Source organism: Tasmannia lanceolata, unplaced genomic scaffold (genome assembly GCF_043159265.1).
Source record: "Tasmannia lanceolata isolate RefF3 unplaced genomic scaffold, GAP_Taslan_0.1 ptg000037l, whole genome shotgun sequence".
In the NCBI taxonomy this organism is placed as follows: domain Eukaryota; kingdom Viridiplantae; phylum Streptophyta; class Magnoliopsida; order Canellales; family Winteraceae; genus Tasmannia; species Tasmannia lanceolata.
The window spans coordinates 3,023,548-3,144,825 of NW_027518714.1; the positions used below are offsets into that span (position 1 = coordinate 3,023,548).

The 121,278-nt window shown below is 38.7% G+C and overlaps 6 protein-coding genes, 1 long non-coding RNA gene and 1 other non-coding gene across 12 annotated transcripts; 5 read left to right on the forward strand and 3 right to left on the reverse strand.

Annotated features, from left to right (window-relative positions):
• Window positions 1-2,271: 2,271 nt before the first annotated feature.
• Window positions 2,272-12,059, forward strand: LOC143862614 (common plant regulatory factor 1-like). Its single transcript, XM_077373676.1, has 13 exons — window positions 2,272-2,518; window positions 5,873-6,015; window positions 6,351-6,395; window positions 6,584-6,667; window positions 8,087-8,167; window positions 8,319-8,375; window positions 8,556-8,716; window positions 9,143-9,200; window positions 9,309-9,357; window positions 9,771-10,006; window positions 10,964-11,041; window positions 11,174-11,299; window positions 11,440-12,059. Exons 2-13 carry the CDS (start codon window positions 5,956-5,958, stop codon window positions 11,662-11,664), a joined length of 1,260 nt encoding a protein of 419 aa, XP_077229791.1. The 5' UTR covers window positions 2,272-2,518; window positions 5,873-5,955; the 3' UTR covers window positions 11,665-12,059.
• Window positions 11,724-21,672, forward strand: LOC143862616 (geranylgeranyl transferase type-2 subunit beta 1-like). 4 transcript variants are annotated; one of them, XM_077373677.1, is made up of 13 exons: window positions 13,201-13,292; window positions 14,433-14,509; window positions 14,614-14,829; window positions 16,696-16,762; window positions 16,853-17,003; window positions 18,215-18,331; window positions 18,795-18,861; window positions 18,961-19,109; window positions 20,298-20,431; window positions 20,514-20,612; window positions 20,691-20,766; window positions 20,946-21,036; window positions 21,171-21,672. In XM_077373677.1, exons 4-13 carry the CDS (start codon window positions 16,709-16,711, stop codon window positions 21,172-21,174), a joined length of 942 nt encoding a protein of 313 aa, XP_077229792.1. In that variant the 5' UTR covers window positions 13,201-13,292; window positions 14,433-14,509; window positions 14,614-14,829; window positions 16,696-16,708; the 3' UTR covers window positions 21,175-21,672. The 4 variants fall into 4 exon arrangements, 3 of the variants coding, with proteins under 3 accessions (XP_077229794.1, XP_077229792.1, XP_077229793.1); XM_077373679.1 differs by lacking the exons at window positions 13,201-13,292; window positions 14,433-14,509; window positions 14,614-14,829 and adding an exon at window positions 11,724-11,860; XR_013240384.1 differs by lacking the exons at window positions 20,946-21,036; window positions 21,171-21,672 and having other exon boundaries at window positions 13,194-13,292; window positions 20,298-20,435.
• Window positions 14,427-14,498, reverse strand: TRNAM-CAU (transfer RNA methionine (anticodon CAU)). Its single transcript has one exon. It is a non-coding gene; the product is annotated as a tRNA-Met (tRNA).
• A 1,768-nt stretch (window positions 21,673-23,440) lies between the features above and the next one.
• On the forward strand, window positions 23,441-27,975 carry LOC143860230 (uncharacterized). The gene is made up of 5 exons (XM_077370791.1): window positions 23,441-23,598; window positions 23,711-23,831; window positions 23,947-24,050; window positions 27,425-27,556; window positions 27,666-27,975. The coding sequence occupies exons 1-5, from the start codon at window positions 23,596-23,598 to the stop codon at window positions 27,690-27,692; spliced, it is 387 nt and encodes a 128-aa protein (XP_077226906.1). The 5' UTR covers window positions 23,441-23,595; the 3' UTR covers window positions 27,693-27,975.
• A 5,063-nt stretch (window positions 27,976-33,038) lies between these two features.
• Window positions 33,039-35,217, forward strand: LOC143860229 (xyloglucan endotransglucosylase protein 6-like). Its single transcript, XM_077370790.1, has 4 exons — window positions 33,039-33,381; window positions 34,005-34,105; window positions 34,287-34,480; window positions 34,584-35,217. Exons 1-4 carry the CDS (start codon window positions 33,054-33,056, stop codon window positions 34,993-34,995), a joined length of 1,035 nt encoding a protein of 344 aa, XP_077226905.1. The 5' UTR covers window positions 33,039-33,053; the 3' UTR covers window positions 34,996-35,217.
• A 1,157-nt stretch (window positions 35,218-36,374) lies between these two features.
• LOC143861062 (uncharacterized) lies at window positions 36,375-56,346 on the reverse strand. The gene is made up of 4 exons (XM_077371948.1): window positions 55,907-56,346; window positions 46,259-46,454; window positions 36,960-37,053; window positions 36,375-36,839 (listed from the first exon to the last, which is right to left on the reverse strand). The coding sequence occupies exons 1-4, from the start codon at window positions 56,263-56,265 to the stop codon at window positions 36,556-36,558; spliced, it is 933 nt and encodes a 310-aa protein (XP_077228063.1). The 5' UTR covers window positions 56,266-56,346; the 3' UTR covers window positions 36,375-36,555.
• Window positions 56,347-79,416: 23,070 nt separating this feature from the next.
• LOC143862120 (putative proteasome inhibitor) lies at window positions 79,417-86,190 on the forward strand. 2 transcript variants are annotated; one of them, XM_077373113.1, is made up of 9 exons: window positions 79,417-79,697; window positions 80,108-80,294; window positions 80,407-80,559; window positions 82,500-82,592; window positions 83,988-84,068; window positions 84,174-84,202; window positions 84,288-84,357; window positions 84,476-84,553; window positions 85,875-86,190. In XM_077373113.1, exons 1-9 carry the CDS (start codon window positions 79,535-79,537, stop codon window positions 85,942-85,944), a joined length of 924 nt encoding a protein of 307 aa, XP_077229228.1. In that variant the 5' UTR covers window positions 79,417-79,534; the 3' UTR covers window positions 85,945-86,190. The 2 variants fall into 2 exon arrangements, with proteins under 2 accessions (XP_077229228.1, XP_077229229.1); XM_077373114.1 differs by having other exon boundaries at window positions 83,991-84,068.
• Window positions 86,191-87,301: 1,111 nt separating this feature from the next.
• LOC143860517 (uncharacterized) lies at window positions 87,302-88,959 on the reverse strand. Its single transcript, XR_013239741.1, has 2 exons — window positions 88,801-88,959; window positions 87,302-87,567 (listed from the first exon to the last, which is right to left on the reverse strand). It is a non-coding gene; the product is annotated as an uncharacterized LOC143860517 (long non-coding RNA).
• Window positions 88,960-121,278: the final 32,319 nt, after the last annotated feature.

The window sequence follows — 121,278 nt, forward strand, 5'->3', positions numbered from 1 at the left end:
ATTTGTTGTTAGATTACCACATATCATGACTTTCATGTAAAGATGCTCTCTTTGAGATGACTTCAAGTAAAGATCCTCTCTTTGAGGCTCCATTTCTTGACCATTTTTTTGGGTCACAGTAATCAAAAAGAGAATTTTTTTTATGTATACTTGGGGTAAAAATAGGAATGTGCGAACATCAATTTGGTTGCGCACAATACCGAGTAGGGCTGCACAAAAAACCGGCCAAACCGATAAACCTAACCGAATCAGGCCTTTTGGTTTAGTTTGGTTCGGTATTTCTCGGCATTGGTTCGGTCACGGTTTAGAATTTTACCGAACCGATCCACGGTTTTAGAGTTTTAAACCGAAAATTAACAGAAGTGAACTGAGAAATGGAGGAAAAGACGAACTGATTTTGTGTCATTATCAAATCTAAGGTGAGTTATTTCATTTGCAAAGAGAAGAGGGGTGATTTAAACAATGGAGGTGTGTCTATATCAATTCCCTGTATTCAAAAGTAAAGAATACATTCACCCCTTCCCCTTAGACCACACCTTAGAAGTGTAAAAAGAATAGTCCTAAATAAAGGGCTGTCCAAGAGAAGAAAAAGGGGGGGGGGGATATATCATCCCCTTTATAAGGCCCTCGATCAGGTTTAGAGAGGGAGGGGTCTCTTCATTTTTTGTTTCGTGAGAGAGAGAGAGAGAGAGAGAGAGAGAGAGAGCTTGCCGGTCTCATTGCACACCGTTGATGGTTGATTTGGATAGATAAACCTCTTTTTTTTATATATAGATAAACGTATTTAACTACTTGATTTGGATTTGTACCGGATAAGCTGTGAACCAAACCAGTCAAAACTGGTTCGGTTATACCCCCCCCCCCCGATCGGTTTGGTTATGGTTTGGATTTTCTCCAAACCGATGTGATTGGTTCGGTTAAAAAAAAAACTCCCTAAACCAAACCAGACCGAACCGTGTGCAGCCCTAATACTGAGGGCCCTTTTCCTGCCCTTTATGCCAAGGGCGCCCTTGCATCTATCATTCCTCGTGTCTTAACTAAGACAAACATAAAACCAATATAACTACTATTTGCATGCAAGTTACATTTTAAGAGGATGTCCCAAGGTGGGGCCTCTAAATTAGCAAATAAAGACCAAATTTGTGGGATTTGCTAAGGACTACTTGGTTTCATTGAAACTCGGGTATTTTCGAAACGTTCAATGAAATTACTTCTTCAATGATTTTACAAAAGGGCGATGATTTTTTCACCCCACTTAGGATGATGCACTGCCATTTAACGTGATTTTACGTCAAAAAGCAATTAAAGTAAGGGAGATGATATTTTCACCCCATATTCGGTACGCATGCGCCCCCCTTCTAACCTGGACAGTGGGCAACTTTAACGCTTTTAGACGTCAAATCACGTTACCAGTGGGGCGCATGCTTACTGTAGTGGGGGTGAAAAATCATCGCCCTTAGGCTCTGTTCACTTGCATTCCTTGGAAAGCAAATCCCTGAAAACCTGCCTCTTTTTTCCTTGACAAGACAGAATTATGGTGTTCACTTGCTTTCCAGTGAAAATAGAATTACACATGTGGAATTTCTGAAATAAGTCAAAAAATGACATGGAAAAGCCCATTTCCCCCTCCTTTTTAGGGATTTGATTTCTGACAAAAAACACTCGGATTTCATTTTGCTGGGAAACTGGTGCAAAAAGAAGGGCAAGCAGTTTCCCTGAAAACCTTTTCCTGCGCAAGTGAACAGTCCAGAAATAGTTCAGGAAAACCTTTTCCTGCACAGATTCCTTGGATTTCTTTTCCTAATGCCACTTCAGATTCCCGATAAATATTCTCTTTTCTTTTCCCGGGAAACAAGTGAATAGAATCTGCCCACAATTCACGTTAATAGAGGGGCGCACCATCCTACAGTAAAAAAATTATATACCTTTTAAAAAACCGGCACGGGAACGTTGAAATGGCGAAATAAGTTATTCCTGGGCGGACGTGAAAGACGTCTTCAATTTGGTTAATTAGATCATGAACCACGTCAGCCACGTGACTTGGGCATTAGCTGGCGCTCGAAAGCCCAGATCCATGACGCGTAGATCGATCTGTCACCGGACACGTGTAGGATGGAGGTGACGCGGAAAAAACAATGGCGTGGACCATTATCAAAGGCCAACTCAACCATCACCACAGCCTCCGTATATACATGCTGTATACTGAGTCAGATATACGGACACGTGTCTGATGACTTGGCATTTTGGCCTCTTCTTCTTCTCTTCCTCCCGCCCCTTTCCCTCTGCACAACCAATTTTTTTTTTCTCCGTCCAATTTTTTTTTCTCACAAGAGAAAAACAGGAAAGGGCAAAATAAGCGAAGCTAGGGTTTTGGTCACTCTCTCTGTTGTGAATTATTGAAGCTCTGGAGATTTTGAGATACAATTAGAGCTTTTTTGTCCGATTCGGCGGCGAGGAGAGGGAGATTCGCAGGGTTTTTTTTTCCTTAATCGGAGGTTTTGAGCATTGAGAGTGTCAGGTATGAGGAATTTACTGTTAGAGTCTTTTTAATTTTGTTTATGTTGAATTTATAGAATAAATTGAAGATTATGGTTTGAGTTCGTGAAAAAAATGAGCTAGAGTTTTTGTAATTCTTTTGCTGATTTCTTTGGAATATTGATTTATTTTAGTTTTAAAGATTGTTTGGTAGAATTTTAGTCTGGTTACGTGGAAGTAGAATTCCTTTTTTTTTTTTTTTTTTAAATTAGCATTTTCTTTGATTTTAAGAAATTCTGTTATTCAAGCTCTCAAAGAAAATACAGATCGGCTCTGTTCACTTGTTTTCCCGGTAAAGGAAAAGAAAAGGTTTCCCGGGAACATGATGTGGCATTAGGAAAAGAAATCCAGGGAAACTATGTAGGAAAAGGTTTCCCGTGCTGTTCACACGCGCAGGAACTTTGCAGGAAAAGGTTTCCCGAGAAACTGCTTGCCCACCTTTTTTTCACTAGTTTTCCTGGGAAAGCAAATCCCACCAAGATAAAGGGAAAGGCTCCGTTCACTTGTTTTCCCGGGAAAGGAAAAGAAAATGCTTCCCGGGAATCTGACGTGGCATTAGGAAAAGAAATCCAAGGAATCTGTGCAGGAAAAGGTTTCCCTGGATTGTTTCTGGACTGTTCACTTGTGCAGGAAAAAGGTTTCCAAGGAAACTGCTTGCCCTTCTTTTTGCACTAGTTTTGTGGGGAAACGAAATCCGTATGTTTTTGGTCGGAAATGAAATTCCTAAAAGGGGGATGGGCTTTTCCATGTCATTTTTTGACTTATTGCAGAAATTCCACATGTGTAATTCTATTTTCCCTGGAAAGCAAGTGAACACCAGAATTCTGTCTTGTCAAGGTCTTGTCAAGGAAATAAGAGGCTGTTTTCCAGGGATTTGCTTTCAGGAACGTAAGTGAACATAGCCCAGGAATCTCAAACTTGTGAGAAAAGACTCATTTCCACATATTTTTCCCAATTTCCATGTCAGATGTGACATTTTCCACCTAGGCTCCTTCAAAAACCCGTGAAGACAAGTGAACATGCGAATTTTAGCTTTCTTGGAAAAAAGGGGGTGTTTTCCCGGGATCCGGTCTCCTGGGAACGCGAGTGAACTGAGCGTTTAAAGGAAACAGAGAGGCAAAGGCCCTGTTTGGATTGTAGGAATTTTCTGGAAAAGTTTGTAAAGGAAAAATATTTCTAAAAGTTCTTGCTTTTTTTTTACACATGAGGAAGATAAATTGAACCAATCCTATTCAATTTTTACTCAGAGAGACCTTCAATTTATGATAATATGCTTCTAAATTAATCATAATTATATTATTTTCCTATAAATCATGAAAAGAAAAAAAAATTAGAAAATATTTTCCTTCAGGAATGTTTTTCTTGCAATCCAAACAGGGCCAAAGGGAATTTGTTAATAAAGAAAAGGGGAACTATGCGGGAAATTCAAACAAAGGAGAGGATGAGGAGATCAAGGGAAAAAAAAACTAAAGTGGAAACTTACAGAAAAAAAAATTGGGGTTTTTAAGGACGTTTAAGCACTTTCAACAGAGGTTGGTAGGAAATTCAAAACCCTATGTTTTCATCACACATGTAGACAAAATCATAACTGGGGACACCTTCATTTCAGTGGTGGAAATGATAGGGCAACTCATCCCCATTTTGGAAAGAGACTGGTAATAGTAGCACAGTACCCCTTGTGCTTAAGGTAGTTCTGTCTTTTACCATCCCTGGTCTTCAGTAGCATGATCCAGAAATCCTTCATCTGAAGTTACTACTTCAAGATGGGTGTGTTAGGATAGCATTAATGCCCCTTTTTTGTCTGAATTTACGTGTGGGTCCTATGGTTGGCCTCCATGATTCCTGAAAGAAGCTCATAAAGTTCTTTATATGGGCACAAACATTCTCCATTTCACCTCTAGATATGATATGTAGTATCTACAATTTTTGAATGATAGAATTGTAGAATTGTAGAATATGATATCTACAATTTTTTTTTGAATGATAGAATTGTAGACATGTTCTTACTGCTATAATTCTTTAACTCTAGCATGACCGTTATATTTGCCAATCCTATCAACTTCTTATCTGCTCTTCCTATTTCAAAATTCTCTTTTTTTTCTTGATATAGCATGTTTTTGTTGACTTACCAATTTTTAGATCATTCACAAGGCAAATGATCTCTTTTAGCTACTCATTTTTCCATCATCATCACATGCTCTCTCTCTCTCTCTCTATAATCTTTTAGTCATGTTAGAGTGGTTGTTTTTATTTTCTATTCAATTACAAGATCTATGACTTACGTTCTTCATAATTTGGTATCTACAACTTCATTTTTCATAATTTGGATGTAATTTTCAGTTGAACAATCACTTAAAGCATCCTTCTTTCTCTATATCTGTTTTTGATACATAGATTGAAGGCAAACATGAATGTTGTCATTGTTGGCCTCTCAAGGAGATTCATAGGCTTGATAGAGAGACTTAAGCAACTACTTACTGTCACCAATTTATGATATTTGTACAGCATTACAGTTGAATAAACTAAAACCCCACCATTATACAGAGTACAACACTTTTCCATTATAGATAACAGTATTCTAGTACATAGGGCAAGGTTATTCCTGTTATTTTGAAGAAGCTAAGTGTGAGTCTGGAAATTTCAATGGACAGAAGGAACCAGCTTAGATGGTTCTCCAGTCTATTTTTGTCTTTGTAAAGTGATTATCAGGTTTTGGGCCAGTTTATAACATGTTGGAAAGGGCGGCCCAGTGGCGCGGTCTAGGGAGAGCTAGGTGTACACAGCCTTACGCCTGCTTTGCAGAGAGGCTGTTTCCGTGACTCGAACCCGTGACCACCAGGTCACAATGGAGCAACCTTACCGTTGTGCCAAGGCTCGCCCTCTGCCAGTTTGTAACAGGTTCTAATATAATTTTTTTTTCCGTCCATCCAAAAGTACTGTTTTAATATGGGAAACTTAGTACAAGTACATCTGAAAGAAAATGACTTTTTCTGGTGAAGAAAGTGATCCTTTAAGCCTTTCTAGTGAGCACACTATTGCCTAGCCAATGTGGTTATTATCGTTTTAGCTTGTTGGTTAAAATGTTAACTAAATCAGGACAGCTGGAGAAACAGATTGATGATCCTATCCATCCTATTGTACATATAATACCTGGCATGTCTTCATTTTGTTAGTTGCATTGCAGTGTGTCAATTTTATTTTAGTCGATTGGTTCATTAAATTTTTACTGGCATCTCCTATCATTTGCTTTACAACTTATATGCCTTTTCCTCTTTCCACGATTGTGAGACGTCGGTGAAATTGTTTTAAATGTAGCTGATTGAAGTTTGAATGCCAGGAACAGGATAGCATACTCTGATAGACAAAGTCCAGGTTTTCCGGAAACAACTGATTATATAGTCCGCAACTTAGTTGGTGGCCATGGGAAACTCTGAAGCTGGGACACCACCTAAGTCTGAGAAAGCATCTTCACCCAAGCAGGTGAGGGGTGGCAAACATTTGTTTTTCCATCTTTCATACTATTTTGAATTCAGTGAGTGAATTAGTGAACAATTTTCTTTTGTCCTCCAATCAGTTTGGTTTTGGGAGTAACCTCTCCACAATAGGACCGACCAACTGAACCGTCTAGATGTCTTACATGTATTGTATTTACTGGTTTAGTGTCTCTGATTGGAGGACTAAAGAAAAATTTTCACTCGGTATACAAGTTTGTGTACACAAGCTTTTGCATATATTTCCGTACTTTTCTTTCAGGGTACCTTTTGATTTCTTGCAAAGTGTTGGAAAATTAGACAAATTTTTTTTTCCATCGGCAGGAACAGAACAACATTCATGCATACCCCGATTGGGCAGCCATTCAGGTTATTCACTTCTCTACGTTTTAATTTTTTTTTTTTTTTTTAAAGTTTAAAGATGAGATTGGATAATGGTTGTTGGTATTGTAGTTGTGAAGATAAAATTCATTTCTGATTTGAATACATCTCAAGTTCAAAATTTCAATGCCATGAAACTGTAACTATACATTTAGTTGATTATTTGTCATCTTCAGGCATATTATGGCCCAGGGGTTAGTCTGTTTGGCTCTGCTGTTGCATCTGGTCATGCACCTCACCCGTACATGTGGGGCCCTCAGGTATTTGAGTTTCTTGTTTGTTCTATTATAGCACAAATTAGTGTAATTTATGAAATGATAACTGATAGACCTTTTAATTGAATGAGACTCAAAAGGGCATGCAACGTGCTGCCAATTGTCACTGGCGGTTTAGATCGACAAAATTATTCTTGTCCATCTGAACTGTGTAAAGTGTAAAGATGGATTTCCATGCATAGTCACGAATATCTCCAATATTTTAAAAAAGTGGGACAGACCCCTCTAGTGTAAAAGAGTAGTCAGAAATACAGTAGAGGGGGCTCTCCCGAGTATAAAAAGAGGCAAATATATCACGTCCCTTTAAAAAAATCATGATATGTTGCAATTTTTAGATTAATAACAAAATCTTGAAATTTAACCAAGGGATTGAAAGATAGCTAAGACATCTTTATATTTTATTTTTACAGTAAAAATATCACGATATTATTTGTTTTCCTAATTTTGTTCTTAAATTTTATATTTTTATATATTTTATTTTTTCAGCTGCTTTCCAGATATAAGCCAAAAAATAACAAAACATTAAAATATCTCGAGATACACCCCCTGAGAAATTCTCAAGACAAATATTTGTGACTGTTTGTATGTCACTTTGAAACTTGTAGTATCCAATGTTGGAAATGTTTTAACTTTTAAACTTATGCTTTTATAAAAGAAAATATTTCCCATATTGCCCTTTGTCTTCTTTGGTATTTGGAAAGACCCTTAGGGGCCGTTTGGAAACGTGAATTTTAGAATCCAGGATTTCTTCAAGAGAAGTGGACCAGCTGTCGTTTTTTTATTTCTCGCCCTTCTTTCCGTCGGCAAGAGAGTAGCAGATCATCCCATGTTTCCAGGTTTTAGAAATCTCAGGATGCAGGAGAGATTTCTACATAAAACCTGGATTTCTTACTTAAAATCCAAGAAACGTTGTCAGGACAACATACAGCAGGCTTGATCATGAACCCTCATTTACAATGTTTTCAAACTAAAACCTGGATTCTAAAATCCGTGTATCCAAACAGCCCTTAGTGTTTGTTTGGATGCACTAAATAGTGGGAAATCAGAGTAAGGACACATTTTCTATTTCCTAGCATTGCTTGGTTGCCATTTACTATTTACATGGCAGTCCTTGTCAGCTGTAAATTTTCCAAGTGCAAACCATTATGTACGTTTGACTTTCCTCTCAAATCAGAAGAAAAATGAAGTAAAGAAATGAGAATCTATATTCCTTCTACTTCTACTATATTACGTGCATCCAAATGGATCCCTAAGGGTTTCTAGTTTTTTTTAATGATGCTCTAGGTTTTTCTAGTAATCTTCCCTCTTTATGATAGTCCTACAAGATTAGTAGCAAAGTTTTGATTAGAGTTCAGTGTTTTATATAAGCTGATTCTCCACTTGACATTTTCTTAATTGTCTCAGCCGTTGATGCCGCCTTATGGTAATCCATATGCTGCAATGTATTCACATGGAGGGGTTTATGCTCACCCTTCAATGCCTTTTGTAAGTCCAGATTATAAGAGAAGTTTGCATCTTCTTTTCTTTGCTTTATTTGCAACTTGGACATCAAGATGATTATAATTTTTAATTGCTGGTTTAGGCCCATATTTGTAATGGAATGCTCTAATGCTTTAGAGAATTTCTATATGTGCAGGCATCACATCCGCACATCCATGGAATTACATCATCTGCCACAACAACTGACGCTGTGGTACTTAAAATTCTTTTGTTATTATTTTCTTCATTTCAACATTGCTTCTGATGTTAATGCTACCATTCAACACAAAAATACAATAAAAGGCTCTCCATCGGACACCGGAGTCTTATTCTGATCTTAGTTTTGCATGTTTCCGTTTTAGTTTTGTATCTCATTGCAGTGACTATGATGCAGACGGCGACCCCTTTAAGCAGGGAAACACCTGCTAAGTCATCGGGCAGTAGAGATCGTGGTTTAATGAAGAAGTTGAAAAGTTTTGACGGCCTGCCAGTGTCAACAGGCTATGGCAATGCTGAAAATGCAGCTGGGAGTGCATTGCTCCATCTTTCACAAAGGTTTGTTCATCTGAAAGTATTCCTTCCATCCTATGTCACAAATATCTCCGATATTTACCAAATATAGCGATTTTATCGCGACATTTTGATACAACGACGAAGCCCCGAAATAATCCCGAGAATTTTAAAAATACAGCGATATTTTCATTTACCATGATAATATCATGGTATTTTATATTTTATATTTTTTCTTAATTTATATATTTTTAAATAATTTTATTTTTATCATTTTTTCCTGATAAGCCCGAAAAAATAAAACAAATTTAATATATCCCGAGATTTTCCTCTGCTGACAAATTCTCGAGAACGATATTTGTGACTTAGCTTCCATCTTCCGATATTTTTTTGGTTCACAGCCATGAATGGTTGCTGTCCGATCCTAACTAGTTTGGCTGACTCTGTCTTTTATGACTTTGGGCATTACAGTTTGGAATGCGAAACGGAAGGTTCAAGTGATGGAAGTGATGGGAATACTTTACAAGGAGTAATTGTCTTTCTATTCTGGTTCATGCTTGACATTTTTAGTTGATATATTAATAATATGCTTGTAATTGGACTGCAAAGCTGAGTTATGGTCCTTATCTTTCTTTAGGGGAACCAAAGACAGAGGAAAAGAAGCGGTGAAGACATGTCAGTTGTAGGTATGATTATATTTTTCTCCAAGAATAATATTTCTACCAAAAAAGGTTATGAAGTTCCGTATATCTAGAGGGTATCACATCACCTCTGCTGTCTCGAGAATTTTTTGATTGATCTAGCTAAAGTTTCTGAACATTTCGTTGCTGATAAAAGTTTCTCTATCCTTTTTCCAACTAACTAGATTTTTTTTGGGTGGCTACATGCATCCTATTGATTGAGTTGGTAATAATTAGTCTGCCCCCCATAGATTAGGTTTAAACTGGATTGATTTGCATGGTGTTTGGTTTTCAAGATCAGAATTTTCACTCACATCTTGAAAATTTCATTTATTTATGGTACATTGATCTTTTAATGTTATTTACTTGCATTCCTTCCTAAATTGATCATTTGTTGATCCATTCTGGGTAACTGGCAGGAGAGGATGAGAATGCCAATGCACATGCCAACACCGCTGATGGTGGAGAGGCAAAGGCATTTTCTACAACACCTTCAGGGGTTACAGTAGCACAGGCAAGTGTTGTAGGGAAACCGGTGGTAACCATTCCTTCACCTGGCATGGCAATAGGAATGGAGTTCAGAGGTTCCATCAATGGGAAAGCAAAGTCGGTGGTTCCCGCTCGGGATGGTTTGTCTTCTGAACTGTGGATAAAGGTACGATCTGCCACTTCTTTGCTTCTCTTGTTTGCTATATATATTTCTCCTGTTGTTGAAACATCTCTGATCGTTTCTTGGAACATGTCCAATGGTAACTAATTAATAAATAGAATGATGAAAGCCATCTGATTTGCAATTTGAGGCAGAAATAAGCATCGATTGATTGATAAATCTAACACAGAATTAGGTGATAGATAAGCAACATTGTAAACAAGCATGTTTAGCTTTTACTCAACACTGCTGAATTTTTCTGCTAACTTGTGTCAAGTTTTCAACTTCGTTATTCTGTAGCTGAAACCGATTATCCTGTATGCACTAGACAATTTTTGTTTTGACCACCATTTAATCACGAAACTGCCATTTAAACCAGGAAGAAAATTGAGATAAACCCTATTGAAGGAAAGTGTTTATGCTTGCACCAATGGATACATGCTTCACCCATTTGTAGTCAAGCTTAGGAGAACTCCCCACCTTTGTTCTCCTTTTTGTGTTGTAAGCTACATTTAAGGCTGAGAGGTACCACTGAATTAGAACTGAGTAGCTTGGCTGAATCATGAAATACATACCCCTGTCTTTCTCTTGATATTTTTTTTATTGAAATGGCATTTGAGTTCAGTTCTTTTTCCTTAGTTGCACCATACCCCATAAAATAAACAAAACCAAACAATGGATAGACACATTATTGTGTCGTTAAATCCCATCATCAATCACCGAATTGTATGTGGGATCAAATTACAAGAAAAACTACTAGTCCTATGAATTTTGTAATATAACTTTTTTTAGGAGTTTTGAAATATAAGCAACAGTATGCTGAATTTTATCCAGTTCCTTTCCTTCTAGATGATTTGGCATACCTGATTGTGGTTAGTCTCTAATTGTGTCTCCATTATATTTGGATTTGAAACAGAAAAACCTTAAAAACTCTTTTTCTTCCTTCCATTACGTATTCCCTAGGATGAACGGGAGCTGAAACGAGAGAGGAGGAAGCAGTCTAATAGAGAATCTGCCAGAAGGTCACGCTTGAGGAAACAGGTAGGTGATTTAGATGATCATTTTCTATTCCTTTTGTTGTCCACATATTACATGGGTGATGTTTCACAGTTGACTACATGGCACCTATTTGAGTAATCGATTTTGTGTTTCAATTTTAATTGAACTTCCCAGGCGGAGAGTGAGGAACTTGTTGTGAAAGTTGAATCCCTCAATGATGAGAACATGGCTCTTAGATCTGAAATAAATAGGCTATCTGAGAACTCAGAGAAACTGAGGCAAGAGAATTCTATGTTAATGGTACTCTCTTATTCCTTCCCTTCCCTTTCCATTCTTTTATTCTCTACATTTGCCCTGTCTATGTAATTGTAATTCTAACTCAAAAGACTTAGGTAAATAGATATTTATGTATTTGGAACTTATGTGCTTTTGGCTTACAGGAGAAGCTGAAAAATGCACAACTAGGACAGGCAGAAACCGATAAGATTGAAAATATGGGGACATCACGTATTGGTACCGAGAATCTGTTATCCAGAGTAAATAACGAATCCAGCTCAAATAGCAGAAACGAGCAGCGGGAGAGCGAAACCCATGAGAACTCCAGTGGGAAGCTCCATCAACTGTTGAAATCTAATCCTAGGGTTGATGCTGTGGCTGCGGGCTGAAGAGATCCCCGTTTTTCAACTTGATTTTTTCTTCTACAATTATCAGCCCAAAATTATTACTAACCATGACTTGGTAAGCTTGAACAGACAAGCAGAAGACAGATTATAACTTGGGAGAGGTGACACCCTCAACTTGCTTGGGAGCCAGCGGAATTCAAGCCAATGGTGTTGAGCAGAGAGGAGTCTGATTATTACTGAGTAATCTGACACTTTTATCAAATAACATATGATCAATGATCTCTGTTCTGTTGGAGGTCAGATCCATTGAAACTTGTGTATATTGAAGATAGTTGAATGAATGTGGGGGTTTGTCTTAGTAATCCCTGTATTGTTCCTTTGGTTCTTCTTCGTTGTGATTAAGTGATAATTCTGGAGCTCTAGTTCCTTTGCTGCTTCTTTGTGATTATCTGGTTGTTTTTGTGCTCTAGTTCCTTTACTTATCTGTGATTATCTGATAGTTCTGGGCCTCTGTCGATCCATTGAGAAAAAAGATTGGGTCAATCTCAGGAGTCTTGATATTCCTAAAATTAGTTTTCTGCTAAAGGCATATGGAAGGTGTTTCGGGTCTGTTTTCATTTGTGCATATCGTCAACAAACATCAAAATATAAATATTATTGGGCTTCATTGTGTATTGGAGCCAAATTTGAAACTCTGCACATCAAATCATCAATTGGTGGAGGCTCATATTGTTTTAAGTTGAGATTAACACTTCAAATAATTTCATGACATTAACTTTAAACAGTCTTAAGCAGTGTGTTTTGGATTTTGAGAATCAATGCGAGTCCAAAACTGATAATTGGATTCAAAATTAATGTAATGTTTGGCTGCCGTGGGATTTTTTTTTTCCATGTAATTTTATTTTATTTAGTGGTGAAAGAGGGCCAGGGAGGGTGGAAGGAGGAGAGAGTACTATGGCGGGCCAGAATGGGGAGAGGTTGAGAAAATGTTGAAAGCCAGAGAAAAGAAAAACTCTTGAGGGGGCGTTTGGATATGTGGATTTTTAGAATCCAGTTTTAGTTTGAAAACATTGTAAAAGAGGGATCATGATCAAGCTGATGTGTGCTCTCCTGACTGCATTTCTTGGATTTTAAGTAAGAAATCCAGGGTTTACAAATCTGTCCCCAATCCTGAGATTTCTAAAACCCGTAAACATGGGACAATCTCCTGCTCTCTTGCTGTCAGAAAAAAGGGCGAGAAATCAGAAAACCACTTTTTTTTTTCCGTTTCCCATCTACAGTTTTGAGGAAATCCAAGATTCTAAAATCCGTGTAACCAAACGGCCCATAAATCAAAATACAATTGCAATTTATAGAATCTAATCAAAATATAGGTTATTTATTTTTTTACTTGGTTTTAGCAACTTCCTACGATCATGCGATCTCAAGTGTCTTCATCTCCCACCATTCCAAGCCCTACCTCATCGCCTGTGTAAGAAATAAATTTTCTTATTTAGATGCTTGCCTTATTTATGTTATTGGTATCTTAGATTAGGTTTCCTTATTTCCTTTTTTCTATTATACTTATTTCTATTTTCATATTTTGCTTTTCCTAATTTCTATATAATGTAGATGCCATATGGCTTTTGGAGCAAGGAATAATCAAATTTAGTGCAGTTTGCATCTTGGAGGTCGAGTTTCCTCGAATTAACTCATTGGAGGCCTGAGTTTCCTCAAATTAGCTCATTCTATCCATTTTTTATATCATCTCCTGCCCTATTTTCTTTTCTGATAGAACGGTGTTCTATCAACTTGACCTGACAAACTAATTCATGGAAAACATATTCATGTTTTCCAAACATGGCCTAAATGTAATATTGATTCAAATGATTAGTTTTGGATTCACAATCGGTTCTCTTCCCTGTTTGTTTTGGATTTTGAGCATCGATTCGAGTCCAAAACTGATGATTAGACTCAAAATTAGGGCCCTTTTTTGTTTTGGATTTTGTTGGATCATGAAAATTGATTGTGTTCAAAAACTGATTATTGGAGTTAAAATTAAACATAAATTCAAGCCCAACAGTTGTGAACTAATAATCGGTTTCCAAATCCAAAACAAACTGGTCCTTGTATGCAAATTAGGATACATTTTGGCAGTATCCAAAGATGCCCCTAGGCATACGAAAATCAATGGTTCAACATGTCTCAGCAGAATCCTCAATGAGGCTTGTCCTTGTAAAAACTCAGCTTCAAGGGCGCCTAATTGTATAAATGCCCTGGAAAATGTAATGTTGAAGGAATGATATTGTGGTTGGATGACCCTTCGGTTTAGCATTCCTCCATAGATAAATGTGCTTGGATCATCCTATCGATAGCATTTTCCTTCCAAACCCACCTTGTCTTTAGCTTTCTTGAAACTTGTTTTCCTGAAAAACAATTCTTCCAAAGTTTGCAAACAAATCGCACGAATTTTTCGGAAAAGAAAAACCTTTCCAAAACTTCATGCTTTCCCAAAATTGAGGAATGCTAGATTCACAGGCATCCTTGCAAAATAAGGGGCAAAGGGCGTCCCTGTTGGTCAAAAACCATTAAAAATGCAATTTTCTCTGCCATCTTTACTGGGTTTCGACCAATGGCGGAGCCCTTTGCCCCTTATTTTGCAAGGGCGCCTGTGAATCTAGCATTCCTCCCTAAAATTTATCATTTCCCTTTTGGCCTTTTCCTTAAGCCTACTGATATTACTGATATTGGCACTACCATGTTTTGACAAACCCACCTTGTCTTTAGCTTTTTAAAAAAATAAATAAAAATAAATAAATGTCTCATATCAGAGCCAGGTTTCGATCCTGGGACCTGTGGGTTATGGGCCCACCACGCTTCCGCTGCGCCACTCTGATTTGTTATTAAGGTATGTACACTTAAATATTAAACCCGAATTTTAATATATTTTTTCCTCCTACACGGCAAATACAATTTTCGTATTTTGTCGTTACTTCTCTCCTGTCTCTGTAGATCGTCGCCCATTGAACACCGAGGTCGATCTTCGTGTTCATAGATCTGTTTCAAACCGCAGGATCGTCTGATTACAAAGTCTTCGCGAGTTGTTACGATTCGATATTTGGTCTTGTCCCGGTAATTTTCCTTCGAGATTTTTGCCCCAACTTTCTGTGAATTTGAAGATAATTTCTCCGATTAATTTGCTTGAATTTCTCACGATCTGGCTCTGAGGTTCGTCATGAACATTGAGATTTTTTCTCTCTCTGCATAATTCTGTTAATCTAAAGTCTTAATTGGTGCGATTTCATCATGAAATGAAAATTTGATATGTAATTAGGGATGTTAGATTTATTATGTTTTATTGGATGAGTTGAATTTTAAGTAGTTTTCTTTTGCTGATTCCGTGTAAATTTGGGATGATTTTTTGGATTTCTTAAGAAATGGATAAACCATAGAGGTTTTAATGCTAACGAACACCCCCTAGGTTTCTTTAGTATTAAACTTCTGAGTTCTGACACTTGTTTTTTCTAAATTAGGGTTTTGGTTTTACAAACTTATGTTCTTTTATTTTTGTTATATTTGATTGCTTTAAAGCGTCATCTTTCATTTCTTAGTTCATGGTGAGATAGAGAAAAGTGGAAAACTCCAATACACATGACATTATATCATTATAAAAGAATAAGTTTCATGAATGAGAATAAAACCTTTAGTTCATTTTTTATGATTTTAGTCTCATGTCGTAGTGACTTTTACAACATATTGGGTTTAAAGTGATCTTATCTCATTCTATGTTGCAGAATGAGAGCTGGGTTTTCTGTAGTTTGAGCTTTAGATTGGATGAATATCTTTATAATTGATCATTCTTAAGAAAAAATGGATTCGATCTCATTCTATGCCTGCCCAACCATTTTTCAATTTCGCTTGAATTCAACTGGGTACATGTAATGCTGAGCTTCTGCTTGAGTTGTGGACCATTCACTCCATATGCATATCAATTACATATTAAAGAAATCATCAACTTTTCTACTTCGTTAGAATGTCACTAAGCGTAAAATGTAACCATGGTGCGGACTCAAAGAATATTAAATATAAGAGAAAAGATTTTGTTGGCTTCTTTCCTCATCAAAGTTGCTGCATATCTTCAAAATGACCTATCTTCTCAAATTATCCAATTTTATACCTAAAAAATAAAATAAAAAAAAATAAATTTATCCAATTTTATGCCCACTTTCACATCAGGTAAATGAAGGTTTACGATGCGACCTTAAAAATGCAGTGCATGATAGAGCTAAATTTCTAAATGACTCTTGGTTTTGACCCTTTATTTGTGTGTATAAGCACATGTCTGGTTGGGGAGGTGGGGGGAGGATGTTGGGAAATGATGTTTTTCTCCAAGGCAGGAGGTCACTTTTTACTTTTGGCTGATGGGAGAGAATCCTGTTTGTTTATGTTGGAGCTTCTTCCCTTTCGTCTGGGACGAACCATGACCCCGTCTTTCTTTTTAGTGATAGCGAATGACTCTTTTCCCAAGCTTTTTTTTAACCAAAGAAATCATTGATTATAGCTCTCTAATAAAGGATTTAATTCTCTGGATTGAATCTCGCTGTCAAACCAAATAACCCCAAGAACCTTGTGATTTCTTCACCCATAGAGGACTGGCCCATCCTACATCTGCGTTGGGACTTAAGATCAAGTCTATCCATGGTTCTATCTCCAGGATTACCAGTCAAGCGGAAAGCAGCTAGGGCTCTTTTTAAGTGTTTTTGACATCCAATAGAGGCCAGTCAGCGCCAGGTGCACTATTTTACATAACACTAGGATAACTTATTGCCCAACACCTATGTGGATCTTTGGGTGGCTTAGTGTGTTTTAATTTTTTAAATCTGAGGTTATCTTGCTAAAATTGTTATATTAGATTATTCTTTTCTCATATTAAACTAGAAAATTCCAAATGGAAACTCCATCTAATTCTCCATGAGGTTTTGACCAATGGCCATTGCCTTCAAATCTGTCAAGAAACTCTTTCAAACAAAGGGCCATTGTCAAGGTGTTCTGTGATATTTCATTAGTGATTGATTTGTTATTCGTTGCTTCCAGCTAGTTTTCTGGAATGGAGGAGCTAGAAGTTGAGAAGCACGCCAAATACATTTTAGCTATTGAAAAGGTTTGTAATGATTATATGTTATGCTTTTTAAGGATGGGAGTTGCACAATACTATCAGTTTCATGGACTCCTATATGTATTTTGTCATCAGAGGAAAGATGATTTTGAATCCTTGGTCATGGAGCATCTAAGGATGAATGGTGTGTATTGGGGATTATCTGCTTTGGATCTACTGCAAAAGCTTGGAAGTATTGATCAAGATGAAGTTGTTTCGTGGGTGATGAAATGTCAGCATGATTGTGGTTTGTGACCTACTCTTACACTATATAAATGTGATTCCATCTCCTTAGCGATGCTAAATAGTTGTGTATTGTATGTTTAATGCATATTCTCATTGTTTAAATAATGACATGGATTGAGTAGTTTATAATTTCTTTGACTAAGTGTTTCATTTTTTTCATTTTTTTTGTTTTGTATTTTCAAGGACCCTGATTTTCCGTAAAGAAAGCCTTAAATAGATCTTGCCCTGAACCCTTTTTTAGATCTTGGCCTTATAGTTTCAAATTTCAGTTCATTTGTTTTCTTTCTCTTTTTTGAGATTCGGCCTTGTTATTTGTCATAAAATATATGTCATGTTGGTTGGTTCTTATTGCATCCTATATTGTGTATTTCTTTTTTATTTTGTGACGTTCTATTTTTTCTTGGTTTAATATTTCCTGCAAGTTGATTGGTATTTTTAGTGAACTCACGACCCTCCATGGTTTCTACATAATTGATAAAAATTGATGGTGGGACGACCAAGCACATCTATATTATATTTCACACACACACACACACACAGAGAGAAAGAGAGAGAGAGAGAGATGAAGTGTAAATAAGTTGGAAAATGTAAAGATAGATATCTATGTTTTTTTTAATGAAGATAGAGAGATCTATGTTCAGACGAGTCTTGATGACATGTCAGCTCAGGGGTTACTTCAATTTGGTTTTCTCGCTTGTTAATGCAGCGAGTACGATTGAAACTTCAATTTGCCTATATTTATTAGTTGAATGTTGCTTCTCTTGACCTCTTCTTTTTGATATTTGTGTAAACAACGTAGTATATCCATACAGGCTCACTAAGTCCAGTCATGAGATACTATTATCAGAGGTCTTTTTAAGCCTGCAGTGTGTCTGGAGACCGCTTGCAACATCAACTATATTTATTATATGTTTATACAACTTTATTTAATTGTATTTAAAATTTTCCAAAATATAGATATTGTCAACTTTCAAATTTTTCTCACCATTCATATTTATGTGACAGAAGTTAAAGACTCCCAGTCTTGTTACTTTCTTGCTGCAAATGTCCTAAAATTAACAGTTTCAACATTGTGAAGTCAAATAAGTGTATCTCACCATTGGTTTCAGTTGGGCTTTTTTTTTTCGAATGGCTGGTTTCAGTTGGACTATAATATACGCAAAGAATGTATTTGTGAAAAACATAATTTGAGCTGTATCTTTTGGTGTGCAGGAGGGTTTGCTGGTAATATTGGACATGATCCACACATTCTATATACTCTTAGTGCTGTGCAGATTTTAGCTCTTCTTGACAAGCTGGATGATCTTGACACCGAGAAGTTGTCAAACTGTATCCTTCTTCTAGATTTTTTATTGTTCTTTCCTTCTGCCTTCACTTGTTTTATATTGTAACAGTTTATTATTTCTAATGAGTTCCCATGAAAAATGGCAACATATGGTATTTTTTGGGGTGTCATTGCAACTTGAAATACACAGTGGTGTTCAATGATGCAAGACATTTTAGGAACTATCTTTCGGAGAAGTAAAACATGATGGGATAAAAAAATAAAATATATAAAGACACGCTGTCTTACATTATCACTTTAGCATGAGGTTATTCTTACCAATGAAATCCTTGCACGTTTGTTTTTGTTGGTTTTTTTATAATTTGATTTCTGGAAATTAATCTCCTAACAATTTGACTTATTGAACCATTCGAAAATAAAAAAAAATAAAAAAATTGACTCATTGAGTTATTGACTGGAAATGGTACAGATCCAGCCATTTCTTGTTTCGCTTGATCTTAAAGTTAGATATTGCCGGGTTGCAGAATGAAGATGGATCATTTTCAGGTGACATGGGGGGTGAAATTGATACTCGGTAATTTATCTTTCCATCTCTTTGCTATTTCTATTGGTATTTTCGGAAGAGTATATTACGATTGGCTAAGTGTTCTAATTGTAGCTTGTTTGTCGATAGGTTTTCCTATATTGCAATCTGCTGCCTATCGCTATTACATCGTTTGGATAAAATTAATGTGGAAAAGGCCGTGGACTATATTGTGTGCTGCAAAAATATGGACGGTGGATTTGGATGCACACCTGGAGGGGAGTCTCATGCAGGGCAAAGTACATCCTTATTGTGGACTGCATGTTCATAGCATATCTTATATCACATGAGCATTGGTTATGTTGATATTTTGAAGTTGATCAAGTTTTTTTTTTCAGCCATTCCTGTCTAATCATTTTTTAGCCGTTCCAATTCTAGCATGTATTGTATTTGTAATAGGATTTTTTTTTCGTGTTTATTAGCTATTTTGGAATTTGTGAATCCTTTGATTTCAAACATGTTAAACCTTTTACTTACTTTTAGCCCATGTCTGGCAACCATGAATTGTGTTTTTCATGATAAATTAGTTTCTCACCATCGAGTAAGCTAATTTTCCAAGGAAAAAAAATCATGGTAGCCAAACATGCCCTTAGATGACATCGTATTAATTTATTTAGTTTTCTCTTGTTAACCCATTAAGCCTTGCATCTTTGGAGTAGATACCTCCCTTGCTGATGTAGAACTGATGTCTGCTCTCAGTTCTTTCTATTGGAAGGACTTTATGCCTTTTCACTTGTACATCTAAAGGAATTTGAGGGTTAAATTTTTCTTCTTTCCCCTAAATAAATGGATCATTGAAATCCATTGTTCTTTATGTTGTGCTTCACAATCTCATGACCTGATTAGATAAATTGCTTTCTTTGACGTTTATGTTCTTACGTACATGTCAATGGGGAATTGTATTGGAAGTCTTTTAAATATACTCCCCCATCCACACACGCATGCACACAACAAAAATGTTTTTCTTAAACCGCTTTTCTATTTCCAAGTGTCATGTAAGCATACTGTGTTGCTTCATTATTATTTGACAATGTTTAAAAACTTGCCTAGACAATCATTGTCTCAGCCATGTCAACTAGTGAATGGAAAACTCATAGAACTCATAAAATTGCTAAGGTCTACATAGCAGGTGGGAAACTGTTCTATTAAAGTTTTCAATAGGCTAGGGGCCTCATTGATCTCAATCGGGCAGAATTATGATTTCTATTAAAGCTTTAAAAATAGGCAAGGGGCCTCATTGATCTCAATCGAGCGGAATTATGATGTGGTTTTCTCAAGATTTGTCTCGCTGATTTATGTGAAACACACACGTGCTTGTATTTGTCATGACTCTGGACTTATGTTATTTCTCAAAGTTAAGGTTGCTTGTCATTGAGCCAATATATTCCGAGTTTGACAATGTGATTTGAATACCATTGTTAATGCAGTCTTCTGTTGTGTGGGTGCCCTTGCTCTAACTGGCTCTCTGCACCATATTGATAAGGACCTTCTTGGCTGGTGGTTATGTGAGCGGCAAGATAAAGGTGGAGGTCTAAATGGGCGCCCTGAAAAGCTCCCTGATGTAGGTCTCTTTATAACTCAACTTTTCTTTATAAAGTTCTGGAGCTCCCTTCTCTTAAATTTGCCAACGGTAATCCTTCCAGGTCTGCTACTCTTGGTGGGTTCTCTGTAGCTTGATTATGATTGACAGAGTTCATTGGATAGACAAGAATAAGCTTGCGACATTCATCTTAAAGTGTCAGGTTATTTCCAACTCATAGAATTTGAAGTTTCTAATGAGCTGCCTATAGTGTGTTTACACTCTATTTTCCAAAATGCAGGACACGGAGAATGGAGGGATTTCCGATAGGCCTGATGATGCTGTTGACATTTTTCATACCTATTTTGGCCTTGCAGGTAAAAGAGCAGGTTCCGATCTTTATTTTTCAATTGTCACACCCTTGATCCTTGTCTCTTCTGCCATCGCCTTTTCTAATTATAGCCCAGATTTGATTTCTATGTCATTATCTCACATTTCAGTGATGAATGATCTTTGGTAACATATTTTCCCTTACTTTTTATCTGTTGATATGCAGGACTTTCGCTTTTAGAGTATCCAGGATTAAAACCCATAGATCCGGCATATGCTTTACCTGTTGATATTGTGAATAGGATTTTCTTTGGCAGGTAAAATTCTAGTCTGAGTAAGTGCAGGGTTGATGTATTTTTTCCACATCAGAAACACACTGACATGTTCTTTTACGCATGTGACTCTGGAGTCTTAATTGAAATTCCCTACCTTATCCTTCTTAATTTGGTAGGTAAATCCTCGATCTCAAGTCTCCAACAAATTCAGAGCACCGTCCAATTGAGCTGTGGGCTTGACGTCTCACGTCAGCATTGGCTAGAAAAGATTGATGCTTACTAGGGGAGAGTAATGCAGAGCTGCACCATCCCAAGGAAGCTGATGCTAAATTGGAATAACTGGGTGATATAGCAAAGCACCAAAGACCAAGGTCCTCTTTTGATGTTTACCAATATCCTTCCTAAGATGTATTCCTAGGTAATCTGATTTGCAGAAGGAACATTAAGGCCTCTTGATGATTATATTTAACTTCAAAACCACTTGCATATTAGCTTATATGCAAATTATTTTTGGAGGTATCCAAAGAGGCCACAAGCCAAGTGGAGCATGTCTCACATGGCCTTGCCTATGACGCAACAAAAGAATTTGGAGCCTTTGCTGGATTTTTTTTTTATGGCATTGAGTTTTGTTCTGTTTATTTTATAATCAAAGTGGCTAATCAAATATCAGTTTATGCCTCTCCTTTCATGTGAATGGCCAATCATTTCTAAAGTGTCCAATCATTTCTAAAGTGTCTTGCAAACAAAAGCTGTGTGAACCAAATTCACTTGCAGGTGTTTTATCAGATAAATGAAGTAGGGCCCGTTTGAATGCCGAGAAGATTTTGATCTGGATTTCTCACATTTGTAGCCCTTTTTGCATTGTAATTTGGATCGGATCAAATTCTTGGATTTCTAATTCAGCAGCTAACAGTGAAAAAAAAATCAGAGTTCTAAGTTTGCAGTGGAAATAAGAAATTGGAAATCCACAGATCTGGCAGTTTCCTTCATCCTCTTTGCTCCTCAACCTCTCCCCTCCACTAGGAAGTACCCCCTTCCCTCTGTGTCTCCCTCTACATTAGCTGCCGATCTATTCAATTTGTATTGAGAACTCAAATCCAAATCCAAATACAAAATGGGAGGTATCCAAACGGGCCCCGAAAGTAATGAGAGCTAGTGGAATTATATTACAGAATTCTACTTCTTACCCAATGTTTTGGTCTGAGCTTTTGAAGATTTTTGTTATAGGACCCAACACATGAGATTGGGGCAAGCCAAACAGTCTTGATTTCAAGTCTATTAAACCATGAGCCCATTTAATCTTAAATATCGTCGTAGATAGCCATGATAATTGCTGACCGTCCAGATGGAATGCGGCCTGTCGACGGAACAGTGTCTGCTGAACAAATATCTCATTCACAAAATTGAGGCATGCAAAAATCAAAATTCCTGAAAGATATCTTAGAGGAGATCATCATGCTTAATCAAAGGTCTGGAATCATCCTATTAGAGTGGGACCACATACGATAGCTGGATTTATGATGACCAACTATGGATCATAGCAATGGGTACATACATATGTTGATTCCTTTTCTTAAGCTCGGTTTCTCTTGACACGTAAAATGGGATTGAAACAAATTTTACGCCCATTTTTAAGTGGAAAAACTGCGCCCCTTTCTAAGTGGCAAATAGGCATAAAATTTGTTCACGCCCAATTTACGTAGAAAGAATCCAGGGTAAAATGCCCGGGAAATGTTATCAGCACTACTGTATTTTGATCATAGTTTTAAATTTCGACCGAAATCCGAAATTATTGACACCGAAAGGCATCAAAACCGAAACGGTCATTTATTTCAGCCAAAATTTTGGAATTTCGGTCGAAATTTTGGTTTTTCCGAAATTTGACCCAAAAAATCTGTTTTTTTAATATTTCACCGAAATTTTGAAATTCCAGGGGCCGAAACCGGTACCGAAACTGAAATTTTAAATCTTGATTTTGATGACTGCAGTCCTCGCATTACTAAAAGTACTGTATGGCCCACACCATAGGATGAACCAAGCCATCCATTAGATGGGCCACAACCTAAATAGGTTGTGCCACAAAAATCATTTCCATAGGATGATCCTAGCCGTCCGATCTATAAATTTTCCATAATATCAAGTTCTTTTGCAGATCGGAAGGTTAGGATCAACCAATGGAAATGAATTTTAAGGCACAAATGGACGGTTTGGATCATCCTATGGTGCGGGCCATACCATACTCTTAGTAAAGTGAGGACTGCGATCATCAAAATACAGTAGTGCTGAGATAACATTTACAAGATAACCCTCGTACCAAACAATCCCATCAGACTGGTATTAGACAGGATGTGATGTACGGCTCATATTTCACGAGCCATACTTTGCAGCGGTCCCGATTGTTCCACAGGACAGCGTGAGGGTTGGAGATTACTTGCGAAATTAGGGCGCGCTTTTCTCCTTTTTCTCTCCGACGTGAAGTCAATTTTCCAGTACAACACACACCGAAAGAGAAACATAAAAACCCTTTCTTTCTCTAGAGAAGTAGAAACTGCCTCTCTTTTCTTCTTCACCAGAACAAATCTCTCAAACGATCAAACGAAAATGGTATATACTAACTCTCCCCTCTCTCTCTCTCTCTCTATAGATATTGAGATGCTTTTGTTTTTATATAGTTTCTTCATTTCGTCTTTGCTTCTTCTCTATTTGTATTTTTCAGAGCACCGAGTCCGTGAATCCGAAAGCATACCCTCTGGCTGATGCTCAGCTTACTATAACCATTCTTGATCTTATTCAACAAGCTGCAAACTATAAACAGCTCAAGAAGGGTGCTAATGAAGGTTTATAAAAAAAAAAAAACTTACTTTTTCATCTTTCTTTTGCTTGTTTATTTACTTTTTGTGTTATTCAAGGGTTTTGGGTTTCTAGGGTTTCTGATTTTTATTTGTTTTTCAGCGACCAAGACACTGAATAGGGGTATTTCGGAGTTTGTAGTCATGGCGGCTGATGCCGAACCCCTTGAAATCCTTCTCCATCTGCCCTTGTTAGCCGAAGATAAGGTACCCATTTTTTTTTATTTTTTTTTCTTCTCGATTTAGTTTTATATCCTGATGAGTTAGATTATATGGACTATTAGGTTTTATGTAATTTCATTTTTATGCTTTTAGTTCTTAAGAGTTTGATCTGTGTGATTTTTAGCTAGTGATATTGAGCTCCATTAAAAGCATCCACTCTTTAAAAAAAAATCAGTTTTTAGCATTCGGTATTACATTTTAAGTAATTTTTGGCAGGTGATTGTAGTCCAGAATCTGCGAAATTTTAGATTTTATTTTTTCATGTGTTGGGTATGTTGTTTTTTAACATAATCAGTGGTTTTTAGTTCACTTAGGCTCTCTTCGTTGTTCGTAACAACTGATTGTGAGCCCCAAACCCAATGTTCGGTTTGGGACTCACAATCGGCTGTCAAAGTCTCAACCGAACAGTGCCTTAGGCTCGTTTGTTTTGGATTTTTTGAACCAATTATGAGTCCAAAACTGATTATTGGACTCAAATTTAAGTTTAATTGTAAGTCCAATAATAAGTTTTGGACTCGCAATCATTTCTCAAAATCCGAAGCAAGCAGGGCCTTATAGACATTACTGATTTTGGTTGTTTGACAAGTATAATTTAGGACGTGCTTAAGCAGATGCCTTTTTGGAGATATGTTGTTATGCTTTACATAGCATTCCGAGTCTTTATTTATGTATTGCAATTTATGTATGTCTGTTACTCTGCTTAGCAGAGTTCTTCAATGAGAGGATATCTTCATTTGCTTATTCTGTATTTAGGTGAGAGTGTGGGACTACTATATAGTATATACATCAATGAAAACTATTTTGGATTGCATGTTGTTCTCTGGTCGACTAATAGAATCTCAGTACATCACATTCCGTTGTAGTTCTTTCTGTATGAAAGTTTGGTATGCTCATTATTTGGATTGATTGAGTTCTTCATTTAACTAATATATGGGCATCCTTTTTGTATCTAGGTGTGATCTATTATTATTATTTTGATGATAACTATGTTAGAATACCAGACGGCATAACTATTTTGATAATTATGGCTGAAGTAGTAATAGCAAGCATGGATTAGGAATCTGATTATAATAATCTATTGAGTTTTCATGACATATCATTCCAAGCTATGTTCGTTTGGTACTAGATAGATTAGAGATGTGAGACGCTTGTTATGATCTATTATTGCCAGTTGCACCATGGAGCTGGCTCCATGATCCATGGATTTATTTTTTATTTGATAGGAACTATTGTCGGACATGGATAGTAACCATCTGAAATTAATAATAGTTAATAAATATTTCTCAAGCTCGTTTTGTTCTGTTCTCTCTTCTTTTTTTTCCTATTCTCTATATTCTACTATGGTAAATGTGAGTCTATGTTATCTTTTGAAAACTCGGTAAAAAAACAACTCAGGTTCAGCTTATACTGTTATGAAACATATGTGCACAACAGTTATTTTTTGACGGCCCTAGAATATTTATCTTCAAACATACATGAATCATATCATTTGCAATGTTGAAAAAAGCCACCGGAGCATGGATTGAAGCATGAATCGATGGGTTGGATTCATTAACCAGCCGTTTTTTTATGATTTTCCTCTTGTGGTATTCTTATAGATGAATAGGCTTGTAAGTAGCAATTTTTGAGCTGGATCTACGGTTATAATGTACATAGATTTGGTATCACATCTATGTATTTATGATGTAATTAATGGTACGACATTTTGAGCCATCAATTATAATTCAAAAAGAAATTACTGAGCCATCAATAATGCTTTATCATTTTGTTGTTTCATTTTTTTGTATTTTTATATTTTTCTTTAAATTATATGCAAAAGCATCACAGATATATTCATTTGGCATTAGAACCATGCATCTATGGCATTTTTAGTGGGTAATTAGTAATATTTTGTTATTTTTTACAACTTTATCTCGTCTTTAAATAGTATGTAAATGTAGATGCATGGATCGCACTAGATCAATGCATCTATGATGTTGATAAGTGAATCGTGACAGCACAATAGTCACTAGTTGATCAACTTAAAGTTTATCTACAACATTTTGCTTTTTCTATATTTCTCTATTTTTAGTATCTTTCTAAATTTCGTTTCAGTTTGGAGAATGATTCCTGAATGTTTCACCCGAAATTGTTGTATCCTGAAATGGGTTTTTAGCTCCATTGGAGCCATGACTAGAAACCAGGTTTTTTTTCCGTTTCATCTTGAAACGGAATGGTTTTGGCTTCCTTGGAGTCATAACCAGAGACCAAGTTTTCGATCCATGCCTTTATGGGTTGGGAATTTGAAATTGTCCCAGAATCAGTTTTAGGAATGAATTTCTTTGTTGACTTTTTGGGATGTGATGCTTTACACCTTAGGCATCAGTCACATGCCCACATGAACCATTAACACTCAAAGCAGAGGGATGAATCACACCAGTCACTAGTGAGAAGCTTTTGCAGACAGAAAGGAATGCATTGATGGAAAAGAATCACACCAGTAACTTGAATGATGCTTGAATTTTTATTGAGTTCAGAGCACAATTTAAAAATTGGAACTCGATCTGGACTTGAGTTGGTCTTGAACATGGTCAAGTATTGGATTGACTTGAAAAGCTTACGCTGTTATCAAATAATTAATGAGTTCTTGATCGACATTTTAGACTATCCAATGAAGTTTTTCAAATGGACATCAATTCTTTCTATAATTCATCCAAGCAAAAAGAGTACCAAAGTGAGGTGTTTTTTTTCCTGTACTCAATTTGGTTTTGGGTGGGGGGGTTATAAAAATTGAGCCTCCCCTTAACCTGAGCTAGTCCATGTGTATAATACATAATAAAAAGTTAGTAAGATTATATTAAATATTAATAATCATTGTTAAGTAGGGACTTTCAGTAGGTTAGAATTTCAGTGAGCTTGAGTATGCTTATACTATGTGTGATATGGTTTAGGGTGTTTGAAATTAAAGACTTTGATTGGAGGATTGCTTTGCCTTAAGTGGCCTTTCTGTTCACCATCTAGGGGATTTTCCATTGCCATAGCATCTCCATCTTTTTTAATGTTTTCCTGTTTATTATCATACTCTTGTTCTGTTTCAATAAAGTTAAAAAGAGAAAGGTATGGGAAGTAAACAAGGGAAAAAGAAGTCACTGAATAGGAATTCCAATACTCAATAAAAGTCGCAGAATCTTTTTTGGGTGAATCCATGTTTTGACTCAATTTTTGATGAAATATATCAAATTATTTTTCACAGTACGAGATATATGATAAATATGTCTTGTGAAGTTATTGGCTGTAATTTTTTTTTATCTAGGATTCTTGAAGGATCAACTAATAATCAATGAAAATAAACCAGTAACTGTAAAATTTTGTTGTGGCAGAACGTCCCATATGTCTTTGTTCCTTCAAAGCAAGCTCTGGGTCGAGCTTGTGGAGTCACAAGGCCTGTGATCGCTTGTTCTGTAACGAGCAATGAGGGGAGCCAGTTGAAATCCCAAATACAGCATCTCAAGGTACGTGCATGCGTTTTATTCTCATATCTCAATTTTATTTTTCATTTTATACTCAGTTGACATCACTATCTATATAGTTCCACTCTGAATTCTTACTCGTGAAACATAGGATGCCATTGAGAAGCTCCTAATCTAGATATGAAAACCTTTCGGTGTGATGGGCCTTGGGTCTTAGAGCATGACTTTCCAGAGGCTTGGACTGATGGAATTTGTTGTGACAGATTTGAAGTGAGTATTTTAGCTTTTACTTCTTTGTTTCATTCAGCTGAGTGTAGTATGTTAACTTCTTAGGCTGCTTTTGCTGAAAATAAGGATGTTTGGTCAGAACTGCTTGTTTTGGAATTGCTTGTTTATTAGAAGCTTATGGGAAAGAACATATGAGTAATATTTTTATAAATACTGTCATAGTTAGAGACTGAGTAAGATTGCAATTGGAAGTAAGATAACATACAAATTATATGGTGTGTTTATCTGATTAGATAAAAAACAGAGAACATTTGGAAATGAGAACAAGGAATATGGTGTGCTGTGTTTATCTGGTTATATTAAAAACAGAGAAGAACAGTTGGAGATGAGAACAAGGAGTATGATGTGTTAGTTGTGTATTGGTTAATTACTTTTATACGGTTCCTTAATTTTTTTGAATTAAAAATAGAGCCAGTGCTTAGAAATCAAAGGTATTTAATAGATATAAATAAATTTAAATCTATAAGCTATTTAAGAGTTGTAAAGGAATTTATATTGTACTTAATTAATATAAGGAGAATTTTATATCTATGTTTATAAGGTATTTAAGAGTTGTAGAGAAATTTATATTTATAGGATATGTAATGGTTAAAGGAAACTTTGCGATTACAACGTTTTAATAACATTTGGCCATGCAAGTTTTTCCATTATATTTAGATGAGGAATGCTAAACTGAAGGGTGTCGTTGCAAAAACCAGCCGCAAGGGTGCCCCCATTGAATCCACTTCACCCAATGTCCATTTATAATAGTACTGAAAGTGTGAAGTGAGGTGGATCCAATGGGTGTGCTTATGGCTGGGTTTTTTCAAAAGCGCCATTTGGTTTAGCATTCCGCTTAGTAGTTAGAAACTTAGAATAGATATGCATTCCGCTTAGTAGTTAGAAAAGATATTGATAGATTACAAGTATAAGATATTGGGTTTTATATTGTGTGAATTTAACAGCTAAAGAAACTTTACAGTTATAAGGTATTTAATAGGTACATGAAACTTTAAATAAGCTTGAATACCACCAGGTTTTCCCATTATAGTTCGAACAGATAGATTAGATTTAGGGAAATGATTTCAGCACTCCAATGTTTTGATAAACATGCGGTCCACATGTTTTGAACTCATTAATGGGTTCATAAAATCCAATACAAACAGGGACTAAGGCATTGTACGATTTGGATTTTGAGAATTGATTATGAGTCCAATACTGTTTATAGGACTCAAAAGCCAAAACTGTGTTCATTTTTTACACTAATAATCAATTTTGAACACAATCAATTCTGAAAACCCAAAATGAACAGGCCAAAGGAGTTTCATTGTATAGTAACAAGTGAAATCAATACGGTGTCCGGGCATGTCTTCTTCAACGTAGAGGCTGGGACCACTTTTTCAAAGAATTGCAAAAATTTTCTGGAATTCAGAAAAACTTTTCCTGAATTTCTTTCTTTTCCTTAGTTTGATCACATAAGAAAAAAAAACGTTAACTTGAACGGCCTCACACACGGAGACAATCATTCAGAAATAAGCCATACCCATGCCATTTCCCTCTAGATTGGGAAACGAATAATTTTTCCAAGGAAAATAAAATCGACAAGGAATATTAAGGAATAAATTTTCTTGTAATCCAAACAGGGCAAGGAAATGATATATTTGCTACCTTTTCTTCCTCAAGCCACGGGGAAAAGGGTAGTAAGGAACTATGGATACACTAGAGTGGGTGGCCGGGTGAAGAAGAGGGGGTGAATATATCACTTCCCAGTCTAAATCATTTATCTTTCTCCTCTCACACACGTTGATGTTATATCTCTATATGGTGGGTCATAATCATTTTATCCTAAAATATGGTAGTAATGAGAAGATCATTCAATAATGGAGCTAGTTTTTTTTAAGTTCGGATAAGTAGACGAATTATTGAACATGTGGTCCCTATTGTACTCTTACTTGCCCTAGAGTTTAAAGAGAGGAATGCACACTATCAAATAGGAAACAAAACCTTCTAATTTTGTTGGGTCCACCTTTGTTTATACGAATTGTCCATCAGATTAGCCCTCTTAAATGTCACACCTTCTATTCTCTAATTAACATATGGATCAAGGTTTGAACGTCCCAATGTGACAGATGTGGTACTGATATTTGATACTGACACTACCTTGTTTTGATAATTGCACTGACCCATCTTATCTTTTACTATTTAAATAGCTGCAGTGGCAAGGTTTGAAATTTCGGCCGGAATCCGAGATCCGAAATTTTGGATTAGTTCCGAAACCGAAACTGAAATAGGCGAAATCTACCAAATTTCAGTCGAAATTTCAAAAATTTAGGCGAAATTATTGATAAAATAATATTTTTTTATTCGTTTACCAAATTTCAACCGAAATTTCTGAAATTTCGGCTAAAAAAGACATTTCGAGAGCTTCTCCAAATTTCACCAGAAATTTCAGAATTTCAGCTAAAATCTCGGTTTCGGTGAGGACCGAAATTACCACCGAAACCGAAATTTAAAACCTTGGTAGTGGTTATTACAATTCCCAAAGTATGGTAGTGCCAATATCAGTGTGAACTCACCTCGTCGTATATGTTTTAATCAGATGTCAAAAGTTATTACAATTCCCAATAGCTCTCAATAGTCAGTTAAAACATCCATGATACGGTGGGTTCGTGCCGGTTATCAAAAGATGTTTGTGCCGTTATCACCCGCCTGTACTAAAATTGATGGTTTCCTTGAGCTGCTATGGAAATCGAGAGTGAAACCGGGCGTGTAACCGAACAAATCCTCCACATGGCATGGGAGGGGTAGTTTTGCCATTTTGTGGGATAAAAAGGCCAAAAAATCAAGGAGGCAGATTGCTAACATTTTCAAAGAAGATTACAACTCTATTTGACATTTGATATTTTTCCCATGGAATTTTTTTACACCTCATGAGCTTGGGTGGGACCACCATTTTACACCTTATGTTTTCATACAGTGACGCCCACTGTTCTACAACTGGAAATGATATAGTCGCCCCCCTTTTCTTCACTGGGCTACCCCCTTGTCATGTAAAAGGTTAATCATAAGTCGTAGCTCTCGTAACTCATAAATGGGAGAATATATCCCTCCCCTTTACTACCCATGTTTTGATAAGGTTGGGCCCACTCTCACCATCAAACACATGCATAGTTTGGGGTCCACCATTTTACACACCCTGTCCCTCTTGTTTTGATGTGGCGGGGGCCCACCATTTACAACCCATTCATAGCAGCTGAACTGTCCTATATATTGATGTGAGAGTTTTTGGCACAAGAGATCCAACGTATGAGATGGTCTGGATTAACAAAAGGTGGGGCCATGTCGTAGTGAAAGTGAAAGTGAAAGTGAAAGTTACCCCACGAGTTAAAAAGTGGAAATCAAACCGGAACAGTTGTTGTCTCGTGAACCCTCTCCCTCGAATCCCTCCATGCATTTTTATTCTTCTTACAACGTATGAAAGAAAAGCTTCACGTGCGTCTCTCTGTTCACGAGCAAGTGTTCCTTAAGCAAACGAAAGGAAGCTTTGAGTGGCAGAAACGTTATTTCCCAGAAGACATGTGTGAGTGCATATTTCCCATTTCCTATTTTAAAAACAGAGGCACGGTACACCAAACAGACATTGAATTTGGTTTTCGGCGTAGAGAAGAAGAAAGCAGCCCAAAACAAAAAATAAAAAGCATGTCCGTGCAGGGAATCATTCGTTTTCTATTTACTTACAAAATGAAAAGAATGTGTAGAGCAAAATTCAGAAGAAAAAAATCCCATGCTCCACCACACTCATCACCCATCAGTGTAAAGACGACAGAGACAAAATAAAGTTGATGGTTTGCCAATTGCCAATCATATTTCTTTTCTATCTTTTTATCTTTTATCAAAATGAAATTCCCCTGAAGTTCTGACAATTCAAGAGGGGTATTTCTACGAGGCCATCCAAAACTCACATTGATTAGGAGATCTTAGCCGTCCAATTAGTAGACATTCTCTCTAGGTTAGGAGCTTGATATTCGGTCGTCTTACATGGTTAATTTTATCAGTACACCCAAGCTTTAGTGGGTCACGTCGGTTGAATGAATATGTGGGGAGTGAGATTTAATGGGCAACTAATTAGGAATGGATGGATATTGAACTGACCAACGGTGACGATCAATTATAGGGTCCTGCATGGTAACACGTACCTGCAATCAAGACCGTTGACCCTATTGATAGACTCGGTTGCACAAACTTGTTGTAGAACCATGCCTAACAGGTATCCCATCCAGGAGATTAAGAATTATGCTTTTTGTTTGCTGAACCCTAAATGAGGTTTGATGGATCATGGACTTTAATTTGGCTGGACTTCTGGTGCCAGATTAATCAACCCCAAGAAATATACAAGAGCATCATATGAAACAACAACTTAAAGAAGCTAAACAGAGAAAATCATCTCAGGGAGGAAGGAAATCCTCACCAGCGAAATTAATCCGTTGAACTCAAGCTTCTACAGCAAATTATTATTGCCAAAACATGATTATTTCTTAATCTACCGCTCAAAACACAGTCTTATCTGTTAGGTTACACAAAGGTGGTGCAAACCACGTACAAAAATACATTTTCTTTTCAGTCACCTTTAGTTACATTTTTAGTCACCAAACCATCCCCATTGTACATCTGGCGGCCCTCAGTGATCCTAGCCGTTCAATCCAGGCACTCAGGCTCCTACTATTCACACTGCTGCCAACTTATTTTAATATAAAATTTCACAAATGATTAGTGACGTAATGGAAATTTGCCCACTGACCGATGATCATTAGTGAAATGGGACCACCTTAATAATGAATATAGGCCCACCCATCAGATCAATTGAATACACATCTCATCAGATTTATTGGCATTCATTACTATACAAAAATCCGTATTATAGGGCACACATCTCTAGGACAAAAACAACCCCCCACTAAAATTTAAAACAATAAATAAAAAGCTTTACTTTTCCAGCTGGAGCCTGTCCTCACCCCAAAGTAAAAGCAAACGTCAGTAGCAGGTCCAATAGCCTTTAACTCTTACTTAAGTGCCAACTGGACATTGTCTATAAACAGTTGTAATCCTCCACGTGTCACAGAAATATTCGTGGAAATCCTGAACCCTGCTTTTACAGAAAGACATTACGTACACACGTCCCTCTCAGCTCCAGCCAGCTCTGAGTTGTGGCAACGGCTATTTTTTCTTTTTTTTGATATTTTCACCAAGATTAAGATCCTACGTGGACGATGACATGGCACGTCACGACGGAATGACCTCGTTGACGTGTCTCGGTGAAACTTGTCGGGGAAGTCTATCAAACTACTATAAAATGAAGAGCTTCGCAGTGGTCTTTCTGCAAGAACTTTCTTTTTCTTCCGAGCTCTCTCAAATGGCCTTGTCTTTAGCTTCTCAGTCTTTTTTTAGGTGTATTGTTTTAGTTATATGTTACTTCTCTGTAGCTGTTCTTGCTGCTGGCAATAGCTCTTCGAGCTTTGATGAGCTCTTTCAGCCAAGCTGGGCTTCGGATCATGTGATGTATGAAGGAGAGGTTTTGAAGCTTAAGCTCGATAGCTCTTCTGGTAATATAAATGGAGTTCTGATTCTTCACTCATAGGATTCTGATCGTCTTTTTGTTGTTGTTGTTGTTTGTTTCCTTTCTTTATATCTTGATTTTCTCTCTGTTTCTTGGTCATGTTTCTCTTGTGTCTACGTACAATTATCCAAATACGATTTTCTTTTCTATATTTATGGCTTCTGTTGATTTTTTAGCGGTTTTCGTTGTTTTTTTTTTTTGTTTTCTTGGTAGTGTACTCTGATTTCTTGGTTTTCTTTCTAATCTTTGGTTACGCTGCAATGGTTTTGGCTGCTCTTTCATCTTCAAATCCTTGTTTTCATTCTCATTTATGGAAGATGACGTATTTCTTTTATATATCTTCGATTGATGTTAGTTTTATAGCCACTCTTTTGATTTTCTCTGTTTTCGCCACGAATATCTATAAATCTTTTCCATTCTTCTGATTTCTGCTGGTTTAAGTGTGGGATTTTCTTCTTTATGGTTTCATTCCTGCAATAATGTCTGTTTATCCTTCTTCTGCTCAATCTCCTCTCGTTATGTACCATCTCAAGTTCCTCCAAGATTTCTTTCTTTCTTGTTTGATCTTTTTATGTTTTGTTAATAAAGTTTCTGTTTCCAAATGTCCAGGTGCCGGATTCTCGTCCAAAAACAAATACATGTTTGGAAAAACTACGATCCAGATTAAGCTCGTTGAGGGAGACTCCGCTGGAACTGTTACTGCCTTCTATGTAAGAATCCAAATCCAAAACAAAAAAAACCCAAAGAAAGTGACTCTTTTACTTTCATAAAAATCAACAATACGAACTCGATGATTGCTCTGAAAATTTCAGGTCCCATTTAAAGCTTATTTATTGCAATTATTTAAGATCTATCAGAGCATTTACTCATAGATTGTAATCATGGGTACAGATGTCATCGGACGGTCCAAATCACAACGAGTTCGACTTTGAGTTCCTAGGCAACACCACAGGTGAACCCTACCTGGTTCAGACCAATGTGTACGTGAACGGGGTCGGGAACAGGGAACAGCGTTTGAACCTTTGGTTCGACCCTACCACTGATTTTCATTCCTATTCCATCCTTTGGAACCACCAACATGTCGTGTAATGCTCACTACCGCCACTTTTTAGTTTACTAAAATAGAGTGTACTTATCAAAACGAATGTGTGAATTAAATTATGGGCGGCCCCACTCATTTTTTTGCAGTTTTATGGTGGATGAGACCCCGATACGTGTGCACACGAACAAGGAAAAACAGGGATTGGCCTTTCCAAAGGACCAACCAATGGGGGTGTATAGCTCGGTTTGGAATGCGGACGATTGGGCGACTCAGGGAGGGAGGGTGAAGACAAACTGGGCCCACGCTCCGTTCATATCTACTTACCGCGGATTCGACATCAATGGTTGTGAGTGTCCCACGTCATCATCACTTGAGGAGAATACGAAACGGTGCAGTAGCACTAGCGAGAGGTACTGGTGGGACCAGCCAGTTATGACGGAGCTAAGTGTGCATCAGAGCCATCAGCTAATGTGGGTCCATGCCAAACAACTTATTTATGATTACTGTGCTGATTCTCAGCGCTTTCCGGTCTTGCCTGCAGATTGTGACCCTCGATGAGAGAAAGAGAAGGAAACAAGAAAAGAAAGAAGAGGAACAACATGGGTTGCTGCTGGTTATGTTCTTATCATGGGGATAAAAATGTAGTGGGTTTTGATTGGGGGTTACATTGTAAAAATGGGTAGACAACGACATGATCTCCATGTGTTTTTTTATTTGTCTTCTTCGTTTGGGCTTTTGTTAGACTTCGTTGTTTATGTAAAAATTTACAAATTCACTCTCTCTCTCTCTCTCTCTCTCTCTCTCTCTCTCCCACACACACACAACACACACAAGCTTTTGCGTTCTCACTGGACGGAGCAGTATTAAAATGCACTCATTGGGCAATTCTAACCCCCCTTCCATTGGCCTCCTATAAATTGGATTGTGAGAAAACGAAGCAAAGGTTTGTACTAGGGGGTGAAATTGTCCAATGGGAAGTGCAGGACCCAATAAAGATACAAGTGGGTAAAAGGTATCCCGGTGGAGCCACTTTGGTAATGATCCATATCAAATATCATAGGACGATTTTAAGTTTTTTAACGCTCAAATTTGTTTCTTCTATTCATCATTGGCCAATCCCCATATCATGAGTTTATTTGATGTCCGACCGTCCAGTCCACCCTTGATCTTTGATCCAACAGCAGCTCTAACAGATGAAGGATTTGGATCATCAATAAACAAGTGAGCCTTACTTGGCAGTTGGGGGTCATTCCTTGGGACATCTTTTTTCCTTGGAAAAATGATACCGTCTTATAAGATTCTCCATAACAAAAATAGGACATGGAAGACCTTATGGACAGGGGCAGGGAGGCACATTTAGCTTGAGGGCGTCATGGCGTAAAGACGCTTTTTCCCTGCTCCCTGCAGATTTATTAATCGGAAATTACATTTCCCTAATGTTTTTCCTAACTACTGTACATACAAAGTCTACACTTGTGAAACTACCAGTTACTCCAAAAGCTTAAGCTTGCTTTTCGAGAAGTTGGTAGTTAACAACACTCGGCTGCGAAACATGACCTAAGATGAACATAAAATATAATTGGGGACTGATATCCACACTATCATATTTTGATAATAGCGCTCTTCTCAACTTGTTTTACACTTTTGATTAGCTTTTCACACCTATTACAATACGTCAATACTCATGATGCTATCAACATCCAATGAAAAGAATGTAAAACTAAGTACTGCCATTATCAAAATATAGACCATTATCAAAATATGGTACTGGGGATCTCAGTCCGAAACTGTAAAACAAAGTGAGTACTGCCAATATCAAAATATAGTACTGGGGAAATCAGTCCCCATAATATAGCACCGGATCAAACGAGTTCCGTTTTCCTGGTTACAACAAATTTACAGAATAATTAGAAAAGAAAGCTAAACTCTACACAAAATTTTCAGAAGAGCATCTCATTTTGCCATAAATATATACAATAACGAAGAGCTTACTGTCATATCAACGATAATCTGCTTAGGCATCTTAACACACATTCAAGTGAAGTTCAAACTATTTGCAGAAAGAAATAAAACATTTACTGTGTAATGTCACCAGATATATAATTCATACCATGGCAGCTATGCCCTCTTGAACAGAACAATCATGATCACAAGGATTGCCAATGCCATGAAGGAGGCGCCGATGTTCTCCTTGGTGCTTTTCGAGCTACTTTCCTCGGATGAATTCCCAAAGATACCCTGAAAGAATTCAGATAAGTTGTTTACCATATCTGCAACTCTCAGCTTGATGTCCTTGACAAACCGCATCAACACATTTTCTGAGGTTTCTGAAAAAGCCTCCATAGATTCAGCTCCTAAGTAACTGTTTCCGGCAAAGGCCATCTCCATACCTGTGTTCACGTCTGGCGAAAGGACGCTTGGTGAGAAAGAAGCACAGAAATGAGAGATCAACAGGGAATTAGAAAAATCAGTGCCCGTAAGGAATGATGCTTAATTCGAAATGCATGTGGATGCTTGCTTACTAGTCTGGTGCGACTGGTAGAACTCTCTAACTTTATCATTTTTCATTACAGCTTCCCAGACATTTGTATCAGAGGCGATAGATGCGACCACATTCTACATAGAAAACCAAACCTTGAAATATGAGAAATATTATATAAAGGTAAATGAAAATATGCATGTATCGTGCGGTTTCATAAGCATGCTATGTTGTGAAGGATATTCCCTCTTATTAAGGTACCCTGACCAAACACCACAGCATTAAGGCATCCAGGTATGGATACATGTCCAATGTTCAGGAAAAAAAGAAAGAAAAAGCTAAGTATTATGCAAATGGCACATTTTTCATCGAGAACAGATTCTGACCAGCACATGAATTAAATACAGCTTTCATCAGAATCATGAATCAGAATAAGAAGGGATGAATCAGAATGAAATATAGAAAAGCTGATAGGATGGCAGTTAAAAAATAGAAGAATCTGAACTCATCCAAGCATGATTTTTTTTAATGGTTCCTGATGATTCTCCAATAACCACTGTTTTATATATAGAAAGCATCAATTTGGCTCTATCATACAGGGTCATTGCTTAAAAAGGGAAGCAGCAAGTGGAGGGAAACAAGTAAAAATGTTATAAATAAAACCATGAAAGAAACCTTGCTACTAGAGGGAAACGGCAGGTGAAAACATCTATTAGTTTAGGAATTTCAGCAATGTGAATTACCTGAAAGAGCCAGATAACTTATAGAAATGCTCTGAGTTGAAGAAATCCCAATATATTAGCATTGGATAAGAATGCCAAACTGGAATAACAAGTACTCGGTATATGGTTGAAAAGAGGCATTGGGTAGAAAAGTGGCAAGCAATAATGAAACAAGAAACATGCATGTGTTTCGATCCTCTCATGAAGGGTGTCGAGATGTAAAATTAATGAATTAATTTTTTTAGTCCTAAAACGAGTGACGTGAAAGGGGAGTATGCAGCACCGTGAAGAAAAGTTGAGGAAAGGGGATGGATAGAAGAATAGGGGAAGAAGAGACGAAAATAACCTGAAAAAGAGACGAATTTAGGGAGAGAAGAGAAGAAATCAGAAGAGAAGAATAGAAGAAGGAAGAAATTTGGGGGAGAAGCTCTCAATTCAATTAATCATCAAAAGTTACAAAATAAACTGTAAAGAAGCCTATATATAGGCAAATAAACAACCTAAAAGAGAGAAACCTACTAAAATAAGAATTCCTAAAAATAACATGGAAAATAAAACCTAGGAACTAATAACATGGAAATAAACTACTAGAAACTAAATAATACGGAAATAAATCCTAATATCCGCATCATTCTCCCCCTCTTGAAAAGAACTCTCCCTCGAGTTCTAATCCGCCTGGATCAAATATGTAGACGACACACTCAAGTAGCATGAGTCGTAATCCTCCGAACTCTGGAATGCTGGACAACGCTCGTAATGACTGGAAAAGTGGTAGGGAACCCGAGCGTAGTATTATAGAAGAAATCATCCATGCAGAATCATAAAGACGCGAACCTCTCTTGACAATCAAATAAGCTGGGAAGATGACAACGTAGTCCTCCTGGATCGGTATAGTGATATCATGAGGGCAATCCTCCTGATCAATGTGTGTAACAAGCTCCACTGTCTTAGCACAAATCTTGATAATCTGCTCAATCGGCTTAGGAATAGGGCAATCCTCAACAATATGCTGTCGAACATCAGTCTCAAGTAATGGCGCATCAAGCAAGGCACTCGCCGCTGAATCATGACGGTGCTCGGTCAGCTCTGTCAATGGAACAACCTCACATGGCTCGATCACAATATCCGCCTCAACTGTGGAAGTGGCAAGCTGTCTCTCTAGATGCTCGGCAACTGGTGCTGGGAAAATATATGAATCATTATGTTCGGCAACTGGTACTGGGGAAATATTTGAATCATCATGCTCGCCGATGTCAATCATTGGACTCTTTGGCTCTATATCTAACATCTCTGACTCAGTATCTGACATAATCATAGGCTCAACAACTATAATGATCTTATCCACAAGATCATCTGTCGGACCAATAGCATTATCTATGTCTGGATTGCCAATAGTGTTAGCAAATTTCGTCGCTGCTTCAATTTCGGCCTCTCGTGCATGATGGGTAGCGATGTTCCGTTCAAAGCGAGCGAAGACTTCAGCATCTTGTTTGCGCAACAATTTACTCTCATGCAAGTTACGCGCTATCATTTCCAAGGTTGCCTGAAATTCAGCTTCTTGTGCAAGTTGAGCAGCTGCTTCACGCATCAATTGTTTTTCATACCGATATGCCCTTATCGCATAAATACCCATAAACTCATCACGGACATCCTCCCATCGACGGAAAAAAGAATTGCGATGACGGTCCGCGATTCGACTAATCCATAACCTCTCGGCTTGTCGTCGTAGAGTTTCTCTGGCTCGGTAGATGGTCGTTCGATGATCATAGCCGTAGTACTCATGATATGCATCCAAAGCATTGATCCACCGTAGACAAACAGTCTCATAATAACTATAGGGAATGCGGTCTTGGAAATATTGATCGTCATACCCATCAAAATATAAAAACATAGGGCGGAGTCATTAGGATCGGCGTCTAAAACATGAACTCTTAAAGAAGCCTACTAAAATAAGAACTCTAAATGACCAAATGACTAAAATACCCCTAATAAAATACTAATTGGCAAATACGCAACTTATTTAGGCCTAATATTTGCATCATTCTCCCCCAGCTGAAAAGAACCCGCCCTCGAGTTCTAGTCCGCCTGGGTCAAATATGAAAATAATCCAATGAAGCAGAAGGAGGCGCAATCTGTCTGAAGCAATCCTGATGACTAATGCTCGAGACAGTAATGAAAGCGATCTGAAAGACTAGCGACGGAATATGGAAGAAAGCATCCATGCAAAGTCATCAAAATACAACCCTTTCGTGAGAATCAAAGAAGCTGGAAATATGGCAACGTACTTGTCCAGGATCGGCGTGATCATGGTTTAAAATTTCGGTTTCGGTAACCGTTTCGGACCCCACCGAAAACCGAAATTTTGGTCCGAAATTTGGTAATTTGGTTCGAAATTGCGAAATTCCAAAAATTCACCCGAAATTCTGAAATTTCGGCCGAAATTTTGTAACACTTAAAAATAAATAAATAATGGCATTTAATCGAAATTCCGGACCGAAATTACCATAATTTGGCAATGGCGAAAAATCAAATCTGAAATTTCGGATTTCGATCGAAATTTAAAACCATGGGCGTGATCTGCAAAACAGCTATGCGTGGTACCAAACGGGGAACATCCTCCACATAATCAACATTAACTGATAGCTCAGTAGGTGCAGGAGAATCAACATGAAAGTTAACCGCAGGTATCTCATCAGGCGCAGTAGAATTAATGATAAAATCAGCGTCTAGAACTGAAGTGGGGGCAATGATGTCAGGCTGATGGACCTCATGATCAATCTGCGGAACAAGATCATCTGTGTCGGCACAAGTCTCGGCAATCTGATCAATCGGCGCAAATATTGGGCAATCCTCTGTAATATGCCCGCGATCATCTGTCTTAGGTAATGGCTCAACAGTCATGTCACTCGGCTCTGACTCAAGACGATGCTCGATCAACTCTTTCAAGGGAAAAGCCTCACGTGGATCTGCCACAATATCTACCTTAGAAGTGTAAAGCTGTCGCTGCAAATCTTACTCACGTATACGACGCACTGAATTTTCAGCTATAATTTTAGCTTCGCATATATAATGACGGTCTTCTTTTAGTTGTTCAAGGAGGGCTTCGACTTTACTTTCAACGCTACACAACACTCTGTATTCTCGCTCACGATTCAATCAAATAGTCGAGCGCATAAATATTCATAAACGCATCACGAACATCCTCCCAACGACAGATTGGCTGCTGACGTCTTCTACGACGGTTCGTTTCAATGTGGCTCCATGAGCATCAGGCTTGTCGTCGCACAGTTTCTTTAGCCCAGTAAATAGTCTGGCGGTAATCATGGCCATTGTACTCATGATATGCGTCTAGAGCATCAATCCAACGTAAACATGCATCCTCATAATAACGAAAGTGATTGCGGCCATTCCAATAGCTTTCGTCGTACCCATAAAAAAACGGAATAAATGGTGGAGTCATAGAGATCGATGACGAAAGCTGAAATCAACTGTCTGATCTGTATGGCATGTCGAAAGAAACACACTGTCTGTCGCGGATCCGAAATCAGATGAGTGAAAGCTGATGATCGGAAGAAGGTATCAACGACTAAGATGACTCCTGAAACTGTGCTGAAGACTGCTATCTGCTGTTGAAAATATGCTGGATACGCTCTAAAAGTTGTCACGAACAACTTTTGTGTTAAGGTCGAGGGCCAATTATGAGCAGAAATGGCTCGTGTGAGGAGAGAGAGAGTATGGAAGAGGGGAGAGAAAAAAAAAATTAATTCTATTTCTCTTTTTTCTGTTGTTTTTTTTTTTAGGGGGAGAGGATAGTTACCTAAAGGTAAAAAGAGGGATGCTAATTAGTGTTTATAAATGAGGAAAAGGTGCCCAAGGTAAGAAGTGGGGGTAATAGGCCTTTATTTTTTACTCAGACACTATCCAAGTGACTTTCAGTGACATGAATAACCTAAGAAAAGGATATAATAATCTAAGGTTATTCAGTGACATGAATAATCTAAGGGAATATAATGAAAGGATTAAATGAGGGGGTTGTCCAAGCAGAAGAAGGGGGTTGGAAATACCTTTTAATTTTTTTAATTTTTTTGCCAAATGATGAGTGGTCAATTGACCTACTTAACAAGTAAAACGAGGGAGGGGTTGTATAAATCTTGTCTTGTTTTGTTTCTCTCTCCGTGCCTCACTCACGTGACTGAAAAGTCACATGCCAATTAATACAAGCAGGAGGGTGGAAATATCAATAGAATGGAGTGCCAGATTTAATCAAAAGACCTCCTCTTTAGTAATTTAGGTAAGATAAGATACTTACCTTATTAAAGTAGCTGAGAAATATAAAGCACTTTGGTAATTTCCAAAAATGAAACGTGAGATGCCTTTCTTGCTGTGTAAGTAACCTCCCCTTTTGCCTTTGTTTTATTCTTGATGACTCGTACAAAAGGAAACTTACCTTTTTACTGATAACTGGAAAAAAAGTATTTCTTGGTTTCCTACTCTAATATGTATGAGATGAAGATTGTTTGCTTAACTTTGGGTGATCCGACACGTAAGGATGATGGCGGAATTTTAGGATTAATTGCGCATGGCAAACCCACGGCTGGAAACTTCGGGTGTTGGCTTGAGGTTGAAGTAAAACAGGGGCTGTTTGGGTGAAGGGAAAGTGAAACTGAGAGGTGTTGTGGCTGAGATTTATGGTATTTAATGGACTGATTTTGGGTCTGTCAATGATGGGTGAAATATTTGTTAGGGCTGGTTTCTACAAAACAAAAAGGGGGTTTTGTGAAGGTATTTATGTGCTTAAGGTGTTTGTTGAAAAGCCTCAAAGGTGTTTATGTGATTTGGATGATGGCGGCAAGGCTGGTTGGGCTGAAACAGAGGGGGTAGAGGGTCCAAGTTCGGAGTTGTTGGGATGGGTTTGCAGCTAGAAAAGATGGAAGTTTGCTGTGGTTCTCAAGTGAAACAGGGCAGCAAACACCCCCTCCCTTTATAGGGGTCAGAACAAGCGGCTTTGGGCTGGTTTGGATATAACAAGAAAAAGGTTTATGGTATCTATTAAGGTGTAGGACTGATGGGCTGTAAGTTAGGCTAAGAAAAAGAAAGATTGGGGACTGATTTTTAATTGAAAAAAAAAGTGATAAACAAACCTGAATTAACAGGCGATTCACGGCTTGATCTTCAGAGACTTGGATCTTTAGCTTTGATACCAAATTGATGAAGATCTCACAAAGAAAAGCTCTGTAGCACCGTGAAGAAAAATTGAGGAAATGTGAGAGAAATAGACGAAAGGGGATAGAATTAGAAGAATAGGAGAAGAAAAGAAGAGAATAAGACGAATAGGAGAAGAAGAGAATAGAAGAGAAGATGAAGGGAAGAAGAGAAAAGAAGAAAAGAGAAACGAAGAGACGAAATTAGAGGAAAGAGAAGAAAATTTTAGGGGGAGAAGCCAATCAATCTTTATTAATCATCAAAGCTACAAAATAAGTTGTAAATAGGTCTATATATAGGCAAATAAACAACCTAGGAAATAGTAACCCACTAAAATAAGAATTCTTAAAAATAACATGGAAAATAAAATCTTAGGAACTAATAACATAGAAATAAACTACTAGAAACTAAATAATATGGAAATAAATCCTAATATCTGCATCATTCTCCCCCTCTTGAAAAAAATCCTAATAAATCCTAAGGTGTAGGACTGATGAGCTGTAAGTTAGGCTAAGAAAAAGATAGATCAGGGACTGATTTTTAATTGAAAAAAGAAGGTGATAAACAAACCTGAATTTACGGGCGATTCACAGCTCGATCTTCAGAGACTTGGATCTTTAGCTTTGATACCAAATTGATGCAGGATCTCACAAAGAAAAGCTCTGTAGCACTGTGAAGAAAAATTGAGGAAAGGTGAGAGAAATAGACGAAAGGGGATAGAATTAGAAGAATAGGAGAAGAAGAATAGTGGAAGAAGAGAATATAAGAGAAGACGAAGGGAAGAAGAGAATAGAAGAAGAGAGAAAAGAAGAGACGAAATTAGAGGGAAGAGAAGAAACCTTTAGGGGAGAAGCCAATCAATCTTTATTAATCATCAAAGTTATAAAATAAGAGGCCTATATATAGGCAAATAAACAACCTAGGAAATAGTAACCTACTAAAACATGAACTCTTAAAGAAGCCTATTAAAATAAGAACTCTAAATAACCAAATGACTAAAATACCCCTAATAAAATACTAATTGGCAAATATGCCACTTATTTAGGCCTAATATTTGCATCAGGGAGAGTTTTCATCTAGATATAGGGATCTAGGACTCCAGAATTGACTCTGACGTAGGCAGGCCCTCCTTTTTCCTAATGGTATAGGCTGACCCACTTCTCCAGATGGATTCATGGTTATGTTACCAGGATTGGAAGGTGTTTGGCACCAATTCCATCTGGGTTTTAGAAGTGGCCTCCACTTAGATTTGACTATTCCTCTCATCATATCCATTAAACCATCAATTGCATGTGTGCCAACCATTAACATATGCTAACAATCATGGATATATCACTACTAAAGAAAAAACATAATATATCATGAACAAAACTTTTTTTTTGAATGATTATATCATGAACAAAGCTATGCCCCTAGACCATTTCAGATGACCGAAAGGAACTGCCTGCTGGAGTGTTCGATTGTACAGAAGTATCAGTGGTTAGATAATTAAACAGGACAATTTATGACATATGGAAAACTTCTAAATATTAACAGAAAATAACAACATCCAAAAAAAAAAACCAGAAAATAGCAACATACACAAAAAGGGAACTACAATCTAAATGCGCCGACTTGATATATGACATTTTGCACTACCAAAGAAATCTAAGGAATTGAATCTGAGAAAACAGAAAATACCATTAAAAAAACAGAAAATAGCAACATACACAAAAAGGGAACTAAAATTTATACGCGCCGACTTGATATATGACATTTTGCACTAACGTAGAAATCTAAGGAATTGAATCTGAGAAATTCCTAAGAGAAACGAAATATGAAATATGAATGTTCTAACTTCAATAATTATCCAGACGACAGAGTAGAGCTGCCATCCAACTTGTCGAGTTGTACAGAATACCTGCAGCTCTAAAACATTGATTTCTATAATTTTAAGAATTTTTTTCTGAAACTAATAAGAAGTTATATGAAGCATTCAATCCTTATCTCCACATTCATTCAAATACCATGAATTGTAAACACATACAAACTGGAAAAAAAACCAACGACGAAACACACATTGAAGAAGAATATTTTCTACACGTCCGTTCTAAGATATTTGCGGATGACAATCAGAATCTGTCAGAAGGAGACACCCATCTGTGGTACGGAATTATCTGCAAATAGATAAATTCCATACGATGATCCATGGGGCCACATACTCAGTTGTTAGATGTATATCCGAAAACATGAAATATAGCAATAATCCTTGGAACTGAATTGCAGGTTTAATATTAGGGCAGTGATAAATCGACCCCCCAAAATGATAAATCGACTCCCCATGTGTCTATCTCTCTCTTCTTTCTCTCTCTAACCCAGAGGAGAGAGAAAGACACATGGGGAGTCGATTTATCACTCCCCTTAATATTATTCCCAAATGCTTTTTAAAGTAAATCCATAATGAAACCTAAATAAATTTCTTGAAATAAGAAAGTACAGATCTGTAAGAATATTTCAGATCTACATAGGAACTTTTTGAAAACAATACAAACTGATCTAAGTCTTTGGAATTTCTGCAAGCTTGTGAGTACTACCTTCTACGAAATCTTAACTAAAACAAGGTGATTCAATTGCATTCTTATTACAGATACACGTTCATCATCAGAGAAACGACTGATATCAGATCAGTTTGAACAAAATAGGGTGTCCACACCTTAAAACTAGAAGTTGGAGAAGGTCGGCCTGCCTTTGAAGAAAGATATTTTATCAATTTTAGTGATTTTTGTTTGAATTTACTATACATCCTAGTCGGGTATTAAAAATCCCCTATTTTGGAAGGCATAGGCGATTTTTAAACCTTTTTCTTACATGACTCGATCAATTTACCAATATATGGGTTAGTGTTGACGCAACACAAACCCTTATAGCATTAACTTTTTTTGAATGACCTATGCCTTTGAAGAAAGATATTATGCTCTTTATAAAAAAGATAAGCCATGAATATGGCATTGGCTTGTTGCTACTAGTAATTTTGTTCAATTAGATCTTACATTTTCTCGTTATATTAATTTCAAAACCATCATGCTGAAAGGCTGTCTCTCTTCTTGACATCAAGAACATCATGCAACTTGCAATCCCTTCAGCCTTTGAAAACATCTGTATGACATTGTGTACACTAAACACCTGTCATTGATGAGCTTCTTTCAGAATGATTAGCTTGACCAGAGCACAGAGCTAACATGGACAAGAAAAAACAAACGACAACGCCACAAGGGTAACATTTGAAGCATCACTCTTTATCAAAATTTTAGGAGCTTCAAGTACGTAGATTCGTATGAAAGTCACCCAGCCTGGTTATGATTTTTCTGCTTACATGATACAAAAATGCTGACAAAAAATCATTCAATAAAGATATCGTTGTAAGAGGGAAAAATCGAACCTCAACTTCAGGACTTTCTTTCAGCATTGCAAATGCATTAAGGACATGTTTTGGTAGAGCAGACTGAACGATCTCTCCGCTTTCACGCGTAACACAAGCTTTTTTCATTGAATCATCCAAGCTCAAAGGCCCAGATAGGGTAGACATCTGAACAGGGCCCCCACAGCTGGTGGCAACAGAAGGGGAGAAATATATCCTAAAAAAGCAAAGCACCAACACATTAAGGAACAATAATTACCAAGGCTTTTTTGACGAAAGATAGCATATAATAAGAGAAAAACTTGATTAAAAATTCACATCAGTGGGCAAAGAGCGCCCACAATACAATGAATCCCTCAAAGAGCCCGAATTGGCAAAGCTGATCTGCTAAATCATTATTGTTTCTGTACATAAGGAACAATAATTACCAAGACATTGTCTTATCCCTGCTACAAGCAGGATAAAATTAACATGCATGATACCATATTTATCTATCAACATTCGAATGTATGCAGAGAAAGTCTCTAGGACAGACAGACTAGTAATTTATTTATCTGACAAGTAACAAAACTTTATTACAAGAAAGAACAATATGGGAAGATCTAAACAGTTGGAACTCAGGTACGAGGGCTATGATGGTCGCGTCTGAGGTTTCACGGGTTTCTATCCTCGCCGGCAGAAGGAAGCGTCTCTTGTTGGTGGATTTCGGATGGGTCGCCTCTGGCTTGTGGGCTCTCTGACTTGGAAGTTAGCCGAGTGGGATCTCGCGGCCGGAGAGATTCTCCGGAGGTGGTGGGTGTGGTGTTTGACTCTCTTTCTCGGCGTGTCTCTTCCACTTCCGCCATTAGCTCTTCCCATTCTGATTCGGTTACTGAAGTTTCGGTGGCAAAGTCCTCTTCTTCGTATACATCAGGCTCATCGAGCTCCTCTTCCGTGTCTTCGCTATTTTCTTCGGAATAGTCTTCTGTCTCTGAGTCTTCACTGGCCTCAGAGCCGGAATCCGGTGGGTTTGAAGGTATCAGTGGTCGGCACATTTTCTGGTTTTAAAGGGTAGGTGGATATCTTCTGGGGAAAAAAAAAACAAAAAACAAAGAAAAAGGGACAAAATAAATAAATTAACAAATGGTCCAAGGAGGGGGGGCAAAGTCTGTGCCCGGAAGATGTAGAGGGGTCTCTTCTGGTGTGGCAACAGGCCCCAATAGGATTCCCCTAGGAGAGGTTCTTGCCGAAAACTCTTGGGCTGTGGTGGAGAACAAATGGTCAAAACGGGTTGCTAGGATATCCAGTCGTCGATCGGAGGGCGGTTTGGGAGATTGGAGATGTTGTAGATGTGGTTTTAGGAATTTCCAAAGAAGGAACTGTTGTTGGGAGTGTAAGAAAATCTGTTCCAAGATGGATTATAATTTTCCTCCTTTCTAGTTTCGGGCTGCTCAGGACGGTGGTCGGAAGATGGAGATCAATAAGGAGGAGATAACTCAAGCCGAAGATCCCATAATATCGAGAACCCTTCCTTTTGAGCCTCAGATTTCTGAGGGAATGTGTTTTAATCTGGAAGTGGTTCCCTTACAGTCTATTAGTAATGCTGAGTTAGGGATATGGGGTAGAGTTTCTTCTAGGTGGCTAGGGGACTTAATGGGCATGGAACGGTGGTTGAGCAGTAGGAAGGGTATTAATTGTGAAGTTATTGTATACAAAATAGTAGAGTTGGAGATTTTGATTTCCTCGCCGATGGGGGTGGACAGACAGAAGCTAATGAATGTCTGGATTAATGCAATCAATTCTCCTTTTTTGGAGCTTTCATTATGGGATCAGAAGTTCAGGTCAGAGGGTCATCTTCTTTGGTGGAACATAGGCGGCGTGCCTCCTGAGGCGTGGTGTGAGGCGAACTTCCGGCGGATTGGGGAAAAAATCGGAAAAGTGATGGAAATGGGCCAATCCTGGGTTATTCCATTGCTCGGATGTGAATTTCAGTTTTAGGAAGTGTAGGGAAGGAGCTGGCTATTCAGGTTTCTCTGGATGGAGCAGTCAGATGGGTTCGAGCGTGGAAGGAGGAGGAAAAAGAGAGATCGGAGCTTGAAGAGCTTAGTTCTAGTAGCGAGGGTGTAGGTGGAGATGAGAATTCGGGGAGGGTCCTCTCGGAGAAGGTGAGCATTTCTGTCCAAAGGGTCCCCGGAATGGAGGCGGCTCCTTGCATCGGAGACGGGATTTCTAGTTCTAAGCCGGCTCCGATGAAAGAAACGGCTCACGGTAGTGATATGGGCTATCATATGCTGCATGAGGTGCAAGATAGCGTAGAGACACTAGGCGGAAATTTTGAAATTCAAAATGGTGTTTCTCCTGTAGGGTACAGATGGCGAAGCGTCTGTGGAGGGAGTTCTGTTTGGTCTGAAGGGGTGGGTCCTACATGTAACGTGAATAGCCTCTTTGATATTATCGACGCTCTTTCTCCATGTCCTTCTAAAAAATCGGATTTGACTCCTCATTGGGAACCACCACATGAAATATCTTCTAGAGAGCCTTGGGATTCGGGTCCTTTGCCAGCTGTAGCAGATTCTGGGTGTTGGACTGAGGCCCATATAACTGAAGCTGGGCTCTGTGGATCCAATCGTAATGGGCCTGGGTTAAATAGTATCAATAAAGATCGGTCTAACGCAGTCTCTGCTGTGTGCTTTGCAAGCTTGGAAAAATCTCGATCAAAATCATTCAGCTTTAGGAGGGATATTCAGGAAGTGGGAGAAGGAGATCACTTATCCTTTTCTTGCTCTTCTTCATCATTGGAAGATAGATCTATGAGACTAGACTTTCTCTCTGAAGGTTGGAGCTCGGCGGCTGGGGTTTCGAGAGTTGTTCTGGCAGACGTTGCTTCGCACTTGATCTTTGATATGGATATTGAGGTGGAAAGCATTGTAGAGGTGGATAAAAGTAGCAACAGGACAAGATCTCAAGGGGATTGGGACTCGTTTGTGGAAGTATCATCGAAGGTTGGAGCTCAGGCTCCCCAGGATGGGCTGTCTTTTTGTTTGCGATCGGGAGCAATGGGCTGCGTCATTGAGGGGTGCGGCGGTTTGTGGGATGATCTGCAATCAGGGACGCCAGTGGTGGTTATTCGAATGGACTGTCTCGGTCTTTATGAGATGGAGAAATTCCGTATGCCTTCAATTCTTAATTTGTCCCTAGACTCGAAGGGTAGAGTGATTCGTCCTCCTGATAATATGAAGCTGATGGGTTTTCGAAAAGAATTTAAGAAAAAATCTCCCAAATATATTAGTCTGATGAAGCTATGTCAGGGGGAATCTTCTTGCTTTCCGGAAATATTGACTACGGAAGTTCCTTCTGATATAGTAGATAAGGATTGCAGAACCATCGGGGCTTCTTTGGCAATAGAAAAAGAGTCTCCGGGAGATCAGGTAGAAGGCAACTTTATTGAGAAAGTTAATGACTTTGTTGGTCATACCCTGGGAGTTGGTAAGGTTTTGGGTGTTGTCTATGCCTGTCCTGAGGAAGATTTTATTTCTGAAATCCAATTAGCGGAGATGAGAGATTCAGTGTCAAAGGAGTCTCTGCGCAAGGGGAATGGCAAGGGGGCCGGCGAGTCTTCAAGTAGGAAAGATAGAGAATTACAAAAGCTAAGGATAGATCTAAACTACAAGACGGAAGCGGCAATGGAGGGGGAATCAATGGAGTTGTCGAGAAGAATTACCAGTGTTAGGCGGGGAAAGCGGTCTGCAATATCGGGTGTGTGATGAAAATCCTATCATGGAATGTTAATGGCCTGAATCATCAGGAGAAGCGAATTCATGTTAAGGAGTTAGTTCGAAAGCTAAAACCGGATCTTATCTGCTTACAGGAAACAAAAATAGAGGTTGTGACTCGAAGAATTGTGCAAGGTTTGGGAGTGCAAGGGGTCTGGGACTTTTCTTTTGTGGGATCTTCGGGAGCCTCGGGTGGGATTTTAGTAACATGGAATGAAAATGTATGGAGGCTTCAGGATGTATGGAGGGGTAGGTTTTCTCTGTCGGTGGTATTAAAAAAGGAGGATCATTCGATGTGGCTGTTTTCAGGGGTTTAAGGGCCGGTTCTGAGAGCGGAAAAAGTCTGTTTTGGGAAGAATTAGAGAAGGTTAGGGATTTCTGGTCCATTCCTTGGTGTATTGGGGGGGACTTCAATGAGGTTAAAGAGGTGGGCGAACGTATGGGCTGTGAGAGATCCAACTTAAACATAAAAGCGTTTGCCGAGTTCATTGCAAAATTTGAAGTTATTGATATATCTATGTCGGGCGCTTTTTTTACTTGGTCTAGGGGCACTAGCAGAAGTAGGTTGGATAGATTCCTTGTAAGTTCTGAGTGGTTGGGGCTGGCTCCTAAAAGTTTTTCCAGAGCTCTGGTGCATTCAGTATCAGATCATTGCCCCCTCCTTCTTGACCCGCGATTAGAGTCGTGGGGGTCCTCCTCCTTTTAGATTCGAAATGGCCTGGCTTCAATCTCCAAACATGGATGATCGATTGGGAAATTGGTGGTCTTCCTGTAATGTGGAGGGGCCTGCAGATGTGGTGATAGGAAAAAAACTTAGATTTGTGAAGAATAAATTAAAATTTTGGTCTAAGGAACAAAATCATCTGAATCAAGGGAGGAAGGTGTGGCTGGAACATCGTCTCAAAGATCTGATAGCTTTGGAGGAATGTGGTTTAAGTTCAGAGGTTGAATGGGAAGAGTTGGGAAAAGTCAAACAAGAACATAAAGGGTTGCTGCTACGGGAAGAGATTTCTTGGAGGCAAAGATCAAGGGTGAGATGGCTGAAGGAGGGAGATAAGAACTCGGCTTTCTTTCATGCGATGGCTAGTGTTAGAAGAAGATCGAATAGAATTGAGTCTTTATCTGTGAATGAAATTAGGATGAACTCTAAAGAAGAGATTTCCTCGGCTATCGTTGAATTTTATACTAAGTTATATGCTTCAGAAGGATCTTTACGTCCTATTCAAGAGGGTGTGGAGTTTAATAGCTTAAATCTGGAAGCCAGTTCGAGTTTGGAACAACCTTTTTCGGAAGAGGAAATTGAGAAAGGATTGTTCTCACTTCCCAAAGACAAAGCGCCTGGTCCGGATGGTTTTTGTTTAGCTTTCTTTCAATCTTGTTGGTCGGTAGTTAAAGGGGATATCCTTCGTTTCTTCAAGGAGTTCTTTGACGGTATGGGTCTTGATAGGAGCACAGGGGCTACCTTTATAACATTAATCCCCAAAATTAAAGGGGCATCCAAGGTGTCTGATTTTCGTCCAATCAGCCTGGTTGGGTGCCTCTACAAGGTCTTAGCCAAGGTCTTAGCTGACAGGATTAAAGTTGTGCTCCCATTGATTATCTCAGATACGCAGAGTGCCTTTGTTAGTAAGAGGCAAATCTTGGACTGTTCTTTAATTGCGAATGAAGTAATTGACTCATATTCAAGAAGTGGCTCCGGGGGAGTACTATGCAAGCTCGACATGGAGAAAGCCTATGATAGAGTGGACTGGGAGTGTCTGGATTACCTTCTAGGGAGAATGGGTTTTGGAAACCGATGGAGAATCTGGATGAGACAATGCATTTCCTCGGCATGGTTCTCTATCATCGTAAATGGGTCGCCAAAAGGTTTTTTTAAGTCATCTAGAGGGCTAAGGCAGGGCGATCCTTTATCTCCGTTTCTTTTTTTAATTATTGCGGAGACTCTCAACCGGTTGATGGTTAAAGGAAGCAGTAGTGGGCTGTTGGAGGGCTTCATCATTGGTAGTGCTAGAGTTGAAGTGTCGCTCCTGCAATTCGCTGATGATACCTTATTGTTTTGTGCCCCTGTCAGAGCGAAGATGTTAAATTTGAAGGCTTTGCTAAGATGCTATGAGCTGATTACTGGGCAAAGATCCAATTTCCAGAAATCCAGCTTGTTTCCTATAAATATTCCTTCATCAGTAGCCATCGATTTTGCAAATGTGATGGGATGCAGGTTGGAGACATTTCCTTCATCGTATCTTGGTCTCCCTTTGGGGGTGGGAAGGCCGGGCAAAGAGATCTGGAATCCTATTGTTGAGAGAATAGAAAGAAGGTTGGAAACCTGGAAAAGAAACCTTATGTCGAAAGGTGGCAGATTAGTTTTAGTCAAAGCAGTTTTGGCTAACATTCCTGTATATTATCTGTCACTATTCAGCTGCCCGGTGAGTGTTACTTTGAAAATTGAAATGTTTCAAAGAAGATTCTTATAGGGTGGGTCAAATTCGAAAGGAGGAATCCCTTTAGTAAAATGGGATAAGGTTTGTACTCCTATAAAGAATGGAGGGCTGGGGATCCGGCGTTTAAAAGAGTTCAATCGTGCCCTTTTGGGCAAATGGCTATAGCGCTTTGGTGTGGAACAATCTTCACTATGGGTGAAAGTTATCGGGAGCAAGTATGGATTCTTACAAGGCAACTGGTGTTCGGATGATAAGTATGGTAAGAAAGGAAGGACCTTTTGGCGTAATATTTTGAGGCTTAAGCAAAACTTTGAGGCCGGAATCAGGTTTAAAGTATACACAGGCGATCGAATTAAATTTTGGTTGGACTCTTGGTGCTCTTCCGAACCTTTGGCCGTGCTGTTCCCTGGATTGTTCTCGGTGGCCTTGGTCAAAGACTTGATGGTAGCTGATTGCTTTGAAAGAATTCACAATCGGGTAATCTGGTCCCCTTGTTTCAGAAGAAATTTTTTTGAGCGAGAATTGGCGGATATCTCTCAGTTGCTTTATCTCATTGAGGGGTGCTATATAAAAAGAAGTGGGGTGGACAAACGGATCTGGATTTGGAATCCTTCTGGCGTTTTTCTGTGAAATCCTTTTATTATCAGCTGTTGCCTGTTTCTGGATCCCCTAGTTTTGCTGCTGTCTGGAAGTTTATGAGCCCCCCTTCGGTATCTTTCTTTAGTTGGGCAGTGTGTAATGGGAGGATTCAGACTATCGATTTTTTAAGAAAACGGGGTATGTGCTTGGTGAATCATTGCTCGCTTTGTCTGGAAGATGGGGAATCGATCGACCACCTGTTTATCCATTGCAAGATAGCAAGGTTGATCTGGGCCTTAATTCTGGGAAGGTTTGGGATTTGTTGGATCTTCCCCAAGACCTTAGCCGATCTATTCTCGAGTTGGGATTTTGTCCCTTGGAAGAAAAAAGGTAAGATGTTTTGGAGGTTATGTTTGGTCGCCCTATGGTGGGTCATCGGAAGGAACGAAACTCGAGAGTTTTCGAAGGATCGGCAAAGTCAGCATATTGGTTATATAATAAAATAATAGCGCTGGTCATTTTTTGGGTAAAAACCATTCCTTTGTTTAAATTCGTCTCAGCTTTCGATCTTTGGGAAGGATGGCGCTCGGTGTGTTCTGAAGGTATGAGTCGTCAAAAGAGAAGTCTGAAATGGGAAGCTCCCCCTGAAGGTTTTATCAAATTAAATTTTGATGGGTCATGTTTTGGGAATCCGGGTCCAGCTGGGATTGGGGGGCTTTCTAGGGACTTCCGAGGGGGAGTCTTATGGGCTTTCGCAGGTCCAATTGGAATAACTGATTCTTCTGAAGCGGAAGTAAGAGCGGCTTATCAAGGGATTAAACGTCTAAGTATTGATTCCTATGATAGGACAATCGTGGAAGGGGATTCTTCAAATGTAATCGGCTGGTTATCGGGCAGAGTTGTTCCTCCGTGGCGCTTTTTAAGTTATTTTGAGGAAATGCATGACCTTATTTCAGAGTCAGGTCTGGTCTGTAAGCATGTTAGGCGCGAAGCAAATGGCGAAGCGGATTCCCTCGCTAAATCTGGTGTTGCAAGAGAGGGGCTGGAGTGGTTCGACTTCCTCCCTCCGTGAGAAGAGGGGGATGTTCTGTGATGTTTCTTTGTTGTTTTTCTTGTATTAATATTCTTGTCTTTCTCTATGTATCTCTGGTGGTCCATCTCGGATCCCCCTTTTTAATATATTGTCATTTCAAAAAAAAAAAAAAACAATATGCAAAAGTTTCACCAACTGAAAGCGAACCACCAATAAAAATGAAGGCCTCAATATCCTTTTGTCAGGAAGGGAATCTTCAGTGACCTCGTCTTCTAAACATGGGAAAGGATGCATCTACAATCACTAAATCACGATCTTAATAAAAAGAAAGCACCAACTTCTAAGGTACGCTCTCCTTCGAAGATGACAATTTACATTTTATCACAAAAGAGAATCTCCATCTCGTATTAGGAATATCCATCTACTATTAGAGAACCTGACTAGGATGATGCAAATATGTCTTTGCCAGTCTCAGCATGTTGCCTTTACTATTAAGCATTGTAGGTCCTTCCCAAGATTTTTGAAAAATACTAAAATTAGTGTCAAGTTGTTTCACTCCAATACCTTGAGGAGTGTGCTTCCTCCTTTTAGGCTTTTTATTCATCATGCTAGCTGAATGGGATACACGACGCACATTGATTGAGTCATGTGAGAAAAAGGTTCAAAATATCATTCTGTTGGGATGCCTCAGCTGCAAATATTATCGAATTCCCACTTGACACCTATCAATTGGTAAGCGGCCCGTCTCATCATGACCTTATCTTGGAATTATTTTTTTCTTTTTTGAAATGGTCCTTATCTTGGGTTCTCAAGACTTCAATTGTTCCATCCCTACATGGGTAGAGAACCAGGCACTGCCTCGGTTGTGTTATAGAAGGCTCGGTTAGTCAGAATAGGAGAGCACTCATCTTTGGCTGTGCTTACTAGTTAGATGGTTTCATCAGTTATCCACTCTGCATTGGGCACAAATACGAGTGTGAAATCAATTTGAAATAAGACGAGCTCGTAAGAGATACACAAAGCTCCACTAACTAAAAGAGTTTATACTCATGAGAAATGTGTGGACTTTGAAGAAACCGTTTTCTCAAGTAGCAATGATGAAGACTATTTGGCATGTGCCACAAGCTGCAACTATCAGATTCGACTCTAATATCAACCAGATGTGAACAGATCACCAATACACGTAAGGTAGCCTAGGTGATAGATCCTCCTACATGCCAAGCTAGTAAATCACCCAACAAGTAAACCAATATGTTCAAAAATCTAGTTAAAATTGGTCTACATACACTAAATGGAAGACGAATCCAGGGACCTTCCACTGAGGAATTATCAGTGTTGCTCAGATGGCTGTGTTATACATAAGGGACTCAATGGGCATATGTACGCCTATCCATCATGCAAATAAAGAGATAATTCATGAGTTGTTCATTGTCCAAGAGATTTGCTAGCAATGGTTGATGAAAGGAATATAAAAGAGGAAGGAGACAAACGGCGAGTAATCACGAAAGGATCATAGGGTCATTCATTAAATTGGAGGATGCAACTGATAATCATGGCATCCTATTTCAATTATACAAGTTAAGCCCAGAAAAATCAAGTATCACAATTCAAAAACTTATATGACAATTAATAACACAAATAAATTCTCTAATAACTAATCGAATATCATCACACCGCCACGAATTTTAGTTATGAGGAGGCCTTCTGTGTATAAAAAAAAGTCCCAATAAAATCCACTCTATTATTTTCATCATATAGTACAATCTTTGTACATTTACCCATCAAATTTTCATTCAAAAAGCGAAAAAAAAAATAACTTGGGTTAAGGAAAGAAAGTAAAAAAAAAAAGGTTCGAAAGAAAAATTACTGATCGACAGCATCTTTGAGATCGGAAGTGGCCTCTTTTGCCTCTTTTAGGGTTGGAACGGGCCCGAAAACGAGCCTAGGTTTCGGATCCATGGAATCCAAGATCTCGGTGGTATCCTCTCCGCCCGCAAATTCCCAATCGTCGATCTCCCATGTAGGCTTTTGAACACCTGACGTTGGATCGATCCTTCCATTCTGGGAAGAAAGAAGGGAAATCGGCGATTTATCTTCATCGATAGCCGCCGAGGAAGAGGCGATCCGAGAAGCTTTCGCCGCTTTTTCCGTTACCGTCGTAACGTTTCGGTAAGCGCCGAAAGTAGCAGCTTTCGCTGCATTTCTAATGGCTCCTCCTCCTCCCATCTCTCTCTCTCTCTCTCTCTCTCTCTCTCTCTCTCTCTCTGTGTGTGTGTGTGTGTGTGTGAAAGCAGAGGTTTGGGAGATAAGGAAGATTAGCAGAAAAGGACGGGATGAGATACGAAGGGACGAAGATGTCGGTTATTCGAGTGCTCGGCAAGTGTCCTGTAAAGATGGTTGGGTCCCACCCACTGAAATGTGGTGGGGCCGAGCAACGTCTAGTAATTTAGATCTGACCATTGGATCATAAGATGTAATTTGACGTCTAGTAATTTAGACCCCACCCATCAGATCTGACCATTGGATCATGAAGATTAAATGACAGATGAGAGAATCGGTTAGGTTCATATTCCATTTGATTCTTCAACAATGTTGACGTTTAGATTCAAAAGAAATGCTTCTTTAAGACTTATGAGTGTGTATTGCATCTGATACTTCGTAAATGTTGCTGTTTTTTGTTTAACTCATTCTCCTTTTTTTTTTTTTTTTCTATAAATCATAACCCTACTAGACCTTAGGAAAAGACTATTAATATCCTCATGACCATGTTGTAATATACCAATTAGAGCTTTTTTGAGAATTGTAATAGCCTTTGACAGCTGGTTAAACAGCATAAGACACGGGGAATTTGTCCCATGATTAAAATATGATCGCACAGGTATCAGTATAGCCTAACAAATCATAATTTTTTCACATGATACGAGCCTATGAAAAAAGCTTCCTTAAGTCCCTGTTTGGATTGCAAGAAAAACATTTCTGATGAAATTTTTTTCTTTCCACTGTTTGGATAACCTGAGATAACTCTATAGCTACTCTCACACATCCCCTTTGCCAAATCAATATGAAGCCCATACTGACGTCGTTGTACGCTGCTGCCCTACTATTTTATCTCCTCAACTCTACTGTATTTTCAAAGTTTTTTTTATTTTTTATTTTTTATAATCACTTCATTTCCTTACTCCGTGCCTATCTCCATCTTGGCTACCCCATGTCTTCACATGGGGCATCCAAGAGGGGCACCTTATAGGCACTCATCTTCAACTTAAACACCTAAAACTAGGAACTCCATTTCGTACACTTCACTTCTTTGACACTTATTGCACACAACAAGTGACAAAGAGGGGCAAATGTAAGCACGTGATTTTAAAAAAAAACCACCCTTTTAAAACAAAACAAAATACCCTCACTTTTACAGCTATTTACAACCCAAGCCACCATCCTTTTAAGTATAAAATAAACCAAAATAACTTTCGAATTTACGAAGCCATGCCATTGGCCCTAAAAAAACGAGTTTTACTTCTCAAATGTGTATTTTCGCCCAAAATAGAAAACCAACCATGTTCCCTCCCATTCCACCACCCAAATCTTCCATAAATTGCCAAATCTTTTCAAAGAAAATAAAATCAAAATCTAGATACCATATCCCCACAAAAAATCTGATTTTTCCCTTTTAAAACCTTCCCCAAAATACCCAAATCATTGTCAAATCCCTAATTTTCCATCACCAACGGCCATAGTTCAATCAAAGCCCGTTTTACGCCCATCAATTCCAAAAAAAACAACCAAATTAGATTTCAAAATAAACCCTAATTGGTCCCCAAAATGGCATTTCCCCCCTCACTTTACCTATAAATACCCTACTTCATAACCCTTCAAATCACGAAAAAATCACAAGGCACAAGCCTCACACTACAAGCTTCCAAATTCTCTCTCTCTCTCAAGCTCTCTCTTTCTATTTTATCTACAATTTTCTTCTCTTAGCCTTTTACATTTTTTTTCAATTTTCTCTATATTTTCATTGTCCTTCCATCACTTATCACTGGGGCAGCAGCTTGACGCAGTCTAAAAGGCCTTCAAACATCCCCTTACGACCCTCCGCTCCAACCTCTCCTCCTCTGCCCGGCTTGTGCATAGTTCGGCATCCATCTCTCAAACAGGGAAGGCCTAAACTCTTTATACTCTTATTCATAATTTGTTCATGCTAATTGCTGTTCTGTTTATGTTTTGCTTAATTTATTTATGATCATCTCCTAAACAATATCATTTGCACTTTCAACTTATCTACAGCAGTAGACCTTTGCTTTGTCTGACTTTGTCATTCATTCAAGTTCAAATTTTATATAGAAACCAGTCTTTCTTACCATACTGCTACACTTAATACATCTCCCTTTGTTTTAGAGCATTTCAGCATAGGACATTCACGTACTCTTGCTCGGTCTCCATTCGCGCACGCTAAAGCTCATCAAAACAGCCAACAGGTCCTTTCGTGCCGCATACGCTCCAGCGAATAGATCTTAGACTTCAGTTTCGCCTCTAGTCACGAATTTTAAAGCGCACTAAGACGGCCCCAAAAAAAAAATCAGTTCACTATTGTACATCAGCATTGTAATTAATTGATCAAGCAAAGCTCACCACAACAGGTTAGTACTCCGAGCCTTAAAACTCGCAGAAAGTGACTGAAGCCTCAAGCCTCAAAATTATCCCAACTTCTAAGATAAGATTGAACTTAAATCAAATCCTGAAATTTCAAATCTAGTAGTTTTCAATGTTGTCATTCGTTTTCTTTCCATGCAAGAAAATTTTTATTGGAAAATTTTTCTCTAGAAATTCTTCTTCTTCTTCTTCTTCTTCTTCTTCTTCTTCTTCTGCCCCCCTCTCTCTCTCTCTCTCTCTCTCTCTCTCTCTCTCTCTCCTTTTTTCACTCTTATCTTAGCATACGGTTGTCACGAACCAAGGGGCTACAGCTTCAGTGAGAAGAATGGGCAGTAGAAATAGGGTGTTGCCAGCAAGGCTGAGGGATTAGGCAACTAATTCAGTTGAGGTTGTTAGAAGTAGTTATAACAGTTGAGGAGATTTCTGTTAGGTATAAAAGTAGGAAGGGAGAGAAAGAAAGCATGATGAATCTGTAGAATTTATTTTTTTCTTCTTCTTGTAATTGGAGGTTCTGGTGCCTCGAAACCAGTCATTTTTTCAAGAAACACTAGATTTTTCTTCTTTTTGTTTTCTTCTTCTTCTTCAGTTCTCTCTATTCCTGTTCTGTAATTTTGTAATACAATCAAGCTCTAACATTGGTGCTTTCATTGACTTCTCACCTAATGGCTGAGAATACTCGATTGAAGAGCTTGGATGATGCAAATAAGAAACTATTTGAGACTACCTCTTCTCAAGAAACTCGCCTCCAAACTCAGCAAGAAATTTCCATTTAGCACCGAGATGTTTTGCTCGATATTTCCAACAAGCTAACTGCTATGGATGGACGACTCAATCAATTGTCAAGACGAATTGAGCAGGAGGTGCGACATGAAAATCAAGAAGGGATGCGAGTTGGAATTCAAGAAGGATTTCGTGATGGTCACAATCTTGGGGGATTTTCAGCAAGACAATTACGATTGGAATTTCCCAGATTCGAAGGCGTTGATCCAGCCGCTTGGATCTCTAAAGCAAACAAGTTTTTTCGATTTCATCACACTTCTGATGAATTGAAGTTAGAGATCGCATCTTTTCATTTGGATGGGAAGGCATACGATTGGTTTCAAGCTATGGAGCGGGAACATCCTTTTGATTCTTGGGCACAACTCTCTATAGCTCTCCAAAACAGGTTTGGCCCTTCAATTTACGATAATCCTCAAGGAAAATTAGCTAAATTGATGCAAACCTCTTCAGTTGGGAATTATCAGGCAGAATTCGATGCTTTAGCCAATCGAACTGTGCATTTACCTTCGCAATTTTTGGTTGATTGCTTTGTGTTTGAATTAAAACCAGAAATCCGTAATGAAGTCCAAATTCATTTACCTACTTCTTTATCTCAAGCTGTGGGTTTAGCTACAATGGTAGAGGAGATTAATGATGCTAGAAAATTTACCTACAAACCCACTTTTAAACCACCGTTTTCCCCTCTGTCTAGACCTGTAACTGATAATGCTATTGGGGGTTCTTCTTCTTCTTCGTCAGTTCCCAAATTTCCTTCACCAAATACTCAGATTAAAAGGTTAACTGCAGAATTACAAGCTAAACGTGATAAGGGATTGTGTTATACTTGTGATGAAAAGTATAATCCGGGTCATAAATGTAAAAATCGACAATTGTTTTTACTTTTTAATGAGGATACATCTCAAGAATCTGAAGCAGTGACTGTGGAAGACAATACATCGGTTTTGGAGTCATCGGTAATCAATCCGGAAATTTCATATTATGCCTTAACAGGCCAAGATAATCCAAAAACTCTGCGGTTGAAAGCCATTGTTAATGGAAAAGTGATTATGGTTCTGATTGATGGAGGTAGCTCAAACAATTTTGTTCAGGAAAGATTAATACCGTATTTACATTTACCATTGCTTCCAGAATCAAAATTTCAAGTCGTGGTAGGAAATGGTGAACGATTGGAATGTTCAGGTCTCTGCAAAAATGTCACACTCGCCATGACAAACCATAAATTTAAGGTGGATCTCTTTGTCCTTCCACTCATGGGAGCTGACATCGTGTTGGGCGTTCAATGGTTAGAACTTCTGGGACCAATAATCTTTGACTATAAACGTCTTACGATGGATTTCCAATGGCAAGGTCAGGAAATTCACTTGCAAGGTGAAAATCACAAAACAGAGGATCTTATACCATTTCATACTTTCAAGCGCTTTGCTGCAACTTCTGGTATACAGATGTATTTTCATATCCAACTGCTTCAACCTGAATATTCTCTAATCGATTCGCCTACGAATACAGAGTTAACTGCATTATTAGATAAATATACTCAAGTTTTTCAAGAACCCACAACTCTTCCTCCAAACCAATCACACGATCATGCAATCCCTCTTAAGTTTGGCACTACTCCTGTCAAGGTCAGACCTTACAGGTATCCGCATTTTCAAAAAGCTGAGATTGAACGTTTGGTTAAAGAGATGCTTAATTCAAGAGTGATACAACCAAGCCACAGCCCTTTTTCTTCTCCAGTTATTTTAGTTAAGAAGAAAGATGGAACATGGAGATTTTGTGTCGATTACAGGGCTCTAAATGCTGTTACTATTCCGGATCGCTTTCCGATTCTAACCATTGACGAATTACTTGATGAACTCCATGGTGCCAGGTACTTTTCCAAACTGGATTTACGCTCAGGTTACCATCATATTAGAGTTAAAGCAGATGACATTCTGAAAACAGCTTTCAGAACACATGACGGGTTATATGAATTTCTAGTTATGCCCTTTGGCCTTACAAATGCTCCTTCTACATTTCAGTCCTTGATGAATGATGTATTCCGCCCAGCTCTTCGTAAATATATACTTGTTTTTTTCGATGATATTCTAGTCTATAGCAAATGCTGGGAAGAACACCTAATACATCTCACTGAAACTCTACAAATTTTACAAAATCATCAATTATTTGCTAAAAGAAGCAAATGCTCTTTTGGGACAACTTCTATAGAGTATTTAGGACATTTTGTATCAGTTGAGGGTGTGGCAGTGGATCAATCCAAAATTGCAGCAATTCTTCAATGGCCAACTCCTCAAAATCTTAAAGAACTTAGGGGATTTCTGGGTTTAACAGGGTACTATCGCCGATTCATCAAAGGTTATGCTCACATAGCATCCCCACTGACTGATTTGCTCAAGAAAGAAGGGTTTTCCTGGAATTCTTCTGCCCATTCAGCATTTGTTCAATTACAACAAGCAGCTACGACCACCCCTGTTTTTGCACTTCCGAATTTTGAAAAGCTTCAGGATTTGGTATCGGGGCAGTTTTGTCTCAAGAGGGTCATCCGATTGCTTTTTTCAGCAAGAAACTTTCTCCCAAAATGCAATCTGCTTCCACTTATGTCAGAGAAATGTTTGCCATCACAGAAGCTATTTTTAAATGGCGTCAATATTTGCTGGGACAGAAATTCATCATTCAAACAAATCAGAAGAGCTTGAAATCTCTCTTCGATCAAGCCATTCAAACACCGGAGCAACAACATTGGTTAACCAAGTTAATGGGGTTTCAATTTGAGATTCATTATAGACCAGGGAAAGAGAATCTTGCAGCTGACGCCTTGTCCAGACAACCAATTGGAAGTCTTGCCTATTATGACCCTCTCTGTTCCATTATTTGACATAATGGATCAACTCAAGCTAGAACATGCTTCTCATCCGCATATCAGAGAGATCTGCAACAATCTGGATCACGGTCACAACGACTATAGTCAATATTCTTTCCGCCATGGGTTACTCCTCTATAATGGTAAGATTATGCTTCCACCAGATTCAAACCTGAAGGCACCCTTAATACATGAATTCCATTCTACTCCAGTAGGGGGTCATGCTGGAATTTCTCGAACCATAGCTCGCTTAGCTCTCAATTTTCATTGGCCAAGTTTGAAACAAGATGTCAAGACATTTGTCTCAGGTTGTCTCATCTGTCAACAATCGAAATCCCAACAGACAAAACCTTTTGGTCTTTTACAGCCATTACCAATTCCGGACCAAATACTGGAGGACTGGGCGATGGACTTTATTACTTCTCTTCCAAATTCAAATGGCAAAACAATCATTATGGTTGTTATTGATCGATTGAGTAAATATGCTCACTTCTGTGCTTTGCGTAGTCCCATTACTGCTTCCACGGTTGCTCAGGTTTTTGTCTCCGATGTTTGCAAATTACATGGAATTCCTAAATCCATAGTTAGTGATAGAGATCCCATTTTTCTCAGTAGATTTTGGCAAGAATTATTCAGATTACAACGGACTTCACTGGCAATGAGCAGTGCCTACCATCCGCAATCTGATGGCCAGTCCGAGGCCTTAAACCGTTGTTTAGAGATGTATCTTCGAAGTTTTGTGTGTGACTGTCCGACACAATGGTCCAAATTCTTACCTTGGGCTGAGTTTTGGTATAACACAGCTTTCCATTCTGCTGCCCGGATGACTCCTTTTGAAATTGTGTTCAATCGCAAACCTCCAACTATCCTTCGTTATGAACAGGGCACTTCCCAATTGGAAGCTTTAGATCAAGAATTACTGCAACGGGATACGGTTTTACAACAACTGAAGGTTAACCTACAATGTGCTCAGGTCAGAATGCAACTTCAAGCTAACAAACATTGCCAGGATAAACAATTCGAGGTAGGTGATTATGTACTAGTCAAGTTACAACCATACCGGCAATCTTCTATTGCACACAGGAGTTCTCATAAGTTTGCTCGACGGTTTTATGGTCCATATTTGGTGCTTGAAAGAATTGGAGAAGTAGCTTACAAATTACAGCTTCCAGAAGGATAAAAAATTCATCCAGTTTTTCAAATTTCCTTGCTTAAACGATTTACGGGTGATCCATCAGTTGCAGAGGTAGCTTTGCCGCCAATGTCCACCGGCACTCATGCACTTTGCAAACCTCTCACTGTGCTCGATCATCGAGTGATTCAGCGGAACGGTGACAACATTTCTCAACTCTTAATACAATGGGATGGTTACCTCTTGAAGCCACTTCCTGGGAGGATTTGTCAGTTCTGAGACATGACTACCCTGACATGAACCTTGAGGACAAGGTTCCTTTTCAAGGGGAGGCAATTGTCACGAACCAAGGGGCTACAGCTTCAGTGAGAAGAATGGGCAGTAGAAACAGGGTGTTGCCAACAAGGCTGAGGGATTAGGCAACTAATTCAGTTGAGGTTGTTAGAAGTAGTTATAACAGTCCAGGAGATTTCTGTTGGGTATAAAAGTAGGAAGGGAGAGAAAGAAAGCATGATGAATCTGTAGAATTTATTTTTTTCTTCTTCTTATAATTGGAGGTTCTGGTGCCTCGAAACCAGTCATTTTTTCAAGAAACACTAGATTTTTCTTCTTTTTGTTTTCTTCTTCTTCTTCAGTTCTCTCTATTCCTGTTCTGTTCTGTATTTTTGTAATACAATCAAGCTCTAACATTGGTGCCCATTTTTTACACATGATGCACAATGGGGAGGAGCCCAACAATTTATAACCTTGGCCGGGGCAGACCATTTTAAACCTCACTGTATTGATGGGATGGGGAGATCACTTTACATCTCGTGTTTCTATGGGGTGGAGCCCACCATTTTACTCTTCAGGTTTTGATGGAGTGGGGTCAACTATCTCTACCAAACTCCTCCCTGGGATGGGGCCTTCCATTTTACCCCATGTTATTGGTGGTTGGGGACCGCCATCTCTATCCAAACCTATGCATTATGGTGGGCCCACCATTTTACACCCATGCGCAGTATGGGCCCGATTACTAGTTATTCATATAAAATGGAACAAGAAGAAACAGTTTGGGATACGCTTGAGAAAATCAATGTAGGTGGCAGCCAATCCTCACCATATGTAAGGCACAACCTCATTGTAATGTGCCCCCTCCAATGCATGCTCCAAACTTTGATTGATTCAAACCATCCATTTGATAAGCCTTAATTTCGTTCCCCTCCATATGGCCAAAAATAATGCCAATGAGGCAATGATGTAATCCCAGGCTCCCAGCATCCCAAAATGTTTATTTGTTTTTTGTTGAATGTGAATCATCGCTTATACATAGTTTTTTGTTAACTGAAAAATACACATATGGTTAGCTCCCTTTTCTTCCCTTGGCCACTCCTTCTGGTGTATTTATTTATGACTACAATAGGGTGGCCTTGGAAAGAAAAGGGAACGAATATATCATTTCAAACGAGATCAATGCGAGGCCTATCACTGAGCTGTAGTAGGGCTGCCACATTGCATTGATTCGCCCTCACTGAACCATTCCTCCTGCTATGCTGTAACTGTTGTACCAGATTTCGACTTAGTGGCCATCCATGGCGGACTAGTCATGATCATCATAAACCCCAACCACATTACAACATTATGACATATCCCCAACCATTGGAGAATGGATGCACCTGATCCTTTTATGATGATGACATGATGAGACGATTGTCAGTCATATCACAGCCCTAAGCAACCACCAACTATTACTAAATGCATATCCTGGGAGCAGAAAAACCATTTTTGTGAGATTATAGGCAATATGAGTGGGAAAATTGAGGTATGGAGTCATATCTACAGAGACATGAATTGTATGAGGTACATGTACATCGAACTTGGTTGCCCTATAAAGGCCAAATCAATAGTCTATGTGGAACGCCAAGGCTCATCTTCCTCCTATCTCTCTTAAAAGGTCAGGTGAGATGTCACCTCATTCTAATTACATGGCCCCTCATCCCTCTCTTATATTCATCATTAATGAAAGTATAAAACCTTCATCACGAGCCACTATAAAAATTGTCCCAATTCCCTTCCAAAAGACCTGATCCAATATGGGTAACCCCACCACATGCTTTCATTTTCTGATCCTTTAAGATATCTCAACTATGAAATATAAATTAAGAAACTGCCTATTCTGATGGATTTTAGATGACTCGGTGTGAAAAATATCCCATCTTCTTACCTCTCTTTGAGCTACCCATTATTTTAAAAAAAAAATCAGAATTTACTCAAATATTTGAGTTAGAAAAACAGTTAAGTAAAAGAAAATTAATGTTTCTATATTAATTTTATTACATGTTCTCTTCTGTTCCTTCCATCTAGAAAAAAAGTCAAGTATTTTCCTTCTTCTTCTGTCAATTGCAAATAAAGTAATATTCAACCGTGTTTAAAAACACGAATGTGACATAGAACACGGACCAGAAAAATCCTTGTCGACTGGGCACGGACGTGGCCAAGAACGCGGTTAACGTGATCATAACTTGGGAGAGTCAAAGGAGTTTATTAACTTTGTTGGGCAAAATACGGAATGCGGATGTGGTGCAACGTCGAATGTGACCGAGGTAAAAGAGAGCCGACTCGGTGAGTTCTAAGTCGAGTCAAGAAGTTTTTAAACACTATTTGAAGCACCATCAAACTTTCATTTGTCTCTTAAAATATGCTCTGAGGTTGCTGTAGATTATAGAACTATCCTCAAAATTTTCTTACGATTTGTTTTGAGACTCTTTTTTTCTCTTATTATATATATTTATGACATCCGCTCTTATATTCATGCCTTTTATTTTAGAGTTTTTTTTGTAAAAAGATCTGAAAGATGCATCCAAAGATGGATGAATACATTTCCGAAAAGAATTATCAACCTGAAGAAATAATGGTCATGAGTGAAGAGGGATTATCTAAAAATCTGTATCCAAAATAGTTAAATAAGATTAAATTTTAGGTAAGATAATGGTTAAGGGTTTCTTATAAGTTTTATCCTCTGTACTTATATATGCCTATAAAAACCAATGTTTCCTATCTACTGAGCATGACTGACAAGTTATCTTAAGACTTGGTTAAAGAATTAATAACCCTTAAATCATGTCTCTTTTCATATAAACACCCCGCACTCAATGTTGGGTACCTTATTATATTCATGATTCTAAACAAAATAAAACATCATTAAGCTGATAAACAAATATAAAACCTCACCTACCTAACATCAATAAACAGCCTACTCTAAAGAGTTCTCTTAATAACTCAAAATGGGATCAAGGGCTGCACCCTTGTCTAAGTTTTGACGGCTAGAATGGGACATTAACACTGCAAATTACATTTCAGATTGCACAGCAACAGACACTACTTACGTATGCAGGCGTGATCACATACAACAAAAATGTAGATAAAAATTTGTTATTTTTCCAATTTATGTTGTTGACTAAGGGTATCTTTCAGTTACTCCAGAAGTGCCTCTTCTTTGTAAATAAAAATTATTTTAAGTCAATCTTATTTGGAAATCGGATATTAAGACATCTTTTCAAGCCACTAATTAAGATATCATGCCTTAAGAATTATAATTATTTGCATATATAATTGTGTGCAAATAAGACTCTATGCCTAGAGAAATATATGCAAATAATTAGGTAAAAAGGCAATGAAACTGCAAAATGTGCCTTAGCATAAAAATGTTTTGCTCTTGCCTTTTTTTTTTGCAAGTGAAATAAAACAAAAACTTAGCCTAATTTTAGTAAAAATCAAAACAGTAATTATAGGAAAATTAAAGTAATTAATTACTTCTATTTGGAAAACAAAACCCAATTGCAATAAAAAAGAATTTTATTGGGCAAATGATTAAGAAAATGCAAAGTTCCGGGGTATAAAATGTGGTTCCCTAGTGGTTCCGGGGTATAAAATGTGGTTCCCTAGTGGTTCCGGAGTAGAAATGTGGTTCCCTAGTGGTTTTGGGGTATAAAATGTGGTTCCCTAGTGGTTTCGAGGTATAAAATGTGGTTTCGTAGTGATTCCGGGGTATAAAATGTGGTTCCATAGTAGTTCCGGGGTAGAAAATGTGGTTCCTTAGTGTTTCCGGCGTATAAATGTGGTTCCGTAATGGTTCCGGTGTATAACATATGGTTCCCTAGTAGTTCCGGGGTATAAAATGTGGTTCCCTAGTGGTTCCGGGGTATAAAATGTGGTTACGTAGTGGTTCCGGAGTATAGAATGTGTTTCCGTAGTGGTTCCGAGGTATAAAATGTGGTTCCCTAGTGGTTCCGGGGTATAAAATGTGGTTGCCTAGTGGTTCCGGAGTATAAAATGTGGTTCCCTAGTGGTTCCGGAGTATAAAATGTGGTTCCCTAGTGGTTTTGGGGTATAAAATGTGGTTCCCTAGTGGTTCCGAGGTATAAAATGTGGTTCCGTAGTGGTTCCGGGGTATAAAATGTGGTTCCATAGTGGTTCCGGGGGAGAAAATGTGGTTCCCTAGTGTTTCCGGCGTATAAAATGTGGTTCCGTAATGGTTCCAGGGTATAACATATGGTTCCCTAGTAGTTTTGGGGTATAAAATGTGGTTCCCTAGTGGTTCCGGGGCATAAAATGTGGTTCTGGAGTATAAAATGTGGTTCCCTAGTGGTACCGGGGTATAAAATGTGGTTCCCCAGTGGTTCCGGAGTAGAAAATGTGGTTCCCTAGTGGTTTTGGGGTATAAAATGTGGTTCCCTAGTGGTTCCGAGGTATAAAATGTGGTTCCGTAGTGGTTCTGAGGTATAAAATGTGGTTCCATAGTGGTTCCGGAGTAGAAAATTGTGGTTCCCTAGTGGTTTTGGGGTAGAAAATGTGGTTCCCTAGTGGTTTTGGGGTATAAAATGTGGTTCCCTAGTGGTTCCGAGGTATAAAATGTGGTTCCCTAGTATAAAATGTGGTTCCAAAGTAGAAAATGTGGTTCCCTAGTGGTTTTGGGGTATAAAATGTGGTTCCCTAGTGGTTCTGAGGTATAAAATGTGGTTCCGTAGTAGTTCCGGGGTATAAAATGTGGTTCCGGGGTAGAAAATGTGGTTCCCTAGTGTTTCCGGCGTATAAAATGTGGTTCCGTAATGGTTCCGGGGTATAAAATATGGTTCCCTAGTAGTTCCGGGGTATAAAATGTGGTTCCCTAGTGGTTCCGGGGTATAAAATGTGGTTCCCTAGTGGTTCCCGGGTAGAAAATGTGGTTCCCTAGTGGTCCTGGAGTAGAAAATGTGGTTCCCTAGTGATTCCGGAGTAGAAAGTATGGTTCCTTAGTGGTTCCGAGGTATAAAATGTGTTTCCCTAGTGGTTCCGGGGTAGAAAATGTGGTTCCCTAATGGTTCCGAGGCATAAAATGTGGTTCGGTAGTGGTTCGAGGGTATAAAATGTGGTTTCCTAGTGGTTCCGATTAATAAAATGTGGTTCCATAGTGGTTCCGAGGTATAAAATGTGGTTCCGTAATGGTTCTGGGGTATAAAATGTGGTTCCCTAGTGGTTCCGGAGTATAAAATGTGGTTCTCTAGTGGTTCCGGGGTAGAAAATGTGGTTCCCTAGTGGTTCTGGGGTATAAAATGTGGTTCCCTAGTGGTTCCGAGGTATAAAATTTGGTTCCCTAGTGGTTCCGGGGTATAAAATGTGGTTATCACGCTGGGCCCGTACAGGCTGGGTCGACCCGCGTGTCACTCGGATTTTTGCCGTATTTTTTAAGATGTTTTTGGGAAATGTTATCCGCACTACTGTATTTTGATGAGGACACTCTTCACTTTATTAAAAGTACGGTATGGCCCGCACCATAGGATGATCCAAACCGTCCATTAGATGGGCCACAGCCTAAATAGGTTGTGCCCCAAAAAGCATTTTCGTAGGTTTATCCTAAAACTCTGATTAGAATGTTAGAGGGTTGGTCCTGACCCTCTATAGATCGGAGGGTTAGGATCAACCTATGGAAATGATTTTTAGGACACAACCAATTTAGGCTGTGGCCCATCTAATTGATGCTTTGGATCATCCTATGGGGGGCCATACCGTACTTTTAATTAAATGAGGAGTGCCCTCATCAAAATACAGTAGTGTGGATAACATTTCTCTTTTTTTATATGGGAATTTGCTAGCCACCTTTGCCGAGGCAACTTCTCGGCTTGTGGCCCATCAATTGATGCAAAGATTGGCAGAAGTAATATGCGTGCAAAGGTGGCTAGCAAAAGCATAATTGTAAAAAATAGTAATCATTACTTGCAAAAAATAATAATCATTATGGATTTGTGTATGAAGTGCTAACTTTTAAATGAAAAATTACGAAAAAATGGAAGCAAAGTATTAAAATTACGAAAAAAATACCAAAAGGATGCACTAACATATGACAATTACCGAACTACAAAGTTTGACTGTCTTCCGTCGGAAGTCCGACTCGAAAGTCCGAACAAACCTTCGGACTTCCGAATGGAACCAATATTTTGGTTATGTATACTGGCTTCAATTCGGAAGTTCGAATATTTTTTCGGACTTCCGACGGAAGCCAGTAGAATATGGATAATTCCAAAGATTTTTTTTTCAAATTGAGTAAAAATTCAAAGGATAATAGGGATATACATTGTGATCTTAGTGTCATGCAGGCAACCATAAATTGAAGCTTGATTTTGATGTTTTAGAATAAAAAAATACAAAGAAAATGGATTTATCTTGAAAATGGAGAAAACAACAAAATTCAGTTTTAAGCTCAAAATTCATTTTCTTTGCATTTTGTAACACTCATTCGATAAGTTTATTATGAATAAACCCTCATGATTACCAAACCCTGTTGTAAAAGGCAACCTTCAAAACCCTTTCATGGAGTTTTCCACGTTAGAAAAGTCTTGAGGAAGAAGAAGGTGGTAGGTGAGAAGGTAATAAGTGCATAAGGATAAGTGCAAAAATGTGGAGAGAAAAAAGAGGTAGGAGGGGTATATTTGTCCTAAAAGCCTTGACAACACTTTTTTTATAAATTTCAAATCACTACCCTTTATTCACAATTTAGCATAAACTTTGTATTTTTTTAATCATTTGTCCAATTTTATTTTAATTTTATTTTTTCAATGCTAGCTAGGTAAGCTGACGTCTGTGACTTGCAACACAATGTAACTTCAAACAGACGCATGGGCTCAACAACAGATTAAGGTTTATAAAGGAGGAGTGTCATTATTAAAATCAAGCAGTGGAGATTACATTTCCTTATTTTTTAACTAATTTAACCAACCAATATATAACTATATTTAATAAATAAATAAATAAATAAGATTATGTAGGTCGACCAAGGCAACATTTTGAACATTAAACTGTGGATCAGTGACTGCTGGTAATCCGCCCATAAACCAACTTTTATTGTAGTGTGATTATGGACAGACTGATGTTATAAGTCATAGTCAGTGAAGACTAAATTTAACACAAGAATCATCATTGTGATATACTGCATTACACGGGATGACCTGGTGCAAGCTTTAGAAAAAGAAAAGAAAAGAATGGAACAGTTGTCACATGAACGATGACCACAAAAATGGCGGGTCCACATGCGAGTCATCTAATCAAAGATTAGAGGGTTGTTGGGATTTTCTTAAACCAAAAATTGTCGGCCGAGCGCCCTCCACCTAGCATTGGCGAATGCCATTCATGCATGACAAGACCCGACATCGACCATTGCCCCACAGCCACATCACTATCACTAAACCATTTCCTCCCTAATGATTTCTGATTTCACTTGCTCACCATAATTAATACACCCAATTAATATAATTTAGTTGGGAACTTGGGATTTGCTAGGCAATTCGTGGAAAGCTATTTTGCAGCTCATTTTCGCAGGAGGGACAGAAAAAGAGGCTCAATTTGACAATTTTTACTACATTTCTTCTTATTCATTTTATTCATCTTAGGCGATTGTTCTCTCCTGCAAAAGTGAGCCACCAAATGGCTTTCGGCCCACATTAGTTTATACCACATGGTAAAGGTTATAAAGTAAAGTTATAAAGTGGAGGTATGCCTAACCCCAGCTTTATTTTAATATATAAAGTATATTAACCCTGCCTAACCCCAGCTTAATATATCTGGTGGGGTCCGCCTAACCCAAGCTTACCCATAAAAAAAAAAAGAAGAAGAAAAAGGTTATAAAGTAAGGTTTCAAATTTTTGATTAATTTTTCAAAACTTATTATTTTGTTTTATCTTGTAGTGGGATTTGCTAGGCAATTTCCCGGCTCACTTTTGCGGGAGACAACCACCACCTCCTACTGTCCATTATTTGACTACAAGAAATAAAGTAATTTTTCAAGGAAAAAGTTTTCCACAAGAAATGTTTTTCCTACATCCAATCGAGGCCTACCGATTCATCAGTGTGATGATCCCGTCAGAGAAAGGCTGCTTCTTGGATCGTTCCTTACTAGTTACTATTGCTACGTGCTAACACCATCCCTATGGGTCTTCGGTGGGGCCTACCAATTGACCGGCGAAGAGAGAATGTGAAACATTTATAATGAGCGGTCCCCACCAATCATCAGATAAAAAAATAGAAAAGATACGTACAAAGAAAACGCGACATCTGTCTTATGTAAAAGTCTTTCAAAGAGGAGATCCGATCGGGAATTAAAAACGATTTGTGAAAAGACCAAAATACCCAATGGAAACACGAAATACAACCAACTTCCAGCGTGCGCTTTTTGTCGTTTTGTACACGTGGCAATATTAAAGCTCTCCTTTTTTCTTTTCTTTTTTTGGCAAGCCGTGTTTCCCGTCTTCCCACCAGCTCTACTCTCTCAGCTAATGGCAGTACTTTTCAAACAACACAGTCACAAACTCTCTTTTTGACTAGTTCACATCGTGTAATTATCAATTTAACCCTCTTTCTCAAGTACAAATATACGAAAAGGCAGGGGCAGAATCAGTCCTTCTGTCCCAATTCACCTCAGCATCCTCAGAATAAATCTCTCGGAGGTATTGAAGTGGGTCGTCTTTAATGCATTGCAAAGAAAAACAGATATTCTATGGTTGAACAGTGGGGTCTCCTTTCCAAAAACCCAGTTGTATTATCTGTCATTTACTAATATCAAGGTGCATTTGATATTGGGTTCCCTTGTTTCTTTCAGAAAAAATCCCCCTTTTTAAAGATCACAGAACCGACTTTCTCAAGTATCTTAGAAACACTTCCCCACATATCACCTTTAACAAAACCCTCCAAACCAAACAGCTGGAAACTTCTCGATCAAAGCCGTGTGGCTTTCCTTGTCTTTAATGAACAACGACAGCCCATTATTCAAATGAAAAAAGAAGAAGAACGGCTATAAATCGAAGTACCCAAACCCCAGTATATATAAGACTACAGAACTCTCTATAATCTCAACTCTCTCGCCCTCTTCTTTGCTTGATTTTAGCCAAATGGCTCGGTTTCTTCTCCTTTGCTTGATTTTAGCCGATGTTTTCGTGTCTCTAGCCATGGCTAACGGACCCGAAACAGATGTTCCGACCAGGGTCGAGCCCGAAAGACTTGGCATCTCGAATGCACCTGCTTCAAGTGTATTTCCGAGTCATGACTCGGAAACTGAGTCGGGAGTTGCAGAAGGGCCAAGCATTCGACGACTCGGAAAGCATCATCATTCGACTGATTTTTCAGTTGCAGGGGGAGGGGTAATACTTGGAGGGCTTGCATCTGCATTTTTCGCTGCTATTTTTTCCTACATTAGAGTCACCAGAAGAAGGGATGGCAAGAATTAATACGATGTAGTTTTGATTTTTTGTTTTTCTGTTTGTGAATATACGGGGTGTAGATCCAAAAAACACCCCTCGTGAAAAAAAAAAACAGGTTGTTTTTCATTTTAGAAGAATGATTCAATTTGTAGTGCATAGACCAAATTTGGGTGCATGTAGATGGCCCGATCACAATCATCTTTGGTGATTTGTGTGGGACCCATCAGCAGCTTGCTGTCTTGGAACAGTTGGCCGGCCACACTAAACCCGCCCTGATAATCGTGAATCAGGCCAGCCGTCTCGTAGAAATACATCGAATTTTTAGTGTATGCGTTATGCACCAGGTCTTTTTAAGTTTGCTTTGCTCTTTTTTCTGAACAGAATAATCTTGAAATATCAGCCAATATCGGCCGATATATCAGTGTCAGAGGAAAAGGAGGTCCAATATGGCTAATATATCGGGGGCATTCAAACCTTGAATGGGAAAAATAGAAGTAATGTTTGGGAACTCATTGAGTTATTCAATAATTCATCCGAGTCAACCCAATTTAAATACAGGTCGAATCATAGATTCATTTGGTTAGCCTGAGTTAGTGTAAAATTTCAATGAGATCAACCATTGACCCGGTTAAATCTACCACATTTTGTCTTTGCGAGTTCCTGACTGAGTGAAGAGTTTGCAAAGCATATTTGGAGGAACAAAACTTGGGTCCATGAAGTGTTGGAGGAACTTCCTCCATAGAGATGAAGTGGCAGAGTAAACACCGCCCATGTGGCGGCTCTCTCTCTCTCTCTCTCTCTCTCTCTCTCTCTCTCTCTCTCATACCATTGCTGGGGCCTAACAACACTACTAAAGGGGTGCAACTCGGGTCAGGTTCAACCCGAAAAAAAGTAGGGTCGGTTGGGTGTCATTCAGGTCAGCGGGTTGGGTTTCCCTAACCTGGGTTGAGTTTGGGCCGGGTTCGGGTGCAGGGCTTGGGCAACCCGACCCGAGCGAAACCCGGCATTTTTTTTTTATCATTTTTTTTTTTTAGTTTTTAGTAAGCTTAAAAACTTGGGTTAGGTTGGGTTGGAACTTAGGCCGGGTTAAACGTCATTGGGTTGGAACTCGGATAGGGTTCGGGTTTAGTAAATGGTTCCACAGGTTGGGCTCAGGTTGGCCTCAATCCGTCCCGAGTTGCACCCCTAAACAACACTCTCTCTCATACCCTTGGTGGGGCCGAACAGCACTCTCTCTCTCTCCACACCCTTGGTAGGGCCAAGTAAAAGACCGACACATGGTGATTCTCTCTCTCATACCCTTGGTGGCGCAGGACAACACACTCTCTCTCTCTCTCTCTCTCTCAGCCTTGGTGGGGACAAAAATACTCTCTCTACACACCATATGGAGAAGATTTGATGGGAAAGCCTATCATGTTGAGACCAACAAATGAACGGTTTGGATCTTTTAACAAGGATTTACAACTTTCAATTGTTTGGCCCCACTAAGGTCGTAGAGAGAGAGAGAGAGGTCGGCCCTACCAAGGGTATGAGAGAGAGTGAGAGTGTTGTTCGGCCCCACCAAGAGAGAGAGAGAGGGAGAGAGGGAGAGAGTCACCATATGGTGGTGTTTTACTCGGCCAAGCAGTCGTTATGGAGGAGGTTCGTCCAACACGCTATGGAGCCAAGTTCTTTTCTGTTAAGGCTTTGTTCTTTAATGGTGAGGCCGGAGGTTACAATCTAGGGGTGGCAAACTGGCAATGGTTCGGTTTCGGTTCGGTTTGACCCCCAAAGCGAACCGAACCGAAATTTGAATCGGTTTGGTTTTACCAAACCAAAACCGAACCAAAACTGAATTTTCGGTTCGGTTTCGGTTCGGTTCCGCCAATTTTGCCACCCTTTACTCATAATAATTGCAAATATTCGGATTCGGTTCGGTTTGATACCCAAACCAAACCAAACCGAAATTTGAATCGGTTTGGTTTAACCAAACCGAAACTGAATTTTCAGTTCGGTTTCGGCTCGGTTCCGGTTCGGTTCGGCCAATTTTGCCACCCCTATAATACAATCCCTTACCTACCAAAAAAATGGTAAACTGGTATTTCTAAAACTACAATGTCTACTTGGGATGCAAGAGATCCTAGCATCATTCCTTCTAAGGCAAGATGGTGGGCCACAGTATGGCCGATCCAAGGGCTGAGAATAACTTGTTTTGAAAAGGTTTAGGGAGAACATTTCCTACACACTTGTGTAGGTAAGTTACCTACACACTACCTTAAAATACAGTGGGGGCCCACATTGTTTGGGTGATCCAAACAATTCATTTGAATGGTCCTCACATAGATAGGGTGTCCACAAAAAATAGCCTTCCCTCCTCATTTTCAGCTCTCTGACCTACCATATTTTCATTTGAAATTGGAGATGAACTCTGTAGGAGAAGAAACCAGTGAGTTTCTTTGGTGGCTGTAATTGAGAGATCAAGGATAAACGAGCTGGAAATTCAAGGCTCATTTCTTGATTTCCAGCAAGGTTTTCTCACTGTAATCGATCGAGCAAGGATCCTTGCAACCTCATGTTTGGATCAATCCTGGAATTTTACAAGATTTCAAGAAATGAAATCCGTGTGATCTACTTGACTGTTTGTGAATTTCTTTGTTAGTAATTGCTAGCTGGAAGTCGTGAATTACATTTGTCCTTGATTGAAACTAACAAATGATGGATTACATCTGATGACATGTTGAGCTCCTCGTAAATCCATGGAGTCGCAACAAATTTAGCTCTGTTGTTGGTGCGTTGAAGCTACTGTGAGCGAAGGTTCTTCTCTGTGCTCGTAAATCATATTTCTCTTTTAGATCTCCTCTTTGGTAAGGCCTCTGTTCCTTGTTCAAAGAAATTAGTACGGCATGTTGTATTTCTAGGGAAAATTGGTTGTAGTTTCCATATTTCTACAAGTTAATCTCAGATCTGCAAAGTCCTTCCCATTTTTCTTCGAGATTAGAGAATTTGCTGTTAATCTTCTTTCTTGGACTGTGGTGGAGGCTTGAGTCCAATGGATGACTTTTCTCATGTGGTTATTGGTCGAACAAGGGTTTGGAATTTGTAAAAGTTTCAAGAGGACATAGTGCGTGTTTGGCGTACCGTTTAAAACACCGTTTGGCGTTTGAAACACCGTTTTGGAGCCAAACGGCCGTTTGGGAGTGTTTGGGTGTGCAGCCACCGTTTGAAACACCGTTTTGAACGGAGTTTTTGGGCTGTGGGTTTTTACGTGTTTGACCTCACCAAAACCCATTTTTACATATATGCGTGCGACTTTATGCGTTACGTCAAATACCAAAAAAGTGGGGGTGTTAATATCATTCTTGAGGATACAAATTTGTTAAATTGTTAATATTTAATTGAAAACAAGGGGCTGCTGATATCATTATATGATCTCTTAATTTTGATTTTCTAAAGACAAAAGAATTAAAAGAAACCCTAGTTTCTTACTTTTTTCATCTACTTTGCAAAATTGCAAACCCTCTCACGCCTCACTGCCTCAGCACCTCCACTCGTCCGTCAAATCCGGCAAATCCGACTGTTGAGAAGAAGAAAGAGAAGAACCCCAAAGGTATAGCAATTTTTTTTTTTTGGCAATGATGTTTAATTTTAACAGTGTTTGAATGAGATCCTAATGACCTTTTAATATTGGGCCTAATGAGAGAGTAGTTGAGTTACGTTGAGGCCAACCAAACAATGCCCTTCTTGGTCATTTTACCACTAAAACTCTGTTTTGGGGCATTTGCAACCAAACACACAATACCTCCATTTGCCGTTTAAAACGCCGTTTTGATCTGGCCAAACAAACATGAAAACGCCATTTTAAACCAAAATGCCGTTTTGCAAAACGGCGTTTTAAACGCTACGGTAGGCCAAACACACCCATAGTAGTTCCTTAAAAGCTGCAGGACTGAATCTTAATAAGGCTCCATTTTGAAAATTTTCCACATAGAAATTGAGACTAGGTGCTCAATGAATTAAAGACCTTGTTCTTAGCCCTACATTCTGTTTATGGAAGTTCCCCAAAGAAACAACTCTAGAGCTCCGTGCAATTTAAGCGTCCAAATTGATGAGGGGTTAACTAGCTGACTGTTTTCAGCCATAAGTCAAAAATTCTGAGTTCCAAAGTCTTATTTTTACCCTCTTAACAGTTCCTTATTTAGTAGCCTTTGAGTCATCCACACCTTTGCCACTTACCCTGCATGAGAGAGAGGGGGGGAGAATTACGCACACAATACTAGTGTTGCTGCTGAAATCTGGACGGGTCCCCTGAAGATGACATATGCACACATTACTAGTTAAAAAGAGGGCTAGAGTTGTACCCGCAAGACTGTCCGGTGCTTAAGTCGGGAGCGGCAACCGTTTGAGTTGGTGAGAACTGGATGAGAATGAGAATGAATTATGAATAAGACGCATACCTTCAAGTTTCTCCCCCCTAACTCGAGTCCAAGCCCGTGAAACAACCAATTACTCCAAAAGCTAAAGGAGTTGGAGAAGGTGTTATTTAATCTTTTTATACTTTAACACTCCCCCTCACATGTGGGCCCTCTTTTTATGGTTGGCCTACACGTGGCACATGTGGCCCCTCTTTTGAGTTGGTCATTACACGTGGATTTTTAATATCAAGGAGTTTTAGACTATAACATTTGTTCTAATGCCATGTGAAAAAATCAATTACTTCAAAAGCTTAAGCCATTGTAGAGGTGTTATCTAATCTGTTGTACTTTAACAAAGCCTTCGGAGGAATCTGGCCTTTAAGAGCTCTTTCGTGATTTGGTTTGTTTCTTGGGTATATCTCTTTCCAAGTTTATCTCTTTGAGGCGTTTCTAGAAAGAAATGTGTATTTGTGGCTTTTACCCTTTTCCCCAAACTGTCTTTGAGTCTTCAAGTGATATGTGTCACCTTCTCATTGGGTGACAACAACCCCCATTTTACATCTTTTTTAGGGGCTACTATTGTTGGCAAAATTTTGTTATGGAAACGATTGAGAACACAGAAATGAGAAAGAGAAGTATGCAAGGCAAGCCGAAGCTTTCTCTTATAGACTCTATTTCCCCACTTATGCAGGTGGCTTCACAGAAATAAGTCCCAAGGATACAATGCCTACATCAAGAACAAGGGCTGCACCCCAAGTTCAAGAGAACCAGTTTGCCCACGTAGAGAGAATTGAAGAAGAGTGTAAACAGAAACAGTAAGAAAATTCTAGAGGGAGAAAGAAAAGACAGTAAAACGGCTAAGTGCTGGAATGTTTAAACCCCGTGTCTTTGAGTGTCTTTTGTAGATAATTAGAAGACTTATCATATGGACGGTCCAAACCAACCCAAAGTGAGGATTAATAAGTTGAAATAGTTAGCCTCATTGAATTACATGGAGGTAGCATCTGTTAAAAAGCATTCTTCTTCTCTCATAGTCACACTTCATTGATTATCGGACGTAAGTTTGCCGAACATGATATTATTTTTACGAACAGTCATAAGAATGTGACAAATTATATGGTGTTCGACCGTCTAGTAGTCAAAAGTATCATCGTAGAAATTTGATCCAACGGTTGGACTTGACGGTTGGACACCCTATAGAAACTCCAAGAATGTAACCCTAACTCAATAGAAAAAGGAAATATACTACATGTTTCTGTCAAAGAAACCCAATAAAAAATCAACTTCCAAAACTAGAACTTCTAAAATTAGATATTTTACTTCTTGTAAGGACTCTTTTGATCTTTCCGACATCATAAGTTACTTATCCTAGTTCAAACACACTACTTTTCTTACTTGAAAATTTTCTAAATTAGAAAGACTCTTCTATTCACATTTTCTTTTCACAAGGCCGGTAAAAAAAAAAATGTAAAAATGTATTTGATAAATAAAAATCAAGAGAATGGTTGGGGAATGAAACGTAAATCATTGATTTTTATAATTCAAGTTCCTTGTTTCATATGCTCTGTGAGGATGAAGTACCCCGAAGCCCACTTCCTAGAGTAGTCCGAACTGTTCATTTGTTAGGCCGCCACATAAATAGGCTGTATCCCGGAAATCATTTCCATAGATTGATCCCAACCCTCCGATCTGTAGATGGTTAGATCATCAATAAGTGATTTTTTGCGTTACAGCCTATTTACGTGGTGGCCCAACAAATGAACGGTTTGGAGCTCTCTATGAAGTGGACCCCACTCTACTTCACGCGCACGCAACGTATAAAACATCAGGTCTTAGTTGCTATTTTTATTTTATGGGTTTTACGCGAACCGATCAAAAACTCTCTCTCTCTCTCTCTCTCTCTCTTAGATTCATCTTTCTCTCTGCAGTGTCCAAATTCTTCTTGTATTCGCTAAAACCCTAGTAAAACAATAGTAAGATGGAAATTTCAGTAATGGCAGTGATTAGGGCTTATCGGCCTTATTTCCGAAACCCTCATGACAAGATCGCTTTCGCTGCCCACGCTTCTTTTCTTGCCTCTGGTTATATTCTCACAGCTACTGGTAATCGGGCTTATTCCGATAACGCTTTATCGTCTTCAGGTATCTATTCCTCTCTCTTTTATAGGGAAAAATTTCTTTTATTTTTGTAAGAGTAACATTTTATTTTTGTAAGAGTAGCATTCTATTTCTTGGCTGACATTGTCGATTTTTCTAGGGTTTTGTATGATTTTTTCCCAATCTCTCTCCCTTTTATATATACATACATATATATATATATATATATATATATATATATATATATATATATATATATATATATATATATATATATATATATATATATATATATATATTTCGAAAAGTTTTAGGGGACTGATAAATCGATCCCCATATAGGGCAGTGCTTAGAGAGATAGAGAGAGAGAGATATGGGGGTCAATTTATCACTGCCCAAGTTTTATTATGTCTTGTTTAGAATCTGATTTCCCCCAATTTTCTTTTCATTTGAAGGGCAAGAAGAAGTGGGAATTGATGGCTGGAATGATCTTGATGATTGCTATGGATTTATATACACGAAAACGGAAAAGGAGTCGAAAAAATCAGTGTTGATGAAGTGTTTGATAATTGGAGACAATCTTGCCATTGACGTGCTGCCTTCTGGTGATGAACAGAAGGGACTCATTGATCTGCAAATTAAGTAATGGGATTGCTCTGAAACAAGCAAAATTTTCAATTTTCTAATTCTTTTAGTTATTTTAGTATTTTTTTTTGCAAAATTGACGGGTGTTTTTTTTTTTTTTTTCCCGCAGCGTGAACGATTATGTGTCTGATGATGGTGGCAGTTCGACGGGCTTTGCAGACATGTACAAGAATTTCAAGGGTCTAATTGAGCATTTGGATTCAGGAATTCTTAGTAAACTGGATAGTACAACAAGGACGAAGAAACTTGATACAACCTCCAGGTAGTTTAAAAATTTTCTGTTGATATTTTTGTGTCTGGTGTTTCTGTATATGCATCTTGACACCACATTTAAGGTCTAACTAGAGTTTCAAAACTGAATGTTACAAGGTAATCATGCTAAAACATTCAAGTTCAAATCATATTCGTGTATTAAAACTTTGTATTGAGTGGCATAACTATGTCTATCGCTGATAAACAATATGTTGGGTACTCTTTAGGCATGATTAGTCACAAGTTGACAACACCTATATGAAGTGCTCGTTATCATGGGAGAGTGAAAATGAGGGAATACCCATTTATTGTTTTACATGGAAATTCTAGTTCCAATTTTTTCCTGGAGTTTATTTCAACAACCATTTTTTTATGCTCCCGAGTGGGTGCCTGCCTAGGTTCGAGACCGGGTGGTTAGGTGCCTAACACGTTTCTTGAACTAAGCTGATTGAATACATTTGTTTTGAAGACAATTATATCCATTTAGAAAGAGGAAGAACGTACAGAAAGACAAAAATTTCTCAGAAAAGAGTTACACACTGTGTAGATATTGCCCCTCTATGTGAAACTCCGGCATAATGCCTTCTATGGCCAAGGAATCGGCAGTCGCATTGGCCTCCCTGATAGTTCGATTAAAAGTAATATTTCCCTCCCTTATGATGTTGATGATCTCATTGATTGGGAGCCCCAAGGGCCAAATTATTTTATCTCTTCGGTTTCCCACCAAACAGCATTTTGCAAGTCCACTTTGTTACCCAACCATTACCTTTTATAGTTCATTAGCCACCCTTAGGTATTGTTCGAGCCATTGGTATATTTATTTTTATAGATTATTTTTTAATGGCAGATTTATTTTTCTAGATATGATACTTTTTTGAAAGCTTTTTGTTGATCTGATATTTGTGATACATTTGCTTGATATCTGATTTATATTCATTAATTTGCTGCCGTTATTTATGTATTTAATGTATGGAACCTACTTGGGCCGATTTATTTCCTATTGATGAATGAATTCTATGATTATAATTTCCTGCAAAACTCTAGCTATAATTGATCATTATGTCATGTTTTATTTGTTTTGGGAATGTGTATTTCTGCACATTATGAATTAGGAACCATTCCTATGCCCCAAACATTTTTTGGTGAAAGCCCAATGCCCCACCCCAAACTTCACAGAATTAACATGTGAACCTTGACTTTGCGTCAAATTCCCATGGAATTGTCAAACAAACAACATAATTCAGATTCTAGGAAACAGGAGGATGCCAACCAAACATCATAATAAAATTACCAGGAATTCTGCTTTTTCGAAACTTGAATTTTTGGGAATTCAATCCATGAAATCGTTTTGACGTGCATTTGAGGTTGAAGGTAATCCTTTAGATGGTTGGTTGGGCTACAGATTGTAGGCTGGATTCGTAGATCTTTGCTCATTACATTGGCGAAACCCTTGATTTGAAAAAAAGATTGATGCTTCTTTTTCTCATATTCTGGTAGACGCATGTGTCTTGGCCAACTCCTAGGTAGACACGGAGTCCTCTAGTTTGGCTTTGGCAATTGGGCATACCCATATTCCCCTGTATTTTATTTTATTTTATACACCTTTGCTATCTATAACTTTGGTGTTTTCTAGTACTCATGTGCATATATTCGAGAGTAGCTTTGCATCAAGTTTAATATCAAGCTTGTGAAAGCATGTTTTAGTTGGTTATGATGAGAAAGAGAACTGTTGAATTGAGCCTTCAATAAACTAAAGTTGCTTGACTGATCTTATAGCTTGTTGAAGGATAACATGATTTTCATCAAGATAAGAAAGAACCAAAATATTTAATGGATGTAGGCCTTATTTGGCATTACAAAGTCTACACTAACTTGCCATTCATATTTGCTTGATTTGCCCTCCCTTCTACACAACTTCGTGTAAATGCTATTCTTATACTCTCTTGGCAGGTCACAAACAACTCAAAGAGGTGAAGGGTCTGAACATAATGAAGTCCAACCTGCTCCCGGCGTTCACATTGAGCCTGAACCATATTATTCGGGGTATTCTTTGCAAAAACATAATTTAAATAATTAATTCATAATATTTACATATTATTATTATGGGAAAATGATGTTCACCTCTTTTCTTCCTTGGGCCACCCCCTTGTACTGTAAAAGGGTGCTCATAAATACACTAGAGGAGCTGTCCTAGGGAAGAAAAAAGGGGCGAATATATCACTTCCCATTATTATTTTGCATCATAAGGCCAATATCTAACTTATGAGTCTCTTTATCTTTGTATGTTGATTATATGATATAATGTTACAATCCTGAGTGGGGCCCACCTAGGTATGGGACTAGGTAGGAACCAGCCTGGTGTGGGACAGGTTTAAAAGGGACTTGCCTAACGTGTTCCATCAGTTGTAAAGCTTTTGGCGTATTGGTAAGGTACCTAACATTTTTCAGGGCACACCGACCCTTTTTCACCAACCTTTAAATCCTATCTTTTCCCTTGAAAGAAATACTTCTCTTCTGGCTCATAGGCTTTGCCCCAACGACCTGTAGCTATACTTAACATATCCCCATGGTTTTAAATTTCTATCGAAGCTGACAAGAAATGACTGAAATGTTTACACTTCTATTCCCTCTGAAACGCATACTAAAACCAAAATCGTAATTATTTAAGTGATATATTATACAAATATGTATTACATAATTACATTTATATGAATTGCATCTGAAATGTGGTGTATATTATGTATAAATATTTATATGAATTACATGTGAAATGTGGCATGTACTGAACTATCAGACATGCGCAATAGTACATTTCTCTAGGTGTTTCATGTTGTTAAAACATTATGTTTTTTTTTCCTTATGTGATGGGTTTTTAGTGTTCATTTGTACTTATTCTAGCACTTTCTGAAGTTCCATTTTAATTGTCAGTCATTTGCATATGTTTTCACATGTTTCTATGATTCTATGGGGTTTCTACCAAAATTTCTATCTGAAATAATTTTTTTCCCATTTCCATCATGACTGAAATGCATACCAAAACCGAAACCTGAAACCTTGGATATTCATAGGCGGCCCATCAAAAAATCTCCCTATTGCCATCACACAAACTTGGGTTTCAAACAAATAACCCGCCTTCTCTGACTTTGTCTGCCGAACAAGCTCTTCCACTTCCAGAATCTCCTCTTTTGCTCCATCGATCTATCTTCTCTTTTATCTTTGCAAAATTAGAGTGTGATATCCAATAATATCATGCATGCAAATAATGGCTGCCAATAAGATCAGAAGGCACTACCATTCTTAAAAAAAAAGACCAGAAGGCACTAAAAGGTTTTGGATCTTATGCATTTGTATCTAGTTTCTTAGAATTTTTTTTTAATGCTATGTTGAATTTGACTTTATGGAATATTGAATGCATCTATTGCTGTTTTCTGCGCTAAGAAGTACCGTATATCCTCCAATCCATCCTGCTGGAACCGGCGACCTCTATCCAGGGCCTGGTGCTGGTGTCTATCCCATGAGGTTCTTTCTCGTCTTTAATTCCTCTGTTTAATTCTCTGGTCTCAATTCCCTTAATTCCCAAATCATTCACTGATTCATTTTTATTTTTCTGCACCTGTTTTTCAGAGGCATCAATGACGGGAGCATGCTTGTAGGTATGGATTCTTAACATTACTGACTTATCTGTTGAAGAAAATTTTTAACTCCTATTTTACTTAATTGTTCTTTTGGTGGACTTAGGACCAAATGATCCCCGTTGGTTTGGTGGGATAGGAGGTGGAGAACATCCTGGATTCCCTGGCAGAATTCCGTGAGTAAACTTTTGTACATTATCATTAAAAAACGTTCATTTTGTATATTCGTTTGTTTGCTTTTGTGGAGCGATTACTAACCGTAGGTTTTAATTTTGGAATGGTTGGTTAAAACAGGGGTGTACCTCCAGGAGCTCGCTTTGATCCTTATGGCCCACCTGGCATGCCTGGTTTTGAGCCTAACCGATTTATGAGGTATGAATTTCTTTTGCATTCTACAAAATTTTATCAGCTTTATTCTTTCCTGAAGCTATTGAATTGGTGTTATGGTTTCCTAGTGGTTATGCTTTTGTGGTCCTTGCTGTCTTGCAGCTTGGCAGTTAAAAAATGTAATTCTAACTATTCAACTGGCTTTTTTTTAATAACTGAGGAGTTCTAGGCTCACTTTATGAGCAAGGATTTGTTTTCTTGTTCATGGTCTACTGTACACGTTTAGGGTCCATTGTTGGAGAGAGATCCGGGATCATCCATTTGGCATTGGACTTGTCTTTTCCTGCAATTGATGGATCCAATCACCCCACAGACCTGCATGGTGATTGTGGACCATGACCACACAAAAAAGTCTTGGTCGTTTGGCTACCATAAATTTTTTTCCTGGAATATTAGCTTACCCACTCGTGAGAGAGGGTGGGAGAGGATAGACAATAGGGGGACTGCGCGGGGAACAGGTAAGGAAAGCCTCGAAAAACAAGGAAACAAACGAACTCCACCCAAAATATTTTTTTTAATTTCTTGTTTTGATAAAAAAATACGATTTATCTTTTCCTTTGCCACTTCTCACCCTCTTGCTCATTCATGCCCTTTCAAGTTTCTCCTTCTCCCACCTGCCCTACCCTTCTCTCACCACTTGAGAACTAACTTATCATGAAAAAAAAATTAATGCTGCCAAACACGCCCTAAGAGAATGTTCCCCTATGCTTTCTTCGTTATTATTTATTCACTTGTTGTACTTCAGTTTTTTCCAGTTTTATTGTTGGGTTTTGTTTGTTGCATATATCCGATGCTTGTTTCATAGGAGAAATAATATGGTGCCCACTCGGGCATGCTTGTGTAAGCGGTATGATGGAACTACCACCCTTGATATTTGATCCAACAGCAGCCTCTTAAAAACTGTGCTGCCATTGGATCAAATATCAAGGGTGGTGCCTCTTACACAAGCATGCCCACTCGGGCCCCATATAATTTCCCTATTTCATAAATGTCAACATCAGGATCTCACCAAATCTCATGATAAAATCAGAGGAATTCCTAGTGTGTGTTAGATTTTTTCCGTTTCTTGAATTATTGAAAAACTTGCTTATCTGCACATTTTCTAATCGGGGAAACTGTTGCATCTGTTGTTTTTTAAAGCTTTCTTTTCTCTGTTCAGTGTGAGTTATTGATATTTGAAATTACTTTGACATCTCCAGTACTTGGATTGCTAAGAGCTACCATTTCTTCTTTTTTGTTGATGTTATTGCACCTGTTCCTATAACTTTTAACGTTTTTTCTCTTTTTTTCTCAAATTATGTTGTAGAAATCCCCGGCGGCCCCACGGCGGTGCACATCCGGACATCCAGCACTTTCCTGACGCTGACTACATTTAAACAAGGATGACATCCCTGGCCAGTCTTCTGTTGATATTTTCCCCTCAAAATTCTCTTTTGCCCTGACTACATGTTGTGCCCATACTGATAAGTTAAATACAAGGCACTGTTTTTGTTTTCCCATATTTTTGTGTGGAAATCTTCTCTGGTTTTCATTGTTTGTAAAGATAATATGACCACTCCTGAAGAAACCATGATTGCCTACACTAACTCAGTACAGAAATATAATTGGTTAGTTTTCCAGCATTTCTTTAGCCTATTTTATGTGGGGATTATTTTCCAAAAAAAAAAAAAGAATTCTCTATTGTCGTCGGAATTTCAGGCCCTGCTAGTTCTTGGAATATTTTGTTCCTTGGATTCATTTTGATCAAAATACTCAAAACATGCTTTGTGGTTCATGCAGAGGATAGCTATCCTGATGTTGAACAACCCAATATGGATTTTTCACCATGATGATAGAAATCCTTGGATAAGCAGCCCCTAGTATTGGCCATCTTGCTTGGACAAGTCTCTTGTTTAACAAGTTTGTACTAGTAATATTTTGTCCAAGAACAAAGGTATGATTAGGTACAATGGGAGGCTGATTATTTCCCTAAATTAATTAAATAAATCACACAACAAGAAGCTACCAAAGTGCATTTATCAAAAAATCTGGACCGAAGTTATCAGCTCCCCTTCTCCATAAGACCATGCAAATTCTCTAGCATGATAAAAATCTCATTCAATATGATCTCTTAACCTTTCATTTCCTAGCCATTGTTCCAACAATTGGGATCATTTATCAGAGAATTTATATGATGGGTGGCCGTGAAAACACGTGAAGTCTTGGAAAACAGGTATGGCCCACTTTTTTTGATGATCCAAACCGTTCATCTGTTTGGGCACAACATAGATAGGTTGTGCCCCAAAAATCATTTCCATTGGATGATCCTAACCCTCCAATCTGAACTGATCTGAATATGGAGATTTCCAAAAACCATTTATGGAATCTTCTACAGATCGGAGGGTTAGGATCATCCTATGGAAATGATTTTTGGGGCACAACCTATCTACGTTGTGCCCAAACAGATGAACGGTTTGGATCATAAAAAAAAAGTGGGCCATACCTGTTTTCCAAGACTTCACGTGTTTTCACGGCCACCCATCATATAAATTCTCCATTTATCAAGGGAAGTCATATAATCTCCCGATTCACCCCCTATTCTTCCTCGGCCCACCCCCTCCAAGTGGGTGGCCTGGGGAGGAAAATGGGGACGAATATATCATTTCCCTTTTATAATGCTGTGTGTGGTGGATCATTCACGATACTCCACAATATGGTCTACAAGAAGGGTGGATCTCGAACACAAAACAAACCTAACCAATGTCACTGAATATTAAGAAGCATAAACACTAAACCCTTTTTTATTTATTTCCTACCAAAGAGGAATAGCAATGTTATTAACAAGGGTTTATAAAGGGGCGGGTAATAGTGCAAGGCTTAAGTAGTATTACAACAACAATATTCGGGTACACTCTCGCCCATTGGTACGCACTGCCCTCCAAGTGAATATCCCATGCCGAGGCAAGTCTGGTTACAAGGTTGGTAATTTTCGCATAGGCCTAGGCAACTCCGCCCCTTCGCTGCAGCCACAACATTAACTACATTATTAGGCCCTGTTTGTTTCAGATTATACCAAACCGACTGCGTATAATAACTGATTATATAATCGGTTACCCATAAAAGGATGTTCGGTTTGCATAAATAACAATCGCTTATAAATCAAAAACCGATTACTTGATTTTAACCAAAACCAACTTTAGTATGTAATCTTATAACTACATCTGCATATACTATATTATATATGCGCTGCTGATATTGGCACTGCAATATTTTGATATTTGCACTAATTCCACCTTGTCTTTTATTATTTAACTAGTTGTAAAAAAAGCTCATTAGTCTTGAAAATAATCCGAACAAAATTTAAAATCATCTTTCCTAGTTTTCTACATCGGATGATCCTAACCATCTGATCTAATACCATGACACCATAATATAAATTTCTACGGATTGAAGAGTTTGGATCATGCTAGGGAAATGATTATTGGAGCACGACTAATTTATGTTGGGTATACGAAGTGAACAGTTTGGGTCTTAAAACAAAGTGAGCCCAAGTATTATTTTAGGGAGAAGATATTTTCACTCCCCTAACGTGCAGGCTCCCCTTATAACGTGATTTGACGTGAAAAGTGGGCAACTTTAATGTTTTTTGACGTCAAATCACGTTATAAGGGGTGCATGCGTAATGCGAGGGTGTGAAAATATCATCGCCCTTTTTTAAAATAATATACTTTTTATGGGCTCCACCTTCTTCAAAGATCAATATCATTCATTGTTCAAAGAGAGAAGAAAGAGTACTTTTGTGAGAATAAAGGTGGCCCCTATTTTCTTCTTCCTTGCTCTCCCCCCTCCCCCCCCCCCCCCCCCCCCCTCTCTTTCTGACGGATAAAATCTATCCCTTGCCCAACGCACCCACCCCCAACGTTATTCGTTAAGTTTTAAAGGCAAAGAAAAACATTGAAGGGATGAATTTATCCTGGAGCAGTGAACCATTCTCACAGAAACCGTTAGGGGGTGAGAATTTATCCTCGAGCAATGAACCATTCTCACAGAAACTGTTAAAGGGGGGATTTTATCCGTTTAGGGCGTAGGGGGTGGGGGATATCATTTCCCTAAAAAAAAGACAAAGTGAGTTAGAGCAATTGTCAAAACATATATACATATAATATAATCTTATAACAATATCAGTTTGTGGTTAATCTTGACATTTGAGAAAGGTGAATTATATAGGGTTCGCAAAGTAGTTGTACGTATACCTGAAGATAGAAGGAAAGAAACGAAGATGACTGCCGTGAACAATATCTTCACCCAAGAGAATCCTCCAACAGCCATGTCTCACTGTCACTACTTTGCTCTTTTTCTTTTCCGTTGGGTCAAAGAACTACTGAAACGTTTTATTTATGGTCTGTACAAAGATTTGCAAACTCCCATTTATGGTAATTTTGGATTATCATCAAGTTAAGAAGAAATTAATTCACAGATTTTTAGGGGGACACGGGAGGCTAATGTAGTCAGAAGAATCCAGTGGATTTGATTGCCAGTACACTGGCGCTAGGTGTCCCTAGATATCAAAAAGGGGCGTAAATAGGAGAAATAATATGGTACCCACTCGGGCATGCTTGTGTAAGCGGTATGATGGAAGTACCACCCTTGATATTTGATCCAACAGCAGCCTCTTAAAAACTGTGCTGCCGTTGGATCAAAAATCAAGGGTGGTCCCTCTTTCACAAGCATGCCCACTCGGGCACCATATAAGTTCTCTATTTCATAAAAGTCAACATCAGGATCTGATCAAATCTCATGATAAAATCCGAGGAATCCCTTTCATAGTTTGGGTGTCCGATTTTTTCCCCTTTTTTGAATTATTGAAAAACTTGCTTATTGATTTTGATTGATTTTGGTATCTCCTTACGGGGATGTTTGGCTACCATAAAAAAATAAATAAATTCCTGGAATATTAGCTTACCCACCCGTGAGAGAGTGTTGGAGAGGATAGACAATAGGGGGACTGGGTGAGGAATGGGTAAGAAAAGCCTGGAAAAACAAGGAAACAAACAAACTCCACGCAAAATATTTTATTTATTTATTGTTTTGATAAAAAAAACATATGGTTTATTTTCCCCCGCCGTTGGATCAAATATCAAGGGTGGTGCCTCTTACACAAGCGTGCCCACTCGGGCACCATATAATTTCCCTATTTCATAAATGTCAACATCAGGATCTCATCAAATCTCATGATAAAGTCAGAGGAATTCCGAGTGTGTGTGTTAGATTTTTTCCCTTTTTTGAATTGCTGAAAAACTTGCTTATTTGCACATTTTCTAATAGGGGAAACTTTTTTTTTTTTTTTTTGAAATGACAAATATTATAAAAGAATCACAGGGGACACCCGAAAGGGAATTCCCGAAGTTACTGAACAAAAAATAAAAAAACTAATTACACAATGAATAGGACATCAAATAGGAAATTGATCAGACCAATTCATCGAGTTGCATACCACCCGTCTTTTCGTTAGCAGACCTTCTAACATGGATCAACTCAATATCTGATTCCGCCAATATATCTTCCATTTCGTCAAAAAGATCCAAAAACCTCCAAGGCGGAGCCACCCCACCGCTCAGCCACCGGATAGCATTAAACGAGTCCCCTTCAATAATTACACTCTTCAGACGGTCCCTACTCACATTTTTTATGCATTGAAAGCCGCTTGCACTTCCACCTCCGTAGCGTCAGTCACACCTAAAGGGCCCCAAGAAGTCCAAAGAACCTTGCCGGCATCATCACGACATAAACCTCCCACCCCGGCTGAACCAGGATTCCCAAAGCAAGCGCCATCAAAGTTTATTTTTAACACATCTTGAGGCGGTGTTTCCCATCTCTGCACAACTTTATTAGCCCACTCACTACTCAAACACACTACACCCCATCCTTCCCAAAGATCAAAAGCTGAGATAAACTGTTGCATCTGTTGTTTTTTAAAGCTTTCTTTTCTCTGTTCAGTGTGAGTGATTGATATTTGAAACTACTTTGACATCTCCAGTACTTGGATTGCTAAGAGCTACCATTTCTTCTTTTTTGTTGATGTTATTGCACCTGTTCCTATAACTTTTAACGTTTTTTCTCTTTTTTTCTCAAATTATGTTGTAGAAATGCCCGGCGGCCCCACGGCGGTGCACATCCGGACATCCAGCACTTTCCTGACGCTGACTAAACAAGGATGACATCCCTGGCCAGTCTTCTGTTGATATTTTCCCCTCAAAATTCTCTTTTGCCCTGACTACATGTTGTGCCCTTACTGATAAGTTAAATACAGGGAACTGTTTTTGTTTTCCCATATTTTTGTGTGGAAATTTTCTCTGGTTTTCATTGTTTGTAAAGATAATATGACCACTCCTGAGGAAACCATGATTGCCTACACTAACTCAGTACACAAATATAGTTGGTTCTTTCGGAGAGTCTCTTTCGTATTATGTATTCCTTACCTTTCAGGAATTTAAATTTAAAATTTTTCCCTGGAAAATGAGTTTTCCAGCATTTACTTAGCCTATTTTATGTGGGGATTATTTTCCAAAAAAAAAAAATTCTCTATTGTCGTTGAAATTTCAGGCCCTGCTAGTTCTTGGAATATTTTGTTCCTTGGATTCATTTTGATCAAAATATTCAAACACGCTTTGTGGTTCATGCAGAGGATAGCTATCCTCATGTCGAACAGCCCAATATGGTTTTTTCCCCATGTTGATAGAAATCCTTGGATAAGCAGCCCCTAGTATTGGCCATCGTGCTTGGACAAGTCTCTTGAAACTATTTTGTTCATTGTTTAACAAGTTTGTACTAGTAATATTTTGTCCAAGAACAAAGGTATCATAGGTACAATGGGAGGCTGATCATTTCCCTAAATTAAATAAATCACACAACAACAAGCTACTAAAGTGCATTTATCAAAAAGTGGGACAGAAGTTATCAGCTTCCCATCTCCATAATACCATGCAAATGCTCTAGCATGATAAAAATCTCATTCAATATGATCTCTTAACCTTTCATTTCCAGGCCATTGTTCGAACAATTGGGATCGTTTATCAAGGGAAGTCATATAATCGCCCGATTCACCCCCTATTCTTCCTCGGCCCACCCTTCTAGTGTATTTATGACTACTCTTTTTACAATACAAGTGGGTGGCCTGGGGAGGAAAAGTGGGACGAATATATCATTTCCCTTTATTAAGTGTGATTTATAACAGTTTAATTTCCATGCTAGGGCCTCCTATTGAAGGATAAGCTGTGTGTGGTGGGTAGACCTGGCAAAAAGTGACTCGGACCCACGGGTCCACCCAGCCCGCCCGTAAATTACAGGTCCGGATCACCAATCAGTGACCCGTTTGAAATTGACCCGCGGGTCCACCCGGCCCGTCAAAACTGGGCCGGGCCGGGTGGACCCGCGGGTGCCAGTAGAAGAGCAAAAGTTTTATTTTGACCTTTTTTCCGTAATTGTCATAAGTTTTGAGTTTTCTTTGTAGTTTTTTCGGTAATTGTCATATTTTAGTACATTCTTTTTGGTTTTTTTTTCATAATTTTTCTACTTTGGTTCAACTTTTCCATAATTTTTCATTTAAAACTTAGTACCGGCATGATTATTATTTATTGCTAGCCACATTTGCACAAATCGTACTTCTCCCGATCTTTGCAGCAAAGGATGGGCGACAAGCCGACAAGTAGCATAGGCGAATGTGGCTAGCAAATCCCTATACCAAAAAAAAAATCTTAAAAAATACGTCAAAAATCCAGGTGACCTGCGGGTCGACCAGGCCCGTACTGGCCGGGTGGGGGTCCAAGCTCAATGACCCGTAAAATTTTCCGGGCCATTTTGACCCAGCCCGTTTGACCTGGACCCGTACGGGCCGGGTCAAACCCGGTCCGCCCGTTTGCCAGGTCTAGTGGTGGGCACACATCATGCTTCTCTATGGTCATTCACGATACTCCACAATATGGTCTACAAGAAGGGTGGATCTCGAACACAAAACAAACCTAACCAATGTCACTGAATATTAAGAAGCACAACAGTGAAATAAAGACTAAAGCCTTTTTATTTATTTCCTAACAAAGAGGAATAGCAATGTTATTAAGAAGGGTTTATAAAGGCGCGGGTGGCAGTGCAAGCCTCAAGTAGTATTGCAACAACAAAAATCGGGTCCCCCGATTCCGATTGGTCCGCACTGCCCTCCAAGTGAATATCCCATGCTGAGGCAGGTCTGGTTACAAGCTACGTAATCATAGCATATGGCTATGCATTTCCGCCCGTTCGCTGCAACCACAACATTATCTACATTATTAGGCCCTGTTTGTTTCCGATTATGCCAAACCGATTGTGTATAATAACTGGTTATATATCTGTTACCCATAAAAGGATGTTCGGTTTGTATAAATAACAGTCGCTTATAGATCCAAAAACCGGTTACTTGATTTTAACCAAAACCAACTTTAGTGTGTAATCTTATAACTACATCTGCATATACCATATTATATACGCGATACTGATATTGACACTACAATGTTTTGATATTTGCACTAACTCCACCTTGTCTTTTATTATTTAACTATTTGTAAAAGGTCATTACTCTTGAAAATAATCCGAACAGAATTAAAAATTATCATTTCCTAGTTTTTCTACTTCATATCTTCATCAATTTACCATTGTTTTGAGATTTTTTTTTTTATCAAAAAATGTGTAAAATGATGTTTCCAAGAGCATTTAAATGCTCCTTAACAAGTTCGATTAGGGCACTATTGGAAACATAATTTTACACATGTTTCCAATGGAAAAGTTTTCAAACATTTGCAATAGTCTAAAAAACATTCTCAAAACGTGTATAAAATTATGTTTCCAATGAGTACCCTGCATAACCCAAAATGACAGACTATCTCCCCAAATCTTTTGTCCATCTTTTCTTTAGGGCAATGATATTTTCACTCCCCTGCATTACGCATTCTCCCCTTTAATAAAATAAAGATAAGTTATTTTAGGGGTTGATAAATTCGCCCTCTCTCTCTCTCTCTCTCTCTCTCTCTCTCTCTCTCTCTCTGGGACAACCAGTACTCTCTCTCCTCTCTTTCATTGTTTAGCCCACCTGTACTTTATTCTCACCGCCCCGGTTTGCCTCTGAGGGTGGGAATGTCCTTAGGGGAAGATCTCGGAAACCCCGGTGTAAGAATCTCGTGGTTCCCATGTTGCGGCCGCGTGGAGAGGCGAGATTGTCCACGTTGCTTCCACGTGGAGGGGGAGATTGTTGGGATTCCACATAGAAGCAAAATAGCCCCACATCGGATAAGTGACTTGGATGGGGATGGGTTATAAGGGAATGGGCCATCCCTCTAACGGCTAGCTTTAGGGGTGAGTTCTACCTGGTTAAATTCCCAGCATTCTCTCTTTCAACAAGAACCCTAGGTGGGGCTCAACAATGAGTGGTTTAGATCCTTTAAGTAGGTGGGCACCATAAAAAGTGTACTTTTTTTTGAAAAAAAAATACATGGGACGACCTGGTTCAAAGATCCAAACCGTTCATTTCTTGGGTCACGGTCTAGTAACATTGAGGCCCAACTGAATGGTTTGGATCTTCGAATGAGGTGAGCTTCATTGTATTTTTTTTAAATATATGTTCACCTATGCACGGATGCAACATACAGTGAGGCCCACCCTATTTTATGACTCCCACTTGCACACATCATATGCTGTATATTTTTAGAAATTTTACTGTGTCACTTTCGTTCGAAGTTTCAAACTATTAATTTGTTGAGCCTCAATGTAAATAGGTCGGGGCCCATGAAATCATCTCCATCGGATGATCCTAACCATCCGATCTAATACCATGACATCATATGTATAAATTTCTACTGCTTGAAGACTTTAAATCATCCTAGGGAGATGATTTTTGGAGCACGGCCTATTTATGTTGGGTATACGAAGTGAACAGTTTGGGTCTTAAAACTATGTAAGCCCAAGTGATTTTTTTAAAATAATACACTTTTTATGGGGTCCACCTTCTTCAAGATCAATACCATTCATCTCTTAAAGAGAGTACTTTTGTGAGTGTAACTACATAAGTACAGGTGGCCAATTTATCAGCCCCCTATTTTCTTCTTCGTTGGCAATTTGGCATGTTAAAGCCTTGGTTGGTGAACCACATAGGATAAAAAAATCCAACAATTTGTAACTCTCAAAAGTGGTCAAAATCCAAAAAAGGTAACGTGAGTTAGTGCAATTATCAAAACATACTAGTGCCAACATTAGTAGCCTATACATATGATATAATCTCACAACAATATCAGTTTGAGGTTGATCTTGACACTTGAGAAAGATGAATTATAGGGTTGGCAAAAAGTAATTGTACCTGAAGATAGAAGGAAAGAAACCAATATGACTGCCGTGAACAATTTCTTCACCCAAGATTAGGGGTGGCCAACCGGTTCGGTTCTCGGTTCTCGGTTTTTTTTTTTCAGTTCTCTGGTTCTAATGGCTAATTACTAATTACTAATTATAATTTATAAAAAACTTTTAATTAAAGTTATAATATAAGTTACTTTCTTATTATAAGAATAGTATCTATTAACTATTACTTATTAATATTATAAGTAATTTATATTAATAAGTATATGTATAATAGAAATATAAAAAATATTATATATATATATTCAAAAGTTCGGTTCTTCGGTTCCAGAACCGAACCAAAAATTTTAGACCCGGAACCGAACCGAATAAGTTCGGTTCTCCATCAGTGGAACCGAACCGGACCCAAAGTATTTTTAAACAGTTCGGTTCCGGTTCGGTTCTTCGGGTCTGGTTCGGTGGGTAATCTGGACTGTTGATCTGGTGGACAATAATGAAATAGCCGTAATTTTTATTTTATTTTTTGAACTGGTGACTTTTTATTACTTAGAAGAAGACAATGAGCAAGGCAGTCATATGGCCAAAATTACAAACATCACATATAGAAACAAAGAACATAAAAACACATTCAAGATCTCCCCTCACGGGGAGAGGAAATAAAAAAAATTAACCGGGTTCTTCCCACTCCTAATCGAGCTAGATGATCCGTGGCTTCATTTGCCGCCCTATGATGTAGGTAATCCTACGACCTTCTACCTGTTCCAAAATCCGTCAAAAAGTTCCGCAAATCTCCATGGATGAGGAGATCAGCCTTCGAATCATCTGATGACGTTCAGGGAATCTCCTTCCACAATGAGATTGTCCATATTTCTATCCACCAACCGACTAAGGCTTTGAAGGATTGGCCTCACTTTCACTCCATTGGAGCCTTTAATACCAATCGGACCTTAGAATGCCCATCCCATATGCATTCAGTGGGGATGCTAAAATGAAGGGTGCCTCCTTGGATCCAGGGGCGGAGCTACATGTAGCATAAGGGGGAAGCCGCCCCTATTGAATGGGCAAACTCCTTAATAGGCCCAACTCAATTTGGCCCAGCCTTGTGCATAACCTGCCCCCCTTAATTATGTATAAATTCTAGCTCTGGCACTGCTTGGGTCCACATCATTGAAGTGCATAAATTATTTCATTAGTGTCATTATAAATACTCTTGATGACATGGATTCAAGGCGCCCAGGTTGTAGGATGGGTTGGCAAAATAGTTTTACCTGAAGATAGAAGGAAAGAATCAAAGAAACCAATATGCTGCCACGAACAATTTCTTCGCCCAAGAGAATCCTCCCATAACCATGTCTCACCGTTGCTACATTGCTCTCTTGCTTTTCTGGTGGGCCGAAAAACTACAAACATTTTATTTATGGTCTCTACGAAGATTTGCAAACATCGTTTCATGGCAACTTTAGATTTCGCAAGTTAAGTAGAAATTAATGGATAAATTTTTTAGATCTCAGGTGATTATTGTTCTTGATTTTTTCCCAAGATTTCTTGGTGATTCTTGTCATGCTAAGGCCATGTCTGGCCACTGGGAATTTCATGATAAGTCGATGTCTCCAAGTGGAGATGAGCGTGAAGTTGCTAAAATCAGGAAAGAAATTCTAGGAAACCTAGTGTCTCTAGGCGATGAAATGTGGCTAAATAAGGAGTAGTCAATCATAAGGAGAAGGTTTACATATCATGTTGAGAAATTAACCGGTTAGAACTCACCCCAAAAGCCAGCCATTAGAGGGAGGGTGCCCATTCCCATATAACCCATTTACTTCCACCTGTTTTTAACGATGTGGGACTATTTGCTTTTCCTTGGAACCCCAACAATCTCCCCCTCCATGCGGAAGCAACGTGGATCATCTCTCCCCTCCATCTGGCGGCAACGTGGGAACCACGAGATACTACACATTTACACTGGGGTTTCAGAGATCTTCTCCAAAGGACATTCCTGCCCTTGGAGGCAAACTGGGGTTACCACGCCATGATCTCTGATACCACTTGTTGCGGCAAGAACCCACCACTATCTGATACCGAAAACTACTCCAAGCAAAGAAAACAACCAAACAAGAGACACAAGAGATTTACATGGTTCGGGACTTGGCCTACTCCACGGGCAATCCAGCATGTAGAAATTCACCAGCAATTATGAGAAAGTACAAAAATGGTTAAAAACCCTTACCTCTCCAACAATGGTGAAATATCCCACTAACAACCTCTTCTTGCAACCCAGGCAAAAAATCCAATACCTTCTTCCCAATGTCTTCACAACCCGAAAACACCATAAAAGAAGCCCAATAACCTTAGATACCCATTCCCATTGATAATCAAGCCGAACTCACTCCTAAAAGCTAGCCATTATAGGGAGGGTGCCCATTCCCATATAACCCATCCACATCCACCAGTGGGACTATTCGATTTTGCATGGAACCCCAACATATCAGCCTTAAATTAACATTGTCATCCACGGCTTCTCACATCCAATACACGTAAGATCCAAGATTCAAACTCAGGAAATGTAAAATAGTAAGATAATATTGAAGGTAACAAAGAAATTGCATGGAAAAACACAGGCTTCTAACTCTGATGCATATTAAGAAAAAAAAAAACTACAAAAATACAGCAACTAAATTGGGTATTAAAGCCATTGAAGTTAATAAAACCAAGTTAGTCAATCGTATCCCAATTCTGTCCTATGCCTATCTCTTTATGCTTATAATATTTTGGATTTTTCTCACGAAAAAAATTTAAAATCCTATCAAGAATCACTCTATGCTTAAAATCGGGGTCACCCTTTTGCCAATTATATCGAGCTTGCAGAACAAAACCCTCCCATGAATCATCATCATCCACGTCATGGGTCACCACTGGATTCTCTTTCTTTTTATTCTCCTTTGTAGGATCAAATAGAGCAAGATCTAATACATCTTCTTTCAGATCATTCGTTACTTCTTCTTTGGAGGAATCTTTAAAGAAAAAATCGAGACCCAAACACTTAGCAAGGGCTTTTATGAACAACTTAAAGCAATGGAATGGGTTCGAACATGCAGATTTTTTAGTTATATATGGGTGCTACCGTTGCAACCGTGAGAGAGAGAGAGAGAGAGGTGGGGTTTGATCGATTAGGCAAAAGAGGTGTATGGAGCAAGAAAATAAGAAAGGCAATATTTTTAACTAGGACTTCTTGCCTAATACAACTATCTTACTAGTGGACCAACTAAACTTACTTGCCTAGTTTAACTAGGACTTCTAAGTCAACTATAACTCTGGCTTCTAATTAGAGTAGGATTGAGAAACCAAAACCAAAAGGAAAACAAGGACCGTTGTATATCAGGTTTTGTTTGTAAGAAAGATTAATTGAGAGAGAAAAAATAAGATTGCTTTCTCTCGTGCAAAATAAATCAACAAGCCTCTTTTATTTATGATAGTAAGAGGATCACATTCTACCTTAGAGAAAAAGAAATAAAAGAATACTGGAAGGGTGTGATTTAGAAGAAGATATATAAATAGAAAGTTTTAAAGTTGCGGTTTAGCAGTCTCTCTTTGGGCTTCATTTTGGAAGCTCTCTTTTTATAGATTTCAAAAAAAAAATTATTAGGATTTGTCAAGAATCTGATTTTCCCCAATTTTCTTTAATTTTGTAGGTCAAGAAGAAATCGGAATCAAGGGCTATGATGATCTTGATGAATGTCACGGATTTATTAAGTAATTGGTTTGGTCTAAAACAAACGAAAATTTCTATTTTCAAATTCTTTTGGGAATTTTAGAAGTTTTTTTTTATTTTCGCAAACTTAACGGATTTTTTTGCAGCGTTAAGGATCATGTGTCCGATGATGGTGGCAATTTGACAAGCTATGGAGACATGTATAAGAATTTTAAGGGTCTAATCGAGCGTTTGGATTCGGGAATTCATAGTAGATTGGACAGTACACCAAAGGGCAAGAAACTTCAGGGAGTGTAAAAATTTACTGTTCTAGATATTATTTGAATGCTAGGTCTAACAAGAATTTCAAAACTGAATGTTACAAAGTAATCATGTTTGTTAGAATATGTGGGATCCAACATATTCTACATTTGTAATATTGGGAATTCTGTTGTATTAGGGAATATTTTTGTTGTCGTTTTTTTCCTTCTCCATCCCTTTTTCTATGTCCTATTTCAGTTGAGGTACTTCTTCGAGGTGCGTGCCCTCTACTCGTTTTTTTCCTTCTCCATCCCCTCTACTCAGTTGAGGGGCCTCCATTCTTTGAGGTTTGTGCCTGAGAGAGTCAAATTCCATGAGGATCGGTACTTGCCGACCCATGTGTTTGGCTCATCGAGGCCCATTCTCGCCCAACGAGGCTATGTGTTTGGCCCATCAAGGCCCATTCTCGCCCATCGAGGCATCCTTTTTGCCCATCGAGGCTTTGGTCCATTGTGACCCATTTCCAGAAGGTTCAGCATTCAAAACCGGCCTAAAGACTCGCCCATTCCAGCTAGAGTCCAATTCAATTTTTTTAGGCTCTGTACGGCTCATCTTTCATGTGACACATTCTTCAACAACAGGCGGCAATTCATCTTCAGCAATAACAACAACAAGCAGACATCAATCGTAACACTGTGCATAAAAAAAATTTACATTTCTTCTTTGGAAATTTTATTGTAATCAAACGCATATCGATTTTCAATCCATATACGTTTGAGGGGGGCATGTTAGAGTTTGAGGGGGCATGTTAGAATATGTGAGATCTCACAATCAGATTATGTTGAATTCACACCGTTGGATCACCATGGTGCTAGATTAGCCAAGTGGGTTGAATGGGGTAACCTGGCTTGATTAGGAAGGTAGCTTAAATTTGCAATTAGGCTAATCTTAGTAGGTAGGATTTCTAGAATTATCTATTGCCTTGGTTATGTTTATTTCTTTCTATGTTTATCTTGTATGTGCTCTATATAAGCACACCTTGAGATCTATTGTAATTCATTCAAGAATAATAGAAATTCTCTAAAATTTCTTCATGGTATCAAAGCATAACGATTCTCTGCCCTGAGCACAACAGAGAGTATTGTCTTCCTCCAGCGGACGACCATTGTAGCCGTCCGTCCGGCCCAAATCTCTTCACCTTCTTCTGCTCTCTCTTAATAGCTCCACTTGTCAAACCATAAGTCTAGCCTCTGTCCCTTCCTTTATAATTCCTAGTTGAATTTCTACCCATGTTTTCTTAGATCTAGCCCCACCCTCTTTTTAATGCCCTGTCCTTTTTTTTTTGGCCGATATTTGCTTCATCGTTTTTGCCACTAATTAATGCTCATCTCTTTCTCTTTTTTTTCCTCATCTTTGTTGCCAATTCCGACATTAGTCCATAAGGACCCATTTCTTGCCAATTCCGGCATTGGTCCATAAGGACCCATTTCTTGCCCATTCCAGCATCGGTCCATAGTGACCCTTTTCTTGCCCATTCCGGCATCGGTCCATAGTGACCCATTTTTAGAAGGTTCGGTATTCAAAATCGGCCTAAATATGACTCGCTCATTCAGGCTTGAGTCAAATCCAGTTCATTGAAGCTCTTCGTTGCTCATCTTTCATGCAACACATTTTTCAACAACATGCGACAATCATCTTCGGCAATATCGGCAACATACATCGAACGGACATCAAACGTAGCAGTGTGCATCAAAATTTACAATTTTTTCTATTTCTTTTTTAGGATATCTATTGCAATCAAACGTATATCGATTTTCAATCAATATACGTTTGAGGGGGCATATTAGGGAATGAAATCAAACCAAGATCAAATATTCTGAGATTAGAAGATTTGATTTTATTAGGCTATATTGGTTGGTTGGGTTAGATTACGCAAGTGAATTAGATTAGGATAGTGTCTTTCCATAATTATCTTATTCTCTTGCTATGTTTATCATTTGAGTGTTCTATAAAAATACACCTTGTGCTTAATGTAAATCATCCAAGATTAATATAATTTTCTATTATTTTACATGGTATCAAAGCTAGAAGAGAGCAACTATTTGTGCCATTGGATCATCTTGGAGGTAGATTAGGTAAGTTGGGTAAATGAGGCAACTAGATAACTTAGGCAAGTGGATTAGAAGAGGCAAGCAATAGAGAGTAGGAAAGTAGATTTGATTAGGTAGATTTGATTATGATTATTTCCTTCTAGACTTATCTTGATTCCATTTCATGTTTATCATGTAAGTGCTCTATATAAGCACACATTGATCCTCTTGTAAATGCATCCAAGTTTAGTGAAATCTCTAGAATTTATCATGGTATCATAGCATTAGATCCTACTAGGGCCTGAGCACAACATACGTGAGTCCGCCTCCTCCGGCGGGCGGGTGTTCTAACCGTTCGCCGGTAGCCATCACTCCCCGTCACGATTACCACGGCAAGCCTACCTATGAATCCGGCGAAATCCGTCTGTACTGATGGATGGTCTATCACTATTTGCTATTCACCATGCTTGTCTGTACCCTTCTTTCTTACACATTTTTCTGCCAATTATCATCACATCCAATGAGAGATTTTAGTCATATTCCTTGCCTCTTTAATGCAAAGGTCTTGTTTGGTGAATTGTTGTTGAGAATAGAAGAGCAGGGTAGTCTTATTCCTTGCCTTTATCTGTGTCTTTTCTTATGCCTCAAATTTGATAACGGCACACCTTTTCATTCATGCCTAAAAAACACTCCCATATTTGATATTTTCACCCCATTATTCTCTTGGAAATCACCACCTCGCCTTATCTAAGACCCCCCAAATTTGATTCTTACACCCGCAGTTTCTAAATCCGTAACATTCCCAGGCTTGTTAGAATGCTACTAATTTTTTGCCACCATCATCTATCGTTCGTTGTCGCTCATCTTATTTTCTTTTTCTTTCAAACCATTATCTCTCAAATCTTCTCCTATTTTAGTTGAGATGCCTTTTCTTAAGGTGCGTGCCTAAAATAGTGCTCTACTCGGTTGAGGTGCGTGCTCGAGGCAGTAGTTTCAAATTCTCATGAGGATCGGTATTCTAAAACCGACTCATGTTGTCTTGCCCATCGTGGCCCTTTCTCGCCCACGAGGCTCATTTCTTGCCCATTCCGGCATTGGTCCATTGTGACCCAATTCTTGACCATTCCGGCATCGGTCCATTGCGACCCATTTCTTGCCAATTCTGGCATTGGTCCATAGTGACCCAATTCTTGCCCATTCCGGCATTGGTCCATAGTGACACATATTTACTCACCCATGAAGGCTTAAGTATTATCTAGCCCTATCGAGGCTATGATCTATTTTCTTTTAAGCCATCTTCGTGACAAAAAGTCAAGCGACATCTTCTTCGGCAACCATCGTCAATGATCATTGGCAGCAACATCAGTCTTCATCAGAGGATCTTCATCATAGACTTTTGGAAGTGTGCATCAAATCGGTTGATTTTGATTACATTTGCAATTTTGGAAATTCTATTGTATTGGGAATTTTTTTTAATTGTTGTCAAACGTATATCGATTTTCAATCCATATACATTTGAGGGGGCATGTTAGAATATGTGGGATCCAACAATTAGATTGGGTTAAGATCTCACCGTTGGATCATCTTGGAGGTAGATTAGGTAAGTTGGGTAAACGAGGCAACTAGATAAATTAGGCAAGTGGATTAGAAGAGGCAAGTAATAGAGATTAGGAAAGTAGATTTGATTAGGTAGATTTGATTATGATTATTTCCTTCTAGAATTATCTTGATTCCATTCCATGTTTATCATGTAAGTGCTCTATATAAGCACACATTGATCCTCTTGTAAATGCATTCAAGTTTAGTGAAATCTCTAGAATTTATCAGGTGTTAATAGGATTAATTGGAGGTTAGCTTGTAAAAGTGACTGATGAAGAGCTTGGTACAGAGAAGCGCCCTTTAGGCCTCAAACATATATTTCGCCACTGGCAAGATGAAGAAAGATGTGTCCCAGTATTTTGTTTTGTTTCTTGTCTTACATTTCCTGGTCCGAGTTATGCCCGGACCAGTTTTTTGATATTTTGTAATACAAGATGGACTCCTGGCACTACAAGAAATTGGGCCATTAGTGGCGACCTGCATTTCGCCACTAATAACAAGTTTTTAGTGACGACAAATAAAAGTCGCCACTAAAATTAAAACATTAGTGACGACTTCCTATACTCTCAATACTTAAAAAGTTTTTGCCACAAAAGCTTATAAGTTAGTGGCAACTTTATATCTCGTCACTAATCGTACGTAATTGCATAAGTATAGTGACATCAATGAAAATATGTCAACTTTCAAAAAAGAAAAAAAATTGCTTACTGGCACATTTTCTAATCGAGGAAACTGTTGCATCTGTTGGTTTTTTTAGGCCTTTGTTTTTATCTTTCCAGTGTGACTTATTGATACTTATTGCACATGACCGTCATATATCCTTCCTCTATGTTTCACAGTCGAAATCAGGCCTCTAAAAATGTTGCTAAAAATGTTGCCTAAGCTTTCAGTATGGATGACATCGCCAGTACTTGGATTGCTAAGAGCCACCATTTCTTCTTCTTTTGTTGATGCTATTGCACCTGTTCTTATTACTTCTAATATATTTTCTCTTCTTTTCTCAAATTATGTTGTAGAAATCCACGGTGGCTCCACGGCGGAGCACATCCGGACTTCCAGCACTTTCCGGACCCTGACTACATTTTACAAGGATGACATCCTAGGCCTTCCTGTAGATATTTTCCCCTTAAAACTCGTCCTCTGCCCTGACTACATCATATGGTGTTAAAGTATAAAAGATTAAATACTGCCTTTCTCCAACAGCTTGAGCTATTGGAGAAGTTGGTAAGTTAACATGGTATCAGAGCAAATGCCTGGGTTCAAACCTCCTTGATAGCAAAATCCACATGCAATGGCTAAACCCAAAAGTGGGGCCACATGTGCCACGTGTAGGCCAACCCTAGAAAGTGGGGCCACACGTGAGGGGGAGTGTTAAAGTATAAAAGATTAAATACTGCCTTTCTCCAATAGCTTGAGCTATTGGAGAAGTTGGTAAGTTAACATATGGTGCCCTTACTGATAAGTTTTATACATTACTAGTCGTTGTGGGCACTGTTTTTGTTTTCCCATATTTTTGTGTTCGAAAAATTCTCTGCCCCCAATTGTTTGTAAAGATAATATGACCGTTTCTGAGGAAACAATGAATGACGACACTAACTTCGTACACAAATATAGTTGGTTCTTTCGGATAGTCTCTTCTTGTTATGTTGTCCTTAGTTTTCACGAATTTAAATTTAAAATTTTGTGTTCTTTCATAAGAGCCCGAAAATTAGGAACTCTAGGTGAGGTCGGGCTGTTTGCATGCAGCGAAAATCTTTCCTGCAAATTTTTTTCGCTGGAAAATGAGTTTTCCAGTATTTGGTTAGCCGAGATTTTATATGGTGCCCAACCTTCAAGTCCCGTGTGGGTGGTACGTCAAAATTACCGCTCTTGATATTTGATCCAGCCTCTTAAAAAGTGGGCTGCTGTTGGAGCAAATATCAAGAGCAGTACCGCCCACAAGGGACTTGATGGTGGAGCGTCTGGTTAGCCTATTTTATATTGGTTTTTCTTCCGAAAATACAAAATCACTATTTTCATTGAAGTTTTAGGCCCTGCTAGTTCTTGGAATATTTTGTTCCTTGGATTCATTGTGATCAAAATATTCAAAACACGCGATGTGGCACATGCAGAGGATAGCTATCCTCATGTCGAACAACCCAATATGGTTTTTATACCGTGATGATCGAAATCCTCGGATAAGCAATTCCTAGTGTTGGCCACCCTGCTTGGCTTAGTCTCTTGAAACTACTTTTTTCGTTGTTTAACTAGCTTGTACTTGTAATATTTTATCCAAGAACAAGGGTATCATATTCACAGGTACAATGTGAGGCCTATCATTTCCCTAATTTTTTAAAACCACAAAACAACAAGCTACTCAAGTGCATTTATAAAAAAAAGTGGGACCGAAGTTATCAGCTCCATATCTTCTTAATACCATGTGAATGCTGTAGGATGATAAAAATCTCATTCAATATGAGCTCTTAACCTTTCATTTCATAGCCATTGTTCCAACAATTGGGATCGTTTATTATTAAAAGTCACATTGGCCTCCTTTTCTTCCTCGGCCCACCCCTTCTACCGTATTTACGACTATTCTTTTTACAATACAAGGGTGTGGCCTGAGGAAGAAAAGGGGACGAATATTTCATTTCCCTTTATTAAGTGTGATTTATGGCAGTTTACTTGCCATGATAGGGCCGGCCTATTGAAGGATTCATGTCACTCTAAAGCTGTGTGTGGTGGTGGGCTCATATCATGCTTCTCTATGGTCATACAACAAGGGTGAATCTGGAGCGCAAGACAAACCTAACCAATGTCACTGAATATTAAGTAGCACAACAGTGAAATAAAGACTAAACCCTTTTTATTTATTTATTTGCTACCAAAGAGGAATAGCAATGTTATTAAGAAGGGTTCATAAAAGGTGCAAGTACTTAAGAGCAACAACATATTGTGCTCCCGCCGTCTACTTCGCACTCCCCTCCAATATATCCCATGCCTTGGCATTTCTGAGAACAAGTAGTTAGGTCACTGTAGCATCCGCCTATGCAGTCCCGCCCGTTCGCTGTAACCACAACATTATCTACATTATCAGTGTGTAATCTTATAACTATATCTACATATATACCATTTATATACAGGCTACTGATATTGGCACTACAGTGTTTTGATATTTTCACTAACTCCTCGTTGTCTTTTATTATTTAATTAAATTAGTTGTCGGAGGTCATTACTCTTGGAAATAATCAAAACAAAGTTTAAAATTCTCTCTCTCTCTCTCTCTCTCTCTCGGACAACTAGTAGTCTAGTACTCTCTCTCCTGTCTTTCATTTGTAGATCTTTGAACAAGGTAGGTCCCACCTGGACTTATTCTCATACCCAATACTTTCTCTTCCCTCTTTAAACAATAACCCTCGGTGGGGCCAACAATGAGTGGTTTAGATACTCTAAGTAGGTGGACACCATTAAAGGTGTATTTAAAAAAAAATAAAAAAAATTACCTAGGATAACCTGGTTTGAAGATCCAAACCGTTCATTTGTCAGGTCACGGTCTAGCAACATTGGGGCCCAACTGAATGGTTTGGATCTTCGAATGAGGTGAGCTTCGTTGTATATTTTTAAAAATATATGATCACCTACGGATTCAACATACAAAGAGGCCCACCCTATTTTATGGCTCCCACGTGCACACATCATATACTCCATAGTTTTAGAAAATTCACCGTGCCACTTTGTTTTGAAGTTCGTGGCCCATGAAATCATCTCCATCGGATGATCCTAGGTATCTGATCTAATACGATGACACCATATATAAATTTCTACGGATCGAAGAGCTTGGATCATCATAGGGAGATGATTTTTGGAGCACGGCCTATTCACGTTGGGCATACGAAGTGAACATTTTGGGTCTTAAAACAAAGTAAGCCCAAGTGATTTTTTTAAATGATACTCTTTTTATTGGGTTCACCTTCTTCAAGATCAATACCATTCATTGCTTGAAGGTTTTTTTCACTAGAATATTGGAAGAGATAATATTCTTTGCTTATTTCCTAATTTTTTTTTTCAAAAATATTGGAAGGGAAATAAAAAAACGCTAAAACTGATTAAATGGGTTATGGGTAAATTTGCCATTTTGAAATTTTTAACGGAGAAAATTGAAGTTCGTGAGATTTAGGAACGCAAATATTTTTTAAAAGTAGGACTGTTCAGGTAACATGCTTTTCTTAGGGACTAATAAGCAATCATTTTGCCATGTAGGGACTAATCAGCAAAAATCCCAATAATAATATAATCTTATAAAAATATCAGTTTGAGGTTAATCACGGTGAATTATAGGGTTGGCAAAGTAGTTTCACCTGAAGATAGAAGGAAAGCAATGAATATGACTGCCGTGAACAATTTCTTCACCCAAGAGAATACTCCAATAGCCATCTCTCACTTTCCCTACTTTGCTCTTTTTCCTTTCCGGTGGGTCAAAGAACCTACTAAAACGTTTTATTTATGGTCTCCACCAAGATTCGCAAAATCCCAATTTATGGCAATTTTGGATTTTGCTTAGCTACGAAGATACTAATGGATAGATTTTTGCCAAAAAAACTCTAGATACGTATTCATAATCCCCCAAAAATTTTATTAATTACCTACTAGTATATTGATAGATTTTAATTTTTTTCTTTTACCCATTTTACCCTTAGTTGTTGATAACATGGAAATCCCTCACTTTATCACTGAATCGACTAAAAATCTCTCTTATTAAGGTTACTTCTCTTGTGAGATTTTATACTTTGTATGCCGGTGTAGTCCAATATTTTTCAAAAATTAGGATGATCCAAACCGTCAATTTGAATGTCATACTGTAGGATGATCCAAACCGTCAATTTGATGGGCACATTGTAGGATGATCCACACCATCCATTTTCTTTCCAGCTCGAATTCACCACCCGGATACGGCATTGAGTGGATTTTTTAACATTTCTTTCAACGGAAGGGAACCTAAAATGAAAAGACATCAAAAGGAGAATTCAAGAGCGTGCATGCGAGCGTATGGGCACCCCGCAGGATGATCCAAACCGTCCATTTAATAGGCATACTATTGGATGATCCAAGCTGTCCATTTGACGGGCCACAACTTCACCAGCCACACCATATGATGATCCAAACCGTCCATTTGATGGACCACAACGTAAATATGTTGTGGCCCAAAAACCATTTCCATAGGGCAATCCCAACCCTCTGATCTATAGATCGAGGAACTGCATATTATGGAAACTTCTGTAGATCGAAGTGTTGGGATCATCCTATTGAAATGGTTTTAGGGCCACAATATATTTACGTTGTCGTCCATCAAATGGACGGTTTGGATCATCATATGGTGTGGCCTGTAAAGTTGTGGCCCATCAAATGGACAGCTTGGATCATCCTACGGTATGCCTATTAAATGGACGGTTTGGATCATCCTGCAGGGTGCCCACCTTGCACGCATGAGCGGCCCATCAAATGGACGGTTTGGATTTAATTGTGGTTTTTAGTGATGGAGAGATTTTAGGGATTTGCGTAATTATTGACGACACTAACTTAGTACACAAATATAGTTGGTTCTTTCGGATAGTCTCTTCTTGTTATGTTATCCTTAGTTTTCAGGAATTTAAATTTAAAATTTTCTCTTCTTTCATAAGAGCCCGAAAATTAGGAACTCTAGGTGAGGTGGGGCTGTTTGCATGCAGCGAAAATCTTACTCGCAAAATTTTTTTCGCTGGAAAGTGAGTTTTCCAGCATTTGGTTAGCCGGGAATTTATATGGCGCCCAACCTTCAAGTCCCGTGTGGGCGGTACGTCAAAATTACGGCTCTTGATATTTGAATTGATCCAACAGCAGCTACTTAAAAAGTGGGCTGTTGTTAGATCAAATATCAAGAGCGGTACCACCCACACGGGACTTGATGGTCGAGCGTCTAGTTAGCCTATTTTATATTGGTTTTTCTTCCAAAAATACAAAATCTCTATTTTCATTGAAATTTTAGGCACTGCTAGTTCTTGGAATATTTTTTTCCTTGGATTCAATGTGATCAAAATATTCAACACACGCGATGTCGCTCATGCAGAGGATAGCTATCCTCTTTATACCATGATGATCGAAATTCTCGGATATGCAGTTCCTAGTATTGGCCACCCTGCTTGGCTTAGTCTCTTTTTTTTTTGAAATGGCAATAATTATATATCATAGCAAATTAAGGAGGTCGAGATAGACCACCCATATCTACAAAAGGAAGCCAGAAAGAAACAGGAATGAAGAAAAAACAAAATACAGAGAAAACCCCTTCTCAGGGAGGAAGGTGGTTGAACCACATAATAAAACCACCGGAAACACCATGCTTAGCTAGCGCATCCGCCTTATCATTTGCCGATCTTCTAACATGCTGAAAGCCAATAGCGGACCCCACAGTTAAGTCCTCAATCTCATCAAAAATGGAAAGAAATCTCCCCGATAGCGGACCCCGTAGTTAAGTCCCCACCTTTCAGCCAACGAATCACATTTAACGAATCTCCCTCAACAATTGTCTGATCCATCAACCTTCTATCAATATTTAAAATGCCAAAATTTGCCGCCCTCGCTTTCGCATCTGAGGAATCAGACACACCAATAGAGCCGTAGTATGCCCACACAATCCCCCTTATCATTGTGACAAACCCCTCTCACTCCTGCCGGACACGGATTGCCGGAACTCGCACCATCGAAATTAACCTTATACATGTTTTGAGCAGGGGGCTTCCACCATTGCAAAATAAGATCTCTGCGCTCAACACTAAAGCACAACTCCCGCCATCCTTCCCAAAGATCAAAAGCCGATACAAACCGGAATGATGGGAGGCATCTCACTCAAGATATAACCAAGGTGATAATTTTCAAGTAAATCCAATGATGATTCATGGCTTTCCCCTCAAAGACTCTAGAGTTCCTCCCCTTCCATATAGACCACCACGTAGCTAATAAACAAAAATTCCACAAGATTTTTTCTTTTTCCTTCCAAGGAACCCCTCCCCAATGGTGCAATAGCGACGGAATAGATTTTGGAAAAATCCAACAAATTCCAAATCTCATGAAGATGAATTGCCATATGATCCTAGTGAACGAACAATGCATAAACAAATGATCCACAAATTCCCCATCATGCAGACATAGTGGGCAATGATAAATAAGCCACATACCACGGTTTCTCAGAAAATTAATAGTTTGTATTCTATCAAGACAAACCGCCCAACCGAAGATACAAACTCTAGGTGGGCAATGAAATTTCCATACATTTGTCGAACATGAAGGGTTAGAAATGGGCATAATACTTTTATAGAATGATTTAACCGAGAAAGTCCCAGAAGGTTCCTCAATCCAAAGCCTTTTATCCTCCCCATTCCTGTAACAACCCTCAAGAAGGGCCCGCAGGCTAGAGACCAATTCCACCTCCCACTCAAAAAATGATCTTCTAAACCTAGGGTTCCATACAAGAACACCCTCATTCCACTCAAAGCAATCGCTAACAATGGCCTCCCTTTTTGAAGCCATATTGAATAATCTCGGAAACCTACACTTAAAGGACACATCCCCACACCACACATCCTGCCAGAATGATATTCTATCACCCCTATACACTCTAAATCTAACCTTTAACTTGAAAAGAAAAGACATTTTTAGAATGTCTCTCCAAACTGACAACCCTTTTTTTTGCAAACAAATCCAAGGATTCCCATCTCCCCATATCGCATCCATACTTACTACTAATGACCTTGACCCACCAACGATCATGCTCATCCCCAAATCTCCATAACCATTTACCCAAGAGCGCATGATTAAAATCTCTAATTCTCCTGATACCCAAACCACCCAACTTGATGGGGACACAAACCTCCTCCCATTTGACCAAAGCAATTCCTCTCTTATCCTCATCCCCACCCCACAAGAATCTCCTCTGGATCTGTTCAATCCTAATGGAGACACTAACAGGGCATTTAAATAAAGACATGAAGTATATAGGTATATTGGACAATACCGCCTTAACCAGCACAAGCCTACCACCACGAGAAACAATATTCCTCTTCCATGTACCCAATCTTCTCTCAACCCCTAACCGAAGGCCCAAATACGAGGAAGGCAACGAGTCCAGTTGACATCCTAGAATCACAGCAATTTCCTGAGCCCTCTCCTCAAGAATATTCAAAGCAAAAATTTTAGGCTTGTGGAAATTAGATTTTTGGCCCAAAATGAGCTCATAGCATCTCAATGGCTTTTAAGTTTCTCACTTGCCCAGTCTCTGGCTCACAAAATAATAATGTATCATCAGCAAATTGCAAGTGGGAGACCTCCACCTCCAAGACGATCCTGAATCCTCTCAAAAGATCAAGGCCACTTCCCATCGCAGTAACCTACTAAGGATTTCCGCCACAATGACAAACAAGATAGGGGATAAAGATCCTCTTTAAGCGATCCGCTAAAACTTTAGCCAAAACCTTATAAAGGCATCCCACAAGACTGATAGGCCTAAACTCCGATATCCTACTAGCACCTTCCACCTTAGGAATTAGAGCTATGAAAGTAGCCCCCGTACCTCTATCCAACTTCATACATTGATGGAACTCATGAAAAAACACCACTAGGTCACCCTTGACTTATTCCCAACAAGATAGGAAAAATGCCAAACAAAAGCCATCCGGCTCGGGAGTGTTATCTCTACCCAAAGAGAAAACAACCCTCTCATTCTCTTCGACCTCAAACGGATCCTCCAATTTCCTACTCTATCAATTCTAAATGGTTAAAATCCACACCCTCCGGAATAGACTTCAATATACCATCTGATGTATATAAGGCATTATAAAAGCTCAATATAGCACTCGAAATATCTTCCTTTCCGGAAACCACCGCCCCGTCCACCGTCAATGAGACAATCCTATTACCCCTTCTTCTAGCACTTGCCATAGCATGAAAGTAAGCTGTATTTTTATCACCTTCCTTCAGCCACTTGACTCTCGACTTTTGCCTCCAGGATATCTCTTCATGTAGAAGAGTACTTTTATGTTCTTCCGGAAAACGCCCTAATTCCTTCCTAGAAACAATGTTTGGCTTAGTCTCTTGAAACTACTTTTTTCATTGTTTAACTAGCTTGTACTTGTAATATTTTATCCAAGAACAAAGGTATCATATTCACAGGTAGAATGGGAGGCCTATCATTTCCCTAAATTTTTTAAATCGCAAAACAACGAGCTACTAAAGTGGATTTATCAAAAAAGTGGGACCGAAGTTATCAGCTCTGTTAAAGTATAAAAGATAAATAACGCCTTTCTCCAACAGCTTAAGCTTGTGGAAAAGTTGGTTAGTTAACATGGTATCAAATCCACATGCGATGGTGGGCCCAAAGTGGGACCACATGTGCCACGTGTTTGCCAAGTGGGCCACACGTGCGGGGGAGTGTTAAAGTATAAAAGATAAATAACACCTTTCTCCAACAGCTTAAGCTTGTGGAGAAGTTGGTTAGTTAACAAGCTCCATATCTTCTTAATACCATGCGAATGCTGTAGGATGATAAAAATCTCATTCAATATGAGCTCTTAACCTTTCATTTCATAGCCATTGTTCCAACAATTGGGATCGTTTATCATTAAAAGTCATATATTGGCCTCCTTTTCTTCCTTGGCCCACCCCTTCTAGCATATTTATGACTACTCTTTTTACAATACAAAGGAGTGGCCTGTGGAAGAAAAGGGGACGAATATATCATAGCTCCCTTTATTAAGTGTGATTTATGGCAGTTTACTTTCCATGATAGGGCCCGCCTATTGAAGGATTCATGTCACTCTTAAGCTGTGTGTGGTGGGCTCATATCATGCTTCTCTATGGTCATTCAAGATACTCAATATGGTCTACAACAAGGGTGAATCTGGAGCGCAAGACAAACCTAACCATTGTCACTGAATATTAAGTAGCACAACAGTGAAATAAAGACTAAACCCTTTTTATTTATTTATTTGCTACTGAAGAGGAATAGCAATGTTATTAAGAAGGGTTTATAAAAGGTGCAAGTACTTAAAAGCAACAACAAAATAGTGTGCCCCTGCCGGCTACATCGCACTGCCCTCCAATATATCCCATGATTTGGCAGGTCTGGTTACAGTCATTTTGGAAACTATAGCATAAGCCTATGCATTCCTTCCCGTTCGCTGTAACCACAACATTATCTACATCATTAGTCTGTAATCTTATAACTATATCTACATATACCATATTATATACAGGCTACTGATATTGGCACTACAGTGTTTTGATATTTTCACTAACTCCTCATTGTCTTTTATTATTTAATTTAATTAGTTGCCGGAGGTCATTACTCTTGGAAATAATCAAAACAAAGTTTAAAATTATCATTTCCTAGCTTTTCTACTTTACATTTTCCTGACGGTTGAAAGGAGCATTTAAATTCAGCTGGGATCAACAATTTACACATGTTTTGAGGAGAATTTATATGATGGGTGGCCGTGAAAACACGTGAAGTCTTGGAAAACAGGTACGGCCCACTTTTTTTTGATGATCCAAACCGTTCAACTGTTTGGGTACAACGTAGATAAGTTGTGCCCCAAAAATCGTTTCCATAGGATGATCCTAACCCTCCGATCTGTAGAAGATTCCATAAATGGTTTTTGGAAATCTCCATATTCAGATCAGTTCAGATCGGAGGGTTAGGATCATCCAATGGAAATGATTTTTGGGGCACTACCTATTTACATTGTGCCCAAACAGATGAACGGTTTGGATCATCAAAAAAAGTGGGCCGTACCTACTTTTTGAGACTTCACGTGTTTTCACGGCCACTCATCATATAAATTCTCTGTTTTGAGATATGTTCTTTATCAAAAAGTGTGTAAAATGATGTTTCCAAGAGCATTTAAATGCTCCTTGCAGAACTGTGTGTAAAATTATGTTTCTAATGCACCTTAAGGAGTGCCCTGCAAAACCCAAAATGACAAACTCTCTCCCCAAAATCTTTTGTCCATCCTCTTACCTGTTGCTCTCTCTCTCTCTCTCTCTCTCTCTCTCTTTGGGACAACTAGTATTCCTCTCCTCTCTTTCACTTTTTGATCTTTGAACAAGGTAGGTTCCACCTGAACTTATTCTCATACCTAGTACTTTCTCTTCCCTCGTTGAACAATAACCCTTGGTGGGGCCATAAAAAGTGTATTTTTTTTTTTGAAAAATAAAAATTACCTGGGACAACCTGATTTGAAGATCCAAACAATTCATTTGTTGGGTCACGGTCTAGCAACATTGGGCCCAACTGAATGGTTTGGATCTTCGAATGAGGTGGGCTTCATTGTATTTTTTAAAAATATATAATTACCAATGCATGGATGCAACATACAGAGAGGCCCACCCTATTTTATGGCTCCCACGTGCACACATCATATACTCCATATTTTTAGAAAATTCAGCGTGCCACATTGTTCGAAGTTCCGAACTATTCATTTGTTGAGCTTCAATGTAAATAGGTCGTGGCCCATGAAATCATCTCCATCTGATGATCCTAACTATCTAATCTAATAAGATGACACCGTATATAATTCTACAGAGTTGGGTATACGAACTACAAAGTGAACAGTTTGGGTCTTAAAACAAGGTGAATAGCATTCATTGTTGAAAGAGAGAAAAGAAAGAGAATAGTTTTGTGAGAATAAGTACAGGTGGCCAATTTATCCGCCCCTTATTTTCTTCTTCCTTGGCGTGCAAAAGCCTCGGTCGTTGAATCACAAAAGGGAAAAACAATCCAACAATTAAAACTCTGATCAAAAGTGGTCAAAATCCAATTAAAACAAAGAGATAAGGTGAGTTACGTACAGCAATTATCAAAACATACTTAGTGCCAACATCAATAGCCCATACATGTAATATAATCTTATGACAGTATCAGTTTAAGGTTAATCATGAGAGTTGAGAAAGGTGAATTATAGGGTTGGCAAAGTAGTTTTACCTGAAGATAGAAGGAAAGCAACCAATATGACTGCCGTGAACAATTTCTTCACCCAAGAGAATCCTCCAATAGCCATCTCTCACTTTCCCTACTTTGCTCTTTTTCTTTTCCGGTGGGTCAAAGAACTACTAAATCTTTTCCGGTGGGTCAAAGAACTACTAAAACGTTTTATTTATGGTCTCTACCAAGATTTGCAAACTCCCAATTTATGGTTATTTTGGATTTTGCTTAGCTAAGAAGAAATTAATGGATTGATTTTTTAGATCCTGGGTAAATAATGTTGTTGATTTTATTTTTTTCTCTAGATTTCTTGGCGATTCCTGCCATGCTAAGATAGAGAAGATTAGATAATAAGTAATTTAAAAGAAGAGCGACAATGCCTACGATCACCAATCAACATTGAGTCCACACATAGGCATACGTGCGTGTAATTGGAACCATTGATATGAGGACCATCGTGAGGCAATCCACATGATGTTGGTCCCATGCTGAGCGCATATGGCATCCATCCTTAAGATTAAGCCAATAATAATTTAAGCTTTAGCTTCTTTTAGAGGAAATGACAAGTTTAGGATTTCACTAATTCTTGAATGCTATTATTGCAAGAGGATCATTGTGTGTTTATATATAGCACTTACATGATAAATATAGAATCAAATCAAGATAGTTATGGAAGGAAAGAATCCTAATCATGATAAATATAGAATCAAATCAAAGATAGTTATGGAGGGAAAGAATCCTAATCATGATAAATATAGAATCAAATCAAAGATAGTTATGGAGGGAAAGCATCCTAATCAAATATACCAAATCAAATCTACTTTCTAATCTCTCTTGCTTGCCTCTTCTATCCATTGCCTAATTTATCTAGTTGCTTCATTTAGCCAACTTACTCATTCTACCTCCAAGTTGATCGAACGGTGAGATCTTAATCCAATCCAACCATTGGATCCCACATATTCTAACATGAGATCTTAATCCAATCCAACCGTTGGATCCCACATATTCTAACATGCCCCCTTAAACATATATATTCTAACATGCCCCACATATTCTAACATGCACGCATCCAAAAGTTGATGACGAAGATCCTTCGATGAAGACTGATGTTGCTGCCAATGATCATTGATGATGGTTGCCGAAGAAGATAGCCTCGATGGGACTAGATGGTACTCAAGCCTTGATGGGAGAGTAGAAATGGGTCACTATGGACGAATGCCGGAATGGGTAAGAATTGGGTCACTATGGACCAATGCCGGAATGGGCAATTGGGTCGCTTTGGACCAATGCCAATTGGGTCTCTATGGACCAATGCCGGAATGGGCAAGAATTGGGTCACTATGGACTAATGCTGGAATAGGCAGCAGAGAAGAGAAAAAAATGGGACACGGCCTTGACCACAACCCTAGCTTCGCTTTCCAGCGGGTGGGCGGGCGGATTAGCCATCTGCCCGGCCACCATCTTTTACAAGTTTGTTTTACTGCTGTCTTTTTTTTCCCTCCTCTTGGTTTTGTTGCCCTAGCTATCCACCATCTTTCCCAAGCAGCCCCTCCTAGATTGCTGCCTCTGTCATTCCTTTTGGAAAGGATCTTCAACTAAAATGAGAGGGCTGATATTTATTGACTTGTTTTTTATTTGGTATCCGCACATATTCTAACAGGAAACGTAAAGGAGGCCTATTAGGTGAAGGCTAGGATCAAGGTGGACCAACAGTGATGGGTTGGACATTCGGTATCCTATCAGATTAATGGGATCAATCACGTTCGTGTGGGGGTCGAAAGTGCTGGTTAGGTTTTTTACCCTAAAACCCTAAACACTAACAATTGATCATCCAGATTGGGACGGGTGTAATCTGGCCGGACTTTTGATCTGGTGGACAATCATGAGATTGTCCGCAGGGTCTTGGTGTAATGTTGAATGGACAACCCATCTATAAGATTAAGGCTACAAAATCAATGCTTTATTCAAGAACCCTAAATGACAGCTAGTTAACCAAGGGGCTAAGATTATCCCATCAAGGTTGGACCAGATCCTGGATCAATAGAACTGGTCATGTCCACATGGTCCACATAGCACACTGGTATCAAGTGCGAAATATTTTGTTCATTAAAGATTGGAAGTTAGGCCTCGAAAACCAACAGTTTGGATTAATTAAAGGATTTTGCCAAGAGCTAATAAAACCTGCATCAATCCTGCCATTAAAAAAAAGATTGCATTAACTCCGTTCATTCTCGTTGAGAAAATCCGCCGGTCAAATCTAATCCGTGCACAAATTAAACGGAAAAGTAGAAAATAAACACAAGCTAAAAGATGAACACCAAGATTTTATGTGGTTCGGCCAAGCCTACGTCGGTAATTATTGATGTAAGATTGACAGTCTATATTGAAGAATGAGATTAAGTAAAAGGGTTTTGAGAGTAATCAGTACATCTCTTCCCTATTGATACATGGATGATTAGTGTAGCCCTAGATTCAACTGCATCTGTTGGTTAAATAGATTAAGCCAACTAAAGTTATACTGTGTAGGCGTGACTCTATTTATCTATAAATAAAGGGTTGGTCTCTGTTGCCGCATAACCTGACGAAAAGAGAACTTCCCCACCAGAGATCAGGCAGACCATAAAGGCGGTAGAAGACCCGGCCTGTTCGATCACCGCCATGGCCGATCGAGATGAGTTTCTTGTCCTCTAATCTCTTCTTTGTATTCTAGCAATTAGCATGGTTAGATCATTTTCTATTTGCTTCTATTAAGCCTATTGTATTGATGTAATCATGGCATATTTGATTGAACTCCATGATCCTAGGTTAGAAACACTATCTTCGACAATGAGAAAAAATAATATACAAGGATTACAATGGATTTAACTCAAAATTCACAATCCCACAACCCTTTTCTTTCCTTTTCAAACCCAGGACCGTACACGGAGATTAACCCAAGAGAAAATCCACAAACCCGCAAACCTTCTCTCTCTCTCTCTCTCTCCCGTTGCGGCAACTGACACACCCCAAGCTTCAACACACTGTTCGTGTGTGAAGGATGGCTTTATATACCTTAGGTTTTCCTCAAAACCTAAAAACACAAAGTTTTCTTTTTAATTCTTGCCTTCCCACCACAGCCATGGAAATATGGTAACTTTTCCAAAGTTTCCTTTTTGCTTCTTGCGTTCCCACCACAGCCAAGGGAAATAAGGTAAGTTTCCCAATAATTCCTCTATGTGTTTCCCGAATCAAGAACAAGGTTCATATATCGGCCTCATAGGGCTTTTAGATAAAAATAAGATGTACAAGACTGATCATTAATTGATTTAATTCATTATCAGTCTAGTGGGAGTTTGCAAAGGAGAATTTGAATTTTTTTTCCCTGAAAGAGGTTACGCTTAAACCAACATTGTCATCCACGGCTTCTCAAATTCAATCCACATAAGATCCAAAATTGAAACTCAGGAAATGTAAAGGGAAATTTTATCAGCGCTACTGTAATTTGATGAGGGCACTCCTCACTTTATTAAAAGTCCGGTATGGCCCACACCATAGGATGATCCAAACCGTCCATTAGATGGGCCACATCCTACATAGGTTGTGGCCCAAAATTTATTTCAGTAGGTTGATCCTAACCCTCCGATCTATAGAAGGTTAACCCTCTAACATTCAAATCGGAGGGTTAGGATCAGCCACTGGAAATGATTTTGGGGGCACAACCTATTTAGGCTTTGGCCCATCTAATGGACGGTTTGGATCATCCTACGCTGCAGGCCATACCGTACTTTTAATAAAGTGAGGACTGCCCTCATCAAAATACAGTAGGGCTGATAGTTTTTACCTCCATTCCAATCTTTCCTAAAATATCTACCTTTCCCTTCCCAATATCTCTCCAGTTTTTATATAAATTCATCTTTTACACTACTATTCACGAGTACCCATAATTTCAGATTTTGATAACCGATGGTGAGGTTCCCAACCGATTATTGGCCCAAAGTTATGTTTAATTTTGGGCCAATAATAGGTTGGGGACACAATCTGAAATGAACAGCGCCCTACATGTGGATGATCAAATGACTAAAATAACCCTATTTTCTGATCGAACAAAACTTCGTCTTATAGAGGAGTTAAATGAGTTTAGGCCAATTCATTTCCGTCTAGGGATATTCTATTAATTTCATTTTGTAAGTGCTAAAGTTCTTAACATTAGGTTTTCGCCTCTCTTCATCGTCCGTGTGGCAGCAGCTCCTCTCATGTATTTGGTTTATGTGTAGCAACTACTTCCATCAGGTAGAGAGCTAGTTTTTCAATTATTTCTCTTTTTCAATTTTATTATGTATGGGGGTGTAAATTGAGATACTAGGAGCTTTCAATGTGATGGTGGGCTATTTTGTTTGGGGAAATTGTATATTGAAAGGGTGTACAAACACTTAAAGCTGGTATGATGGAAGTACCACCCTTGATATTTGATCCAATATCAGCTACTCAATTGGATCAAATATGAAGGATGGGAGTACGTGTTTTTACACCCTTTCATTGTATAATTTCTCGTTTGTAAACAGATCGGAGAGGTAAATTTCCATTGGACTAAGTCCCACACGAACCAAAGGTTACAAACCAAGGAAGGGTGTCCAATCCTAACATCCTTAAAATATATTAGTAAAAAAAGTTCAACACTTGAGAAGGCTGTGTGCATCGAGGTTGTCTAGCCCATAGTTACTAGGGTGGGAAACAAATTCGGGAAACGAAACGTGAAACGGAAACATGAAACGCTTGAAAGAAATATTAGGGGAAACGAGAAACGAGAAAACAATAGAAAATCGTACGAGAAACGTCTTAGGAAACACATTAGAAGCGTTTCAGAAACGATGGAAAAAACACACATGAAACACAATGAAAACACGAAATATTTGGTTTTGTAGATTTAAATTTTGTTAATTTCAAATTTCTATCTGAATTTTTCTTATTTTTTTTATTTTCTTACAATACATGCTATTGTTTTCTCTTTTAATATCTATTTCACAATTTTTGATGTGTTTTTCTAAAATGATTTTCGTAAGTTCCACATATGTTTCCTACACGTTTCACTTGGGTTTTCTACGAGTGTTGCATACGTTAATCGTGTGTTTCACACATTATTTATGTAAGTTTCTCATATGTTCCTATCATTTCGAAAACACTTCTCCATTTTTTTTTATCATATTTCAGAAACGTTTGTGAAAAGCGTTTCCCACGTTTTAGGGGAAATGAGTTTCCTACCCACGAGAAACGCGTTTTAGGGGAAACGGGTTTCCCACTCGCCCAAGGAGTTTCCGGCAACTATGGTCTAGCCTCCATCGTAATGAAACCAAGTGTTGGCGGTTCTTGGCAAAACTTAGCTGATGGATCCCACAAAACTTAGCTGATGGATCCCTCCCTTTGGATATTCCTGGCTGAGGCTCGGTGTAACGATCCGGGCACGAAGAGGCTCGGTGAGATAGACATGTCTTTAAAGAAGCGTACCACGCACCTGGATAGAAAAACCCTATGAAGCATTGTTGTTCCCCGGGATTGGTTTTAGACTTTTCTTGCTCAGCTCATGTGCCTCGCTTTGTCTCTTCATAGTTTTGTTTTTTGTTTTTGTTTTTTGTTTTTCTTTTGTTTTTCCTTTTTTTAAGAAGACAAGTTCCCATTTTGCTAGCAGCTCTCTTATTTCCATTTGGATTTTGAAGATACTCCACAATATGGTCTGGAGCACAAGATAGACCTAAGCAAAGTCACTTAATATTAAGTAGCACAAGTGCACAACAGTGAAATAAAGACTAAACCCTTCTTATTAATTTCCTGCTAAATAGGAATAACAAGGTTAAGAGGAAGGGTGTCTAGAGATAAGAATAGGAGTAGGTGGTAGTGTAAATCTAATTAAGCACCGCAGCAACAAGCAGGGAGTGCACCCGGTCCAGGTGGAACACACTGCCCTCCCTTTGGATATCCCTGGCTAAGGCAGGTCTGGTTACAGTCGGGGTAGTTAGAGCATGGACCTAGGCAGAGAAGCCATGGAGATGGAGAATCGTTCACGTTCATTGCTGCGGCTGCAACCACAAAATTTCCATCATTATTAGCGTGTGATCTTATAACCACATCTGTACATATCCTATTGCCCTTGTTATATTTATCCAACAGTAGCCCGCGTTATAATAAGCAGCAGGCGGTCAGATCAAATATCAAGGGCTGCACTTATGGTGTGCCCCCATTAAATGTAAGCCGTAAGTACACAATAATTCATATAGGCTAAAATATTAAAGTTCTTATATGTTGTTCTTCATGTGCATAATGGGAGCACCACCATCCTTGATGTTTGATCCAGCAACAGCCAACTTTTTCAGAGGCTGTCGTTGGATCAAGTATCAAGTGTGGCAATCATATCGTATCCCCATTACACGTATGAACCTGCGAATACAGTGTAATTTCACCAAAAATTATAACATTATTGTTAAAGTATAAAAAGATAAATAATGCCTTTCTCCAACAGCTTAAGCTTTTGGAGAAGTTAGTAAGTTAACATGGTATAAGAGCTAAAGGTCTCGAGTTCAAACCTCCCGGATAGCAAAAATCCACATGCGATGGTCGGCCCAAAGTGGGACCACATGTGCCACGTGTTTGCCAAGTGGGCCACACGTGCAGGGGAGTGTTAAAGTATAAAAAGATAAATAATGCCTTTCTCCAACAGCTTAAGCTTTTGGAGAAGTTGGTAAGTTAACAATTATCAGCACATACG

Bases quoted from the DNA above. Each gene is read 5' to 3' on its own strand.
- LOC143862616 (XM_077373679.1), top strand. From the start codon at position 16,709: ATGGAGGAGCTAGAAGTTGAGAAGCACGCCAAATACATTTTAGCTATT. The intron at 20,432-20,513 runs GTAGGTCTCTTT...TAATCCTTCCAG, and splicing joins GCCCTGAAAAGCTCCCTGAT to GTCTGCTACTCTTGGTGGGT. The intron at 20,767-20,945 runs GTAAAAGAGCAG...GTTGATATGCAG, and splicing joins TACCTATTTTGGCCTTGCAG to GACTTTCGCTTTTAGAGTAT.
- LOC143860230 (XM_077370791.1), top strand. The intron at 23,832-23,946 runs GTTTATAAAAAA...TTTGTTTTTCAG, and splicing joins CAAGAAGGGTGCTAATGAAG to CGACCAAGACACTGAATAGG. The intron at 27,557-27,665 runs GTACGTGCATGC...CGTGAAACATAG, and splicing joins CCCAAATACAGCATCTCAAG to GATGCCATTGAGAAGCTCCT.
- LOC143862120 (XM_077373113.1), top strand. From the start codon at position 79,535: ATGGAAATTTCAGTAATGGCAGTGATTAGGGCTTATCGGCCTTATTTC. The intron at 80,560-82,499 runs GTAGTTTAAAAA...CTCTCTTGGCAG, and splicing joins AAACTTGATACAACCTCCAG to GTCACAAACAACTCAAAGAG. The intron at 84,203-84,287 runs GTATGGATTCTT...TGGTGGACTTAG, and splicing joins TGACGGGAGCATGCTTGTAG to GACCAAATGATCCCCGTTGG.
- LOC143861062 (XM_077371948.1), bottom strand. From the start codon at position 56,265: ATGGGAGGAGGAGGAGCCATTAGAAATGCAGCGAAAGCTGCTACTTTC. The intron at 46,455-55,906 runs GTAATTTTTCTT...TTGCTTTTTTAG, and splicing joins CTCAAAGATGCTGTCGATCA to GATATATTTCTCCCCTTCTG. The intron at 36,840-36,959 runs GTAAGCAAGCAT...TCCTTTCGCCAG, and splicing joins CTACCAGTCGCACCAGACTA to ACGTGAACACAGGTATGGAG.
- LOC143862614 (XM_077373676.1), top strand. From the start codon at position 5,956: ATGGGAAACTCTGAAGCTGGGACACCACCTAAGTCTGAGAAAGCATCT. The intron at 6,016-6,350 runs GTGAGGGGTGGC...TTCCATCGGCAG, and splicing joins AAGCATCTTCACCCAAGCAG to GAACAGAACAACATTCATGC. The intron at 6,668-8,086 runs GTATTTGAGTTT...TAATTGTCTCAG, and splicing joins CGTACATGTGGGGCCCTCAG to CCGTTGATGCCGCCTTATGG.
- LOC143860229 (XM_077370790.1), top strand. From the start codon at position 33,054: ATGGCACGTCACGACGGAATGACCTCGTTGACGTGTCTCGGTGAAACT. The intron at 33,382-34,004 runs GTAATATAAATG...CCAAATGTCCAG, and splicing joins TAAGCTCGATAGCTCTTCTG to GTGCCGGATTCTCGTCCAAA. The intron at 34,481-34,583 runs GTAATGCTCACT...ATTTTTTTGCAG, and splicing joins TGGAACCACCAACATGTCGT to TTTTATGGTGGATGAGACCC.